The 121,896-nt window shown below is 47.0% G+C and overlaps 1 long non-coding RNA gene and 1 pseudogene across 2 annotated transcripts; both read right to left on the reverse strand.

The window, feature by feature from the left end:
• Positions 1-16,546: 16,546 nt before the first annotated feature.
• On the reverse strand, positions 16,547-99,568 carry LOC128840911 (uncharacterized). Of its 2 annotated transcripts, XR_008445730.1 has the most exons (4): positions 99,308-99,568; positions 38,278-38,373; positions 27,927-27,968; positions 16,547-17,456 (listed from the first exon to the last, which is right to left on the reverse strand). It is a non-coding gene; the product is annotated as an uncharacterized LOC128840911 (long non-coding RNA). The 2 variants fall into 2 exon arrangements; XR_008445729.1 differs by lacking the exon at positions 27,927-27,968.
• A 3,986-nt stretch (positions 99,569-103,554) lies between these two features.
• On the reverse strand, positions 103,555-110,806 carry LOC128840982 (histone H2B 5-like; annotated as a pseudogene).
• Positions 110,807-121,896: the final 11,090 nt, after the last annotated feature.

Here is a 121,896-nt window from a genome sequence, read left to right on the forward strand (position 1 = left end):
GTTGAGCTCTGAAAGAGGGTTCCAAAGGAGGCTGTAGTAGCTCTATCACTGGAGGTTGCTAAGAATAGTTTGGATGAATGCGTGTCAGGGATGATCTAGGTTTACTTGGTCCTGCCTCGGTGTGGTGGGCAGCGCCAGATGACCTCTCAAGGTCCCATCCAGCCCTACATTTCTATCATTCTGTGATTGTGGATTTTCAAATGGATCCAGGATTTTCAAAAGGGCCTGAATTTCACAGACTATAAGGCCAGAAATAACCATTACGTCATCTAGCCTGACCTCCTGCATAACGCAGGCCAGAGAAATTCATTCATCAATTACTCCTGTACTGAGCCCAATTTCAATGGGATTTAGGTGCCTAACTCCTTAGGCTACTTTGTAGACAGCAACAAAATTCAGTGTTGCCCCAGAGACCTAAACTTCCCCAAACTTTGGGCAGATGGTGTGATAAGAAGATCTGATGTGATCCGATCTCTGGTGGGGTATCAGAGCATACGTGAGGCCCACTTGCATTTTCCAGAACCCTCTCTATTTACTTCCTTTACAACAAATAAAAGCACGACTTCCTTCAGACCTGAGCGCCGGCTTGCTCCAGCCATTACAATTTGAGACGCAACGGATATAAGGATTTGTGAAAACTAAAAGCCGGTGGGAAAATGTGTCTTGTCTATTGCCCATCATGTTTTGTTTAAAATCTGAATTTTTGGATGAAAACATGTCTGGCTATGGTTGTGCAATGACAAGCCATCAATATTTATTTAGAAGTGGCATCAAAAAGACAAGGACAACCAAATGTCACAGTGGATTTGTCACAGATAGCAAGGAACTCAAGGAAAGATTATTATTATTGTGTCCGTCCCCTCCCTGAAATGAATGCCTTAGAGGGCAAAAAATGAAGTATTTTTGTGAGCTAAAGAATCCAGCTGCCGCCACTTAAAGAAACAAAGTCTAACAAACAACAACTGGGTGGCATCTGGGTTTCAGGAGACTCTCTCTTGTGGAACATATTTCGCTGGATTTTTTCCATACATGTGGGCATGTTACCGGAGTAGAAGGAGCAAGATCTTCCAGCTGATTAAAATCATTTGAAGGGCAGGTATGGTGGCTGGTGGATACAGCACAAAGCTGGGCATCAGGATTTCTTTGTTATTATTCAATATTTATATTGAAATAGTGCCGAGCGACCTGAAACTGGATGAGAACCCATTGTGCTAGATGCTGTACAAATGCATTGTCAGTTATAGTCCCTGCCCCAATGTACTTACGCAGTCTAAAGAACAAGGCATAGAAGATGGATGAGGGAGAAACAAGAGGGTTGGGGAAAGGAAGGAAATAAAAGTAATAGAATGTGGAAAATTCTTAGCCAGTCGGGAGCCGTAATTGCAACTAGCCACTTGCCTAGCAGCTATCAGCGGGCAGTTTCCTGTGTGTACCCGGGCAGAAGTGTGTTTGGAGAAGTGACTATAAGGAGAAGGAGCTGTAGACTTTGACTGGAAGTATATTCCTGGGTCTACCACTGTCTCACTTCATAGTCACTTCTGGTCTGCAGTTTCCCCATCTGTAAAGCAGGGGTCCTAAGTCCTAAGTCACAGGGTTGTTGTGAGGCTTAGCTAGGTAATGCTCATCAGGTTGTTTGAGATCTTGGGAGGAAAGGCACGATATAGTCCTGTTATGAAAGAAGTTAGTTGCTAGGCCTGCAGCTAGAACAAGCTCATTTTCAATGCAAATAGATTTTTCCGAATACAGTACTGAAATTGCCTTTTAATTTTCCCGATTGCAGTGATTCTTATACCCCTGGGAAACACCTTACTCCACAGGAGGAAGGGCAGTGGAATTCCCCTGCTAATGAGAGGCAGTGTGGTCCAATGGATACGACTCAGGCTTGGGATGCCAGAGCCATGGGTTCTCTTTTCAACTCTGCCACTCACCTGCTGTGAGACCCGGGGCAAGTCACATCACCTCCTGTGGCCTCAGTTTCCCCTCATTCATTTATCTTATTGAGCGGGGGCAGAAACTGTCTCTAATGATGGGTGCATCTACACTCGAGTTGGAGGTGTCATTCCCAGCCCTGGTTGACATCCCCACCCTAGCTTTGATTGTGCTAGTGCATAAACAATAGTGGTGTGGCCATGGCAGCATGGGTGGCGGCTCGAGTTAGCCGCCTGGGCACAATCCTGTGCGAGACCCTAGGTGAGTACTCAGGCAGCTAGCCTGTGCCACTGCCCAGGCCACTGCAGCCACACCGCCATGTTCAGAGCACTAGCTCCATCAAAGCTAGCGCATCTGTCTACCAGAGCTGGCAACGACAAAACCATCTGCAGTGTAGATGTATCCTGTGCGTTTGTGTAGCACCTCACACAATGGGAGTTCCCATCTTTGTCTCTGTCGTGGCCCTTGTAACTATTTCAGCCTTCACGTCATCTTATCCTGTGGATTTTTGGTATGTCAGCTCAGACACTAGCTGCACAATCCTTTGCCTAGAGGATATTCACAATACATAACTGGCTGCTGGCCAGCCTTTGATCAGTGACATATTTCAATATAACAAATGCTATTCATGCTTGCTCCTGGGGGATTAATGCCTCTTCCTTGTTACTTTCTCCTCCCCTTTAGAGAGAGAGATACTCTTCCCTTGTACCTGAGTTTCCCAGCATGCCCCATATTTTAGGAGGAAACAAGATCAACCTTGATTAATCATTATTACAGTGAGGCACTAAAGAAGCTCAGTCTATTTAGCTTAACAAAGCGAAGGTTAAGAGGTGACTTGACCAGGGTCCATAGGTACGAAAAAGATTTCTGATAGCAGAGAATGGGAAAACCATCTCCTACCCCGCTCTGATAAGAAGTTATAATGCCTGGAAGCTGAATTCAGGCTGGAAATAAGGCAGGCATTTTTAACAGAGAGCGTAATTAGCCATTGGAACAACTTCTGTAGGGACACAATAGATTCTCTATCAAGCCTTTAAATCAAGACGGGATGCCATTCTAACAGATCTGGTCTAGTTCAAGCAGAAGCTACGGGCTTGATTCAGCAATCACTGGTGAAACTCTCTGGCCTGTATTAGGCAGGAGGTGAAACAAGATGATGACAATGGTCCCTTCTGCTCATGAATACTCTGAGTTTATAAACCTACTGTGTACTTGGTACTGTACAAGATACTAATTACAGGCAGCCCCTGCCTTGAAGAGACGGGATTAGACAAGACAGGTGCAGAATAGAGAAGAGGTGCCAGGAAGCCTGCAAGAGGGAACAGTTTGGGGGATTAACTCTTCCGGGCACCATGAGAAAAAGTGAGATTTGGGAGAGGAGAGGGTTGTGGCTTGGTGGACGGGAAATGTGATGGGGAGGCACTCTGACTTCACTGAATTTGTACAATAGACTCATTTTAATGCTTTATCCAAAAATTCCACAAGAACTGCAGGGAGAATGGAGCCTGCTAACTAGCCCATCTCAGACTAGAATGTGATTCAAGATACTTTTTACACTACATGCCCAAATCACTGATTGTGGGGGAAACATGCCATGAAACCCTCTTCTAGTGTTCCCAGAATGAAATTGCATTTATAGAGGCCTGAACCATCTCACTGCACCACAGTGTGCACATAGCAATTCCAGCTATAGGGACAGATACTGCAGAGAGCTCAGTTCCCATTGAGGCACCAAAATACCTGGCCTGATTTTCAGAAGGGCTTAACACGGTGAGTGCTATGACTCCAACTCCCTCCCACTCTTCACAGCCCAGTGTGGCCAGTTGGGCTAGGAAGCAACACATGCAAAGGGTATAGTGATGGCCCTTCAAGTACATCAACTTTGGGAACTCTCATTGGGGTTGGACTACATCTCCCATGGTGCACCAAGATCTCTCCTCAGGCTGAGGGGAGGCAGTTGCATCGTGAGAGTCACTGATTGTGGTACATCATGGGAAATGTAGTCTGGCTCGGCAGATTTGCCTATCAAGGAAAATGGGGTTATGAGGTAACTGAACTACAACTCCCAGGAGGCACTGCAGCAGTATATCCAAATCAAAATATTTTGGTTTTGTTTTTTTAACAAACCCCCCGCCAAAAAAAAAATCTGTGGAAAGCAGACACTTTTCATGAAGAAAAAAATCTTTTAATCCAAACCCCACTTTTCTGGAAAATTTTTGACCATCCTGAAAAAGAGATTTCCCCTCTGAATGAAGGAGTTAAATAAAAACAAGAGTCAAAGATTAAAAGCATTGGTTACTTTACTCTAGCAGGCGGGAAAGTAAGTGTATTACACCTGGCAAATCCTGAGAGCAATGCTACCTGACAAAACCCCTCTTAGGTTATTTCCTCTTCATCAGTGACTCCGGTTAGGAAATCAAAACAAAGAAACCCGCATGATGTGAAACTGGATCCCAAATGATAAGGGACAGATTTATCCGCCATGATTTAAACAAGCAAGTTTGGCTCCCCAACCAGCAGCTGACACTCTGCAGATTTAACGTGACATACGCATTTTTACGTAGGAAATGGAAACCATCGTAAACGCCACACAAAGGCACTGCTCAAATAAAGCAGATTTCCAAAGGGATTAGAGATGGCCGTTTCCTTGAGTGGAGCAGACAGCGTGAGCTTCCTAATGCTAATACAGCCATCCCAGCAATGGATTCTAACAAACCCTGCCATTCCTGTCACTAAGCTGTCAGCTGTTTCAATGCCCTGGGGCCCCATGCACAAAGCTTGTTGTCTATCCTGGCACCCCTGGATTATAGCTTAGCATATGTAGAGCATGCGCTGAAGATGCCTCAACCTGACACATGGGAATTGAAAGATTTGGAATCCAGAAACCAGCGATGCTAACACAGGCTCTGCAAAAATGTGTAAGTCAAATTGGCCGGGGTGAAAACAGACACAATCAGGATGGGGGGTGACGTTCAGGACAGAATCTGAGCCATTCCTGCTGCATCTGGCCAACAGAGCGCCACATCTGTATCCAATAACCCAAATCGCCCTGTTTGTAACTTAAATAAATCTGCATTACTATGTAAATGAATTACCATTAAAATATGACCTGGCTGTAAATCTCCCATAGAAGAGACTTTCCCATAGCGATTACCATTCATTCTTAATAATCCCTCTAATTGCTCTCAGGGATAGTAATTAACATCTTCTGTTTTGTTTTTGCCTGGTGATTATCAAGTGACTAGCAGCCTTAGAGGGGAGCTGTTCTGGGTAAGAGGAACATGGTCTTGGTAGCATTAGTTACTCAGCAGCCAAAGACAGCAGGCTCAGGTAAAGTGCTGTTATGGTGCAATCTTCACTAATACGGTGCCTGCCAAAATGTGAGCAAGAAAAAACAGCCACAAGGTATAGGGTTCTAGGCAGGAATCGCTGGGTGGGTTTGTGTTATGCAGGAGGTCAGGATAGATGATCAGAGTGGGCCCTTGGGGCTTTAATTAGATCAAGATTTTGGTCCAAAATTTATTGTGTAGGATTCCCCAGTTTTAAAAATAAAAGCAAGTGTAGTGTTACAGAGCCAAAGGAGTCTGGGCTTGGTCCTGCCCAGCTCAGCTGTGTGAGTATGTCTGCACTGCAGAGTTAGTCCGGGTGTTCGGCCCGCAGCCTAGCCTGGGTGTGAGCAGCCACACTGCAAAGCACTGCCTGAGTTACCGTCCCCACACTCATGCTGTGCTCCCCCAGGTGTGTGGCTAGAACACATCCGAGAGTTCTGAGCAGTAAGCTGATGCAGTAAACTGAGCTGCTTTACAATCCCATCTCAGTGAATTGTGGAAGACCTTGTCTGTCCTTCTGGGCGCAAGGCACTGGAGGACTATTAGCACGGAGTGGTTTAGCCTCACTGCAAAGTGGATGAGTTACAAGTCTGAGTGAAAGCTTGATGCAAGTTTTAGCCTATAGCCTCAGCCGAGCCAGCTAGACTAGGTTGAAAGTACCACCACTCTTGGGTCAGAAGGTTTTGTGTGGGGACAGGAGGAGGGTTAGAGGCCACACCCACGTAAGAACCCAAGGTAACTCTGCAGTGAAGACATACATGGTTGGGTTGAGTCTCCAGGCACCACAACTCCAGCTGCAATCAGCGGGTGCTGCAGGTGCTTAGCGGCACCTTTGAAGATGAAGCTCACTAGTACTAATGAAAAGGTGATGAGCGCTGGTATATAGCCCCCTGCCTAGTAGCTGGCATGAGGCCAAAGAGAGAAGCATGTAGCTAAACTCCGCTGTAGGGTGCTGAGAGTGGTTAAGTCTCTGGGTCCTCAGACATGTTCATTCTCTCTCCACACCTTGACCCCTTTTTATCCCACATTCTTAGGTCATGTGGATGCTATAGCAACACAGCTATGCCACTGGAGCACCCTAGTGTAGATGCTTCCTATGTCAACAGAAGGCACCAGAGCAGTCGACCCACGTCTCCAAGAGGCAGTAGCTAGGTTGACCTTGACCTGGTCGCATCTACGCCAGGGGTTAGGTTAAGTCGACCTAACTACAGTGCTCAGGGCATGACATTTTTCACAACCATGAGCAACGTAGCAAAGTCAATCTCATTTTTAAGTGGAGACCAGGCCTTAGAGTAAGGGAGCAGGCATGCTAGGGCCTGGAGACCTACTGTCACTTAGAATGGAGGTCTGTGTCTAGGGCTTAACCTTGCACCCACATGTCATCTCCACTAACAAGGACTGGAGTGCAGCAATATTGCCCCCAGCTGTGCATCACACCAGGACTTAGAGGGATCGAGGTGCTTCTGAATAAAATGATTATATAAGAGGAGTGTGTGTGTCTGTGGGGGGGGGTAGATATAAGGACACTGTGAGACACAGATTTTACTGTATGAGCTGCTGCATTTAGGATACTGGCTCCAAAACCAGGAGCCTTTGAACCGGGAGTTCAAATTCCACATCTGAATATGGCTGCCTGGACTTATGGCTATTGGATGGGTCTGAACCAGAACTTCAGAACCAGATCCCCTTGGAGGAAGAACAGAACCAGCTCCTGATGCAAATTTCATGGCTCAGGTGGATCCTTGTAACGTCACAATCACGCAAAGTTTGGTTTATGTTGTGGAGCAACACTGAAAATGCACCGTGGGCCTGATTCTGATCTCCCTTACACCAATGTGACATCATACGCCAGTGTAAATGAGAATCACATCCAGTGTGAGCACAACTGGGTCAAATGTTTGTAGAACCAACAGATGACACGCTCTGAACCTGAGCCAGCTTCGCTGGGGCTTAGGAACTATTCTAGCCCTGCTAAGTCAAGGTTCAAGACAACCTGGGGAATTTGCATGTTTGGGTGGAAATCAGGCAAAAATCATCAGTTTCATTCCAGTCTCACTGTATGTTTTGGGGTCTACATGAACCTGAAACTCAAAGGAAATCTCAGGCTGCAGAGCAGTTCAGAAACAAAAAACAAATCCTGAGTTACCTCCCATTCTTTCTGCGTGTGCAGACTGAGCTGTTTAGAAACATTCCATACATGTCCACTAGGGGCTGCCTGCACAGATAAAAGAGGCAATCGCAGAGCTGGCTGGCTATTGAGATCTTCTCTGATTGCTTCTATTAAAGCCCTGAGCATTACAGTGAAGACACATTCTTTTTCCCCCGCACAGCAGGGCTAGTGATACTTCCTCTAGTTTGTCATCTTCTTGGGTATTTGTTTTGTACTGCCACCAAAAGGACCCAGCCAAGATGAAGGCCCCATTGTGTTGTGCTAGATGCTGTACGTAGTAAGAAACAACCCTTGCTCCCAAAACTTTACATTCTAAAGAGACCAGACAAAGGAAGGACTGTTAGCCCCATTTTACAGCTAAGGAGCAGAGACACAAAGGTCCCATAGGGAATCTATAGCAGAGCTGGGAACTGAAGCCAGATCTCTTCAGTAGTTTCAGACCAGTGGTGTAACCACCCTTCCTCTTTCTTTCTTTTATTTTAACAGTTGGGCCCAGGCTACAAAATTCGGATCCAGACCCATGCTTTCCTACACTTCAGGAGGTTTGGACTTTGGCTTTGGTTTGGTTGGTTAGAGACAAGGGGCCAGCTCCCAAGTCTGGATGTGGCCCTTCATTAGGATCTGAACTTCCCCAAAGGTCAAGGGTGTTTTGTTCCTATGTTTCAGGTTATATCCCATCTCTCGTCTCCCCCCTCCCTCCCCTCAGGTACTAGATTTGCTTCCTCCGTATTTTACACAACATGCCCTGGTTCTCATTCTCCCTGACTAGCCGGCCCTAAGCCGTCTCAAAAGCTTTCTTTGGACCCCCACTCTCACCACACAGGAAGCCAGTCAAAAGGAAAGTAATAACTGAGCAGATATGCTGTAGCTGGACTAACTCATGCTATTGCTTTGAACCTGGGTGGTTCCCAGGGAAGAGAAGCATTTCTATAATAAGGCGTTCGCGTGAGCTAATAGACAGACACTATGGCAGTTTGGCCTTGGTAAGGAATATGGGCTCAGACTCTAGGTGTTGGCACAAATAGCTAATGCATAGCTGGGAGCCCCTTCTTGACTTTCTCAGATCCATTCTGTCCCCCATGGCACACACAGAGTTTTCGCTTCTTTCTTCACAGTGATGAAATCCAGTTCCCAGAACTTCCAAGTCTGTTCCAGTTAAAGATTTTTAATTTCATTCCACTGGCTGTGCTGGCACTCCCAGCATGGGGACTGCACTGGAGGATTTAAAACCAGCTGGCATGTCTCACCAGGGAGATCTCAAAGCACTTTACAAACATTCATTCGTTCTCATGTTGCCTTTGAGGCAGTCACTGTCCTTACCCTCACGGACGATAACACTGAGGCCTAAAAAGGTTAAGGAATTTGGTCAAGTCTGAGGCACAGGCAGGAATAGAATCCAGGGGACACATTCTCAGATGGTGTAAATTGGCATAGCTCCATTGAGTGAGAACCTTAAGCTGCACTAACTCAGAGCCGGGGGAATGACCGTCCATAGGGGCAGCATTAGGACTGGAGAAGTGTAAAGGGGAGGGTTAAGCTATCTTCCGGTGACCTGCACTCTGTGCAGATCTGTCATGCCCCAGGATCTGGCCCAGAGAGGGTTTAGCTAGACAAAAAGAAGTTATAGTTGAAATAGTCATGGCGGAGCTCTTTGCTACTGAATGCCAAATGCACCCCTCATATATCTCTTGGGGTTCAGGGGCTAAGGGTCTGATCTAAAAAATCCCTTTGACTTCCCTTGGACTTTGGATCGGGGCCTAAATGGTGAATGCAGCTGAACATAGGATCCTGAGGTGCAGGAATGAAAGTTGTGCTTGAACTTGCAAGGAGAAATGTGAAATCAGCTGGCTGCCTTTTGGGTTTGGGTCTCAGGGGAGCTTCAAGGAATAATAATTTATCAGCTTCTGATATAGCCCATTGCACGCTCAGGAGAATCACATTTCCTGCATGAATGCCATGCAGGCTTGTTGGTTTGTTTTCTGCCTTTGATACCCTCTAACATCATCATTCAATGTACAGTCTTTTCCTGTTTCCTTTTCCTTTTAACTCATTAACATCTCCACCTCAGACTCACTCAGTCTGGGTAGCATTAACTCAATCCAAACGCTGTCTCGAGTACCAGATCCTAAACAAACCAACCTATACCCACAGCAATATCCTAATATATACAAGCCCATTAAAGTAACTGATGGATAGCAATAGCTGTAGAATCTGGCAAATGAAGGCAAAATGCTGTTTTTCCTGAGTCATTGAACTGGAGAGAACATTTCAGAGCCTAATTTCAAATGTTCAGCGGTTCAGGTGCTCAGCCGAGATGTAGGAAACTGCCCTGCTTCAAATCTTTGTTCTGGAACCGCTGCAAAATGGACCCGGGCTCTGCGACTCACTGCTGTGGGGCTTTCTTTGTAGACAAACTCTTAGATAAAGCAGATTGCAATATTCATGGGAAGAACATCCCAGGACCAGCGTTCCCTTCTGGAGCGGGTAAATGGTGTATGTTACATTCTGATCCGGGCAATTCACGGAAGGGCTTGATTGTGAAACACTGATTCATGCTGGTAAACACGTGCTCACACACGTAGCCCTAGCGGGACTACTCCCATGAAAAAGAGTCGCCCAGACTGCGTCTCAGTGAAAGCACTTCCTCTCAGCCCCCTTCTCAGAATTCCTAACGCACAGATGAGAATGGGTGAGGAAGAGAGAGCATTTCCTGTCGGGGGAGCCGAAGTCTGGGAGGCTGGTCTCTAGCATTCTATTCCCAGCTCCACCAATGACTCATTCTGGGGTCTTGGGGGAAATGGCTGAAGCTCGCTGTGCCTCTGAGGTTAAGTGCGGTTGTACAAGGGATGTAATAGTATAGGGATATTGTGAGAATTAGTGACCGTGAATCTTAGGCCATATATAGTTTTTCTAGCCACATATAATGCTAATGGGCAACATGTGTGGAAATAATAGCAATTTAGGACCCAATTCTGATTCTGCTCCCCTTAGTCTCTTATGCCACGAGTTGCCTTTTTTTTCTTGTGGAGTAAAGGACTATACCATGTGCGTAAGGGCAGTGGAATAAAACCAAGCCACGAATGTTTAGAATGTATGTGAGATCTTGAGTGGGAGGCACTAGAAAAGTGCAATGTATTGTCAACCATCAGATAATACCTGCACTTACAAGGAGTGGCAGTATATACATATATTGGTGCATTTTTGCTAAGGTGGAGGTATGGTCTAGTGGTTAGGCAGGGCACCAGGCTAGCAACTGAAAGTGTGGGTTCTGTTCCCAACTCTCTGGGTGCCTTTGGTCAAATCACTTCACCAGTCTGTGGCTCAATTTTCCCATCAGTTAAAACACAAGTGATGATGTTTGCAAACTGTGCTGAGCTTCACTAATGACAAGCCCTAGTTCAGTGCTATGCATTATTAGCTAGTGTGAATGACTGGAGCATACTCACTTTGCCTCTCTAATGACCATTTTGGGATATAAGAGAAATGACTGATGGGTGGATGAAGAGGGACTAAGAGAGAATGCATTACCCATAGCTACAGGCATTTGGAGAACATTAAGGGGTATGTTTTCTGGGGATTGCTAAGGACTTTTAGCTACACAACTCCCATTGACTGTAACGGGTACTGGCTTTTGGTGAAGGCTGAGTTGGTTTGGCATGGGACAATGATGACACTTTCACTGCACAATCAGCAGCATGGTGATGGCTTAACCCTCCATTGTGTCTTCTAAATGATGCACACGCTCAATAATTGATTATAACAAAAGAATCTACCAGGAGACATGATATGTAGTGTTCCATAAGAAGGTGATAAAAAAGGCATGTGCATTAATTTTGCAAGAAAAAATCACTTCCCAGCAATCCGAATCTCAGGGATATTGACCTAATGGAATGTCATGTCACAGGCAATGACTCTGAAAAATTCCTCCTCCCCCAGTGCTGTAGGACATTCACAATCAGCCTGGTCTAGCTACAGAAAAACCAGACATTAATGGCATTTGCAGAGCTACGGTCCTTAGGCACAAACCAGGCTGTTCCTGATGCAAGGGACGAGGAAGAAGAATCTGTCTGAATAAACAACCATGGAAAAGCTGCCATTTGGGAATCCAGTGGACGGTAAAGGCCTGAGAACAACATCATCGTCCTGCCTGTACTTCATATGTGCAGCCTTTCATACAATCAACTCCCAGTGGGGTCAGGAATGAGAATTTGGTTACTGCATTTGAGGCTGATACCCACAGGGCTCAGGAAGCCCATCCCTCTTGCCCATGTGTTCGGTGCTGCACAATTAGGTGCACTATGGTGAGATTTTGCTGTCTGCAGCAGCAATAGGCTCTAGGCCCTGTAGGATGCTTGGCTCGATGGAGCTGGTATGGAAAGTCTCATGGGCCTGCTTCTCCTTTTCTGAGATAGAGAGGGTGGGCTAGTGTTTCATACACAGGAATGGGCACTGAAAGTGCTTGCTTTTCTATCCGCAGATTGGCTGTAAACTCCCTCTGTGACCTTAGCCAAGTCATTTAATCTCACTATGCCTCAGTTTCCATCTGAAAATGGTGATTGTAGTTCCTTTACTTATCTGTTTACCCTTTAAGCATAAGGCTCCCAGGGGTCTAGAACCAAGGTCTGTGAGACATCAGGTAGTTGACAATGCCAGGCTGCCACCCAGGAGCAGTTATAGCTACCTTCTGCTCCAATTCCCATGATCTGCTGTGGACACAGACTATGGGCAGTTCCACCTCAAGGGTTTGTCAGACAGCAGCCCCATCATTTCTGATTGGCTTCCTGCCCTATATAAACCCCAGGGGCATTCCAGGAAATGTCTAGGTAATAGTGTAGGTCTTTTGTAGTAGCCAATTCCTGGCTTGACTTGGAGTTTGCCTCCTGACTTGGATCCTGAAAATGGACTTGGACTCTGACCCTTGGTATGGACTTGACTATGAACTGCTCTGCTACTCCCAGTCTCAGGTTTGCCCTGCTCTGATCCTTGGCCCTGACTGCCCTTGTTGGGATCCTGACAGGAAGCTTCTTAAGGGTGGATATTCTCTCTCCTATGTGTTTGTACAATGCCTAGCATAAGGGGACTCTGATCTCAATAGGGGTCTCTAAGTGCCCATGTCATACAAATAGCCATGCTTACACTGGTGTGATGCCTGGATGGGGAGAGAAGCAGCCCAAGGGCTGTGGGGGAGGGGACCCCTTGTTTCTTGGAGGATTTCCACACAAGCAATGTTGCTTTTGCAGATTCATAAAAATGATCCAGGGTGACATTTTATTAGCAAATTGCAGCGTTTTAGGGGACATGTTGGCAAATTGTGGCCTCTTGGGGGGGGTGGAGGGGGATCATGATTCATTCCAGATGTAAATTTGAGGCTAGATTCACCAATAAACTCCTGTTGCAGACTCTTCTCCAATGCTGCTGTTTGTTGTCTGACAATGTACTATTCCACCCTAAGGGTGAAGAAATTGATCTCTTTGTACTGTACATTGGATGAGAATCAACACTGTTGATCATGTGAATAGTGAGCAACTTACATGAATAAGAACTGCAGGACTGGGCCCCGACCTTGTGCATATTCTGCAGTAACTATACTGTCTAGGTGGAGGTTTAAGGCTCTGAACTCCATCCTGTGCCTTGTTGCCTATACATCAACAAGAAACAGGTTACAAAGCAACTGTAACTTTGCCAGCAAATTACAGATGAGTATAGGGGTGGATTCCTTTCCTGGGACTGGCTGACTGTCTAGAGAAGCAGGCAGGCTTGGGGGAGCCAGTTATCACATTTATTACTACACCAGACAACTGTCGTAAAAATTAAAAATCAGTAGGCTGGAAGCAGAACACAAAGCTAAAACTGTCGTCAATCAAAGCACACACAACTTGTGTTTTCCTAACTTATTGATTCAGAAGCTTTTTAGTTCCTCGTGTCTCACACTCCTTGGGGGCAATATATATATTGCTTGTATTGCGTAAGCAATGACTTGTTGCTGTGGCTTATTGCTTAAATATTCATCATGATCGTTCACATCTGGCTGCACTCGGGAGTTCATTCTACATGTTATTTTTCATCAAGTTAATTAAAACCATTTTGTTCCTCTTGCAGGAAAGTTGCTTTATTTTTACATTTAGAATTATGGTTCAATGTTGTGGCTATCACTGATGATTTGTAACCAGCTTCTGTCTGGTCAGTTACTTTTTTTTTATTATTATTATTATTAGACTGTATTTATTTCCATCTTTTTGATTGGGCTTTGTTAGTATGTTTTATTATTTAATTTGCATTCAATTACTTGTAAGCAAATATTTTTTTAAAGATGTACCATGGCTTCATAAAACTCAATTTCATACTGGCCCATCCAATGTTTTACTGAGCTTAAAGTTTTGTTGAAGGCAGAATTCCCAATGCATCAGCATTTTCTTGAATTGTAAAACACACATCTGATGTGTAGAGATGGGCCTGTGTTAACCTGAAATGGTATGATCTGAGATGTTTTTAGAGACTGTATTAAGTGGAATGGTATGTTGTGGGACCAAGAACATATACCATGGAGTACCGAAAGACACAGACATGGACTCCATCCTGAACTCTGGGGATTCTGGATTGGAAGGGTCATTGCTTGCCTCCTGAAGAGCGAGGAGCAGGACGACGGCGAGCGGGGGGGAGAGGGGCGCACTAGATAGGGTTGCCAAGCATCCAGTTTTCGACCGGAACACCCGGTCAAAAAGAGGTCCTGGAGGTTCTGGTCAGCACCACCAACCAGTCTGTTAAAAGTCCAGTTGGGTGGCGGCGCAGTGGGGGCCCGGGACTAAGACAGGCTCCCTGCCTGTCCTAGCTCCGTGCAGCTCCTGGAAGTGGCTGCCAGGTCCCTGCAGCCCCTAGACGCATGGGCCGCCAGGGAGGCTCTACACGCTGCCCTGCCCCAAGGGTCAGCTCTGCAACTCCCATTGGCCGGAAACTGCAGTGGCGCCTGCAGGCACGAGGGCAGTGCGCAGGGTCTCCCTGGATGCCCATGAATCTAGGGGCTGCAGGGACCTGGCAGCTGCTTCCTGGGAGACATGGTAAGCGCTGCCAGGACCCCAAAACCTGTACGCCCCTCCCATACCCAAACTCCCTCCCGGAGTCTGCACCCCGTCCACATCTCAATCCCCGGCCCCAGGCCTCTCCTGCACTCCAACCCCCTCATCCCCACCCCAGAGCCCACACCCCCCAGCCGGAGCTCTCAACCCCGCCACAACCCAACCCCCTGCACCAGCACAGAGCCCTCTCCTGCACCCAAAACCCCTCATCCCCAGCCACAACCCAGAACCTGCCCCCACAGCTGGAGCCCTCACACACTCCCACACCACAACCCCCTGCCCCAGCCCGGTGAAAGTGAGTGAGGGTTGGGGTGTGCGAGCGATGGAGGGAAGGGGGAATGGAGCGAGCAGGGGCGAGGCCTCGGGGCAGGGCAGGGGTGTTCGGTTTTGTGTGATTAGAAAGTTGGCAACCCTAGCACTAGACTATGATCAGGAAGGGAAGCGCTGCCAGATCGCTATATGGAGCCTTTCCCTAGCAGGGTTACTGAATGCATTGTCACGTTTAATCTGGTTAAATAAGTGGTTCTTCAAATCCAGCAGTCGGCACTATGGTCAATCGGTGGCTTGAGAAGAGATCTGCAAGGCCCTCAAAACAGAGTTATAGAAAAAGCAGCCGGATCACCCATTATTCATGGCTCAGTGTCCTGAAGCTTAGAGGGTCAAAGGGCAGTCCTGGTGAGCCAGAGACATGGTGTGGAACAAAGCCTGCACCCAGGAAGGGACAGTGTGTTTTCTATGAAATCTCCCGTGTGCTGCCATTCTATCTCCACTTCTTCAGTGTGCACAATGTGTCTGTTCTCAGCAGACTGGTTTTACAGTGGGCTTGATTCTGGTCTCATGCGATTGTGGATCAGGAGCGACTCGAATGAAGTCAGTGGACGAGAGCCTCGGCGGGTGTGAATTGACCTACCTCCATCGAAGGTGGTGCTATGCCAATTCACACCCGCCGAGGCTCTGATCCAATGGGTTTACCCCAGTGTAAATCTGGGGTGGGATCAGAATTGGATCCTTTGAGTGTTGTGTCAGAAATGGTTCGGGAGTGGAAGCTGTGGAGTAGGTGATGCTGTAAGAGTTCCCTGTCTATTTAGACTGAGCTCACAGAGAGCAATTCATGGGAAGTGTCGGTTAGTTTGTTTAAGTGAAATTTGTGCTGGTTTGACAGCCCAGGAAAGGAGAGCTCTGTTTCCCCACAGAAGACCTATAGCTAGGGCAGCGACTGCCCCCAACCCACATACACTGTGTCTCCTCCTGCCCCCCACTGACACTTCTGTGACTCCCAATGTGCTCTGGAAGTGGTCGTGGAGTTCAGCCTGATTAAAAAGAGGCTTTTGATGAGGGGCAGTGTGGTCTGATGGGTAGGACCAGAGACTAAGAGTCAGGACACCTGGGTTCTGGGCTTGGCTTTGACTTTGGGCAAGTCACTTGAGGAGTTTGCTCCAAAAAGCTTTGTGTGGAAGGTCCTGCAGATATTAGAAGCTGCTTCTCTTCTTGTGTCCTGTCCCTGAAGCTGGGATGCTTGCATATCCAGCCTTTGTATGCGTTTATCTGAGATCCCTGGCAGAACATGGTTGGTGAAGGGCCCTTATCTCTGGAACTTGCTTTGAGAGAGCCACGTTTGCTAAGTTTCAGGGCACATTGCATAGTTGCCTTGAGGGCTCTTTGGAAAACAGATTTTCCAATATTTTGACATTCGTTTTCATCGCGAAACAGGGATGAAATATCCAACATGTGGACAGAACATTTCCAAAAGATTGGAATTTGGAAATGTCACAAGGAAAACAAAACACTTCCTTTCCAAATTCTCTCTTGAAAAATCAGAAAATGCTGTCCAAATCAACGTGTCTTGCAAAAATGTTCAATTTATACCAAACCCTGTATTTTTACTGGAAGCATTTTTCATTCAAAAATTGTTGACCACATCCAGTCACTGTATCTCCCCAGGCTTTGCCTGAGTGTGAGTGTCCGGGCTGGAGAGGTGTTGAATCAGTGTTATAGATAGAACACAAACATCTTTTTGGATTGACAGGACAGTCTGGGCCTGACTCCTTGCTGGCGAGAGGCAGGATGGCCTAGTGGTTAGAGCACTAGCTTAGGCGATGTAGGTTCACGTCCTGCTGTATCCCAGACTTCCTGTGTGACCAAGGGTAAATCTCTGTGCCTGGTCAAGGTCACACAGCAGAACTCGAACTCAGGTCTCAGTCCAGTGCATTACCCACTGGACCACACTGCCTCTAATCACTGATGTGTAACCAATGATTAAATAAACAGAGAGTCCTGTGGCACCTTTAAGACTAACAGATGTATTGGAGCATAAGCTTTCATGGGTGAATGCCCACTTCGTCGGATGCAATGATTAAATAGGTTTTTTACACACAGTTTCTAATTACCCTGTGGACTTGACTACTACAGGAAACCTCTAAGTCAAATGTAGTAGCTGAGCAAGCTTCAGAAGAAGGATTACACATTTATATAAGCAGAATATTTGTAGCTGTTAGCTACAGTAGGTCAAAAAGTTACAAGGAATATCAAATCTCCTGCTCGAGGGTGTAAGCTGATCGCCTATGGGGATGAAGAAAGAATTTACTTCCCTGCCCCCAAGCCATTTACAGTACTGTACATGTGACTATAACCAAGGCTTTCTGCCTTCCTTGGAAGCATGTGGCATAGGCCACAGCTAAAGGTGAAATTCTAGACCAGGTGATCGGCTCCATTACATCAGTCCCTCCGTTGTATGAAACCTGAGTGGTGGTGGTGGCCATGGCTGGAGGATCAGGCTAACAGCTGGCTGTAGCTCCATTCTGGTGGTGCTCTTCCCAGCCTGGGGCTTGGAATGTAAATCAGCAGTGGTGGAAGTCTGGTCAGTGTGCGTGAGCCTTTGAAGCGAGCGGTCGGAAGCACTGCTCCAAGGTAAACGTTGACTAGAAGATCGACATCAGGAGGTTTCCAGTCCCCCATCTAAAAAAGAAAACAAAACAAAAGCAAGAGTCAGCCAGTTCAGCTTGGAGGGATGCATGCAAAACAGAAATTAAAACGACTTCGAGACACGGTGCCAGCGTTCAGGGCGAGAGAGAAGTGGGAACACACTGCACCAGCCAAAGAAAGAATCCAAGTATTTTAGAGTGGGGGAGCACTACAATTTCCCAACTCTACTTTTCAAGATGTGCTGGATCCAGAAATGATCTAAGTTCAGAGATGCTCAGATCTATGACTGTCTGCCAAATATGGATCACGATCTGGGCTCTGATCCCAACCACCAGTACATTCGGGAGCAGTGTTCTGGACCCGTCTCAAATAATGATTGGAGAAGGGCCCCTATTCTCTTCCAATTGCAAATCAAAGCAGGGATACTGACCTGTAAACCCCTGCCTGGGCTGGAAACCCCCTCTCCCCTCTCTTTGCTCAGCAGAGATTGGCTTCTGCATGAAGTCCTGAGCTTTGAGAGCCTGGGAGCTGCTGACCAGATGCTTTCCACCATGGGTCCTCCATACTTCCCTGCTAGTCTGACAGAGCCCAGGTCTAAATGCAAAACCCGCATGGAGCACATTTAGGTTCATGTTTGCAGCTCAACTCTGGGGTCCAAGAGGGAATTCCTCTCTCTCCAGGTTCTTACCTGCCTCCCTTTGCCCTTAATGCCTAAGTACCTCCCATGTATTGAACCTGTCCTCACAACCCCCCTGTGGGATAGGAAAGTATCCCCATTTTACAGAGGGAAACCGAGGTACGGCAAGATTAAATAACTTGCCCCATGTCACACAGGAAGTCTATGGCAAAGCAGGTACTTGAAGGCCAGTCTCCTGAGTTCCAGTCCAATGGCTTTGCCACCAGGCTAATTCATCTAGGTCTTGAGAACTCGGTATGCATGAGCCCAGGTCCTAGTGATGGATGCCCCATGAAAATTCAATCAAAGAATTAATAGTCAGGAATAGAACAAAGGCTGAGGGTTTTGCCTCAGCATCCCACATAAGAGGGCAGCTGTCCAGCTGTTTTCAGAGACGCAGCCTGTGGCTCCCATTGACTTAAAATGCTTGGTGGTTGCATTTTGAACACAGGCCTGGTGGGAGCTGCTCCCACCAGCATGGAGACTGGGATACTCAGCCATGTGACATGATACCTTGTCAACTGGCAAGTTATTGGGCTTATCCTATTGAGGGAGAGCACTAAACTGAGCTCTGGCGTACGTGGGTGTAATTGCGCTGCAGTCAATGGAGTTCTACCCACAAAGTTTAAGGCCTGAGAATGACTCTAGCTCCATCTAAGTAATAACTAGCTGGGCATTTGAGATCATGGCATCCTCTATAGCTGTCCCCAGGGACCACTATCTCCTACTGATGAAATGCAGCATAGAAAAGGGAAACAAAGGAGCTACATTTTCAAAAGCATCTGGTGATTTGGGGTGCTGCAATTTTTGGTTCCAGCTTGAGACACCTGCAAGGGGCCTGGGTCGCAAGAGGGCAACTGCTCAGCATTTTCTGCAAATCGGCTGCCTCACAGGAAACACCCAGAATTGAGGCCCTAGTCATTTTCAACAACGTGGGCCTAAGTGACTTGCCACACAGGGAAACCATTCCAGAGTTGGGAATTGAACCGCGGGTATCTGTATCTGAGGCCATCGGTAGCTTGCCTGGAAAACCATCCTCCCGTTCTTAGCTGTTGTGTAAAATCGTGATAACACTTACCTACCCCAAATGCATGGTAATAGTTGCAAAGAGCTTGGACATCTCTGACTAGAAGGCAAAGTAGTAATTAATTCTCAAGCTAGCTTTCTGAAAAAGTAACAGATGGCCATCGGCGCCAGGACCATACTGTTCTCCATGTTTATGGCTGAATTTTATAGCCCAGAAACATGGATCTGGCAAACTCTCGGTGTTATCAACTGAGCAAAGGACACTCCTGAAACTGATTCCAGTTTTCATGGAGTGTTGGGGAAAACCCTGCAAAATACACAGGACTTGTCCGGCTGCAGATTTCATGGATTTGACATTCTATGCTGTGGAAGTTTTGTCGTGTGACTGGGGAACATCAGTCAAGTGTAACATTCTGGCCTTGTAAAAATATCTGTTGTGGAGGCTAAGCTGAAGAGAAGGAAGAGCCCGTAAAACCCATTTGTGCCTCCTCCTTCCCTACATATTACAGAAGTTGGGGTAACAGCACTCTGCTTTACTGAGAAGAGGCTTACACAGAACACCACCAAGGGAACCGCTGCTTCAAACAGTCTCCAGAGAATTACCCTTCAGACTGAAACTTCTCAAGCAGGACCAGTCCATGAGTGAGTCTGCTAAGGAGAGGTATTAAAAAGAGTTTTTTAAAGAAAAAGTCAAATGTTGCAATTCTCATGTTTACAGAGTATTTGTTTCCCAGCTGCTGAACAATATTTTGGGTCTTTGTGCTCAGACGTCTGAGAGACAGACTTTGTTTGAAACTCCTATACTGGGACATAGGCTGTGGTCAAACCCACACTGAAATCAATGGAAAGATTCCCATTGATGGCTCCCAATGGACGTGGGAATCCTTCTGCTGACTTCAATGGCCATTGGGTCCAGCCTATTGGGCTGTGTATGAGAAAAGGAATTTGGTGATGAAATAAATTTGCAGACATGGGAGCAATCTGCAGCAAGTTATTTAGTTCTTCTAGGTCTATCACAACCCCTGGTCTTTGTCTTTCAACGGTTTCCCTCAGTGGAGGGACATGAGGTGGGAATTATGAAATGTCAATTGGATGCTATGTCCTTCTCCACTTCCTTCTCTAAGGTAAAGCTGATCAGAAAAAGATGCGCGCATTTCATGGAAAACTGAGGGGAAAAAAAGACAGTCGTTTCTGTGTTTCATTTGGAAGTCTCCATGATTTTTTTTTTCTTTTGTTGACGGAACATTTTGTTTTAGTGGAGAGGAAAAAACCAAGCACTCTTCCAAAACTTGGTTCCAAGAGGAAAAGGAACATGGTATTTTCCCCACCAAAATAAAACCAGGTGATTCAGAAATGCAGGCATAGAACCTTATAACTTTAGATTGGCTGCATGTGAGTGGTTGCCTACAGCGATATGCTGAGGGACGTTTGATTAACACAAGACCATCAAATACATCAAGGGGTGCAGAGACTGCAGTCACTTGGCTCTGTTTGGGTACGTCTACGCCACCTGCCGGGTCGGCGGGCAGCAATCGATCCAGTGGGGATCGATTTATCGCGTCTAGTCTAGACGCGATAAATCGACCCCCGAGCGCTCTCCCGTCAACTCCTGTACTCCACCGCCGTGAGAGGTGCAGGCAGAGTCGACGGGGGAGCGGCAGCAATGCAGTGAAGACACTGTGGTGAGTAGGTCTAAGTACATCGACTTCACCTACATTATTCACATAGCTGAAGTTGCGTAACTTAGATAGATTCACACACACACCCCCCCCCAGTGAAGACCAGGCCTTTGATGGTTTTAGCCTACTTGTAGGCTAAGATGCATGAAGTTAAATGTGTTGTGATACACTGAAATGGAACTGGTGCCCAATGTGTCTAGGCAGTGACGGTAGAGGCCTTTCACAAAACAACAAAGACCACCTCCACAGCCTTATCACATTTTTCCAGTGTGTGTTAAGGGTGTTATGCGCTGACCTGGTGAAATCCATCTAGCAGATTTGCAAAAGGTGTAGGGTATGGAAAATCCCAAACCTACCAGCACACAGAGAACTGAGCAAGCTCTGTGATTGCTGCTCTTTGCTGTTACACAACGGACTTTGGATGCATCCAGAAAAGCCAGGGGCCTGTGAAATTCCTAGAGGGAGGGGAGAAACCCCAGAGGTGCCCAGGCTGTGGACTGAGGGGAGCATTGTGTCCTGCAGTAATACATTGGCAAAGGAGAGAGCTGGCGACTGAAATTATAGCGAGGGGAAGGAGGAAAACACATTCCCTGCTTGGGAGCTGACCGTGATCAGAGAGCTGGTATGTTTTCCTGGCTTCCTCCTGGTACAAATAAATCATCCATCGAGTTTAGGATTCTCCGACCATATAAAGGAAAGTGGATTCATGGTGTTGGAGGGAACGGGCTTTATTCCTTTCTCCAAAACACCCTCCCTATCCTACAGCTGGCACTGCTCTGTGCAGCCTCTTGCCCTACTCTTGAGTCTTCAGTAAAGATGGGCACCAACCAAAATCCTAGAAATGTCGGGCTGGAAGGGACTTGAAGTCAAGTCCAGCCCCCTGCATTGAGGCAGGACCAAGTAAACCTAGACCAGCCCTGAAAGGTGTTTGTCCAATCTGTTCTTAGAAACCTCCTATGATAGGGATTCCACAATCTTTCTTGGAAACCTGTTCCAGAGCTTAACTGCCCTTCTAGTTAGAAAGTTTTTTTTCCCCTTGCTGCAGATTAAGCCTATTATTCCTTGTCCTACCTTTAGGGGACAAGGAGAACAACTGATCATGGCCCTCTTTATAATAGCGTGAGCCTTTCGCATATTGGAAGACTGTTCTCAGGTCCCCCTCAGTTGTTGTTTCTGAAGACTAAACAGATTTAACTGTTCCCCAGAGGCCAGGTTTGTTAAACCTTTCATTGTTTTTTGTTGCTCTCCTCTGGACTCTCTCCAATTTGGCCACGCCTTTCCTAAAGCACGGCACCCAGAACTGGACAGGGCACTCCAGCGGAGTACTGGCCTAACCCTGGAACTTTGCTGCAGCTCAGATCCTGGTCCAGTCCTTGTCACTTTGTTTCTGTTACCCCTCGTAAACACATTTTTCCACTGAAATTGGCCCTTCGGTGTGGGACTCCCAGAAGACACAGAGCTGTGGTAAACAGCTACACTGCTGCAGCAGTGCAGAGTGCATGCCTGAAATTGAGAGGGGCAAACTGGGGATCTCTGCAGAGTTCTGCTCTCAAACATTCCCCAGCCGGTAGGTGAACTCTTCGGGTGAGATTCACATAATTCTCATAGAGCAACCTGGGGGCTGCTGTCAAACTTATGGTAGGGCTGAGTATGGGGCAGAAAATCAAAGAACCATACTAGGTACTTGATGGCCTGATGATGCTCCGTAGCAGAGAATCTGGCCCTTAAACTGTTCCAGTTTTAATACGCCGATTCTTCCAGCTTCCTCTGAAGCAGATAACATTGGCAGAGGCCAGATACTGGGCAAGATGGACCTTGGGTCTGTGCCAATCTGGCAATTCCTGTGGTCCTATGTTAGAAGTAATCAGGGAAGAGAATGGGGAGAGGGTTGCGGCAGCATGGTCGGATGGATAGTGCATTGGACTGGGAATCAGGTCTCATCCCTGGCTCTGCCACTGACCTCCTGTCTGACCTTGGGCAAGTCCCTTCCCTTTTCTGTGCCTATTTCCCCTCTCGCTCTTCATCTTTCTGGGCTATCTAGACTTTGGGACAGGACTCTCTCTCGCTGTGCCTGTAGTGTTCTTCGCACAATGGGCCCCCAATTTTAGTTTGTGCTACCAAAACATAAGGAATAAATGTTAATTTCCAACCTGCCATTGTCCTTTCCTCAAGCAGTCCACTCCCAGCTCTTTTCACTGCAATGAGTTTCAGCCAAGAAATAAGAGAATATAACTTAAAATAAAGGAATCAGTCAATAAATAAAAAGGGACGTTATGGATCCAAGAACAACTTGCAAGACTTCATAAAAATATTTACCCTGTAATCAAAATTCAAGTAACAAAACAGCCTCCACGCTATCCCACACCACCAAGCTGATTCTAATAACTCACTCGTTTAATAATAATAATAATAAAAAAAACAAAACCTGCTGGGTTAACATACCTCAGCTCTTTGCCAAAAAGGAAACTATGGCCTATATTAAAAGAAACCCAAAACACTCCACCAATCTGCAGACTTTCTCTCTTTCTGTGGCTCTGGATTAAACAAGAGTGTGGAAACATTACAAAGCCCCTTTCTACTGTGGTCAGCACGTTCTATGTGGGCACAAATTCTGGGTTGTCTGAAATCTCCTTTCCGGCTAAATGGCCTGTTCTTTCCCATTTACTAGGTTGTTTACTGGGGGGAAAACAAACACTGCACTGATTAGCAACAACAAAAACCAAAGCTTCAGCATCTCAGCACAAGCCCTGAAGCAGGTGGTAGAATAGGACTGGCTATCTTAGCTGATCAAATCTTACCTGTTTGAATCATTCCCCTTCTCCGCCCTCCAACTGGCTCAGGTTTTTCCATTCTACAGTGCGGGTGAAATTCTGGTCAGTGGGAGTTTCCCCATTGATTCCAATGGAGACATGACATCACCCTAAGATTTTGCTCATTTTAACTCCATGGTATTAATTAATTTTGAGGATGCTAAACAATTCTCCGTACCTTGCTGGAAGGAGCTAGGACAAGTTGAAAGCTAAGGCTGGAGAGGAATGTCAAATATGAAGAAGAACCCAGAAGAACTTTTGCCCCTGGTGAATAATCTTGGAAATAACTAAATATGGCTGTATGAAACCTACCACTTCTCAGAACACTGGTCCCAAAAGCCCAGTAATGACATCCAATATTTAATGCTTCAAAAGGAACCAATGCCATGCAATGTTCGATATGACACAAACATGGCAAATGCCTTTGTACAATATATTTTATTTTAGGGCATTTCTATGTGGAATTTTCCAAAGCATCTAAGTGATTTAAGAGCACAAGTCCCATTGAAAGTAAATGGAAGTTAAGTGCCTAATTCTGTGAGGTGCACAGAAATTCCAAAGGCTAGAACTCTACAAGATACTTCAGCAGGATATGGTCTAGTGGTGGGTTTTGCATGGGATTGGAGAGCATTATTCAAATATAAACCCATTTGTCCGGGCATAATAGTCAGGTAATACAAGTGAAGAGAGAGGGCTCGTGTTTTTCAGGTAGAATTGCATTCATTGCTTTACCATTGCAATAGTGGAGAGATCCTGGTGAGCGTGCATACTGTAGGTGTAATGAAATCCAATTCCTGGAAGCTAAGGCTAGATGAATTCAGACTAGAAATAAGCTGCATATTTTTAACAGTGAGGGTAATCAGCAATTGGAAGAAGTTACCTAGGGTTGGAGTGGATTCACCCTCACTCAAAGAATTTAAGTCAAGAAGAGATGTCTCTCTCTAGCATCTACTCGAGCTCCACCAGAAGCGATTGGGCTTGATGCAGAAATTGCTGGGTGCACTTCCCCAGCCTGTGTTGTGCAGGAGGTCAGATTAGATGATCCAAAGAGTTCTTTCTGACCTGACAATCTCTGACTTTGGGTTGTGGTTTGCTTCCCCCTGCTGCTTCAGGCATTGTTACTATCCTTTCACTTGTCTTTGAGTAGCACCTCAAGGACCCAATATGGTAGGCCTTGTGCAGAGCCCCATGAGAGGCAAGCCTGCCCCCAAAGAGCTGTACAATACACTGGACAGAAAGGAAGGTTTATTTTACATGTGAGGGACTGAAGCAGGGAAAGATTGTCTTGCTTAAGCTCCCACAATACATCAGGGACAGAACTGGGCAGCGAACCCCCTCACTGTCTGAAATTAGCCCCATGCTTTAGCCCCAGAAACACTCTTCATCTCATTTCCCAGCCTGGGAATATCACAGGATCACTATAGAAATGGTGATTTCCCAGAGATTAGATTACGTGACATTTCACACGGTTTTTAGATTAATTGATTTTCATCTCTCGGTGGCACGTCCTGGCCCCCATCACTGTGGTATCTAAGCACCCCCGTCATTAATGGATTCACCCTCACAGCAGCTGTGAGGTAGGGCAGGGCTGTTATCCCCACGCTACAGATGGGGACAGACACAGAGGCTAAGGCCCAGATCCTGCAAAGTATTCAGATGCCCAACTCCGTGGAGTGAAAAAACAGCTGATCCTGTGGGTTTTTCACAAAGCTGCACCAGTGTGGACAATGTGGGATGTAATGGGACCGGGAGGGGATGTCCCAATGTCCCTGTTGACATTGCAAACTATATCTCACCACTGGGGACAGGCCCACAAGGGAAGGGGGCTGAAGCACCTCAGGTCAGGAAAATTTCCATCAAAATCTTTTCTTGACAGAAGATGGTTCTTTGCTAAGCAGAAATGTTTATTTGCGGAGGTGGTAGGGGGGAGGGGGGAGGAAAATGTCTGTCTGTTTTTCATCAAAAATTTGGAGGAGTCAGAATTTTGACACCTTCCTCCAAAAAAAAAAAAAAAGTAGTTGACAAAAACAAAATTTGTGGTGTTTCCATTTTTTCCAGAAAAACAAATTTCCTGAGTGGCTCTAGTCAGAAATGTCAGGTAAGGTTGTGGGCCCTCATCCTGCAAATGCTGAGGCGTGTGCTTAACGTCACACGTGTGAGTAATACCATTGACTTCAACTGGCTACTCATGTGTGCAGTTCCTAGTTGTGCATGTTTAAGGCACTGTGAAGCACATGCTTAAACCACATTGACCTCAATAGGCCTGAAGCATGTGCTTGGCTGGATAGGTATGGCCTTACACAGGTGCTTCATGTTAAACATGTACTTTGCTGAATCAGGGCCAAAATAAGGATAACAAATCTAATGCTCCAAGTATGAAACTACTGCCTCCAGCTGCCAGGAGGAATCTATTGCTTCTATGTAGCACCACATTTGATTAGGGGGAATATTATCAAATTGTTTTTCCCCCTTTCTAAAAGCATTAGGTATTGTCCAGAGACCAGAATTCTGACACATTGGAACCCATCCAGTAGTCAAGAAAATGTTTGCAGAACATTGAGAGGCTCCGATGAAAGCAGCCGCACATGTGCAAAGTATCATGTTTATTAAGGCAACACTAAAACTAAACCTTCACCAAATGCTTCAACTTCGCCATAAAAATTCTCTTGATCAAAAAACAGCCTCTCCGAGCAGCGCTACTGGCTGGCTCATTGCCTAATGACTGTAGCAGAGTATTCTGTAGCAATTTTGCATTGTCACACTACCACACCATAAATCCCAATTATAAAAATAGACACTTGAGCAGCAATTTGATTGTCTAGTGGTTTAAGCACAGGCATGGGAGCCAGTAACTCCTATGATCTAATCCCATTCCACCCCTGACACTGATGCTCATTGCAACATTAGGGAAGTCATTTAACTACTCCATCTGTTTCCCCACAGCTAAAACAAGGAAGATAATACTTAATTAACAGGGATGTGAGGAATGATGTCTGCAAAGATGTAAAAAGACTGAGCTGTAACATTAAAAGATCTGCCTTTTTAAATAAGTCTCTCATTACCCAAGGTTCAGATTGGAGATTATAGTTCAAAACCTTTATAGAGAAATTAGGGTAAAAATGCCTGATCCCAACAGAGGTTGGAGGCATGTCGATTCAGCATTTCAGTTGGGAGAGCTCTAATATAGTGCAGAGAAAGCAAAAAACCACAGTCTGAAATTTGCCTTCATAAATCATTTGTCCAGCAATTGCTACTAACGAATAAATTCAGAAAATTTACCATCTGTTTGTGGACAACTCCAAAACAGAAGAAAAAAGGGTAAAATTTGCCAAATCTGTTTTCTTCCAGCTTCAATCTTTTGGTAGTTAAGTCGTTCTCCACTAGTGCTTCAGAAATGCACCGGGCAACGGGATGTAACCTTTTACAAAGGCAGCAATGTAATTGTTTCGTAAGTTACATCTGTTGTAAATTGTGATCAGGACTGATCTGTGTTCAATTCTACTCCATCCTTCCCAGGCCATGCTGGTGTGATCTTACTGCTATCGGGTGATATCAGCTTCATTTGGAACTGTCATACAAGTTAATCTCAAGTAGAGAAATGATAGAAACTGGAGCTATACTGGCATGGTCTCTTCAGCAGTGACCGACATCCACAATTTCATAGAAAAGTAGACTATTGATGCACATGCCCTTTTGCATAGTACTGTATGAGGACTGGGGAGGGGAAGGGAGAGAGTATTCCTGCTTGGAAAGAGATCATAGAGCAGATGAGCCCCACAGGCAACCAGTTTATGCCCTGAAGCATGAGGATTGATTAGTGCCATCATTGCCGCAGCTAAGGATGGAAATGGCTGTAAAACGGTCCAGGCCTTTCATTAGCATCCAGCTGCATTATCTGACTCTGTGACCCCTTGGGGCAGTGAATTCCAACTGATTGGCTCCATGCCACCTAGAAGTCTCTCCCTTTTCTTGCTTCTAAATTTACTGCCCCATAATGTCTTCGACTGTCCTCTCATTCAGGGTTACAAGGAAGGATAATCACCCCGCTGAAAAGCAGTCAGTTATAGGGCAGCAAATCTCTCCATGTGGAGGATCATGCAGCTGCTGCTTCCTGGTGTTATTAGAGATGGTTGCATTTCTAGAAAACAAAGCAAGATGCATATTAGTTCTAAGACAACTGTGGTGCAACTATGGAACCCCTTGGTCTTTGTTTTTCTGTGCGTTTCACATTTGAGCTTCAAAGTACTCTGCCATTTTGTTCTTGAAGCTGGCGCAGCATATTACAGAGGAGACATGCACACTGTGCTCTCACCTGGAAACTTTACTTTTGCTCTTTCTTGTTGCTTTCATTAACCTAAAATGAAAAGTTTAGACTGAAAATATAAAGTTGCTCTTTGTATATTGAAAAACATGAGTAAAACACATTTTAAAGCAGGTCCTCTTAGTACTTAGTTTATCTGTTCCTGAGGAGTAGGAGAAAGATAGAAGATATGCACATTACTCAGTGGCACAGATCAGTCCTTTCATTACTCCACCATGCATTTAGATTTAGCCCTGGCAAGGGGAGAAGAGGGAGTGGTGTGGAGGTTCTACACGGCATTCTGCCTACACTGGGTAGACAAGCACAGAATGGATCAGCATTGCCTGAGAGGAGTACATGTGTAATGCAACACCCCGGGTGGGTCATTGGGAGCAGGGAGATCTGGCTCTAAAAGCATGAGGCTGAGATAAAGGGCTGTAGCAGGCTCATCAAGGTCTGTGTGTCCCCCAGGCACTGCCTCATACTGAGTGGAGGTGGGTCACACACAGCAGCAAATCATTATTGTCACTTAAGATTTGAGCCGCAGGTGATTTCCCCCAGACTGCTGCTGGAGGCCGTGGCCGTTCCACAACTTGGCTGACCGCTCTCCATTAGAAATGCAGTGTGCCGTGGCCTTCTCTCCATGTGCTCGTGGAGTGCTGGAAGTCTCATTCTGCTTAGATCCTCTGTGGGAGGGCAAGGAAGAAGTGAACCCATGCAGGCCTAGCCAGAACTCAGCCCTGTGCCATCCCCCATTCTGTCATGTATTGTGTCATTTAGTTCTCAGAGGTAGCTGGAGGCTGTAAGAGATGCTACAGAAACTAAAACTGGACTGGATAATAGAGAGAGAAAGTTGATTTAATCTGTCTCTGGTCTTGACTCTGTCTCCTGTAAAATCAATCACTTACATTTATATAGCCTCCGTCATCCGAAAGAACTTCACAAACTGCAGCCACCACTGGGCTACAACACGAGTTTAGGACAGGAAGTGACAGTGAAGGCTATCTATATCCAATAGACCTTACAGGGGGAAATTTAGGCAGACAGTCTTATTCATTATTATTTCTTTGCCTACGAGCCCCAGTCACGGACCAGGTCCCCATTGTGCTGGGGCAAACACAGAGCAAAAGGCTGTCTCTCCTCCAAAGAGCTCGCAATCTAAGCGCTTGTCTGTATCGAGAAGTTGTTCTGGAATAACAAAAAGTGTGAATTTACAGGACAATAGCTATTCTGGACACTAATCCTGGAATAAGAGTCCTTTTTTTCCTGTTTATGTCAATCCCTTCCAAATAACTCTTCTGGTCAATTGCCCCATGTAGACAAGCTCTGAGTAGAGCATTGCCAGGCCAAAGCATTCAAAAATCAAATGTCAAACCACAAAGAATCATGAGGAGTTGTTTGTTTGTTTGTTTGTTTGTTTTTAAGATCTTGTGATTTTTAAAGCCAAGTTACAAATGCTGGGCTCTTTTTATTTGTCTTGTGGTTCCTGAGCCTTTAGGGTTCACTACAGCAGGGGTTCTCAACCTTTTTTCTTTCTGATGCCTCACCAATGTGCTATTAAAAACTTCATGGCCCACCTGTGCCACAACAGCTGTTTTTCTGCATATCAAGTAAATTAAAAGCCAGAGCTGGTGTTAGGGGGTAGCAAGCAGGGCAATTGCCCGGGGCCACACTCCAGAGGGTGCCCTACAAAGCTAAGTTGCTCAGGCTTCAGCATCAGGCCCGGGCAGCAGGGCTTGGGCTTTGGCTTTCTGCTGTGGGCCCCAGTGAGTCTAACGCCGGCCTTGTTCTCTGGTTTATTTTGGTGGACCCCCCCGAAACCTGCTTACAGTCCCCCTGGGTTGAGAACTTCTGCACTAGGGTCAAGTTTTCAATAGAGCTGTGCAGAGGATGGAAATTCCGTTTCGGCAAAGGTTTTGTGGTTTCAAAATTTGTTTTCATTCCTCGTTGGAACAAAACCGAAACCTTTCAAATGTTTTCACAAAACACAATTGTGTTGAAACATCTGTTTTCTGATCAAAAAGATCATTTCATCTCTCACTCTGGTCTGATGAGTCCTGGACCTCAGAAACCTTCTAGTCAAAACTATTGTCATAATTGGTATGACTCCATGACAGGTTTCAACTTTGATGCAACAGCATATTTCAGTGAAATCACAGCTCATTGAAAATGTTCTGACCAGCTTTTCAAGAGTTTTCTCCTCAACCATAAGATCTAGAAACTTCCTTTTTAATAATAAAAAAAAATGTAACTTGAGGTTGTTCAAGTAGTGTCCCCATGGGTGCTCCACTTCAGGTGTGCACGCGCTCCTCAAGCAGTGTCTGACCTGTGCATGCACCCTGTGCCTTCTCATGCTATATAGAGGTGCATGGACAAACCGCCCTCAGTTCCTTCTCACCCACCTCAGCCATAGATGAAGCCTTAGAGTGTCTACCTTGAGCATGCCTGAGCTATCTTGTATTCTACTTTTCTAAAGTTGTTTAAGATTAGTTAGAGACAAGGTGGGTGAGGTGATATCTTTTACTGGATCAACTTCTGTTAGTGAGAGAGACAAGCTTTTGAGCTACACAGAGCTCTTTCTCAGGTCTGGGAAAAATCACAGTCAGTCACAGCTAAATACAAGATCAAACAGATAGTTCACTGTAAGTAGTTAGCACATATTCTAAGGCCCCATTCAAGGTAAAGGTGAGAAGTGTTCATCTACAGATGGTGAGGTGATTTTTGTCTTTTATAATTTTCCTCTGAGTTCATTCAAGAGCATAATGATTTTCTGGTTTCATCCATACAATTGCTATTGGGGCATTTAGTGCACCGGATAAGGTACACCATGTCATGATAGGCATGTGTAGCCTCCACGGATCTTGAAAGGCATTTTTGGAGGGTGTTGATCATTGTAGCAGTGGAGATGTGTTTACAGGTTTTGCATCTGCTGTTCTGGCAGGGTGTGGTGCTGCTTTGAGTTGGTGTCCTGGTCTGTGGAGAGCTTGCATCTGATGATGAGGCTGGGGGGTTGTTTGAAGGCCAGAAGAGGGAGTTCAGGAAAGATTTCTTTCAGGATGGAGTCCATAGAGTGTGGGTTGTAGTTATTTGATGATACCCCATGTGGGTTCCAGAGTGGAGTGAGGTGACATCAGCGTGCCCAACATCAATGGTACCATCAGCTCCAGCTACCGCAGCCTCGGCTACCATGACAGTACAGATCTCCTACTCGGTGCCACAAGAGGCCTGTGTGTAATGGACAAACCAGAGTCCTCGCTCCTCTTGGGTACTGAGCATCTCTTAGTACTGAGACCCCACTCTCCAGACTACCGTCATCCTCTGGGACTGCAGGATTCTTTTTAACCTTTTCTGCAGGTGCGCCTCTATCAGACAATATTGAGGAGGATGAAGGGGACTTCGGTCAGTCTGTTCTATTTCTGTTCAGGGTTCTCCAACGTGTCCCTTCAGGATCACATCCTTTGACAGTCACACGGAAAATCACGCTCCTTATCAAGGGTGGTGGACCCAATTCTGCATGCCACCCCCACTCCCCTAAGCGTCCCTCCCAATAGCCATACTGGGACCCTTGAGCTGCTCATTGGTACTGGTGGTCTGGTGAATTGCAAACCAGTCTCCACATTAATCTGTTGGAGTTCAGGGCTGTCAGGAATGCTTGTCTTTATTTCCAACTCCTCATCAGGGGCAAATCAATCAGGGTCATGACAGACAACTTATTCTGCATGTTCTGTAACAAGCCGGGAGAAGCAAAATCCCCCTCCCTGGGTGCCAAAGCCATGAAACTATGGAACTGGTACATAGCTTATCAGATCCAAATTTCAGCCATCTACTTCCCAGGTATTCACAACACCACAGCCGATGTCTTAGCAGACACTTCACACCGGACTATTAGCGTCTAGCTTCCATTCAAGTTTGTCTCTGCCTCCTGCCTGAATCGGTGCCACTTTCAGTCACGCTGGGTTACCTGTTCGGTCTGAAAAAATCGGACTGGTTATCAATTAGTTCACTTAAGGTCCTTTTGGTCGCAATATCAGCCTTTCATTCTCTATATTTTTTTCACCCGTATCGTCTAGATTTAGTAAGGGTTTGAAGAATCTCCATCTCCAGATTAAAGATCCGACCCCGAACTGGGACCTCAACTTTGTACTCCGTTACCTTATGAGACGTCCATTTAAACCTATGGCAACATGTTCTCTGCTCCATTTAGCCATGAAGATGGCCTTTTTAGTAGCCATCATGTTGGACTGACTGTAGGATCAGGGAGATTGGAGCGTGGATGGTGGATCCACCATTCACAGTATTCTGCAAAGACAAAGTGTCAGGTAAGAATTTATGGTGTGGATTTACAAAGGTTCTATCAGAGTTCCACCTTAATCAATCCATTCATCTGCCAGTGTTTCATTGATTTCTTTTCTGAAGCCACATAGCTCCCTGCAGGAGTTCTATTTTCATACCCTGAATGTTCAAAGGGTGTTGGCTTTCTACTTAAATAGGACCAAGGAATTCTGTAACCCACTTAGGCTCTTCATCTCCTTCACAGATAGATCCCAGGGGTTCATGAGCTCTACTCGGAGACTATCCAGATGGATAGCTGGCTGTATTATTCCTTGTTAAGATCTGCAGGCATTCTGCCCTCCCCCACCCCCAAGGGTTTGCTCAGATCACAGGCAACATCTACAGCATTGCTTAAGAATGTGCCAATACCTAAGATGTGTAGTAGGGCTTGTACACGAAGAAGACGAGGTTACTCACTTTGCACAGGAACTGCACTTTGTTGAGATGTGTGTGTCCCTCTGCATGCTCCGCTACCTGCCTTCCTTCCCTTTTGCTTTGGACCGCTATGGGATGAAGGCAATGAGGGCAGTTTGCACACACATCCCTATATAGCCTTCGTATCTGGTACGAGACGCACAGCAAAAAATCTCCCATCAAGGGCTGGAGAGGCGCATGCGCACCTGAAGTGGAGCACCTGTCGGGGGATGCATCTCAAAGAACTGCAGTTACTGCTCAATGTGAGTCCATGAGAAGAATTTGAGTTCAATCCTTGAAAGGGACATTTAGGGATCTGGGGCAAAAATCTGTTGGGGATTGGTTCTGCTTTGAGCAGGGGGTTGGACTAGATGACCTCCTGAGGTCTCTTTACTTCTGATATTCTATGAAGAGGTTAATCTCTCAATTCCAGCAGTTGAGACGTTAGGAAAAATACTGAATATCCCTAGACCTGTGACAAAACTAAGAGTTGGCAACCCTGTGAGACAGGAGATGGAAACAGACAGATAGGGGAGCACAAGGACACAGAGACATTATCGGTCATCATGACAAGCAGTGGCCTTAGCATACCAGCAGCCTAATTATTGTTTCAGAGGGGTAGCCGTGTTAGTCTGTATCAGCAAAAACAATGAGAAGTCCTTGTGGCACCTTAGAGACCAACACATTTATTTGGGCATAAGCTTTCGTGGGCTAGAACCCACTTCATCAGATGCATGGAGTGGAAAATATTATAGCAGGTATATATACACAGTACATGAAAAGATGGTAGTTGCCTTACCAAGTGGGGGGGGGTCAGTCTAACGAGACAATTCAATTAACAGTAGCATATCAAGGGAGGGAAAAATCACTTTTGTAGTAGTAATGAGGGTGGCTTGTTTCAAAGAGTTGACAAGAAGGTGTGAGCAACAGTAGGGGGAAATTAGTATGGGGAAAGTAGGTTTTGTAATGACCCATCCACTCCCAGTCTTTATTCAGGCCTAAGTTGATGTTGTCCAGTTTGCAAATTAATTCCAGTTCTGCAGTTTCACATTGGAATCTGTTTTTGAAGATTTTTTTTGTTGTTGAAGAATTGCCACTTTTAAGTCTGCTGTTGAATGACCAGGGAGATTGAAGTGTTCTCCTACTGGTTTTTGAATGATATAATTCCAGATGTCAGATTTGTGTCCATTTATTCTTCTGCATAGAGACCATCCGGTTTGGCCAATGTACATGGCAGAGGGGCATTGCTGGCACATGATGGCATATATCACATTGGTAAATGTGCAGGTGACGAGCCCCAGATGGTGTGACTGATGTCGTTAGGTCCTATGATAGTGTCCCTTGAACAGATATGTGGACAGAGTTGGCACTGGGGTTTTTTGCAGGGTTTGGTTCCTGGGTTAGTGTTTTTGTTGTATGGTGTGTAGTCACTGGTGAGTATTTGCTTCAGGTTGGGCGGCTGTCTGTAAGTGAGGACTGGCCTGTCTCACAAGGTCTATGAGAGTTCTTCTGAAATTCAGCACCTCCTAGCAGCAAAGCATCAGTCAAGGACTGACTCTGAGGGAGCAACGCCAAGGACTGGAAAGCCAACAGAACATGGAGATTTCCTAGCCAAAGGCTAGCCAGCCACAGACCTCTTTAGCTCCTAAAATCCGATTCGGCCCCAGCCTGCTGCGGTGTGGAGGAAAAGGCTTTTGTAAGCATTGCTGTGTATGTTCTGGGGTTTGGCACATGAAAAGCAGGTGAGAGGGGGAAATAGGATTGAAGCTATACGTTCAGTCTTCTGCCCACCTGGTTGGGAGTCCTGCTGATGACTTATTTCAATGGGAGCTGCCCTGAGGTCATGCTAGCCATATTATTGCCATCGGATGCAACAGAGTACCAGGAGTTTGCTCACCCAGGCCTTGCTAGGAAGAAGCTGCTCTTCAGTCATCTCTGGCATGTCCCCTTCAAGAAGGACTATTGTAATTCTCTCTGCCTCACTCTAGGCAAAGAAAGCAGCAGCCCATCTCCTTAGCATCATGAGCCATTGGGAGCATATTACACCGGTGATCTCCAGGCTCTGCTGGCTCCCTCCTCACTACAGGAGCCATGTCAAGGTTCTGATACGGATCATCAAAGCCCACAGTGGGATAGGCCCAAACGATCTCAAAAACCACCTCTCTGCCTAGAACATGCCAGAGCAACGCCGGGCCTCCCACACGCCGGCAGCCCAGGTATTGCCTGAAGGGAGCCAGAGCAAGTGCTTTCCTCCCTGCAAGCCCAGCAATCAAACGACCTCGTAAAGGGGATCAGGAGCCACCCTCCCCTCTCACCACCTTCGGATCATGCTGCGGGAGTCCCCGCTTCTATAAAGCATTCGGCGAAGCACTAGCATATTAGGAAACCTGGCAGCGCATTCAGGATAAAAACCACAACTAGCTCAGAAAGTGGGACAGAAAATGGACACTCTTCTGGAGCAACCCCACTGTTTTTCTACCGCACATGTTTAGTGCTGAGATACTATAAGGTCAGAGATCTGCTGGGCCCTCAGCAGGTACATCAGTGCAGCTTGCTGGACTTTAATGGAGTTGCGGTGATTTACATCAGCTGAGGATCTGGCCCTGTATTTTTAAAACTGGGCCATAAAATTCAACCAGCATTGAGCAGAGCTTGGGCACATCCAAAGTGCAGTACCTTCACCAAGGACTACACGTGAAGGCTTTTAGATGGAATTAGAGTTACAGGCCATAGTGGGTCAGGTTTCAGGTTTGAATTCCCACCCCAGTCTCCCCCACAAATCCTGGCCAAAAAAATGAGCAAAAATATGAAACAGTGCTTTCAGTGGGTGACTTCCATGTTTTCCTCTGGTTTCCCGTAATTTGTGGTATTGTAACTCCCACAAAAACAACAGAGCGAGGCTGCAAATCTTTCTGTGCTTTTGAGCCTTTGCTTGGCTGGAAGCACGTACCGCTTGCATTTGGGTTCTGATAGACAGATGTTTTACAGCTCATACGGAGCCATTCATGCCCACCATGAAACCCCTCCCCCCGATGCTTACCATGAAACTCTTCAAGCAACTCATTCTAGCTTATACGGGCTGTGTCTGAGCCCTGGTCTACACTACAAGGTTAGGTCGACTTTAGCAGGGTTAAATCGAATTAAGCCTGGACACGGCCACACAACGAAGCCCTTTCTTTCGACTTAAAGGGCCCTTTAACCTGGTTTCTTTACTCCACCTCCGACGACAGAATTAGCGCTAAAATTGGCCTTTGCAGGTCGGATTTGGGGTAGTGTGGACGGAATTTGACGTTATTGGCCTCCGGGAGCTATCCCACAGTGCTTCATTGTGACCGCTCTGGACAGAACTCTCAACTCAGATGCACTGACCAGGTAGACAGGAAAAGCCCCACGAACTTATTAATTTCATTTCCTGTTTGCCCAGCGTGGAGAGCACAGGTGACCACGGAGGGAGGGGGAAGCAAATGAATACAGAACAAATCTGGTCCATCTATTTTTTACATCTTAAGCTAGCAGCAGACGGTGCAGCATGACTGATAGCTCTCGGCATCTTCTGGGTGCTTGGCAGAAGATACTGTACTATGACTGTGAGCCATCATCGTCAAGGTGGTTCAATAGGACTGCTGGCAGGACTGAGTCTCCAGGAGACAAAGCATGTCTGCCCAGGTGCCTATGATTGAACTGGAGTACGACGACGACGGATACCAGTCGTAATACACCATCTACTGCCAAAAGGCAAGTGGCTGCTGCTGTGTAGCAATGCAGCCCCACGTCTGCCAGCACCCAGATCGCCGATGAAGGCTACCAGTCATACTGCACCGTCTACTGCCAAAAGGCAATTAGCTGTTGCTGTGTAGCAATGCAGTACCACATCTGCCGGCACCCAGATGACATATGGTGACGGTGAGCTGAGCTGAGCGGGCTCCATGCTTGGCGTGGTATGTTGTCTGCACAGGTAACCCAGGTAAAAAGGCGCAAATCAATTGTCTGCCGTTGCTCTGACGGAGGGGGAGGGGCCTGACGACATGTACCCAGAACCCCCCGCGACACTGTTTTGCATCATCAGGCATTGGGATCTCAACCCAGAATTCCAATGGGCGGCGGAGACTGCAGGAACTGTGGGATAGCTACCCACAGTGGAACGCTCCGGAAGTCGACGCTAGCCTCAGTACTGTGGACGCGGTCTGCCGGCTTCATGCACTTAGAGCATTTTATGTGGGGACACACACAATCGACTGCATAAAACCGATATCTATAAAACCGGCTTCTATAAATTTGACCTAATTTCGTAGTGTAGACATATCCTGAGTCTTCAATTTTGAAAAATAAACAGAGAGAGACACTAAAGAACTGCATTGGAGGGGGGAGAGGGGCCAGGTTTGAAACTGCTTTCTCTCCACTTGGTGAAAACCAGGGCTAAGGCCTAGGTCCTCAAAGGCATTTAAGACCCTAACTACACAGTGGCTCAAAATTGATGCATGTGGGACCAGAATCAGGACCTTAAGGTTTTACATACAGAATGCCTCTATTATCGGCTTTTGTTATATTTTCTAGGCTGCTGCATTGGCACAGGGGATTTGGCCTTGTGCAATGTTTCAAATTTTAAATGCTCTGCTTTTAACAAAAAGGCAAATCAGAAGGTGTTTTTCCTTTTTCCAGTGTCTGAGAGGAGCAGCAAATACATCTCTTGCCTGTGGAGAGGCAGAAGGCTTATCTTATAATGAACTAAAAATATTAATAATGAACTAGAGGAGGGTACTGTAATTAATGCAAATCAACATGGGTTTATGCAAAGTAGATCCTGTGACACTAACTTGATACCTTTTTTTATGAGATTGCAAGTTTGGTTGATTAAGGTAATAGTGTTGATATATCTACACTTCTGTAAGGCGTTTGACTGGTGCCTCACGACCTTTTGATTTAAAAAACAAGAATGATATAAAATTAACATGGAACAAATTAAATGGATTAAAAACTGGCTAATTGATAGGTCTCAAAATGTAATTGTAAATGGAGAATCCTCATTGAGCAGATCTGTTTCCAGTGGAGTCCCACAGGGATCAGTTCTGGGCTCTGTTTATTTAACACAGAATCATAGAACTGGAAGGGACCTCGAGAGGTCATCTAGTCCAGTCCCTTGCACTCAAGCTAGGACTGAGGGCTTGTCTATACTTACGCGCTGGTTCGGTGGCAGGCAATCGAACTTCTGGGTTCGATTTATCGTGTCTTGTCTGGACGCGATAAATCGAACCCAGAAGTGCTCCCCGTCGACTCCGGTAATCCTGCTCGGTGCAAAGAGTACGTGAAGTCGATGGGGGAGCCTGCCTGCTGCATCTGGACCGTAGCTGAAGTTGCGTACCTTAGTTCGAATTGGGGGGTTAGTGTAGACCAGACCTAAGTATTTTCTAGACCAGCAGTTCTCAAACTTTTTTTTTTTTTTTTTGAGGACCACTTGAAAATTGCTGAGGGTCTGGGTGGACCACTTAATGATCTTTCCAAATGTTGTTTGTAATGTTAGCTAACTATTGTAAAGCACTTTGGATAAAAGTGCTATATTTAAAAAAACCTTAATAATTAACGTTTTTTTTGTTCTACAAATAAAAGCACACAGTCTTACCTTTCTAATAGGATGGATGTGCCTTCTCTCCTCTGCCGCGGCAGCCCCTGAGCTGGGGCTGGGAAGGAGGGTCATCTCTCCCTGGCAGCCGCAACCCTGGAAAGGAGGAAAGTCGTCTTTCTCTGGCTGCCGCAGCCCTGCATGTCCCAATTTCCCCCCACCCCCTCTTCTTTCCCCACTGCCCCCTCCCACCTAGTCCATACCCCTTTTCCCCTTCCCCCTCCCCCAAGGCCACCACCTCATCTTACATGTGCGTCTTCTCCAGGGTCCAGGCATTAATTAGTGGAGCCGTGCACTAATTAAGTAGGTGGCCCCTCATTCTGGTGTGTGCGACCGCCTAGGAGCGCACCTTAGAGGGAACAATTCCACGGACCACCTGAATGGAGTTGGTTCATGGACAACAGTTTGAGAACCTCTGTTCTAGACCCTCCCTGACAGGTGTTTGTCTAACCTGCTCTTAAAAATCTTCAATGATGAAGATTCCACAACCTTCCTAGACAATTTATTCCAGTGTTTAACCACTCTCAGAGGTTAAGAAGAACAATTTTTCTCCCTCCTCCTTATAACAGTTTTCAAGTACATAAAAGGTTGTTACCATGTCCCCTCTCAGCCTCAGTCCTCCTCTCCAGACTAAAAAAACCCATTTTTTTTCAATCTTCCCTCATACATGTTGTTTTCTAGACCTTTCATCATTTTTGTTGCTCTTCTCTGGCTCTTCTCCAATTTGTCCACCTCGTTCCTGAAATATGGCGCCCAGAACTGAACACAATACGCGGTCATTTCCCATTTTGTATATGTGCTTAACTCTCATTTCAATGTGGGGCTAAATGATTAGCAAAGGCCCCGCTGTGAATCAGTGGCAGGACTGGGAAGAGAACCCAGCTGTCCTGAGTCCCAGCCCAGTGCTCTGACTCAGCTCTGTTCATGCTCTTTTCCAGCTGCAGGCCTGCATGTGCAATAGTGCTGGTGTGACAGTGGGGGCTCTGCATTGGCACAGGTGTCCTCTCATACGTGTCGCAGTGCAGGGGTAGGTCGTACAGCACTGTCATAACTATAAAGGGAAGGGCAACAGCCCTCCTGTGTACAATACTATAAAATCCCTCCTGGCCAGAGACTCCAAAATCCTTTTACCTGTAAAGGGTTAAGAAGCTCAGGTAACCTGGCTGACATCTGACCCAAAGGACCAATAAGGGGATAAGATACTTTCAAATCTTGGTGGGGGGAAGGCTTTTGTTTGTGCTCATTGTTTTGGTAGGAGTTCGCTCTTGGGACTAAGAGGGACAAGACATCAATCCAGGCTCTCCAAATCTTTCTGAACAAGTCTCCCATATTTCAAACTCGTAAGTACAGCCAGGCAAGGCGGGTTAGTTTTATCTTTGTTTTCTCAAGTTGTAAATGTACCTTTTGCTAGAGGGTTTACCTCTGTTTGCTGTACTTTGAACCTAAGGCTAGAGGGGGTTCCTCTGGGCTCTTTAAGTCTGATTACCCTGTAAAGTTATTTTCCATCTGGATTTTACAGAGATGATTTTTACCTTTTTCTTTAATTAAAAGCCTTCTTTTTAAGAACCTGATTGATTTTTTCCTTGTTTTTAGATCCAAGGGGGTTGGATCTTGAGCCACCAGGGAATTGGTGAAAAGTCTCTCAAGGCTACTCAGGGAAGGGAATTAGCACATTGGGAGTGGTGGCAGCGGACCAGATCTAAGCTGGTAGTTAAGCTTAGAAGTTTCCATGCAGGCCCCCACATCTGTAACCTAAAGTTCAGAGTGGGGAAGGAGCCTTGACATGGTGACAGAGCAGTGGGATCATTTTAAACCAAAAGCCAGTAAGATTTTTTTTTCTCCTTTCTAGCTGCTTGGAAAGCAGAGCTGAAGGTAAATGCATATCTTATCTATCCTTGCCTGAATGCAGAGGTGTTAAGTTTTTTTTTTAACAACGGTCTTTGTTAAAAGAAGGGTTCAAGCAGTGAGCAAACCGCTGGCAAAAGGAATTTACAAGCTGAATTGGTTTTTTGTTTTTTTTTTCTTTCTACCTCTCGGGGATAGCTAGTTAGAAAGTACCTAAGCATCCCTGAGCTGAGTGCATCCCAGTTTCAGTGAACTGCAGAGGGGTGTGGCCCAGCACAAGAAAACAGGAAAATGACTACCAGTGAAGCAGCTAACATACTAGAACTGGCCAGACTAGAAGCAGAAGAAAATGAAAAGAAACATCAGAGACTGCTCCAATTAAAAAAACTCAAGAAAGAAGCTGCTGAGAGAGCTATGGAGCAGAGAGAAAGAGATGGAGGAGAAAGAGAGAGAGAGGAAGCATGAACTGGAATTAGCAAGGCCTAGGCAGAATAATCCAGCCAACCCTAGCAACCCCTCTCCAGGTACCGCTTCCCATCCCAGAAAATTCCCCACCTACAAGGCAGGCAATGATACTGAGGCCTTCTTAGAAAATTTTGAAAGGGCCTGCCTTGGGTACAGCATCACTACAGACCAGTACATGGTAGAGCTGAGGCCGCAGTTCAGTGGACCCTTAGCAGAGGTGGCGGCTGAAATGCCTAAGGAACACATGAACAGTTATGAACTTTTTAAAAACAAGGCCAGAATCAGACTGGGGTTAACACCCAAGCATGCCTGTCGGCGGTTCAGAGCCCTAAGGTGGAAACCAGACATGTCATTTACGCGACATGCCTCAACATGCCTACCACATTGACAAAAATTGTGATGCCTTGGTATCAGGAGCAAATGTTAAATCTCTGGAAGATCTGTTTTTCCTAGTGAAAATGGAGCAGTTCTTAGAGGGTGTTCCTGAGGAAATAGAAAGGTACATCCTAGATGGGAAGCCCAAAACTGTAACCGAGGTGGGGAGATTGGAGCCAAATGGGTGGAGGTGGCAGAAAAGAAAATAACTAGTAGCAGTTGGAGCGACTATCAGACAGGGCAACCCGAAACAAAACCTTACCACTGGGGACAACCCAAGGCCCCACCTACATCCCAAGGGAAACCCCAGGCACCTTCTCACCCCACCACACCAGTCTCCACCAACCAACATCGCCCCGGTAATACCTTAGCAGGGCGATGTTTTAAATGTAATGAACTGGGACATATAAAGGCCCACTACCCCAAAAACCCCAACCGATTACAGTTCATTACATCACAATCACACCAAAGATCCCCAGGACCAGATGCCTCTCAAATACCCTCGGAAAGAAGGGAAACCTTGAGAGTGGGCGGAAAGAAGTTTATTGCGTGGAGGGGCACTGGGGCACCAGTGTTGACTATCCACCAATCCCTAGTGGACCCCAAACTCATCAACCCGGAGGTTCCGGTGACAATTCAACCTTTCATGTCACACTCTGTAACTTTGCCTACAGCCAAGTTGCATGTCCAGTACAAGGGCTGGTCAGGAATGTGGACTTTTGCAGTCTATGACAATTATCCCATCCCCATGCTGCTGGGGGGAGACTTGGCCAACCATGTGAAGCTAGCCAAGAGAGTGGGAATGGTCACCTGCAGCCAGGCTAAGCAAGCTTTCACACCCATCCCTGTTCCTGAGCCATCCACCAGGGCCCAGTCTGTGTTACCAGAGACCCAGACAGAGGTGGTGGAACCGGATCCCCTGCCAACGACTGCAACAGCCATAGTGGATCCAATCCCAGAGATCCATCCGAAGCCAGTCCCAGAACCGGAACTGGCAACACAACCAGCACCAGAACCATTGCCAGCACTGAGTACAGCGTTTGCAAACGCGTCTACAACTCCAACGCCAGAGGGCACCAGCGAGCCTGAACTGGCAGAAACAGTAGATAACCCTACCCAAGAGGCTCAGCCAGAGCCCGAAATACCACATAGTGCACCAGCGGACAGCAGTTCACAGTCAACGGAAACCGCCCCAGCACCTGCATCGCTTCCAGAGGGACCAAGCCCAAGTCCACAGTCCAAGGAGGAACTGATGTCTCTAGCATCAAGAGAACAGTTCCAGGCTGAGCAGGAAGCAGATGACAGCCTTCAGAAAGCTTGGGCGGTGGCGCGGAGCACCCCACCGCCTCTCAGCTCTTCTAACCGATCCCGGTTTGTTGTAGAACAAGGACTTTTATACAAGGAGACTTTCTGGTGAACACCAGGAAGACTGGCATCCTCAAAGACAGTTGGTAGTTCCCACTCAGTATCGGGTAAAGCTCTTGAGCTTAGCCCATGATCATCCCAGTGGCCATTCTGGGGTGAACAGAACCAAAGACTGGTTGGGGAAGTCCTTCCACTGGGAGGGAATGGGCAAGGATGTTGCTAATTATGTCCGGTCTTGTGAGGTGTGCCAACGAGTGGGAAAGGACCAAGACCAGGTCAAAGCCCCTCTCCAGCCACTACCCATAATTGAGGTCTCATTTCAGCAAGTAGCTGTGGATATTCTAGGTCCTTTCCCAAAGAAGACACCCAGAGGAAAGCAGTACATACTGACTTTCATGGATTTTGCTACCCGATGGCCGGAAGCAGTACCCTTAAGCAACACCAGGGCTAAAAGTGTGTGCCAGGCATTAGCAGACACTTTTGGCAGGCTAGGTTGGCCCTCTGACATCCTTACAGATTTGGGAACTAATTTCCTGTCAGGGATCATGAAAAACCTGTGGGAAGCTCATGGGGTGAATCACTTGGTTGCCACCCCTTACCACCATCAAACCAATGGCCTGGTGGAGAGGTTTAATGGAACTTTGGGGGCCATAATACGTACATTTGTAAATGAACACTCCAATGATTGGGATCTAGTGTTGCAGCAGTTGCTTTTTGCCTACAGGGCTGTACCACATCCCAGTTTAGGGTTTTCACCATCTGAACTTGTGTATGGCCGCAAGGTTAAGGGGCCATTACAGTTGGTGAAGCAGCAATGGGAGGGGTTTACACCTTCTCCAGGAACTAACATTCTAGACTTTGTAAGCAACCTACAAAGCACCCTCCGACACTCTTTAGCCCTTGCTAAAGAAAACCTAAAGGATGCTCAGGAAGAGCAAAAGGCCTGGTATGATAAACATTCCAGAGAATGGTCCTTCAAAGTAGGAGACCAAGTCATGGTCTTTAAAGGCGCTCCAAGCCCATAAAATGGAAGCATCGTGGGAAGGACCATTCACGGTCCAGAAGCGCCTAGGAGCTGTTAACTATCTCATAGCATCCCCCACCTCCAACATAAAGCTTAGCTAAGGTATACCATGTTAATTCTCTTAAGCCCTTTTATTCCAGAGAATTAAAGGTTTTCCAGTTTACAGCCCAGGAAACAGATGACGCGGAGTGGCCTGAAGGTGTCTACTATGAAGGAAAAAGTGACAGTGGCGTTGAAGAGGTGAACCTCTCCGCGATCCTTGGACATCTGCAGCGACAGCAGATCAAGGAGCTGTGCACTAGCTTTGCACCAGTGTTCTCCGCCACTCCAGGACGGACCGAACGGGCATACCACTCCATTGACACAGGTAATGCTCACCCAATTAGAACCCCACCCTACCGGGAATCACCTCATGCCCAAACTGCTATAAAAAGGGAGATCCAGGACATGCTACAGATGGGTATAATCCGCCCCTCTAAGAATGCATGGGCATCTCCAGTGGTTCTAGTTCCCAAACCAGATGAGGAAATACGCTTTTGCATGGACTACCATAAGTCAAATGCTGTAACTCGTCCCGACAACTATCCAATGCCACGCACAGATGAGCTATTGGAGAAATTGGGACATGCCCAATTCATCTCTACCTTAGACTTAACCAAGGGGTACTGGCAAGTACCACTAGATGAACCCGCTAAGGAAAGGTCAGCCTTCGTCACCCAGGCAGGGGTGTATGAATTTAATGTGCTCCCTTTCGGGCTGCGAAATGCACCCACCACATTCCAAAGACTTGTAGATGGTCTCCTAGCAGGACTGGGAGAATCTGCAGTTGCCTACCTCGATGATGTGGCCATTTTTTCTGATTCCTGGGCAGAACACCTGGAGCACCTGGAAAAAGTCTTCAAGCGCATCAGGCAGGCAGGACTAACTTTTAAGGCTAAAAAGTGTCAAATAGGCCAAAACAGAGTGACTTACCTGGGGCACCAAGTGGGTCAAGGAACTATAAATCCCCTACAGGCCAAAGTGGATGCTATCCAAAAGTGGCCGGTTCCAAAGTCAAAGAAACAGGTCCAATCCTTCTTAGGCTTGGCCGGATATTATAGGCAATTTGTACCACACTACAGCCAAATCACCGCCCCACTGACAGACCTAACCAGAAAGAAACAGCCAAATGCAGTTCAGTGGACTGATGAGTGTCAAAAGGCCTTTAACCAGCTTAAGGCGACAGTCATGTCTGACCCTGTGCTAAGGGCCCCAGACTTTGACAAACCGTTCCTACTAACCACAGATGCGTCCGAGCGGCGTGTGGGAGCAGTTTTAATGCAGGAAGGACCGGATCAAGAATTCCATCCTGTCGTGTTTCTCAGCAAGAAACTGTTTGAGAGGGAAAGCCACTGGTCAATCAGTGAAAAGGAATGCTACGCCATTGTGTACGCACTGGAAAAGCTACGCCCATACGTTTGGGGACAGCGTTTCCAACTACAAACTGACCATGCTGCGCTAACATGGCTTCATACCGCCAAGGGGAATAACAAAAAACTTCTTCGGTGGAATTTAGCTCTCCAAGATTTTGATTTTGAAATACAACACATTTCAGGAGCTTCTAACAAAGTGACTGATGCACTCTCCTGGGAAAGTTTCCCAGAATCAACTGGTTAAAAATTGTTCTTGGAATGTGGGACATATTGTTAGTTTTTATATAATCAGTAGTATGTCTAAAGGTGCATGTGTCTTATTAATTCTGTTTTCTCCTAGAGCTCCAGGAAGAAATCACAGCCAGTGTGGAACCGGCTGTCCAACACTATCTGTGATTTGGGGAGCGTGTCATAACTATAAAGGGAAGGGCAACAGCCCTCCTGTGTACAATACTATAAAATCCCTCCTGGCCAGAGACTCCAAAATCCTTTTACCTGTAAAGGGTAAAGAAGCTCAGATAACGTGGCTGACACCTGACCCAAAGGACCAATAAGGGGACAAGATACTTTCAAATCTTGGTGGGGGGAAGGCTTTTGTTTGTGCTCATTGTTTTGGTGGGAGTTCGCTCTTGGGATTAAGAGGGACAAGACATCAATCCAGGCTCTCCAAATCTTTCTGAACAAGTCTCTCATATTTCAAACTCGTAAGTACAGCCAGGCTGTACTTGTTTTCTCAAGTTGTAAATGTACCTTTTGCTAGGGTGTTTACCTCTGTTTGCTGTAACTTTGAACCTAAGGCTAGAGGGGGGTCCTCTGGGCTCTTTAAGTTTGATTATCCTGTAAAGTTATTTTCCATCCTGATTTTACAGAGATGATTTTTACCTTTTTCTTTAATTAAAAGCCTTCTTTTTAAGAACCTGATTGATTTTTCCTTGTTTTAAGATCCAAGGGTTTAGATCTGTATTCACTAGGGAATTGGTGAAGAGTCTCTCAAGGCTACCCAGGGAAGGGAATTAGCACATTGGGAGTGGTGGCAGCGGACCAGATCTAAGCTGGTAGTTAAGCTTAGAAGTTTTCATGCTGGCCCCCATATCTGTACCCTAAAGTTCAGAGTGGGGAAGAAGCCTTGACAAGCACCATGCTTATGGAGCGAGTCACAAGGCTCTTCCTAGGGTCTGATCTCACCGCTCCAGGTGCCATCTGTGTTGACTCATTCCATTGCCCTGTACGTCTGTGGCACTCTGGCCTACCCACCTTCAGTGTCTCTTGAAACCTTAGCACTGGATTTCCATGGAAGTTGTGTGCCTAAATACCTTTGTGGCTCTAGGTCTTACTCCTAGTAATAAATACTATGCTAGGCATGAAGGATCTGCAGGATGGGCCCCTTCATTTAGCTGCACAACATGTGATGCAGGGACTACTGGGTTCCTAGTCACGTCTTTCTGACCTACGTTCCTGGATTTTCTTTTCCCCTTCCCTAAGCCCATCTTTCATTGAACCGTGCATGGTTTAAAGTGTATTAAACTGCACGGCTTTCCGTGCTTGGAGAAGAGATTATTTCCAACCCCCCTCCTTTTTTATTGCCTGAAGCTGGCCCTGGCCCTTGTTAGTATTAAAACAAACATCTTGGCACCCAGTGCAGCCTCCCTGATCCCTGTTTTTTGTTAGCCACTGTTTGAAAATGTTGTTAGCTTAACATCAGGGCTCTCATTAAACTTTCAACGTACACAAGTCACCTACCGGCCCTGACGGATTGTCTGTGCCGCAGCGAGCGTGTGACTCGCTGACCTGTTCACATGGCCAATAAAACAGTAAAGGAACCACAAAAAGAAATTCCAGGGTCTCGTTCCCCCCCCCCCCCCTTCCATCTGTGATGTATAGAATCCAGCAGCGATCCCACACAGGGCTTCCTTCTGCTCTCAAACAATGGGCCGCTGTTCGTTTCATATTATCATGCGCTGCACCAACAGTGGAAACTGCTCATTACTGAGTTAATCAAATATTTTGCTTCCTTCCCCCCTCCGAATTCGTCACAATAAATAGATGCACGGCTTTGGGGTGATCAATATCGCAGCCTGTGCATGCAGGTGGTCCTGGGCGCTTTGTTTGAAAGCGGGGCTCTCAGCAGTACAGGAGACGAAGGGGGATCTTGTTTTTCCTAAGGTCGGGAATGCCAGCGATCGCCTGGCTGGCATATGTGGAAAAACATCGTCAAACAGCACAGCGGCTCTGTATTTTTTAATTGCTATGTGACATTTTAATGTTGGACTTTAACTACATTCTCCCCCCTCCCCAACATGCTCTTCTGCTGCCCCCCACCCCCGAGCCCAATAAAACAAAGGACACTTTTGTACAATGCGTCAGAACGAAAGGGAGCGCTGAACGTGCTTTTTGCACCAGGGGTCCACACTGAATCAGAGTCCGTTTTAACAAAAGAAAAGGCTCAGGAATTTGAACTATTTGCACACAGGGCCTCAGCTGGTGTGACTGGGCACCCAAGCCCCTGGAGCTACACGGAGTTACCAGGATCTGGCTCATTGACTTCCATAGAGCTACGGCTGATTTGCACCAGCTGGGAAATAGCCTATGTTCTGTATGTGACAGAGCTAGAGTATCAGGGCAGTGCTGGCACCTGATTCTGCTCACCCTCACCCTGGTGTAAGGCCGGAGTCACGGCGCTGAAGTCAGGCCGTTGGCCACAGTTTAAGGGAGAGGAGATTGAGCCCCCGTGGTGTCTAGTCACGTGCCTGGCAGCTGGATCTGTTCCCCTTGCTCGTCATCTCTCAATAGCTACTTTATGCACTGCGAAGTGTCAATATTGACATTGGGATGTGCTGCCTTGAAGCCCAATGGCTGATTATTTTTTGTGGTTGGTGCTTGGGGTGAGAGTCCAGGTACCGTGGGCTCCGCTCCTTCTCACTCGCTGTCCTCCCCGACGCCCCTTCCAGACGGAGTCGGTTGCAGAAAAACCCGACTGGCCCATTGTGGATAGGAGGAAGGTGATTAGCACAGGGGCTGGGGAGCACATGGGGCTCAGCCTGCCCTGCCCCCTCCCAGGGAAACGTCAGCTTGGAGGCTCATGGAAAGTGCCAGGGGAGCAACCAGCCCACGAGCAGGGAGGTCTTGTTCAGCCCCAGAATGGACACTGGCCAGGGGTTACTGGGGCTAAACATTTGCCCTTCATGGCTACCTCTACCAAGCTGAGCTGCTTCTGCGGCCCCTAGTGCTGCAGCAGCTGCACCCCTAGGCTGCCGAGGGAACAGAGGCTAAGTGATGTAGGCAAGGTGATACAGGGAGTCTGTGGCAGAGCAGAGAATTGAACCCAGGTCTTCAAGCACCAGGCTAGTACCCTGATCACTGCACCTCCTCCCTAGAGCAATTAGACGGGACTTCCAGCCCCTGGCGCAGTCAGTGCTCAGCCCCTCTGCTAAGCTAATCGATCTGGGAAGCAGACAGATATGACAGGCTGTGGTAGGCACATCAGTCAGGGAGCAGGGGAGAAGGCTCTTCCTGGGGCCTGGCAGCTCTGGTGACACCAGGGTCGGCTCAGGCAGTAGCCTGATTTTTTCCCCCTCCCCCCCCCTTGGATGTTCCCTTTGCCCGTTTCCCCTACTGCTGGCTCCTCAGACAGCGCAGCATCCTCCCCGACAAGTGCTGGCCCCCGTAGACTGCAGGAGACTGAGGAACCATGAATGGGCGGAGCCTCCCCTTTTAACATGGACATAATTTGTGGGGGCAGGGGATGATGCAACGCTGCCATGAAGTGCAGCCCATGCTGGCCCTGCTCCATGGCTGCCCAAGGCTTATAGCGTGGGGTAATGCCACCCCATAGCCCCCAAACTACACCCATGTTAAAAAGTGGGGGCATGCCCCCCCCCAGTTCCAGCATGGGTAGCTCCCCCACTTCTACAAAGGTTCTGACACCCTTGTCCCAGACCATGTCCAGAATGATGGGGGGGGGGGGGTGAAGCTCAGGGGAAGAGGAGAGGGAACAAAGTTGGGAAGGGGGGGATCTGCCCTGGGCTTGGTGTGCTGGCTCAAGCAGTGAAACGGGCATCAGGAGCCCTGGGTTCTTTTTGTGGCTCTGCCACTGACCTCTCGGTGACTTTGGGGACCTCATTTTCCCTGCGATTTCCTCTCCCCCCTTTTTCTGTCTTGTCTATGTACACGATATACTCCTTCGGGCCGGGCTTGTCTCTTTATTTTGTGTGCGTGCAGTACCTAAGGCAATGGGCCCCCTTTGTCCTCCTGAGTGTATCTCATCCACAGCTGAGGATCTAGCCTCAAGTCCTTTAAAATGGGCTGCCCACCTCCCCAGTGGTGACCCCATTCCTAGCTGCTGATTTATTAGAGCCCTGGTTCTGACAGTCATGACATCACTTTCATAACCCTCATTGTGCCGCTGTCCTGGGGGCGTGTTAACAAATCAGGATAGGGCCTGATATTGCACCAGCCTCTGTCACAGTCATCTCTTTCTGCGAATCCATTCCCAGTGCTAGAACAGATTCTGTTTACTTTCCTGCTAAAAACAAGGACACTGCATCCAATTAAAGGAAAAGATGGGTCCCGAACCTTTCCAGTTCTAAGCACTCTCCCGATGATCGCAAGTCAGTTGAGCCTGTCAGAGGAGACACTCACACTCTCTCTCTCTCTCTCACACACACACACACACAGTGCTCTGTCCTGGAGACTTTACTTTTGTCCTTTCTTGCTTGGTTGTTCTCCTACTCTAAAATAAAGGTCATTTTGGCTGAAAGGGGTGGTTTGTGCTATGCATAGGGTGAGACACGCAGAAGAACATAAAGCACCTGTCACAAAGAAAGGGCTAGCTCGTGCCAGTTGCATACGTCCCATAGTAAGGCACAATGCAAGGGGAGCACCAGGAGGCATTCTACTCACCTGCCACCCAGACGTTCTTGTTGAGAGTATCTGCTGTAAAGCCCTGTAGTCCCCTAATGGCTGTGATGTTGGTAGTCCTACCATGGGCTGGTCAAGGGAGGCAGAGAGTCCTGAAGTCAGGGTATAGTGTGGCCCATACCTGCCCCATGACCTAAGGGTGTGCTTGCGTTTGTCGGCCTGAACTCTCTCACGGTTTTCTTGTTCCACCTCAGTCTCATGGTGTTGACACGGCCTGAGTTTTTTTGTGTGTGTTTTGCAATTATTGGTTTGTTTCTGCAAGCCCCAGGCCTGTAATCATGTGAACATTATAAGAATCTCACTTCCACTTAAAAAAAAGTTCTAGCCCTCTTGGTTGCATAGAAAATAATGACAGTGTGACCCCCAGGCACCCTACAAGCACAGAATCTGGAAAATAAATAAAAAGACCCAAAATGTATTATTTAAAACCAATCTCAGGCCAGTCTCGTGATCTGGGGTGCCAAGCTCATTATTTTGGATTGTTTGGGGTCAGCAAAAGAGCTGACTGGGAAACTGAATTTCAGCACTCTGAAGATTTTCGTGCTTTCGAAAAAAAATTTGTCCTGAATTGGGATGAAAAGACAAAAACTCAAAAATTGTCCTGGAACTGAAATCTCACCAACACCCGGCGTTTGAAAATGAAATGTACTCCCTGAGATCCCTGACTGCCAGCCTGGCGGGCTGCAGCAGAGCCAGTGCCCCTGGAGAACGTCTACACAGCAAAAAAAAAAAAAAACCCATGGCAGTGGGCCTCAGCATGCAGGTCAACTGACTGAGGCTCGCCAGGCTAAAAATAGCAGTCCTGGCACTCAGACTTGGGCTGGAGCCTATGCTCTAAGACCCTCCCCACGTGGCAGGTTTCAGAGCCTGGATTCCAGCCTGAGCCCAAACTTCTACACTGCTGTTTTTAGCCCTGGAGCGAGCCTGAGTCAGCTGCCCTGGGCTCTGAGGTTTACTGCTGGGGGGAGGGGAGTTTGCTCCTGCCTGACCTTGATGTGGTTCTTGTCAGTTTCACAGCTTCCCAGCACTGAGTAGCAGCATGAAACTGACCAGTCTCTCCTTGCCTGGATCTCCTGTGAAGTTGATAGCAATAGAAAATGGAGTTACCAGTTCCGGTCCTGACTCACAGAACTCCTCCCAGGAATGCCCTTCTCCCAGGATCATCCAGCCATTTCTGAGAGACACAGGCTCGTACTTTCTGCTTGCAATTTCTCACCTTTTAAGGCCAGTGCTTAAAAGCTGCGCATCCCCTTGTGTGAGTACAGCTCCTCCTTCTCCTGCGACTCACTATCCACATAGGGGGTAGCAACACAGTGAGGCCGAGCGAGAGGAGCAGCCTCCCCAACTGAACCCCATCCTGTCCGCCCTGAAATCAGTGGGTGCTTTGCCATTGACGTCAATGGTACCTGAATGGAACCAGCTAAGTGCGTGCACTTTGTTATCTGCATTATCCACTTGTTATGCCGGCACGAATTGTTCCATTGCTTTGTGCCCCAGCAGGAAAGAGCCAGTTTCCATAGTTGTGCAAACTTGTTTTGCAAGAGAGAGAGACAGAGAGACAGAGACAGAACAAAGAAAGAATAGGATGGGCTGGGGATTTCCTGTTTCCTGGGTTTAGCGACAGCATGGAACGAAATGGCTTTGGTGCAAATACGTCTCATCTCTAGGGAACCATGAGCACAGAGGGTGCCACCTGGCTGGCCTGGCCGCAGCACCCCGCCTCAGAGGGATGGGAGCCATTTATGGAACACTCACATACATCTGAGCTGAGGTTAATGTACCAAACAGACCTCCCCCAACCATTGGAGCTGGGGTGCAGCAAGGTTGGGGGGGGGGGGGCAGCAGAAAGCCCTGGTGAGCAGTCAGTGGCAGCTGAGGATGCTCAACCTGTTCAGCATGTGCCCTCGTTAATTAATCCCCATGGAGCAGGTGAGTATTGCCAGCCCCATTTTACACATGGAGAAACTGAGGCACCAAGAGACGAAGGCCAACACTTTCAAAAGAGGACTCTCATTTTGAATGCCTCAGTTTTGAGTGTCCAGGGTGGGACTCTGGGGCCTGGTTTTCAGAGAGGCTGGGCACCCATGTCTCCTTCCTGCTCCAAATTGGAAAGAGCTCTCTGGTCTCTGAGAACTGATTTTATATCCCTTCCCCCGCATTTCAGCAAAACCCTCCCCCCATGGTTAACAACAGCAGGAGGAGACTATCCCTAACCTGTGGCTGTCTAGGCATCACCACTGTCACTGCATGGTATACCACAATCCCATGGAACTGCACAATAGCAGTGGGGAGAGAAGTTACAGCCTCATCATCTACTACTTGAGCTAAAGCAGGATCTCCATTTACTTTTAGCAATACTCAGAGTCTCCTACCAGGGCTTCACAGGAGTTCACACCTCGCCCCTGACACCAACCAAACAAATCTGCAGCTGCCTAGGACTTCACAGTCACTTCTGTGCTGCACCCTGTGGGCTTTCGGAATGTCACAGCAACAACAGGGATATAACTCAGATCCTGAAGCTCCAAAACCACAGCCCTGACCTTCAACTGCTAGGGGAGACTCTCCCTGTGGGCTGTTAGCAGTATAGGGCATATGACACACAGTGGAGAAATTCTGATTCCATTCAGTAGAGGGCAGCAGTACATACGGGCACACAATCACACAAGTACATTTCAAATGAACTAAGCTGAACTCTGGACAGTGCATTAGAGTTCTGCAGGGAAGTGAACTAGATAGCCCAGTAAGTCTTTTCCATCCCTAATGGATATGTTTCTGTGGTGCTGTGGCTTAGCTCTTTGTTCCCAGAAATCCTGTAGCAGGCTTGAAACATTCCTCTCAGTGGAATTTACCCTGGGGTAAATTCCTGCCCTACCGCTTGGTTTCAGGAAGTAACTGGGACAGGCAAGTGTTATCATTGTTCTCTTGTGACATCCCTACAGCGCATCTTAATGCAGTAAATCGCTTTTGATATGAAGTTGTAGCATCTGCTTGCAGAAATGCCACGCTGGTTCACCACACTCTGCATTTCCGCCAAGAGACTGGAGCTAAGGGAACTTGCTACCCGCACTCATGGCTTTGGCCTGCAACCTGGGTCCCCACAGTAGCTTCTGTTCTCACCATGTCAGATTGAATAAAGTAAGTCTATTTCATGGGAAAGTTGGAAAGTATCAACGGCCACCATGATCCCTGCAGCTCATCGTTATGGACCTCACTGTCGGGTCTCAGTGCCATTATTTAAGGAGCTCCCCTGTAAGCCAAGATACACTCTCCATCCTCCATCAACAGCTGCTACTGCTTCTCCCTCTCTCCTGCTCCTCTCATAGATGTTAAGGCCAGAAGGAGCCATTATGATCAGCCAGTCCGGAGCACTTCACTTAAGCGTACCACCTTGCTCATGCCATACGGTTCAAGGAGCCAGAGGCTACATGGATCGTGCGCCATGGGCAGAGCATTGTACTCTACCCAGCCCAGCGGGCAGCCAGCTTTAGAGAGTGTCCCACCAGCCCAGCACAGAAGCCTCTCTGCTCAGGACTGAGGGTCAACACCAGGTCTGTGAGGACCCCCTAATCTTAGACTAGCAGGGGTGCTCTGAGGCAGGCTGGAGGTGCAGCAACAGACCTGTGGGGAGGCAGGACTGGATAAGCAGGGGTGCCCAGATGTCCAAGTTAGCTTGAATTTGTAGCGTCCTCTCGGGACCCCCAAATTCAGGAGCACTAAGGTTACTTCCTAGTGACAAGGACTCACTGACATGCAGGTTTCCCTGACAAAAGCAACACGCTAGGTGTACCTCCATTTCCATCGCTCACCAGCCAGCCAACCGGCTCAGTTTATAGTATATGTAATTGCTCATTGCAAGGTAGGTCTGGACAGTAGTTCTCAGCACATCTCCAAGTGAGCAGCACTGGAAACTTCTCCTCTAGCCCCACCTGCCAAGCTAGAGCAACCCAATAGTCTCACCCCCTCAGTCACCATGGACGCCCTTGTCCTCTTGGCTGAGTCCAAGAAGAAGGAACCACTTCACGCCAGCTACGGTGAAAGGTTTTGGGTGCAGCCACCTGTCTCGCTGGCAGATCATCCATTCATTTCCCAGAGGCCACCCCATAATAGTCAGATGCCAACAGCTGGAGCTGATGGCCAAAGAGGGCTCCTGCCCCTTCATCTGAAGAAGTAAGGTTTTTACCCATGAAAGCTTATGCTCAAATAAATCTGTTAGTCTTTAAGGTGCCACCAGACTCCTTGCTGTTTTTGTAGATACAGACTAACACGGCTACCCCGATACTTGTCCCATTCTGTCTCTCTCAACTTGACAATATTTTGCTCCTGCCCTTCCATGCTAATAAAACAGCCCGGCAGCAAAGCAGCGCAGTTCTAAACACATCAGTACAGCCAGCTCGTCAACCGCAAAAATACAGCCGAACAATTTGGTGTTGTGAAATAATTGTTTGCATGATTTACATCCACTGAACTATGGGCCAAGCCATGATTGTGATGATGATGATTGATTGATGATGAGGAGGATCTATTATTTGTATCATGGTAGCACCTAGGAACCGGAGTAAATAAGGTTTCTAGCACTTTGATTTTCCGAGAATGAGCACAACCAATGTCCAGGATCACCTGATAATGCTCGCCTTGCTGGCTAGATTAGAAAAAGACAAAAGGCTGGCCCCGCCCAGGGTCTGGTCAGCCTGGGGTGTCTTGTGAGCATAGGAAAGCCAGCAGCTTTACACACACTTCGCTGCTCAACAGCGGTGCTCGCGAGCTGTTCTCATCTGGTTTCAATCAGACCCTGCTCTCTTGCCCTTGAATGTTCCTATTTTCATGGAATATTTTTCTGACTGCCAAGCGTGTTCCTCTGGCTTCACCTTGCAGGCCTGCGCCAGACAGGCCTTGTGAGGGGAAAAAAAAAACAGGGTTGAGGCGGCCGTTTGAATCAATACAGCGTTATCTGCACTCAGTGTTGCTTTTCAGCTCCCCTGGCAGCAAACACGTTCTCCTTCTATAGCAGGGCAACGCTTCTTAACCTTTCCCAGTTCCAGCCCTTGGTGAAATTGAACGCGATCTGATCAGTATCTCCAGAGTCCTTAGCTAGCCAGTGTGATGCTATCTTGCTGGGGAGAGGGGGGCTGAGCAAAGAATGGAGCAGTGTTTCTCCAAGATATCACAGTATGGGGGAAGGTTTTTTTTAAAACAGGGGGCCAGGGTGGCGGAAAAGCCCCTTCTCCTTTATCCTTGTTGCCTTCAACAGGAATTGAAGGAAAGCTGTTCTTTAGCCCATCCAGATAAAGTCACAAGCAGATTTCAGAATCACTGCATGTGTCACTAATCAAATGATGTAGGGGCCCAGGGGCTGGTTTGACTTTGGTGTGCATGCGTGGCGATGCGTTTCACAAGGAGAAATAGCAAAGTGCTCCTCCGTCTTTTATGTGGAGGAAGCGACGGCACATGTGAGCCCCATCTAACAGAAAATGGCATTTTAAATGGAAACATTCTCCAACCTAACGGCAGTTCAACCAGCCTGTCCCTGCCCTGGGTCCCTGGCCGACCCCAGGAACTGAGGGTGCTGAGCAAATTCCTGTGAGCTCAGAAACAGAAGAGCAAATACATGGGCCTGGATCTTCAGGCAGATCCAGAAGGAAACCTCATGTCACGCTGCATGGTTGTGGGAAGGGGTTGAACCTAGGACCTCCTGCTCTAAAAGCATGTGACTTTGTCGCTTGAACGAAAGAATTAGCCCTGTTAAGTGTGAGGAAGTAGCTAGCACTCACAGCCCCCTAGATGTAGTCTGGCCACTAGAAAGGAACAGAGCACATTGTATCAGCCTAGGTTCCACCAGAAAGATTTAAAGGGACTTGGCTCCATATCTACATGCCCCTCACAAGGGCCCTCCACAATTGCATGCCCTGCACATGGCGAGCTCAGGGGCAGTCTGTCCAATGAAGTCCAGCGGGGGCCAGACTTCCTGGATGGGGGTGGGGTACCTTAGGTGTCCACCCAAAACAACTGGTTGTTTTAGAAAATGTGGGGCCTAAAATGGTAAATTCACTCTGCTCTCTCTGCGCCATTCAACCCACAAAGGAAGGAAGATGGGGTGCTCGCATCTGCACAGGGCAGAGTTAAAGTTATTTGGCCACCTCACCTATCTATTCCCATATTTCCAAATATTTGGGGTCCTTGCAAATGTCACCTTAACTCCACTGTGACCCTACGCCCCATAATCTTCATGGAAATATTGTTATGATATGAATATGGCATAACTATGACATGTTTTATGCAAGATGGATCATGTGAGGTATCATTGGAAAGGTTATGTTTTACTGAATGTGATTATCCAATTTGTATGCATGTATCTACTGTCAGTTTCTGAATGTACTGACAAAAACAGTTGTGCATGACTGTAATAGATAATCTGTACGTTATTCCCTGATAACCAGAAACTTCTATGCTCAAACTTTGTTCACTTTTTTTTTAACATCATCTTAATAACATTTTTACTCAGAACATGTCAGTCTACAGGACCTTAGTTTAAAATTTGCTTTAAAAATATTTCATTAGTGAGTTGGTGAAGATTATAAAATCACATCTCCAAAAAATCCTTGCATAGATTTTTAGATGCACAATCATCTTTAGCCTTAAATGCTTGGATCTTCAGACATTTGGTTTTTTAAATAAATTCTTCAAAACACCACCCTAATCTAAAATGCACATTTTAATTACTATAGTAAAAAAACTTACTTCCAAAGTCTTCCTGTCCTTTCTGTCCATCCCTTTCTTCCTTCACACACCCTCCCCACCCCCCGGCCCACTGAAGGAAGCAACAGCCCTTTGCTTCCAGATAGCTGGACAAAGGGTTTCCCTTTCTTTACTTCTGACTATCTGATGAACTAGTTTTAAGCAAAATCAGTACCTTAGTAAGATATAAAATCCTTTGTTATGCCTAAAATCTTTGGAAACATATTTTTTAAAGTTGGTGAAATTTCATAAACATGTGACCACATACAGTAAATTAGTGTTCCCTTTTTCTAAAAGCAATGAAGATTGTTATGAACACACTAAACCTCTGTGACTGATTAATTTAAAATAATGTCTATTTCAGTGAGTTAAATATGTAGTAATCTGGAATGATTACTTTATGAAGGCTTAAGAGTACATTTAAAATATAAAATTAGCTTAGAAATACTGATTAAGAAAATGTAAAACAGAGAAGAGCCGCATCATGTATTCCATAATATTTAATGTTGTATTCAGCAAGACAGCTGACTCACCCTTACTACAAAGTTTTTGCAAATAAATGTCTGACAAACTTCAGGGCATATCAAAAAACCCGTGACTGACATTTTTTATTCCCCAATTTAGTGCTTTTAATTAGGTACTTTCTGCATGTCCATTCTGCGTGAGGGAGAGGGTACAGGGGTCTCTGCAGGGAACTGTGACTCTCCGCCACCGTGAGGCAGGCCGGGCGTCTTGTTGTTCTTTCTGCCTTGTCCCTCCACCCCCACCGGGCTGGAAGCTCAGGCTGCCATCGGGCATAGGGGCACCAGTTTAATAATACTGCATAGGGCCCCATTAATCCTAAGGACAGCCCTGAGGGCGCCAAAAAGTGGTGCCCTGGCTCGCCAGGGAGGAGCCGCCTTCCGGAGGCACCGGAGAGCCAGAGTGTCCGCTTGCAGCAGTGGTGAGCCCCAGCCATGGAGGAGCCGGTTCAGCACAGGGGGGCAGGAGCCCTGCAAAGGCCACGGCACCGCTAGCAGGGAGCAGCCGCGCCCCCCGCCCCTCCTGCCCAGGCTGCGGCCTGGTGCCCCTCCGGGGGACTCCTGCAGGCTGCAGCAGATGCATGCAGGCAGAGGCCCCCATGTGCCCCCCAGGTCCCCCCTCACCGTGCTCGGGCTCTGTGGCTCCCAGGCATGTGAGCTGCCGGAGCGCAGGGCTCTGAGCCTGCTCTGGGAGGGGCAGTGGTGTGTCACACTCCCAGGAGCCACAGAGCCCGAGCACAGCGAGGGAGGAACCGGGGGGATGCACGGGGGCCTCTGTCTACATGAATCTGCTGCAGGAGCCCCCAGAAGGCAGCTCCTTCCTGCCGAGCTACTGCAGAGGCCCAAGCCCTGCAAAGCCAGTGAGTGGACTCGGGGCGGGGGCCTCCAGGGTGGAGTGGGGAGGGCTCACGGGGGGGCTGTGCACCCTCCAGGGAAGTTCAGGGGGTGGGGAGGGGGGAACCTGGTCTGGGGAGCAGCCCCTGGGCACGGCTGGCCCCTGAGGTCTATAAAGGCTCGTTGGGATTTGCCCCTCAATGAACAGATGTTACGGGGAGGGGGGGCGCAAGGTGGAAGTTTTGCCTAGGGTGCAAAATATCCTTGCACCGGCCCTGACTGTAGGGTCATGTGATCATGTCACCTGGTACAGGACACTATCTTGTTTCATAGTAGCAGCCGTGTTAGTCTGTATCCGCAAAAAGAACAGGAGTACTTGTGGCATCTTAGAGACGCAAATAAATTTGTTAGTCTCTAAGGTGCCACAAGTACTCCTGTTCTTTTTATCTTGAGCTGGTATTTTTCCACTGGAAGGGGGTGGGGGTCAAATTAGGAAACAAAAGATTCCCACCATATGTAAATCCTATTTAAGGCTGGGGAGTGAGTTATTCTTGGCTTTTCTCAACTGCCTCCCCGCCCAAGAAGGAAGACTGCTGAAAACACCTGAAGAAACAAAGGAACTAAGCTGAAAGAGGTAGGGGGTGAGCCCCGGTGAGACAAATCAGCCTGTACAAGGAATCCCTGGAGATTTAAGCTGGAAGCCGTGCAGTTTACCTTCAACAAACTCTGCACCCTGCTTGAAACAACATTTAGGGTGAGAAATTATTATCTGTAGCCAGTATTCTTTAGTATATTAAGCTTAGTTTGCATGTTTTATTTTATTTGCTCAGTAATCTGCTTTGATCTGTTTGCTATCCCTTATACTAATTTAAAATTTACCTTTTTTAGTTGTTAAACTTGTTCTTTGTTTATTATAAAACCCAGTTTGTGTAATTCGTAACTAGGGGTGGGGGGGAAGCTGTGCATATCTTCCTCCGCATTGAGGGACGGGGTGATTTTCATGAGCTTATGCTGAATAGATCTCTATATAGCACAAGACAATAGAATTTTGGTTTTACACCCTGGAAGGTGTGTGCACCAGAGTGCTGGGCAATCCCCAAACTGAACCCTCCCACGCAGAGCTGATTGCAGACTCTGTGTGATTCTACAGCTGGGCTTGTCCCTACCTGTGTGTGTGCTGGAAGGGGACTTGAGATCCTGACACAGCAGCACAGAGTGGGGGGGATCCAGGCTGGTGGGACAGACAGACTCAGTGGGACCCCAGCCCAGAATGGGGATCGAACCCGTCACATCCACAAAGTTTTCATTTGGGGATTAATTTTACTTTGTGGCTGTCTACACGTCCATGCCACAAGCAGACACACCAGTGCCACAACAGGTCCCATGCACGTGCGATCTCCAGCCATGCTGTGTAGAGCCAAGAAGCTTGGATAGATTTGGATTGCTTGTTCAAAATGAATCTTCTAAATCTGCCTGTTCCTAAAGCATTCCTTCCAGCTGTCTGGCATTGGCATATACCAGATGAAATTCACCCCTGGGCACAGAACCAGCCCATGGTCAATGCACAACTTAAATCCTTCCAAAGGCTGCAAAATAGCACTGCACGGGGGTGAATTTTTCTTGTAGTTCCCATTAACTGTCATCGTCATCATCATCATCAGTTAGTTTCAGACAACTGGTAATTCACCCTCTGTGACAGAAATCCATGCCAGAGTCAAAAATACAACACAGGAGTTCCTAGCTCTCAGATTCCCTGCGCTGACCACTAGACCACGTGACCAATAATACAAATAGGTATCAACATCAAGGGCCTTACCTAACTCATTGGAGAGATAAATCACATTCTTAATGCAAAGGATGCCAGGGCTGGATTACAAGAAAATAAACACCAGAACATTGTGAAAATGGTAGAAATGAAGTAAACGATAAAGGAGGAATCTTTTGACAAAACATTTTTCATCAGAACATACTGATTCATTGAAACAAACTTCTCACAAGAAAGGGAAGGGTTCAGTGAATTTCCTATTTCGAAGAAATGTTGGAAAAAAGTTTCCCAGTTGTCAAAACATCCCATTTTGACATTTTTCTGGATGAAACGTTCAGTTTTTTCAGGTCGAAATGACTTTTTGTTTCAAAATTTCAGTTAATTTGTAGTAAATAAAAGTTTTCTAAAAAGATGAAAAATCAAAATTGGAGCACTTGACCAAGTGTCGTGATGGGGTCTCCCTCACGGACAGTTTTTAAATCAAGATTGGCTGGTTTTGTAAAAGCTCTGCTCTAGGAATTACAGAGGAGAAGTCCTCTGGCCTGTGTTAGGCAGGAGGTCAGACTAGATGATCACAGTTGTCCCTTCTGGCCGTGGAATCTATGAAAATAAAATGTTTTGATTGACCTGATCCAATTTTTTTTTTCAGATTTTTGATTCATGAAAATTTGAGATTTCAAAGAAAAATGTTCAGAATCTCAATGAGTCTTTGGGGCTGGGAAAATCGCTTCCTGCCCAGCTCTAGTGAATGGGTCTATAGGTCAAGTGGGGATTAAAATACATCAGCTGTAAATGCAGGCATGCAGCAGCGGCAGAATAGGCTTCCTCCGGACATCAAACAGCTGTACTGCCTGCCTGCAGACAGGGCCATGTGGAGAGCAGCATCAGATGGAATCAACCAGGGCTGCTCCTTCCTTCCAGTGAAATGCAGGTGACAAAAGCATCGTTCAGAGCATGTTGAGCCCTCACAGTTTGTGCAACTGGAAGTGCACGGTGGTCTGTGGAATAGACATTAGAGCCCAACATAGTCCCTGGGTGGAAAGCAGCTCTGTGCAGAGCACTAGCACAAGTCCCTTTCTCCACTGTGGGGATGACATCATTGCAGAGTGAATTGGGGAGATCAGCACGCAGGTCTGAGCCCCCAGGCCAGCCTGGCCCGGAGGTGAGCCGCTATGCTGCAAAACCTGCCCATCAGATACAAACTGGGGCAGTGGTTCTCAAACTGTGGGTCGGGACCCCAAAATGGGTCACGACCCCATTTTAATGGGGTCACCAGGGCTGACATTAGACTTGCTGGGGCCTGGGGCTGAAGCCAAAGCCTGAAACCCACTGCCAAGGGCCGAAGCTCACGACGGAGGGGCTCAGGCTTTGGCTTTAGCCCCCCAACCCGGGACGGCCAGGCTCGAGCTTTGCTCCCTCTCCCCCATCCCCTCCCCGGGGTCATGTAGTAATTTTTGTTGTCAGAAGAGGGTCATGGGTGCAATGAAGTTTGAGAGTCCCTGATCTAGGGAAATACAGCCTATATGGAGCTACTATAAGGTGGGTGCATAACTGGTTGGAAAAGCATTCCCAGAGAGTAGTTATCAGTAGTTCACAGTCAAACTGGAAGGGCATAATGAGTGGGGTCCCACGGGGATCAGTTCTGGGTGAGGTTCAGTTCAATATCTTCAGCAATGATTTAGATAATGACATAGAGAGTGACCTTATAAAGTTCATGGATGATACCAAGCTGGGAGGAGTTGGAGGATAGGATTAAAATTCAAAATGATCTCGGCAAACTGGAGAAATGGTCTGAAATGAATAGGATGAAATTCAATAAGGACAAATGCAAGGTACTCCACTGAGGCAGGAACAATCAGATGCACGCACACAAACTGGGACATGTGTACCTAGGAAGGAGTACTGTGGAAAGGGATCTGGGGGTCTTACTGGATCACAAGCTAAATATGAGTCAACAGTGTAACACTGTTGCAAAAAAGCAAACATCATTCTGGGATGTATTAACAGGAGTATTGTAAGCAAGACACAAGAAGTAATTCTTCCTCTCTACTCTGCGCTAATTAGGCCTCAACTGGAGTATTGTGTCTGGTTCTGGGCGCCACATTTCAGAAAAGATGCAGACAAATTGGAGAAAGACCAGAGAAGAGTAACAATAATGATGAAAGGTCTAGAAAACATGACCTATGAGGGCAGATTGAATTGGGTTTGTTTAGTGTGGAGAAGAGAAGACTGAGAGGGGCAGGGGTAAAAGTAGGCCAGTACAGGCCAGGATGACGTACCAGTAAGAAGCCAGTACCAGCCCATATGCAGCCAAGGATAAAATGCTGCAGCAGCAGCACTTTAACGTCACTGCCCCTTTTGCCACCCCATTGGCGGCCCTGCAAGTAGGGTCCCTACCGGCAGGACCGCCGATGGGGGAGGGCAAAAGGGGTAGCTGCCCCGGGGCCGGCGATTTAAAAGGTCCCGGGGCTTCCAGCCACCGCTACCACAGCAGCGGCCAGAGCCCCAGGCCCTTTTAAACTGCCGCTGGAGCAACGAGCGGCATGGGCCAACCAGCGCGGATGGGCTGGCTGGGGGAAGATGACCCCCAGCCACACCCCTTCCGCCCAAGACTTCTCCCCTTCCATCCAAGGTCCCACCCCTTCCAGCTCTGGGCATGGCTGGCGCAACCCATTAGGCGACCTAGGCGGTCCCTAGGGCGCTACAATTTGGGGGGCGGCAACCGCGGCAGTATTTTGGCGGCGGGACCTTCCGCTGCCTCTGTGGGGGGCGGCATTTCGGGGCGGGACCTTCCGCTGCCTAGGGTGGCAGAAAAGCTGGCGGTGCTCCTGGCTCTGGGCGCCCGTACTGGTAAGTGTTTCATATTACTTTCACCCCTGGAGAGGGGACATGATAACAATGTTCAAGTACATAAAAGGTTCTTACAAGGAGGAGGGAGAAAAATTGTTCTTAACCACTGAGGAAAGGACAAGAAGCAATGGGTGTAAACTGCAGCAAGGGAGGTTTAGGTTGGACATTAGGAAAAACTTCCTGTCAGAGTGGTTAAACACGGGAATAAATTACCTAGGGAGGTTGTGAAATCTCTCTTATTGGAGATCTTTAAGAGCAGGTTAGACAAACACCTGTCAGGGATGGCCTAGATAACACTTAGTCCTGCCATGAGTGCAGGGGACTGGACTAGATGACCTCTCGAGGTCCCTTCCAGTCGTACAATTCTATGATTCTATGTTACTGTGTCCTCACCGGTGCTGTACTCCCCCATGTAGGCCCCTACTCTGCCTCCATACCAACCAAGGAGTCTCCCATACCCAGAGATGCCCATTTAGGGCCACTTGACTGCAGGGACTGAACAAAAGGGGCTTTAGAACAGAGCTAGACCTGACCCATTTAGACCTGTGTAGCTGACTGGTCTATGGGCCTCTGTCAGTAGGGCAACAAGGAGTCTGGTGGCACCTTAAAGACTAACAGATTTATTTGGGCATAAGCTTTCGTGGGTAAAAACCTCACTTCTTCAGGTTGCATCTGAAGAAGTGAGGTTTTTACCCACAAAAGTTTATGCCCAAATAAATCTGTTAGTCTTTAAGGTGCCACCAGACTCCTTGTTGTTTTTGTAGATACAGACTCAAACGGCTACCCCCTGATACTTGTCAGTAGGGCGAGTGCCTCTCCAGCCTGCCCTCTTGTGGCCCTAGACGGGCACTGCACTCCATGCATTACCTGCATTACCCAGAGCAGGTTAGTTGAACCCCTCTGTGCAGGGTCTGGCTTATTCCTGGGGCCACTTCCCTTCTAGCTCTGTCCCCCTTAGCTCTCTATAGATCTTGCTATTGGACCCTTAGAGGGCCATGCCACATGGTGGGGTGGACTGACCACTAGGTACAACTGAGTCTAACTAAGATATCCTCTCTGACTTTGGCCCTGTGTCTATAGCAGCTATTTCCCATTCTCACAAGGAAAGGAATAGTTCCCTCCTTTCACTCCAGAGCAGGGATATCCATTTGAAACCTCACCCAGGAGGAGTTCTTTAGATACCAAGACGACAGGGGGCCTTATAAATGCCTCAAGCCAGAGTTGATTTTTAACCTGCTGCAGTGACAGTCCCTGCCAGTTTAAAATCAGTTTGGCCAAAGCCTGAACCAGGAGTGATTAAGGGTGCAATCAACCAAAATGGCCCCTGAAACTACTGCTGCAATAGATCATTACAGACCTTCCCCTGCACAATGGGAGAAGACAGGCGCGAGCCAATGCTTTCATCTGGCCATCAATCATCATTACATCGTAAATTGCTAGGGTGAAAGAGGGCAATGCTTTGAGTCCAGGGCTGATGGAAGCTCTATGACCCAGGGCCTTTCTTTAGCTAAAGGCTAATTAACCATAAAAGAGTCAAAGGTCTGCAACTCTAACACGTTAATATGATGTGGTTGCCTCTTTAGGTTCCATTGTGTCCGCGAACATTAAGTGTGAATACAGCTAAAGCAACTTTCCTCCCCTCCTCCCCCTTCATTTTGATACCTTGCAAGATGTTCCCTCTGTGCACCATTACGTCAAGCCTGGGAATCTGCACAAGTCACCAATCCGGCAAGCTACATCTGAAAGCGGAATTCTTCACATTCTTCTGTCCTAATCAACTCTGCCCAGCTAATCACATTAGCCACAGAGAGTATGTTTGATTATAATGGTCCAGAATAAACACGCTCACAGTCTAAACAGCTGTTTGACTGTTTCACTGTGTGCGTAACTGTGTGAATCTACGTAATAAATCTATGGACGGCAGCGCAAAACAGCTAGCTAGTAGATAGAGCTGATTTAAAGATAAAAAATCCATCTATACCAATAAATATAACAACTGCTAGACAAGTACAAAGGCTGGTCAGTTGGAACAAATTCTAAATAGTTTTTAAAAGATTAATTTGTCTAGATTGGGATAAAAGTCTGATAATGAAATAAGTGACACTGCTTGTATGCGGCGTGATCCAAAGTCTAGTGAAATCAATGGGCATTTTCTCACTGACTTCTACAGGCTTTGGCTCAGGCCCCTAATATAGTGGTTAAAGTGCTGGAGAACTGTGTTGAATTTCTAACACTGGACCAGACTTCTTGTTGCCAGGCAAGTCACTTCATCTCGCTGTGCCCTGGGTCTCCATCTGGAACGTGGAATGATAAATAAGACATTATTGATCTTGTTTACTTGGACTGTAAGCTCTTTGGAGCAGGGACTGTAGCTTATGATAGGTTTATATTGCACCATAAGACTATGATCTTGGTTCAGCCTGTAAGCAGTTCCATAATACAAATCCTAATAATAAAGATATAAAGCACTTAAGTGTCAAGTATCAGGGGGCAGTCGTGTTAGTCTGTATCTACAAAAACAACAAGGAGTCTGGTGGCACCTTAAAGACTAACAGATTTATTTGGGCATCAGCTTTCGTTCCACGAAAGCACTTAGGTGTATCTTAGGGATGGGGAACTGTGGCAGGTAGAATAAAAGCTGACCGGAACTTTTTATGCTGTTTCATTCTCTTCCATTGCTTTTCTTTGTCACAAACTTCTGCACCTCCCAGGTTTGGCCTGGGCCAGTAGCACAGATGGTAGAAATACCCTGGATACGGCTGTTTTCCTGAGATTTCCAGCCTGGTTTTGAAGCATCAAGAAATTTAGAGACTCATCTGAACTCCTGGGTGTTTGTGTTGCCTGAGCCGCCAAACGTTTCAGCAAGATTCACCAACTCTTATAGCCAGTGGGCCTGATTCTCCAATCACTTCCATTGACTTCACCCCAGTGTAAACGTACCAGCTTCACGGGAATTACCCCTGATTTACACAGGGGAGAGTGAGAGAAGCATTTCAATGTTACTTGGCAAAGGGGTTCATAGAATCATAGATTTTAAGGCCAGAGGGACCATAGTCTGACTTCCTGTATAACACAGGCCTGAGAATCTCACCCCGAGGATCCTGTATTGAGTCGACGGTGTGTGGGTTTTGTAGTAAGGGTAAGAGGCTGTTGAACAAGCTCCAGGAGACAAGAGTAAATGTATTGTTTGTTAGTGGACATGACCTCCTTGTCTGTCTTTTTGTAACTCTGAATTATGGGGAACAGCCCCCAATCATGAATCACAGAATCTAGCAGAGGATAAGCACAGTGTATAGTACACAGTAATGCATCCTGTATGCCATGCAGCCATGCTGTATTGCACTATGATCTTCTCAAATCTCACAAACTAAGACGCATCAGAGTCACTCAGTGTGTCAGTTCAGGCCAACTGCACGTGTATCCCTTCTGTGGTCCACCAAGGACACCAACTCTCTGGCTTCTGGATCCTCAGCCATCATCTCTCTTAGACAGAGACAAACATCTCTCTCCCCCCCGAACCAGGGTTTTTCCAGGCTGCACAGTTCTCTGCCTACATTGTAATATTCCCAGCAAGCCAGACTGATTAACAGACCAGCCTCTGCATTTGGCTCCCTCTCCAGAGGCTATAAACAGCATAATTGCCCACCCAGCTCTTTCTAAGCAAGCATATTTATTCTTAAGGTGAAAGCATGTCTGAGAAAACATATTAAAATGATAAAAGAACCTACAAGGGATGTGAAGGGTAACAAGAAAAGTTTTGACAGGTATGTTAGCAACAAGAAGAAGGTCAGGGAAAGTGTGGGACCCTTACTGAATGGGGGAGGCAACCTAGTGACAGATGATGTGGAAAAAGCTGAAGTACTCAATGCTTTTTTTGCCACGGTCTTCACAGACAAGGTCAGCTCTCAGATTGCTGCACTGGGCGGCACAGTATGGGGAGGAGGTGAGCAGCCCTCAGTGGTGAAAGAACAGGTTAAGAACTAGTTAGAAAAGCTGAACATGCACAAGTCCATGGGTCCAGATCTAATGCATCCAAGAGTGCTGAGGGAGTTGGCTGATGTGATTGCAGAGCCATTGGCCATTATCTTTGAAAACTCGTGGCGATCGGGGGAGGTCCCAGACGATTGTAAAAAGGCAAATATAGTGCCCATCTTTAAAAAGGAAAGAAGGAGAATCCAGGGAACTACAGATTGGTCAGCCTCACCTCAGTCCCCGGAAAAATCATGGAGCAGGTCCTCAAGGAATCTATTTTGAAGCACTTGGAGGAGAGGAAGGTGATCAGGAACAGTCAACATGGATTCACCAAGGGCAAGTTATACCCGACAAACCTGATTGCCTTCTATGATGAGATAACTGGCTCTGTGGCTATGGGGAAAGCGGTGGATGTGATATATCTTGACTTTAGCAAAGCTTTTGATAGCAAAGCAGTATTCTTGCCAGCAAGTTAAAAAATATGGATTGGATGAAAGGACTATAAGGTGGATGGAAAGCTGCCTAGATCGTCAGGCTCAAAAGGTAGTGATCAATGGCTCGATGTCTAGTTGGCAGCTGATATCAAGCAGAGTTCCCAACATGTTGGTCCTGGGGCTGGTTTTGTTTAACATCTTCATTAATGAGCTGGATGATGGGATGGATTGCACCCTCAGCAAGTTCATGGATGACATTAAAATGGGGGGAGATAGATATGCTGGAGGGTAGGGATAGTGTCCAGAGTGACCTAGACAAATTAGAGGATTGGGCCAAAAGAAATCTGATGAAGTTCAACAAGGACAAGTGCAGAGTCCTGCAAGTAGGACAGAAGAATCCCATGCACTGCTACAGGCTGGGTACTGACTAGCTAAGCAGCAGTTCTGCAGAAAAGGACATGGGGATTACAGTGAACAAGAAGCTGGATATGAGTCAACAGTGTGCCCTTGTTGCCAAGAAGGCTAACAGCATATTGGGCTGCATTAGTAGGAGTATTGCCAGCAGTTCGAGGGAAGTGATTATTCCCCTCTATTCGGCACTGGTGAGGCCACATCTGGAGTATTGCATCCAGTTTTGGGCCCCGCACAACAGAAAGGATGTGGACAAATTGTAGGGAGTTCAGCGGAAGGCAACAGAAATTATTAGGGGGCTGGGGCACATGACTTATGAGGAGAGGCTGAGGGAATTGGGCTTGTTTAGTCCGCAGAAGAGAAGCGTGAGGGGAGATTTGATAGCAGCCTTCAACTACCTGAAAGGGGGGAGGTTCCAAAGAGAATAGAGCTAGACTGTTCTCAGATGTGGCAGATGACAGAACAAGGAGCAATGGTCTCAAGTTGCAGTGGGGGAGGTTTAGGTTGGATATTAGGAAAAACTATTTCACTAGGAGGGTGGTGAAGCACTGGAATGGGTTACCATCCTTAGAGGTTTTTAAGGCATGGCTTGACAAAGCCCTGACTGGGATGATTTAGTTGGAGTTGGTCCTGCTTGGAGCAGGAGCTTGGACTATATGACTTCCTGAGGTGTCTTCCAACCCTAATCTTCTATGATTCTAATAAGCTCACCAGAGATTCCCCCAATGCCAACCTCAGGTACTGGCAGGTTTCAGTCCCTCCAACCCTTCCCTATGAATTGGGGTTCCCCCCATTGGACAGAAGATCCTGTCAGTTTGTTGGATCAGAAAGAAGGCCCTATTCAGTTTAAACTCAATTGTTTATCCCAAAGTCCTTTCTTTTTCTGCTGGTCTCTGAAGAATCCAGTCTGAACCGGTGTATGCACGCCTGTCCAGGTGGTGCTACCTCTCTAGAGGTCCTACCACCTGAGTGATTTCTCCATGAGCTGTTGGGCAGTCACCTTCCCATGTGGACTTACAGACAATCTCTGGCCCACACTGATACTGAAAAGTTCAGGTAACACAGTAAGATTTCCCGCCCTGAGACATTACAGGAAACTGCATGTCTGTCACAGTCAGTACTTGGATGAGGAGACCTCCAAAGAAAATTCTCATGCTATAGGAAGTAATTCTGATGATTCAGTAGCCAGTGGTGAGTCTGAGTCTGCCCAGCATGGCGCTAGGGGGTTAGGGGAGACGTAAGATTATCTCCTTTCCTGACCACTACTTGTCATTAAGACACCATAATGCCATTTGCAAGAGCGTTAGCCCCGGAGTCCCTGCCCTGATTGCAGTGTGGCCTACCGAAATGCTCACTATTGCGTTGAGGGGAGGAGTTATCCCTTGATTCTGCTCCAAAACGTCACTACGTAGCTTTGCAAGCACAGAATGCCTTCTGCATGTCACCCCGATGTCCCTATACACGCAGCCCTGATTCTCCACTTGACAGGACTGTACTGCATTCCATTTCCATGGACTCACACCAGCGTCAGACGGGAGGAGTGCAATGGCTATGGAGGCCCCGCAGTCCATACGGCATTTTTGAGATATTTCAGGACAAAAGGCGCTACATAAATGTAGGTCACTTTGATTAAATGCCTTGCAAATGGCTTATAATGTCTTTTAACTATCCGAACAGCCGTACCACATCAATAGCCACTGCACATGTGTTTACTTTAGTTTAGGGGTTGCCACAGCTCACTATAAATGGCTTTATGTTCAGTAATTCAGTTATAATGAAACGTGCGAGCCTTCAATAAACGCATATGTTACAACTGGTCTGTGATGTAAATGCTTTGCCAATTATATGTGCGTTAGTGATGACTGTAGAGAGCTGATAAATACTCTGTGTAATTATTTAGCCCCCTATTCTCCTTTCGCTTACATATGTTTTGCTCTGGTGTGTAACTCATAGATTTCAAGGGCAGAAGGAACCATCTAGTCTGACCTTTTATATAACAGGCCAAAGAATTTCATCTATTTTCTCCTGCATTGAGCCCAATAACTTGTGTTTGACTAAAGAATATCTTCCAGAAAGGCATCCAGTCTTGCTGTGAAGGTCTCAAGAGATGGAGTACCTGCCATGTCCTATGATCGTTCGTTCCAATGGATAATCACCCTTGCGGTTACATGTTTTTGCCTGATTCCACTCCATTGACTTGTGTGGGGTTACTTTTGTGCACACCAATGGATAAGCAGACCCAGTCTGACCAGAATTGGATGAACCATATTAGTGGCTTATAAGGCCAGAAGGGAACCATTGTGACCAACTAGTCTGACTTCCTGCATAAAACAGGCCCTGAATTAATTTCTGTTTGGATTGGGGCAGATCTTTTAGAAAAACTGGAAGAAAAATTTTGGAAGAGCTAAAACTTACTATGGACCACAGCTCAGTTCTTACTAAACCTGAGCCTACTATTAGGTTTGGGAAAAAAGGATGATTGAGTTCCCACTTCTCTTCTTCAACAGGTCTCCAGGTCCCTCTGTCTTTCTCCAGCCACCCTCCTCACACTGGGTGAAACTGACCTCTATGCAGAGAACCTATATATTACCTGTAAAAGGAATGAGGAGTACTTGTGGCACCTTACCTGTATATCGCTTAAGACCCACCCATGGGCGACATTTTCTAAAGAGCTCAGCTCAGATTTCCAAGTGTTCAGCACCTATTTAAGCACCTGAATAAAGTCTATTAATTTCAAAAGAGCTCAGCATGCCAGCTGCATGCCTGCTAAGCTCTTCTGCAAACCTGACCTCTTATTGTGGTCCCTAAATGGGAGCTGAACTCCTTGGAAAATATGGCCTCCAACTGGGGGTGCTGAGCCCTTCTGAAAAACCTGGCTGGTTTTGATTTATGTGATGCATGATCTTTCTATGGATTCCCAGCATAGGGGTGAGTCTCACACACACACACACACACACACTGCCACCCTCCTTCCCTCCTTGATTTGCCAGAATATCTCCTGACTCATTTTCCGCCCTGGGCTGGAATCTATGTTAGCATTTCAGAAGCTCTGGTGGTCTCTGATAGGATGGTTTCAAACCCTACAGGCTTGTGGATTTTCTATGGCTAGATGAGGAATGGGGGTAGGACAGGTGTAGATCAGCTTTGATTCTAAATCTGGGCTAATGTTTGAGGGATTCTTGTGTTATTCAAGCTAAGGGTAAGTAAAGGATGCCTTTAGGGTGTTGCAAAGGGCAATGAGGGCTGGTTCTGCTATTTAGTGGAATGAGCATAGTTCTGGCAAGACAACTCTCAAATTCTCTTTCTTCCTATGCTACTGAAGTGCTGTGTGGCTTTGGGCAAGTCTCATCTCTTTTCTGGGTGTGTCTGCACTGCAAAGAAAAGTGTGTTCATAACACAGGCTAACTAACTCGCGTTAAAATAGCAGCGCAGGCAGCACAAGGTCAACCCCAGGCTCCACTATAGGTTTGGACTCAAGCTGCTAACCGAAGCTAGGGGCACACCTTTTTCTGCACCGAAGAATCCTCTCTACCCCAGCGGCTCCCAACCTGTTTGGGCGCAGGACCCATTTGGAAACTTCGCTGGACTGTTGTGACTCAGTAAGTAGCTTTAGTGCAAAAAACATCTGGCTTACTCAGTATGTCTTACCCACGATATACAACATACACGTTAATGTAACAAGTAAGGAATAAGTACATTCTGTGCACCATTGCGGCAGTGCCTGTCCTGCAGAGTTGGCTGGATTCAGCTCCTTGCTCCGGGCACTTTCAGCTCTAGGGTCACAGCACCATTCATTCCAATTTGGCCTGCCACACCCCTCTCCTCTCCCATCATGATGGAGGGTGGCTGGGCCAAACCTGAGCTATACTGCGACTCTGCACACCAGGTTGCAATGCCTGGAGTCAAGTTCAGCCAGCCCCGCAGGACCGAAGCCATAGGAGCTGCTGCTGCAGGCGAGTGCAGGGTGGGCTCTGCAAACCCCCCCCGTCCCACCCCACCCCCACTCTCCGGGCTTCCTATGCAACCCTTTGACACGTTCTGGCAACCCAAGTGTGGGTTGCAAATGAGGGGTTGCGATACCCTGCTTTACCCCACCGCTAGAAGGAGGATGGTGTTGGTCAGCTCAGGGTGTTGTGTGGCGTGAGGGGGTGCACTCACCACAGGAGCGCCTCCTCGTGGACAGGTGTAGCATCTGTCTTTTACTCTGGCACCCCCTGACAACAGTCGCTCCATCTCCTCTCTCTTCCATAACTCAGACCTCCAGCCAGGTGGCAATATCTATGTCTGCCCCTTTTAAGGTAACAACATTCAAATGACAAAAGTCCAATAGATTATTCCATGACCTTGTGCCAGGTCTCTGGCCCCTGACTCTGGGCCCAGTGGTCGTAGCATCCCTCTGGGCTCTGAAGTATCCTTATCCCTTCATGTCAGGGGGCTTTGGGTCACCTTCCCAGTGGCTGGTGGTGGAATCCAGGCCCTCTCTCAACACTGGGTTCTAGTCCAGGACCCTATAACTAGCAGCCAAGATTGGCACAATCTCACTCCTCATTGCTGTTTCCCTGGGCTTCTTCCTACCCAGCCTGTCTTGGCCTTTCTTCCCCACAATTTTTCAGGGCTCACCCGCCTTTCAGGGCGAGGATCCTTGGGCTTATTCTCCCCCTAGGTTTTCTCCCTACCTCCTCTCCGTTCCCACACAGTGACTACTGCCTCTCTCCCTGCAGCCCCCTCCGATACAGACTTCCTCTCTTTATACTAATCAGCCTGCCCCTGCCCAGCTGGCCTTCATGATCAGTCAAGCCTGGCTATCCCTCCAGTGCAGCCAGATAACATAACTGGCCTCTCAGGCCCACACTAACCCCTTCAGGCCCTGTGTGAGGTACACCCACCATTATTCACTATTTCCAGTCTCTACCATACATTTGACATATAAATATATTAGGGCAAATCTGCCTTGCTCCACACCCTGAGCTGAGCAGAGACTGGCTGCAAGCCCCATGCAGGGGATTCTCCTAGAGTGAGAAAGTCCCCTTAGGCCATAGAGCCATCAGGCCTGCTCCTGTCTCCCCTGTCCCCCGAGACCTCAGTACACAGGCTGGGGACATGTCTAGTGGCCAGGAGGGGCATAGAGGCAGCGGGAGGAGGTCTGACTGTGATCCAGCTATCCTCAGCTGGTGGATGGGTCCTTGGAGGCCATTGCCAGCCAATGCATGTTAGATGCCAGGGCTGGGCACAGAACCAGGGAGCTGTGACTTGATCACCCAAGGAGGATCTGGACACAGCAGAGGACCCAGCACACTGGCACTAATTAATTATTGCATTAATGAATGCATGAAGGCAAGCGACGGGGCGCATGCTACTGACGTGCTCACGGCCGGTTCAGAATGGGATCTCCCCAAGAAAGCGTCGATACCCTTCCCGGGGCGAATGTGCTGATGGGAGCTGGTGTGCCCTTTTAATTGCTCTATTAGCACAAAATAAAAATGCACATAAATGTTAGTGCTTTTCATACAACACTTAGGGTTGTTTGCTAGCTGAAGGTAAAGTGCTTTGAGAAGGAAAGCACACTTCCTCACCGGGGCTGCTTCCCATAATTACCTGGAGTATGACTGCTTAAATTGTAGCTGGGCAGAAGTGTTTTGCTTCAGTGAGGCACCAGTGGCTCCGCAACAGAGCTGCCTTTCATGTCCACTTCGTAAGCGTAACAGATCATTTGGCCGAGAGTAGCCAGGCTCACATAAACTGGGTTTACAAAGAGTTATAAAAAGGTTGGAGGACGGGCTCTTTCTGTCTCTCTCACGCTTATTCCAGCTTTCCCCCTGTATAATTAATTTCACCGCAAGGCGATGCAGTCCAGCTTTTCTTGGACGGGGTGAATCTAGATCAATAAATATCAGGCACAGTATATTAATCTATCTGCCACTGTGCGCTGGAAGAGAGACACCCCGGTTGTGTTAGTCGAAAGGAACCTCAGCGTTTGTTTTGTTCTCCGTTGGTGGGGCACAATGCCTGTGTTAGGCAGGCACTGCTGGAATGGGAAAGTGCCAAAATGTGCTATGGAAAATGAACTGGCTCGGGATCTGGGTCATAAGAGAAACGGTGTCTCCTCCGGGTGGGCAGGAGAACTTCACACCATGAAACCACTGCTGTCAGATCAGCTGAGATTTGCAAAGCTGCCTACGGGTGATGCATGTCCAGTTGGGGAGTTGGGTATCTAAATCCCTAAGGCAGCTTTGTACATTTCAGCCAGTGCTTTGCTCAGGAGTCTGTCATGCCCAGGGCACTATTTCCTCTCCTTGTGGGAGACAGGTAACTCCCATGGACTCCACCGGGTGCAATTCAGCCATGGGCAGGAGGTACAATGCAAGGCATAAGTGCCACTTAATAGGCCTGAATTGGGACTTAAGTGGTGCGTAGTTCTTGTGCTGGCCCGCTGCATGTGAGCAAATTTCACCCTCAGGGCCTGATCTACAGCTCTCGGAAGTCAATGAGAGTTCTGGGGAAAGACGCCCATTGACTTCGGATCAGGCCCATACTATGTGGGGAGTACATGGCTCTTGGGTTCAAGCCGTTGTTCTTCCACTCACGGGAGCGTCACCCCACTTAAGGGGGGGGTTGCCAACGTTGATTAAGATCGAACCTTCGTGCATTTGGTTGAGATCCCTGCATGGTGATGGCTTGTCTCCAGAAACAAGCTTTTGTCATCACAAAAAATACCAGCGAAAAGGAATCCCGCTTCCCCTTTTATTGGTTTCTCTGTCAGTTTCTCTGACAGCCGTAGAGTGTGTATTAATTGTATCAGTCACTCCAGCTTTTATATATTTGTATAAAATTCAGGACATTACACCATGTAAAACAATCTAGGGTGTTTGTGTGTCTGTCACACACACACACACACACCCCTCAGCTTGTTTTACATTATGTAATGTTCTGAAAAGATCTCCGCCTGGGACTGGAATGGGCACACGGAATCTATCCCATGATGATTTGTGTGAGCCCCACAACATGCTGACACATGACTTCATGTGTTTAAGTTAGTGCTTTGTAGCCACCTGGCCAAAGTGGATGTGTTCAATAAAGCTGTTAGTTCTTTTATATTAATAGTGACTCTTAGCCATGTTCATTCCAGTTCCTGGCAATCTGGGACACAACATGCTGATGAGGTGCCATGGAGACATTGGGCGTTACATCAGTACAGTCCATCTGGCTTACAGCTATGGGATCGTTATGGCAATATGTCATTAATAGAGAAGTCAATAAGTGTACGTTACTGCATCCCAGATGATGGCACTTTGCTTTTTAATTAAGTCTGAAACTAAAATGCCTTTGGTTTGGAAAGCCTCCAAGAGAACATAACTTTACATTTCATTGGCTGTGAACAGATGCATCAAAGTGTTCTCATTCTTCTGACACCAAGTGAAAACACCTGATCTCAGGGACTCATGAGTAAAGGAGAGCCACAAAAGAAGCAGTTTGACATGAATTCCAAATATAGGACCGCATTCTCTCTCCTTCTCCATTCCCTTTATGCTGCTCCGGCAGTGCAAAAAGAGCAGAAAACTGGCCACCAACTCCTACCTGCAGATTTCCTCCATCAAAGTCCCCCCAGCAGGTATGGAGGCAGTGTGGTGAGCATCTATACCTCCTTCCCCCAGTCCTCGGTGCAAAGGGCATGCCAAGGAGGAGGACCATACCTGGGGCAGGGAGAGCTGAACAGCAGATATGGCATTCCTTGGACACTGTTGCCAGTTGGTGTATGTTAGAGCAGCTCCCAGGCTGCTCTCTCTTGCTCCTGGGGCCACGCAGAGATACATGGAGCTCTAGTCAGCTCCCAGACAGACATCACCTCTGCTGCATCCCGCTAGATACAGCCGAATCTGGCTCACAGTATAAAAATAATACGCACCTAGATCAGTTCTTTCATACAAGGAGCTCAGCGCATTTTCCAAATGTTAATTAGTCACTAGCCCTCCAATGTTGGTAAATATTGTTAGGAGTTGGATTAAAACTCATTCAATCTGTGGGGTGTAACAGCTGCTCTTAACTGACGAAAAGCAATTGAGTTCCTTTATGTAACCAGAAAACTGAAACATTAGGAGCCTCCACCCAAAACACAGGCATGTCACTGCCCAGAGCAAAGGCACATGCAAGATCACAGAAACTGAGCTATGTGGGCAGAGGGGTTTTGTTTAGAGGTCTGTGTCTCTGAGAAAAGCAGCAGAAAGATCAGAGGAGAGAGACAAGCCGTAGAAAGTCAAAGACACAACCACAGAAGCACTGGTATTGTGACCCTGAGAGACAGCTGAGGATAGAGCTTTTGGGCTAAGTGCTGCTTGGAAAGGGGATTGGAACTGTGAGCAAAGAAACTGTCTCCTGTCTGATTCCTGCTGTGTTCAGGAAACAGGCCTTCAGACATTTTTGGTAAATAAACAGGATTGCACCAAAGAAATATCTGGCTCCATCATTAATTTCTCCTCACTGGAACAACCTGTTAGAGCCTGCGGTTTGGCTAATTGCTCATGTCGCAAAGGGGTAACACTATTACCAGCTGCATTTTACAAATGGGACAACTGAGTCATGGTGGGATTACCTGTCAAGCCCAGAACCAGGCACCCACAGAGCTGGGAAAGGGGCCGAGGAATCCTGACACCCAGTGCATTGTTCTAACCAACAGACTATCTCACAACCCCGGCACCCCAGCATTGCCACCATAGGGGGAATGTGGGCTAGGCAGATTTCCGGTTACCTGGTGGCCTGGTCTGGGCCTGAATGAATTAGATCAGTGGTTCCCAAAGTGTGGGGCACACCCCTCTAGGGGGGCATGGAGGAACATTTGGGGGGGCACGTAGAAGGGTCAGGGCCAGCCCCCATGGGGGGCGGGGATGGAGTGCCACACTTCCAGCCCCGCTCCACTCCCAGACCAGCTCCATTCCCAGTCCTGTTCAGCCCCCAGTCCTGCTCCCCCTCCAGGCCTAGCACCACCCTAATTTCCTCTCCACCCCCAGGCCAGCTCCGCCTCTAGCCCCAGCTCCTCCCCCATCCCCAGTTCTGCCTCCAGCTCCGCCTTCAGCCCAAGCTCCACTGCTGAGGAAGCCTTGGCTCTGCAGTCATGGAGGGGGCACAGGACAGATTCCATTACTGGTAAGGGAGGGCGCGACTGGAATAGTTTGAGCACCACTGAATTAGATAACACCAGTGAGTTTCAGATAGGGACATACAGGCCAGGGGAGGCATTGTGTGAGACCTACGAAGAACTTTCAAAGCTGCTGAGCCAGGGCAAGCTAAAATACAAGTGACAACTAGCAGCCAAGGCACAATCCTCTGCTGTCCAGACAGCTTGGGTGTGTCATTGTTTGCAGAGCACTGTGGAAGGGCCCAGGGGATTTCTCCAGCCATGTGAATGCCAGTGCTTTCAGCTAGGGGCTTACTCACCGGTCAGGCTCATCACTCACAAGCACCAAGAACGTGAATGATCACATCACTTACACAGATTGCAAATCTCCTAGGGCCAGAGCCTGGCTCTTTCTGCACATGACCTGCCAGGACGGAGCCCTGCCCCACTTGTCCACCTACATGGGGGCATCGGTGCAGAAGCTAGAGAAGTCAGTGGTGCTAGATATCCCAAAGGAGAGGGACAGGCTGGAGTGGGGCATTGTCCTGGCCCCTCTCCCTTCTCCACAGTCTCCTGAGCCAAGGTGGGGTGGATGGAGTGCTGGATGGAGCAGTAGAAGCCAATCCTCAGTGTGCTTCCTTTAGTGCCAGCCAGAGGCTTTCAGGATGTCTCACCAGCTGCCATCCTCATCTGGCTAAACATGGCAATGGCTTAAGTTGTATGCCCACAGTGCCTACGCTGGCTTTGCATATGTTTGCACAGTATGCACCAGGCAGCGATTTAGACCCAGGCTGAGATTTCCAAACCCACCTAGAGGATTTAGATGCACAACTCCTGTGAATTACACTGAATGAGGCATCCAGACCCCTTAGGCATCGTTGAAAATCTCAAGCCGTAAACCAGACATGGTTGGAATTCATCCCTCCACCCAGAGCATATAAACATTTTCCATGCACCGTACAGTGCATTCCACTAGCTCGCACCGCACAACACTGCACCCCAGAACAATGAGTCTCCTATGGGCAGTGCCAGCGGCCGCCCCGATCTGACCTTTCAACCTCCCTCCTATTCCTCAGCTCTGGCAGCCAAGGTAATGCCGAGTAAGAGACATGGAAAAAAATAAATAAGACATCCTGACCCAGAAAAGCACACTTGGCTCTGACAGTGCGAGTCCTGGCGAAGGGGAAAATATGTACAAAGCGCGGCCTTTGTTTATAGGGTTTAGTAACTGGAACAGCCCCGAAAGGGAAAGTTGCAAGGAGCAGTTCTAACTACAAGAAAAACAAACCGAGTCCCTTTGCCTCGTTCCAATCTGAACTGAGATTTCAGTGAGGAGGACAGACCCGTGCTCACTTCTCTCCTGACTGGGACAGGCTAAAACCTCGACCAGCTAGGAATCTATGTAACAAGCCAGGGGCAAAAATAAATCAAAGGAGCAGAGGAGGGTCAAGGGTTAGAGACTCAGATTTCTACCCTCTGTGAGCCTATTCTGTTAGCCCTGTCACTTTCTGAAGTTGCTACAGCTACTGGATCATAAGGCAATGAACTCATAAATGCAGTCAGCACCAAGGAAGCAGGAGTGTTCCATGCTATTAGAGAGCAATCTGCATGTTGTCATCCATGCTGAGTATTTACCGGCATTCCTTGCAGTGTTGTTCTGAGAAATGCCTATGGATCTTCACACATCCACCCAGATGCAGTTCCTCCATACGTGCTCACAGTTGCTATGTCAATACATCTTCCTCACTCCCAGTATGCACGCATGCACACGCACGCACACACACACACACTCATACAATCCTGAAGAAAAAAAACCCTACCTGGGTAGATCTTCCTTTGGTGTAAACTGAATAGTTCTATGGAAGTCGATGCGTTAATTTCCACCAGCTCCACTTACAAGATGGGGGATCTTTCTAAAGACCTGCTCCAGCTCAGCAGACGTTATGGGCTTGATTCAGGAATCACTGGGTGAGGTTCTGTGGCCTAGATCAGGGGTTCTCAAACTGGGGGTCGGGACCCCTCAGGGGGTCATGAGGTTTTTACATGGGGGGTCACGAACTGTCAGCCTCCACCCCAAACCCCGCTTTGCCTCCAGCATTTATAATGGTGTTAAATATATAAAAAAGTGTTTTTAATTTATAAGGGGGGGTCTCACTCAGAGACTTGCTATGTGAAAGGGGTCACCAGTACAAAAGTTTGAGAACTACTGGCCTAGATGATCATCATAGACTAGAGGTTCATAACAGTCCTTCTGGCCTTAAAATCTATGGGTGAAATCCTGGCCCCACTTGAAATTTTGTCATTTACTTCACTGGGGCCAGAATTTCATCCTATGAATCCATGAACTTTAAGTTAAGGTTGGAAATATTCATTCTCCCTCCCTGCGAGTTCATTGGTAAATGTTGCAGTAGGAAACGTGGTCTGAGTAATGGGAACGTAGCTCAGCCGTTCTGTGTTGTAATTGTTCTGTGGCAGGGCTAGTTGCAGCTCCATAGTTAAAGCCTGAGCTGAGGTTTGGGAACACACGGTTAAGGCACCCAGCCGACCTTAACTCTACCCTGTAGTACTGCCATGAAGAAAAAGATAAAAAATCTGAATTCTCTTTAAAAATCAATGTAATCTAATCTGGGACCACAAACATTAAAATGCCTTAATTGTAACCGTATGTTATTGTGTGGCATAACTATGGGGCAGAGTTGAGGTCATTGGGTGCCCTATCTCTGCACTGCCATCCCTGAATATGCCTGGATTTCTTTTAAGTTTAACCATAACTCTATTTTCCTGAGTTTAGTTTGGTTTGGGGGATAATTACAAACATCCCTGTAATGGATTTTACCCTTAATTACAGACATGGACACCAGATTTTAACTTCAGTTTAAACATACTTTTTGTCTGGGAAGAGTATATCTATAGTTTCATAGCTTCCAAGGTCAGAAGGCACCATTGTGATCATGTAGCCAGAACTTCTGGTCTGACCTCCTGTATAACACAGGCCAGAGAACTTCCCCACAATAATTCCTAGAGCAGAGCTTTTAGAAAAACATCCAATCCTGATTTAAAAATTGTAAGTGATGGAGAATCCACCACGAAGTTTGAATTTATAAATCCAAGCCATTTTCTACTAATAATACTCAGTCCGTACAGAGTGGAAAAGATCATTCTTTCACTGCTGAACTGGCTGATCCAGCCCATGAGTTTACCCATATCCAGCTTTTCTCCAATGACAGGCTGAAAAGTTAGGCAAAGAGTCACACAAGTGCATCTCATAGGAGAGGGAGCATTGCGACCTTCTAGCCTGGATCAGTACATAGAAGACCTGAGTTCTATTCCTGCCTCTGCAACAGGCCTTCTGGGTGTTGTTGGGCAAGTCACTTCACCTCCCCATGCCTTAGTTTCCACTGCTGGAAAATGGGGATACAGCTCCTGACCTCCTTTGTAAAGCACTTTAAGGTCTATGGATGACAAACACTGTAAGAGCCTGAGGTATTATTATTATAATAGCAAATATCCGTTGCTAATTAGTTCACTATGTCTCCACCTCCTCTTTGACTTTGCAAACACTCAGAGTGCTGCTTTGGGCATCTTTACATGCTTCTCAGGGATGGTAGGTGCAGTCAGACGGCTCCGCCCGGCCTCAGCATACCTTCCCTGAGAGCTAAGCCCCTTTCCTGACAGGCTGATTGCCTTTGTGCATCGCTAGTGCTCTGGCTTCTGCAAAGCCCTGAGCTCTGGGTGCACATAACAGCATCTCCTCTTCCGTATACTGCTATCCACTGGGCTCCTCTGCAGCTGCGTGGGGAAATGCCATGGAATCCTTCACATTTCCAAGCACCGGGACACTGCTGCTGGTAGTACCATCTATAAAGTCAATGCAGTGCCCCTGACACCTTGCTGGGGGGCATGGGTTCCATTCTGACCATACTGAACCCCCCACAAACACACCATTTCATTCAGCAATCTGGGATTTCTTGGAGCAGGTGGATACAAGTACTGACCCCACTTAGTTTAAGAGATGTGACGAATCTGCAGAGCAGAGACAGGGTCTGTGTGCCTGTGAGAGACACTGGCTTGTCTAGTTTTTATTTTAGCACAGGGCACTCCTCTTATAGGCCTGCAGACCTGGGTACTTGCCATTCACTTTACAGCGTGGGAAATCATGTATTTAATTTGTAAAAACACTTGTGACACCAACTCCTGGACAGATTCCCAGGTGCAACCCAGATATACAGCTCCACCAAACCAGGCTATTGTCCTGATGCCGGACTGTACAAACCAGGCTTAAGAAGACAGCTCAGGGCAGTGGTCACTGTTCACAGTGGGAAGGACGGCACCGTTCCTTCAGGGGCTTATTTCAGTAGCAAATTACCACACGTCTTGCGATAGCTCTGCTGCTCCAGCCAGCAACTGTATGGGGAAGGGAAGAGGGTGGAGCCAAACTTGTGCCCGTTCCCTGCCCACTTTTTATCAGGAGGGAGGAAACAGGCCTGTAGGCCCACTGAGAACCCAGAGCCAAAGGCCACATACGTTCTTTTCCCTCTTCTTACTCTCTTGTGTGGCTGTCTAGTCCAAGTCACAATCCAGTCCCCTGTGCGTAGGGCTCACTTTGCCTTCTGCTGCAAAACCACCCACTCTGGGGTGGAATAGAGCCGCAGCAACTACACGACAAGATATTTCCAGCAGGAAATGACGAGAGATAATGTCTCCAGTTGAAATGCAGGGGCAGGTAGAAGGGCAGCAGGCAATTGCTGGGGTTGGAATTCTTCCAGTTCACAGTGGCTGTAACTAGAGCCGGGTGAAATTTTTTGTCGACCAAAAAACAATTATATGCAGATTTGGATCAATCAAAATGTTTTGTGTTGAATTTGCTGAATTGTTTCAGCCAAGAACGCCCTCCCCGCCGAACAGAAAATAATCCCCACAACTCAAAATCTTTTGTTTTGATGTTTCTAAATCAAACATTTCAATTTGAAATGAATTTTCCCTTCAAATTCTACGTCAGTTCTATTCACAGAATGTAAAAGGTGAACACCTCAGACACGAAACCAAATGTTTCCTTCAAACCGGATGAGATGGTTTTGGTTCATCTTAAAATTCCACACATGTTGGTTCCAGGTTGCTGCAAAGTGACTTTTGTTTTCAGTTCCCCTCAGTAGAAGAATCAGTCACTGTAACTCGGCAGATGTAATTCGGTACAGGGTCCATGAGCCAAGTCCTCCCTGGTGTAACTCAGCAGAGCTCCATTGGATTAATGGAGCTATAGATCGCTGATTTACACTGGCTGAGGAACAGGTCCAGTATCTTGGTTTTATGTCTTATCCAGACCCCCAAGTAGCACAGTGCCTCCTAACACCATTGTCAGGACAGATCTGGGCCCAGGCGCCTATAAAAAGATGACCGTCCCATCCTCCCCCGCCCTCCCCCACTGGAGAGTTTTTGGAGCACTCAGATGGCCACGTGTATCTAAAGGAAGGGGCTGGGCTCCCAAAGGTTGGGTAAAAGGTGTGGTGGCATCTTCAGAGCTGGAGCTCTGGCCTTTTTGTTTTTCTGTGCATTTTAAACCTGAACTGCTTCCAGGGCCTCAACCCAGCCGGGCTTTGCCACAGAATCTGTATTAATTCAGAAGGAAGAGCACCACCTATTGAATCACTGACACCATTTCCTGCAGCAGCGAGGGCTTTCCCTGGAGGTCTCCTCTCCACCGATGGACCCAACCGAGGTCATGCCTGCAGAGCGTAGATGCAGCCTTGTGCACTTTCATGATTGTTTCTCAACAAAAATATTTCAGAGCCAAGGAGCTGGAGGATGAGGTGGTTACTATGATCCTATCCTCAGACAAAGGCGAAATTGAGGCACAGCCAAGTGAAGTAACGTACTTAGGGTCCCCCAGCAGCCCAGTGGCACAGACAGGAATAGACCTCTTGATTCCCAGTGCAGTGCACTACCTACTAGAAAACACTGCCCCTGAACATATATTTACTATATACATGAAATAATAATTAGTAATAATGGATGAATAAAGTAATTTCTGTAGCATGTACCAAAGAAATGACTGGTGTAAAACAAACAAACAAACAAACAAAACCCATACAGTTCTAACCTGGGGAGAAAATTTAAAATACAGACCCAAAGGCATCCCTCTGCTAAGTTCAAAGGAGTGACGCCAAGGGTGAATTTGGCCCAGAATTTTATTCAATTTGTCCACGATTTGCCAAGCTCATTAATTTCCTCTTGCTTCCCTCCCTGTTAACCCAGGAACAACAGCTCTTTTGCAACAGACATTGGAAGCAGGAAATCTCTGAGTATGTTTCTAATTGTCAGACTTTTTTTTCTCCCCTTCTGCTGTTCCTCTTCTTAAGGCAGCATGAGGGGGCTGAGTGAGGTGCCACTGGGGAAGCAGAAAGGAAAATCAAGGGCAATGGAAAAACCACACAAGAAGCAGGAAGAGAAGCTTGCATGACCTTAACATTTCTTCCGATTGTCCAGGAGAGGGAGGGAGCGAGAGAGATAGGAAGTTAATATTAGAGCAGATGTGTGCAGAACCCCTGCCCTCAGAGAACGATAAAGGATGGACTGCATCAGCTACCACATTTTAGGGTTCCTACCTCTCATCATCTGGGGGATACCCCAGCAATGTGTCTGCTATTTGTTCCCAGACAGCTGGGGTAATTCCACCAGGTACGGGCAGACCATTCAATGCCTGGCTTCCCAAAAGGATTCACATGGCAGAGAAGCCTTGAAAAATGCTCGGTAATGCAAAACAATTTTGTAAGCAAAACACCACCATTCAGATAAGAACTCCTGATCATTTATGGTCATTAAAGATCCCAGGACACTTTTCATAACAGTAGGCAGGTTAGTAACCGCTGGGTCTTGTCCAGATTCCAATTTGGGTAATCCTATTCCTTTTTCCTAAATTCCTCTCCTTCTATCGTCTTACTGAGACGAAGTAATCTACATTTGATGCCCCCTTTGGGTATTCTCTGGGCCGAGCCTCTATTTGGATGGGAGACCTCCAGCAAGTAATGTAGAAAGTGTTGATGAATCAATTTGTATGTGGTGGCATAATTCTCCCAAAGTCAGTATTGATCGGGTGCTCTGACATGGAGGAGCAGTTTTCTGGAGACTTAAAGCTCCTGACAACTTGTCATTGTATATATTCAACAATACCAGTTTTATTATTAACGCTGGTGCCTTGGCTAAATTCCAGGCTGAATGATACATTTTTGGCTAGTTAAAAAAACAAACAAACAAAAAAGCTTCAGTGTACTTTAAATTGGTACTAGATTCTTTTATTTTGGTCCTGAGACACAGTGCTGGGAACCAATAGCTGAACCAGCACTCTGATCACTTAAATACCAATTAATTCCCCCCAGTGTGGCCCTGACTGTGCTTAATTAGCAGATTAGAATGGACTGGGGAGGACTAAAGAGCTAATTAGTACACTAGCATGGAGGGTAGGAGGGAAAGAAAGGATGTGCTTGGGAGAGACAGGCTAGTGGACTAAGAAGAATCTCTAGGTGCAGAGTTCTTGTCCCACTCCTCGGCAGAGGGTTGAGGAGAAACAAGTGTTATAAACTACATGGTGGTGTTTAACACCCAAAGATCTCTAAATAGTCTGTGTAGAAAGAGCAGGACATTGCCCTGTCACACAGCCCAATCCCTATTTGAATTCACTGGGAATTGTGGACGCGCTGCATCGCACAGGATTAGGCCCTTTATTTTCGTAAAATGTTTAGTGTTGCTGTGCACTGTTGACCAATTCCACACCAGAGGTGACTGCATTTCAGTGGCAAAGTGATCCCCACCTGACTGTGGCTCCCAGAATTTGGCCCATAGTTTCTACAATCCCTTTACAAAGTACTTTGAAATCTTTGTTGACAGGTGCCACATAGATGTAATATTATGGGAGCTGGTTAAAAAAAAGCAGGAAAAATATTTCATGAAAGTTTTATCAACATTTCCCCCTTTTAACTTGGAAATTTGAATTTTGGACTTTCATCAAAATTTGAAAGATTTCAGCCAGTTGTAATCATCATGGTTGTTGTTTACATATTAAAAATGCGAAGAGAATTCCTAAGGGTGCAAGGTGCGTTAACATGACCCTCAAATCCCATTTCAAATGGAGGACAGACAAGAATTTCAAGGCTCAAACCGTATCCCTGATGTGTGCTGTCGTGGCAGCAGAGCTCTGCATAATAGTGTGTTCAATCCCATTTTGATACACGATCACAAAAGTTGGTGGCATCGCCAACTGTGATCTGCAGACCCCACAGATCAATGGAGCCCTCTCAGGTAGCCTCCAGAATGAAATATTGTACACACTGTGCAGTGGGCCTCTGGGAGGTTGGAAGAGAAGATGGGTCTGTGAGTGGATGTCCATCTACCTGAGTGGATCACCGAATGATAAAAGTCAATGCGCTGCTAGCGTAAGAAGTATTTTCAATCCCTGCATAACCTCACCCACTGCCCAGTCACCTGGATTGCCTCAGGGCAGCAGAATCTGTGCAATTTACAGATTCTCCTTAGTCTAGGCAAATACACTAAGAAGCTACGCGATGCACTTCAACTAAGTAAAAAATTATTCTGTAAGACGTGTTGACTCTGTAAATTATAAGGACTTAATTTTTCCAACCACAACTAGCAGAAAATGACTGTGTGAAATGATAAATGGAAAGAACAGTTAATATATTTATGGTCTGGCTACCAGTACCTGTACATCTTCCAGCTTATCCTGCATGCAGCAGAGATGCACCAGGATTCAATGAGCCACGCAGGAACCCCATGGGAGAGGTTTCTAATGCTTGAAAAAAAATACAACTCAGCTGTTACCCAAACCAGGTACCTGCAACAGGCTCCCCAGTGAAAGAACGGGGTGAGGGAACTCAGGAAGGAAAGGAGAGAGTCCGAAGATGTGCTATTCTGTAAAAGCATAGTTGGTCATAAGCCAAAAGCAAACATTTCCTGGAATTTTTGAAAATATTTTCGTTTCCCAGTTTTTGAAAAGAACTGGTTTGGAAGATGTTCGTTGAATTTTACACTGAAAACTGTTTAAAAAAATGTTCATGGGTGGGTGTTTCTTTTTTTCCTTTCCCCTCCCTTTTCTCTGTTTGCTAGAGGGGACTAGGTAGCAGAGAAGGAGAAAAGGGAAAGTGGGGGGAGGGGAGGGAGGGAGAAATCAAAGAAGGAAAACCAAAAAGTGAAGACAAAAAAGAAAAATTCTGGTTTCCATATTTTTCAATTTTCTAAAATAGGCACTTTGAAAATTTTCAAATGAAACTTTTTCTTTGAAGTTTGTTCTTTCCATAATGTCTCTTAGTCCATTTCTAGAGGTCTTCCACAATGCTAATCAGCTCACCTTTCTGCTGAGCCCAGACAGCGACAGAGTATAGCTTGTACACAAAGCCCTTAGTACTTTCCTCTTTTCATGGGTTAAGACCATTCTGCCCCACCCAATGAGGAAGCCCAGAGGAAGGGGTCAGAGGGGACTGGGTGAGAGGCTCTGGTGACTCTGTAGCTGGTGTTTACGTTAGCTGTAGGTCAGCACAGAAGCATGCATTATCAACCATTTCCCGAGAGGGACAGAGGCAGAGCAAGAAGGGGAAATTACAGTGGGACTCTCACCAGCACTGAACATGGAATTAATTCAGGGAAGTCCTAGGACCCACGGAAACCAGCGGAAAGACTCCCACTGGGTTTGGACCAGGCCCTCTGTCCTTCGTACCTACAATTCTATTGTTTGATTAAAAGTCCATTTGCTTGCTTTTTTGTATATACTGCTGCCCATGATCTGCATGCAGAAGTCCCATTGATCTGTATGAAGGGCAGCATATGGCCCCTTCTCCAGAAGCCATTGAGAATTTAAATTAAATAGTTCCAGGTGAACTTGATTGAGAATGTAGCTGATGCCCAGCTGGGAAAGACTGAACTGGAAACATACAGAGTAAGATGGAGAGGAAGATGGTTGTTTCCTGAGGAGTTTACATTCCTGGGCATCAGAGAGGGAGGAAATCTCCTCCACAAAAACATCATGACAGTAAGAGCACAAGTTCAGATACACAGAAACTCAGGGAATTCTGAAAATGTAGGATCATACAAATGTAGGGCTGGAAGGGATCTCCAGAGGTCACCTAGTCCTGCCCCTGGAACATTGCCCAGCATTGCTGACAGCAGCTCAGCCCAGCAGTGCAAGAAATGGTAGAAGATCTTGTGTAGACAAATTGACTGATGGTTTAAGACTCATGTTATGTAACCCTGCTTCGAGCAGGTCTCATCAACAGCAGCAGCCAACAGCCCATCGACACTGGGTCTTCCACTCGGAACCTGGTGGAGCTGAGCTGGTGTTAGCAATGGTGGAGAGAAGGCTAGAGAGGAGTATTAGACTAGGGGAATGTGAGTTAGGTCTTCTCCATTTCAGTTCCTGCTGCTTCCACTGACTTGCTGTGTGACCTTGAATATGTCCCTCGGGGTCTGCAAGGTGATTTTCTTGTGATGTTTTAATGCTGATGAAAGTTACTAGACTGACAGTCCTGGAGACCAAAGTCTTCTGCTTACTCACCAAAAGGACTCAGCATAAGAAATGCCAGCTCCCCAAAGACTGCCAGTGTGATTCAACCCTGGCCTGGCGGGACTGTCTCTAGGATAGAGACGCTAGCTTCACCTCCATGGCCTGTTTAGTAACTGGCATCTTGGCTGAGAACTGTGAGCATTACAGCCATTGTGATGATGCTTTTTTGGGATGTGGACACTTGTCTTCTAGGAACTGGACTGGGACCACAAACTCATCTCATATGGCCTACTCTACAGTCATGAGATGGTAGTGCTTTTGGTCACTACCAGCCTGGACTGCACTCTGTATTCCATTGACAACCCCTTGAGCCATCTGGTCACCCATAACATTGAAATTTGATATGCAGACAAAAGATATTTGGTATTGTCACAAACTAGGTGTAGTGGGACATTAGTATTTAATTCATAGAAGGAAACCTAAGGGCCAAGTTTTACTCCCCCTGAAGACCAGGAGATTTTTGCCATGGAGTTGACTAACAGTAGGATTTGACCACGAGTTACTATTCAACACAAGAGGAATGGTGTTAAGGGTCTGATGACCGTCAACAATTCATCTCAGCAAAATCTATCCAGATTTCTATTTAATTCGGGAATTAATCGAAGCTGTGAAAACACCTAGCATCAATCCAAATGTTTCCACAATATCAAACTGGAATAAACTTCACATCAAAGGACATTACGGTTAAACTAATATAACAGTGAGAAAATACAATGAGACCATTGGAAAGACAGGAAGCTGAATGACAAAAACGTATCTCCAGACCAAAGTGTCTAATGAAAGCTTAAAAATATGACTCATAATGTCTGAGTCAAGATGAAGAAGGCCCATGTGCTAGTTTTGCAGGGAGACCGTTTCACAGAAGACTTTCTTAGCACGACCTATTTCAAGGAAGCTTTCCCCTTTCCCATAGCAAGACCTATCTCAACAAATAGAAAGAGCAACCAGCACAAGGCACTTTAGAGAGGGGTGTGTGACAAAGTTCCTCCTCTATCTTGGTGGGTCCTGCACTTATTGGCGGATTTTCTTGCCTCAGAGATTCACTATGTGGGTTGGGGAACAGCCCAGAGACCTTCCCCTCTGGAAGAACCCACAGTCCAGGTCAATTGGGAGGTTTGGGGGAAACCCGGGCCCGCCCTCTACTCTGGGTTCCAGCCCAAGGCCCAGTGGACGGCAGCTGTCTATAGTGCCTCCTGTAACAGCTGCATGACAGCTACAACTCCCTGGGCTACTTCCCCATGGCTTCCTCCAAACGCCTTCCTTATTCTCACCACAGGACCTTCCTCCTGGTGTCTGATAACGCTTGTGCTCCTCAGTCCTCCAGCAGCACGCCCTCTCAGCTCCTTGCGCCTCTTGCTCCCAGCTCCTCACACTCACACCACAAACTGAAGTGAGCTCCTTTTAAAACCCAGGTGCCCTGATTAGCCTGCCTTAATTGATTCTAGCAGCTTCTTCTTAATTGGCTCCAGGTGTCCTAATTAGCCTGCCTGCCTTAACTGGTTCTAGCAGGTTCCTGATTACTCTAGTGCAGCCCCTTCTCTGGTCACTCAGGGAACAGAAAACTACTCATCCAGTGACCAGTATATTTGCCCTCTACCAGACTCCTGTACCCTACTGGTCTGGGTCTGTCACAGAGGGTTTATGTATATTGACATACATTCCACGTAGAATGTGTGATTGATCTTGAAGAGCTTCCTGCACTTCTACATTGCAAGCAGATCGACCCAGAAGCTTCTCTTCCACACACCATATAGGCATAACGTCTTCATTCTGGTCATATAAACAAGATCTTTCCAAGCTCACATTAGTACTTTCTCTGGAATTTGGACATCCGCACAAAGGTCAGGTGGTACACAACACTGCATGCAAGATCTGTGTCTGCGTATCAGTTGATGTGTATGTGCATTTATCTCTCGGGGTATATGTATAGGGAAATGGAAGGTTTGGGTACATGTACCACTGACTTCTACTAGATGAAATGTCTCAGAACTGCCCAAAAATGGATTACAAGACAGAACTGATGGTTCCATAATTAAGAATGCAACTGAGGGTATGTCTGCACTTCATGTCCGGGGTGTGATTCCCAGCTTGAGGAGGTATACCTATGCTAGCTCTGACCAACCATGGGTGGCAGGAGGCTCTAGACACATACTAGGGGAAGGTAGCCCCTTGCACTGCCACAGCTACGCTCTATTTTAGTGACTAGCTCCATCTGAGTTAGGGCAAGTACATCTTCTCCAGCTGGAAACTACACCCTCAGCTCGCACTGTAGACATACCCTGAGTTTTCAATTTAAGCCCAATTTTGCTCCCTCACCTAAAATCCATTAAAAAGATTAATTTGTTGTGAAATCCTTCATTGCATCTCTAGTGACAGGACCTCGCTTCCCAGTGCATTGATTTCTTCTATTTTTGCTGCCACTGGCCTTTCTTCCCTGCGGAGAATTTAACTTCCTCTCTCCTTCTCATTTAAAAACTTTTGTCATGTAACCCAAGTACTGAACCTTCAGGCCTCAGTTATTCAGGACTCAGATCCATTTGTGCAGTTTTCTTTGGAGGTGAGTACTGGCTACCGTTGTGGAATGCACCAAACTGAGTGAGGTCTAAACTGGATGATTCACAAAACCTTCACTGATCATGATAAATGATACGCAGGCTCCCTGAGGTGCAAGAGCTTGGGAAATCCAATGCAATGAAAGCTCTCCTTAATTAAAAAAACTCAGGAGCCTATGGACATTTTTTGTTCAAGTTGATGGAGAGATCTCCAAGGAAAGAGAACAGGAGAGAAAGCGTGGGCACAATGCTCAACATTTCAGAACAGGTCGGTGAACAGCCAAGAATATGGGAGCCTGTTTCTGGTTTCCACCAGGTGTCAATGAGGAGTAAAGCCAATGAAATCACTGGGGTTGTAGCAGTGTAAATCACATCAGACCCAAGCCCTGGATGGGTATCAGAACTATGGGCCCATTCTTCCTTACTCACACAAGTATTCCTATTGACATCCATTACTCACACATGGGAGGGTTTGCAGGATCATGCTCTGTGGGTTAAATCCTGCAGGCACTGAAATCAAGCAGTAAAACTTCTGTTGACTTCATGGGAGCAGGACTGGGCCTACTTGGAACCTCTAGGAAAGTGGGCTTGAAATTGCACAAGGATGGGTTTCCTTGCTAGGTTGCTGCTGCTCCCATCAGATGTCTCATGAGAACAGCCTTCCTTTCTGAATTTCAGCACTTCCTCTGCCAGCAGGAAGGCACAGAGCCATGCGCAAGGGGAAACCAAAAGTCAACTCCAAATGTGGTTTGGGTTCACAGCAGCCTTTGGGGTGAGATTCAGAGTTTATTTCCAAACTGGCTCAGCCATCCCAAGCATATGAATCTTGATCGGGAAACATTTCTCTTTCTCTCCCTTCTCAAATTAGCTTCTAAATGCAGCCAACTAGGATTGTCAATTTTGGCTGGACGTATTCCTGGAGGTTTCATCACTTGGCATCATCTTTAATTAAAGATTAACCTTTAATTCCTGGAGACTCCCGGACAATCCTGGAGGGTTGGCAACCTTACAGCCAACATTAACCCAGTGTGGGTCTTCATCCTCCTCCAGGGCTGGACCTCATAAAAAAGATCTTCACAAGCCTGCTACTGCCCACAAGCTATTGGAGCTGGTTCTTTAGCTCCAGCTGCAGAGTCTCATGCGCTTAGATCCAGATCAAATGGGCTTGTAACAACACTCCTAGCTGGGTCTCCTGCAGGGATTTAATCCAAAGCCTCTGGATCCAAAAGCATAGGCCGTGAGCATGGAAGGAGGCTCCAGTAGTTCAGGCACCGACTTGGGAAATCTGTGCTCTGCCGCAGACCCCTGGATGATCTTAGGCAAGGTCTGTCCGGGCATCTGTGAAGGATGGTGCTTCCCTGCCTTGCTGGGGTGTTGTGAGGATATACACATGAGAGAGGGGCTCAGATACTATGGTGACGAGGGCTTTCCCCTTCTCCATCAGCCCCTCTGTGTGTGCAGACACAGTTATTATATAAATCACTCACACCGGCGGCTGGACCCTGACACTTGGGGAGGTTGGTTTCCAGAACACTGGCCTCTGGTAGAAAATCCTGTTAGCTACTAGTAAGTGGGCATCACCACCCAGGAACACACAAACCAAGCTAACACATAACGGAGCAGGGGAGTGGTGCTGAAAGGTACTGGGCCCTGGGACTGCAGGGAAATCAACAGGAATAAATGGACCATGATTTCAGTGGAAGCAGTAGCAGGGTCGTTAGGACTAGATTACTGCTTTGTTTTCTGTATAGCGATTGGCTCGGTGCCGTCTGACAATGGGGGCCTCATGCATTATTTAAATACAGGACATTCCAATTATTTACTCAAATAAACAGTGATCTGGTGCTGTCCCAGCTGTCTGCTCCATGCTTTAGGGAGTCAGTGGCATTCCCTGCCTCGCTTTGGCTACCTGCTCTCACACTCATTTCATTAACAACTGCTCCAAATGGCTCCTTGGGGGCTCTTCAGACTTGACTGAAAGGTGAATCGCAGAGCTTCCAAACAGTGTTTTCCCATAACAACTTCAGATCTCAAATTAGGAACAGAACACAGAGTGTGTGGAAGCTCACCCGCAGGACTAACACGTGTGCTTAAAAATAACAGAGACTGCCTGTGTCGTGGCCCACACAGCCAGCTGGCAATGCCCTTCTCTGGGGAGCAAAGGGGAATCCTAGCTTTCATTGGTGGTCTTCTTTGGTTCCTAATTACCGAGAATTCTTTATATTAAAGAGAGATGGAAAAGTAGAATTCATTATTGCAACAATTTTGAGTCTGCATCACTTTTATTGCCTCTTCCTTTATCCATCATCCTACTTTCTCTCCAGGTCCTGTCCCCCTAGACGTAGCTCTAAGAAGCCTTCTCATTCTCCATAACCTTTTTATCGGGTATTAACTGATTTTTTGTTCCCCTTTATCTCTTCCCCACAAGCTTGGACTCACTACGTACTCTAGTTTGGCTACCTCTCCACGTTCCCATTGCCATTGGAAACCGTTGAGTGATCCCTTGTGAAGCTGCAGACTCCATGTGCAACCCACGGCTAGCTCATGTTTCAAGCTTTATGAGTCTGCTTCTGCCCTTAAACTACTAGCTCTGTTCATTTAGCTGATTCGCCCCAGACAATCTTACCAAGGGCCTCATTACTCCAGTTGGTTGGGAAATGATTTTGCCCCCCTACAATCAGTTGACACATAAAAAATGTTTTCATTTTTGTCAAAAGTTTCCTTTGAAATTTTTCCATTTTTTATTGAAAAAACAAAATGATTAATTGATCATAACCAAAACATCTTCTGCTTTTGGGCAAAACCTGGAGATTTTCAATGAAAATAGATAGATAGATAGATAGATAGATAGATAGATAGATAGATAGATAGATAGATAGATAGATAGATAGATAGATAGATAGATAGGCTGGGAAAACATCTGTGTAGTTGAAAAGCCATTTTCCATCGAAAAATGTTTTGGTGGAAAATTTACAACCATCTCTAATCATTTCATGTGATCCTATTTTTCTGAGGAGTTGTGTTTGTGTTTTTATTGTAATGTCTTTTTTATGATTCACCAATTTAGATTCATCTCCGAGTCACCCTGGAGCAGAACCTCTAAGCCTAAATGTGAAACCACTACTCACGGGAGGCAGACAGTCTGACTGATGTACTTAGTATCTCATAGGAATGTTCACATTGGATCACACCAGGTGTATCTAGTACAGCATCTCTGCAGCACACAGCAGTTGTACGCTGAATCTGTGAGCTCCCTAGGTTCACGCTTGATGTCTCCTATCTCAGTGCTAATGGTCTGGCTCCTCTCACTGCCTGCCTTTCTTACATACCCTCAGCAAAGCATCCGGCTCCACCTCGTACATCCAGCTTCCCCAGGGAATGTGATCAGTAGTTACCTGGATTTGCTCCCAAGTTCACAGCACCTGACTGTTCGCACCTCAGTTCTGCTGCAGCTGCTGTCATCACAGGCTCCGCAATGCTAAGGAAATAGCGATGTCACAAGCTGTTGCCCAGGAGAACACAAAGCCGTGAGCTCCACCCTTGGTAGGGAAGGGCGGAGGTAGCATGTGTTGGAAGAAGGAGTATCTAGAAGGGTGAAGGAAAAAGCATTGAACACAAAAATTGGGCATAGGCGTGGGGCATAATGAAGGAGGGGAGATAGGGCAGGTTGATTATGAAGAAGGCAGAAGTCCAGGAGGAAGGAACATGTTGCAGTAGAGAAAGTCCTTGTGGTCACTGGGGCTTCCTCCAGAGGGGTTTGACAACACAGGAAGAGGAGCAGAGGAATTGGCTCCTGGAAATGGGGTGGGGGGTGGGAGGGACTCTGAGGTGGAACAGAGGACCAGGAAGTCACAGGTGAAGGAGGAGGGGACCCTGAAGCCTGCTGAGGGGAAGGCTCAGAGAGCTGGGAGCAGAAGGGCGGGAGAAAGGATTGGAAACGATGAATGGAAGATTTAGAAGATGGGAATTGCTTGTGTTGACCATGTAGCGCAGGGCAATATTAACAGGCCTTATGCTCTTGGTAGCGAATGACTGAAGTTTGCTAGCATCTGTTTGCTTTCAGTGGCCTGTGTGAAATGAATCGGTGGCTGCAGGCCAGTTCTGAGTGGTCAGTGTCCAGATCACCCCAAACCCACCCTCCTAACTGGCACTAATTGGTCCTCTGGTTGGCACTCTCACTAGAGAGGCCACAGGCTGAGCTGGCCTGCCTGTCACCCCTGGAGGTGGTCCCTGTGGCTCGGGGTGGAGGCGTCTTGGAAGGGTTGCATGTGTGGCAGAGACACTCGCTTGTGCTGCGCCTATTCTAAGGACACAGGACCACTTTCTGTAGGGTTGTCAGTCTGGCATCCACTAAAAGAAACGTGAGAAAGGGAGAGTCTATTTTGCCATTGCGCTTTATTTTAATCATACAATGAAAATGACAATTTTTATGTAGAAGCCATTAAGGATCCAGGACACGTTGGCGCCTAGCCCTGGGGTTCTTTCTTTTTGCTGGGCTGTGGCAATGCAAACACGGCCCATCATGATATTTATACCTTTAGCTCTCCCATTCAGTGCATTACTAACACACTGGTGGGCCCCTTGTTCTTGGTTTGTCTATTTCCTTAAACTTTCTGCCCCCTTTTTTATTTTTATTATTTTTTCTGTCATGTGCACGATTCCCAAAGGTCAATCAGACTTCACGGATAGAGCCATTCTGTTCAGGGGCTCGCAAGCGGCTTGCTTATGAATGAAGAAGGCTTTGTGAACTTCCAGGGACCTGCTGAGTTTTTCTAAAAAACTACCAGTGGGACAAGAAGCTTGGGAAAGCGAAGGCCTCTTATGGAAACAGAAAACAGAGGCACGCTGCCAATAAACCTGGGCTGACATTCCGGTTTGTCAGACTCATGTCCAAGTAACAAGCCTCTAGGAAACAAATGGAGTAGCTCTGTGGCCGGGATTGAGCCTTCTGTGCATGTGTGCTCAGTAGAGTATGTGTACTGCCACAGCGAGTGGTTACGTCAACAGTCAAGCATAAAGATGCTATAAGATAAATAGTACAAAGAGATCAGAGCTTAATGGAATAGAAAAACGAAAGGACGTGACTTAAAATGAAGGCATTCTGAGAGGATGCCTGGAATGTAGGCAGAGCGGATACATACTAGGCCCAATTCAGTTTTACAAGGGTGAAACTCCAATTAACCCTCATATACACAAGTGTCAGAGAAAAATCAGGAACCACTGTGCTTATTACCAGACACCCCACCCCCCCCAAAATCTTTGCTACATTACAGATAAGCTTGCTAAAAGCAATTCAAGAGATGATGTATCATTAAACACATCCACAAACCTCTCCTGTAAACATTAAAAAGTATGGAAATCACAAGCTAAGGATAGATTTTTCCACATAACCTTAACTCTGCCCCAGTACTGCTATTAATCACTTCGATACCTTTCTCATATTACATCTGGAGGATACAGTATATTTCTATATTTTCCAGATGGGGCTGAAAATGAAGTTTTGGTGGCCATGATAAGCAATTTAGACACTCCAGTTGAACATAGTGGTTTGAAAGTGACCAAGGTGATAAAATATTTGATTTGGGAATAATCAGAAGGGCTAGGAGCATCCCTGCTTTTTGTAAAACTGGCTATTCTGCACTGAACATGAGTCACCACTGCATTATTTTACTTTTAAACTGGTGTCATCACTCAGACTGAATTCACTGGAGTGGCATGAATGGAGAGAATTGAATTAACCCAAGAACCTGGAACTGAAGTATCCAGTTGGGCCCATTCACTTTTCTACCACCCTCATTTTATTTCAAGCAGATGAGATGCATAACTTATCACTTTTCACCTGGTTCCTACTCACCCCAGTGTGATGGCAATAATGGAGCAAGGGGATATTTAGATCAGTGGAAAGATTCTACTGGAATCTCGTAGGTTCTACTGGCCTCTTTTGGATTCATCTGGTGGACCAGAAGCCATAGGATCCAGTAGTCATGGGAACCAGTAAAATCCTTTAGCTAGTCTGTATTTCCACTGCTCTGTTCTGAAACCTATCTGCCAACTCAGCTGCTGAAATTTTTGTACTGGAATTTCCACTGGCATGGTGGTTACACTGGCCGCTGAGCTTTTAGGGTTGGTGTCTTCCATGGAAACAGATGGGTGTGAGCAGGTGGGCCAGCAGAAGGTCTGTGCAAGACCCAAGGCTCTCATCTGCAACAGTAGCTGATCCACTCATTCGAAACTGATGCCTGTCCTGTGGCAGGGGCATTAAACCTTTGTAACCCTGACCTATGTCATGTGACATCTCGTCCACACATTCAGACCTTAATTATAGTCTCTGAAGTGAACTAAATCTGTGGCAAAAATGGAGCACACAAAGCTACCTGAATCCCTCAGGCTAGAAGGAACTTTGCAGGGGCCAGGAGCAGGGGGCCACAGCAATTCCAGATTTTCCTGGAAGCATATGATTTTGCAAAGAAACTAGAGTGAAATTTTCCCCACTGCTACATAGGACAGGAGCAGAGGCCCTGGAGAACTTCAACACCTTCCTGTGGGAACACGGAGCCATTGGGAAACGTCATGGGTATTGTGATTTTTGCAAGGATGTCACTTCAGGAAGGTGCAGATTGACACCTGGAAACAAAGTCTGTCCCTCAATCACAGCCAAACAAAATACTGAACAGCTGCTCATTCCTTGAGCACCATCCACCCTGTGCACTGAATGAAGCAGGGGTCCAGTGGAAATAATAGTGCAAAATCGTGCATAAAAGACGGTATCAACCAAATTCAGGTTGCTTGGGCAGCCTTAATACTGGCATTTCCTAGCTTCTGGGTGCTTGATTTTGCAATCTTAACATTATTTTAACAGGGGTTTTGTGTGTAATTTTCTAGAGGTGTTTTTTAAAAATCAAACGGAAACACCAGAAATCCCATCATGTAGCACCATATTGATACCCACCTATGTTACCAGCAGGGCTGGAACCTTTAGATCCACTGCACATACCTCTGCCACTTGAGCTAATGGAGTAACCGATAGCAGAGTAGGTTGTCATCCTCCCTATGGACCAGCACTAGAGGGCGATGAAACACACTTTGCCAGTGGGTTTCAAGGTTATTGTCTGGCAGCAGCAGAGGAATGGGTTCCATTCCGGGTTCTGGAGGGATGCATGCTCTAGTGGTTACAGACCCTTCTGCCCCGTTCCCTGCAAACCAGAGTCCTTCACCTCTTCCCCCTCCGGCCCGTCCCTCTCCTGTCTTTTCCTTCACACACACTCAGCTCCTCATCCCAGTCCCAGTCTCCTAGCCTAGGAAGTCCCAGTCTCTCCACAGCTTCTCATCCAATCTCATTCTTCCCCTACCCTACTGGCTCCAAGCGCTAGTTTCCTTCTTCCCTCGAAATTGCTTCCAGTCCTTCCCCCGCTGGCTTCTTGGCCTAATGCCCTCCTTTCACAAACCACCCCCCATTAGGTCCTATTCTTGTCCCCTCTGCATCCAAGTCAGGCTGCTTTCTCCTTCATGCTGCCTGGGCACCAACAGGTGTGTTACAGCACAGGAGAGAGAGAATTGTGGAGCTCACTGCAACAGCAGCCCCCTGCTTCCCTCAACTGGAACATGCTTGGTGAAGACAATCTTCAGAGAGTTTAGCTGCCATACTCTAAGAAATCGCTATTGAGCATGTGCAAAATGGTTTTTCAAAGGCCTATAACTTGGCTAAATTTGGGGAGGTCCCCTACCCCCCCACCCCCCAGAAAATCAAATGGCACATTCCTGATACCAGGCCCAACCCACTGCTGAATTTCACGTTCTCTACTCCAAAGCAGGGGAGTGGTAGAACTTCTCAGTGAAATGGTTGCAATTATTTTCTGCAGAACTAAAATAGACTGTGATAACATGGAGCAGTACTATATGCAACAAGGAGGAGGCCCAGATAGGAAAGGACATCAGTTCTCATGTGTCTGTCTGCATGGTGACAGAAAACCTCATGAAAGAAAACAAAACTTGGAAAGATTTAAGAAAGGAGATGTCAGAGTCTTGTAAGGCAGACAACTGGCATGGAAAACTTCACCCTAGCAGTTTAAGTTTGTTAAGTTATAAGTAGACTTTGAAGGACTAGATTTTTATCAGGAAATGTCAGCAAACATCAATTTCACTTTACACAGAAATGAGTGAACAAAATATTTCCATTGATAATAATCAAAATTTACAAAGGCTAAATAAGAAAAATGCTGCTTGAGAACACAGGGTTTGATTTAAGGATATTTACTTTGTATATTTTGACAGGTGATGTTACCCATTTGTGTTTTAATACGGTTATAAAGCTTTTTAAATCTACCGTCATTAAATAATGATTGTCTGACATCCCCCTAGTTTAATCCCCCCATAATTTCCTGCAATTGTGAAAAATTAAATTGATACAAATAAAAAAATGCTTAAAATAAACATCAATATTATCCATTGAAACGTTAAAAAAATTAAAATAAAATTCTACCAAGCCTTGTTATAAGCAACTGAAAACAGTCTTATAATGAGAAGCACTGGGCAAACTTAACTATAGACATTTCTAGTAAAGCTGGGTGAAATTTTTCAACCAAAACCTTTTTTTCAGTGGAAAATGCAAATAGGAAACACTGGAGTATTTTGCAAATCCATGTGGATTTTGTTCAGTTGAAAAAACTCAAAGGAAATTCCAAAGAAATTGAAATGTTTTGTTTTGACATTTTTTAAATGAAACATTTTGAATTTTTTGTTTGAAATTACTTTTTTCCCAAAATTTCCTTTACTTAAAAAAAATTAAAAAGTTAAAAATGCTTGAAAGCAGAAGAAAGCATTTAGTTCTGCCCAAAGCATTTTTTTTTTTTTTTTACTTTTCAATTTGCCAAACATTTCAAAAAAGTTTGTTTTCAGGTTAGCCTGAAATTATTTTTCCCCAATTTTTTGGCATTTCCAGTGAACTGATAAATCTGCTATTTTCCCAGCTGCAATTGCTATCTCTGCCACCTGTAACATATCAGCAGATGATCATTATCAATCACCTTGCATTGCTGTAGGGGTGCCAGCATTATGATAAAATTTAGTCTTTTCTCTGAGGATCTCACAGCACGTTACAAATACGAATTAAGCCTCCTTCCCTCCTTGCAATGTAGGTGAAAGTTTCCATCTACATAGTACACATTGTAGCCCGTAGTACAAAAATGAGGAAGCACAAAGAAGTTAAACAACTTACACAAAGGCACTTACCCTGTTTCCCCGAAAATAAGACAGTGTCTTATATTAATTTTTGCTCCCAAAGATGCGCTAGGTCTTATTTTCAGGGGATGTCTTATTTTTCAGAAATGAAAAATGCCTTATTATCGGTGGATGCCTTATTATCGGGGAGGTCTTATTATCGGGGGGATGCCTTATATTACAACGAGAGGCAAAACTGTAAGTAGGCCTTATTTTCGGAGGATGTCTTATTTTCGGGGAAACAGGGTACTAAGTGGAAATGTCAGGACTAGAATTCAGGACCCAGGCCTCCATGTCCTGTGCTCTAACCACCAATCTACCCTTCCCCCTGTTTGTTAGAACAAACCTCTATTGTAAAAGTCCAGACGGATAGCTTTGCTGCTAAGAATTCCCTCTGCACTGAAGTTTGCCATATAAGGGCTCAATAAAGGGAGCAGATTTAGAGTTGTGCCAACATCTATTTTGCTGTTTGGAAGTTATTTGAAATGTTACAGGCACTAATTGATTCAATATTTTGACCAAGGATGTCAGAGTAGTCGAGGCCTTTTCAAAATGGCTTCATCAAACAAAGGCCACAGCAGGGTTTGTTCTGTGCATTCAGCTCCTGGCTTTGCAATGCATTGGCTTGGCATAGGCCATGCAAATCCCTCCTTCCTCCTCTGCTTACCTTCTGGGAATGTGCACGCATCCAGAAGGAGTTGCTCCTAACAGTCACCGCTGCAAATTGCACCTTCTCCTCAGGACGCCTGTAGCTCCCCCTCAGGCCCTGGGGTCACTTTAGCTTTCAAGTCCTCTTGACTAGTGAGCTGCAGTTATCCCCATGCTCACCCCTTATAGCTGCCAGAGCAGGAGACCCAGCTCTACTACAGCTACAGGCCTTTAATGCAGTAGTTAAGGAAACCTGGGCTCTCCCTAGCTACAGACACCAGGCTTCCTAGAGCCAGATTGTGTAACTGGTGTGTGTTGTGAGTAAGGGGCAGCACTCCAGGCAGCTGAGGGAACGCCTTGTGACAAGGATGCCTGGCACTGAGCCCAAACCCTGCAGCACGGTTGATCGGGCCGTTAAAAGTCCAGTTGGCGGAGCTGGCAGGCTCCCTACCTGGCTCTGCGCAGCTCCCCAGAAGCGGCGACATGTCCCTTGGCTCCTAGGTTTAGGGGCGGCCAGGGGGCTCCATGCGCAGCCCCAACCCCGAGCGCCGGCTCCACAGCTCCCCTTGGCCAGGAACCGTAGCCAATGGGAGCTGCGGGGGTGGCACCTGCGGACGGAGGCAGCATGCAGAGGCCCCTCGCTGCCTCTCCACGTAGGAGTTGGAGGGACTTGTCGCCGCTTCCAGGGAACCACCCGATGTCAGTGCTGCCCAGAGCATAAACCCCTCACCCCCTCCCACATCCCAACCCCCTGCCCCAGCCCAGAGACCCTCTTGCACCCCAACCACTGCCCCAGTTTAGAGCTGCCCCCAACTGCACTCCAAACTCCTTGGCCTCAGCCCGGAGCCCCCTCCTGCATCCCAAATCCTTCATCCTGGTCCCACCCCACAGTCCACACCTACAGCCTACAGTCCGTACCCCTCCCACACCCTAACACCCTACCTCACCCCAGAACCCCCTCTCACACTCTAAACTACTCGGCCCCACTCCCCAGACTGGAGCCCCCTCTTGCACCCTGAACCCCTCATTTCTGGCCCCACTCTGGAGCCTGCACCCCCAGCTAGAGCCCTCATCTCCTCTCACAAAGCCCCTGCTCCATCCCTGAGCCTCCTCCCGCACCCAAATGCCCTCCCAGAGCCTGCACTCAAGCCCACACTCCAGCCCCCTGTCCAAGCCCTGAGATCCCTCCTGCACCCAAACGCCCTCCCAGAGCCTGCACCTGACCCCACACTCCAGCCCCCTGTCCCAGCCCTGAGCTCCCTCCCGCACCCAAATGCCCTCCCAGAGCTTGCACCCCAAACCCCCTCCTGCACCCCAAGCCCATCCCAGCCCAGTGAAAATGAGTGAGTTAGTGAGTGAGTGAGGGTGGGGGAGAGTGAGCGACAGAGGGAGGGGGGATGGAGTGAGTGGGGATGGAGCCTCAGAGAAGGTGTGGGGCTGGGGCAGGGCCTCGGGCAGGGGGCAGGGCAAGAGTGTTCGGTTTTGTGGAATTGGAAAGTGGGCAACCCTGTGGAGCATGTGAGTGAGTGGGGTGTGAAGTGTGGCTGTTGCCTTCACCTCCCAGTACATTCATGGATTTTCTGGAGAGACATCACTAGGCTTTCTTGCTCCCACCCTGCTGCAGCGAGAAACACTCCAGCCTTGCAGCTGCCACCGGCTACACAATCTGTGTCTTTAATCTTTCGATTCCCAGCAGCGCCGAACAGCACCCGGGCTCTCCCTGCAGCGCCAAGCTCAGGTCAGGCGAATGCCCTCTTCCCCCTGGCTCTGGCTCTCCCTTTCACTAACCTGTTGGCTCAAATCCAGGCTGGCAAGAAAGAGCTCAGCTAAAATTAACCAATCCAAGCCGTACTGGGCTGCAGTGTACAGAGCTGAGCTCAGCACTGCAGAGAGTTAAGAAAATCCACTAGCCAGATCCCTTCCCAATGCCCCCCCCCCCCCCCCCCCCCCGCTTCCAGGGTTTCATTTCTGAAAAGAGCAGGGCAGCTAACCCCAGGCCAAGATAGGGGAAGGAGTAAAGGGGAGTCAAACTCAAGCTAGCTCCACCTTTGATCCTGTAATAAGGGCTTCATTCCTGGAGGCACGGTGCCCGCCCTCCTTCCCCATTGGTGCACATGGCCCTGTCTCATCCAACCCCACCTTCCATCCGTGCGGCTCTCCTTGCTGGCTAACCTGCCTCCCCCACCCAGCCCGCTTCATTAGCTGTCTTTCCCTGCATCACAGAGTGTGCTACCTACTATGGAGGGGCGAGAAAGAACACATTTGGGTAAAAACAAGTCCTGGCTAATGTGCTGCTCTCTCCAAAGTGCACTTGGCTTTAGCAAAGTATTTAATTAGCCTCCACAAACTTCTTTTCCTCGCCTGCAGTTTATAGTGATCTCGGCCCAAGAAGCCCCGGAATGCAATTCCTTCCGAGGACATGCTCAATTGAGACGTAATGACATTGACTTGGTGTGCAACAGAATGTAGTAAGAAGAGCATGGAATGGATTTTATTAACAATATCAAGCTGCTTGTGAATGATTTTGTGACTATAGATATTGGTGACTTCTTTCTCTGAATGTCATTGTAATTGGCAGTGAAAGTCGCTAGATTTGTCACGGGTCACTTTGACACTTATTTTCTCACTAAGGAAACCAAAAAGTCACTAAATCTAGTGAGAAACTAGCTAAGCTGGCAACACTCACACGCAGGCTGTGGGCCTGTCCTCTCCTTCCTCCTCTGTACATAGACCACGCCCTGTCCCAACCCCCTTGCACGTGGGCCACGGCCCTGTCTTCTCCTTCCTCCTCTGTATACAGGCCAGGCTCCTACCCCTACTTGCACATGGGCTTTTGCCCCATCCCAGCCCCTTTCAGATGCAGGTCACACCACACCAGATTCCCCTTTGCGCGTGGCCCACAGCTTGTCTTGCTCCCTCTGGTATGAGGGACTTTGCCCATCCCACTCTTTGCTCGGCCCACACTCCTAATATTTGTCCCCACAGACAGCCATTCCCTTGCTCGTGTGGGAGCTTTCTCCTCTACAGCTCCAGCTCTCTGTAATAGTCTTCCTCTGTATCTCCTCCTCTCTGTGCCCCTGAGGGTCTCTCTCCTTCTACATTTGTCTCTTGCAGAGCTGGGCTAGGAATTCACAACAAATCACTGATGCGGCCAATTTTGCTTCTTTTTCAGTTCATCAGCGGTCCACAAACAAATCACAAAAATGATTATAGGGCTAAGGTGACTCTTGCATGAGGCTGAAAAGATATGGACTGTTTAGTTTAGAGAAGGTTTGAGGAAGTGGGGACATGACAGCAGTCTACAAACTGATGAATGGTTTAGGGAAAGTAAACTGGGCACTCCTATTAACCCTGACTCACAGGGCAAGGAAGAGGAGACTGAAAGGCAATACTTTTAGAAGTGAACAAAGGAAAATTTATATAGTGAATAAACAACCTGTGGAACTCACTGCCACAAGATGTCATGGAGACTCAAAGTTTACTAGAATTTAAAAAAAGACAAATATTTATAAGAATAATGAGAACATCCAGGGGAAATTATGAGGGATATAAACCCTAATACTTTAGGGAATGAGCCAACTCCAATACAGAGTTCTCTTCAATTTACAATTGCCCTTTGCTTTACAACAAAGTTGGCTATTTACCACCCTGATTGTTTCCTTCCTACATTCTTTCTTTCTTTCTTGCATATGTTACTATAAGTAACACTGGAAAAATCTGTGAAGTGCCTTAGCTCAAGTTTCACAGATTCATACATTTTAAGACTAGAAGGGACCATTATGATAATCTAGACTGACCTCTTGTGTAACACAGGACAGAGAATCTCCCCCAGCAATACCTACCTCAAGCTCATAACTTCTTTATAATAATATTTTTGCTTAACCTTTTTTGTAGTCCTCTAGTCCAGTATTTCAAAGTCAGCATTAATGATTCAGATTTCCTCAGCCAATTTGTTTGATACTCTTGGGTCCTGCACATTTAAAAAGGTTTAACTTCAATAGCTGCTGCTTACCAGCCTCCCTAGTTACTGATGTAGTGGAAAGTAGTTTGTTATCATGGCAAGATATGAATACACCATCCTGCTTCTTTCTGAATGCAGAACAGAACTATGTATTGAATACCGCTACCTTTTCTGCATCATGATTGACAATTTTACCATCCTCATCTGATAGCAGACCTGTACCATTTCTAGGCTTTCATTTGTTCCTGATATGTTTATAGAGTTCCTTCTTATTGTTCGTAACACTACTAGCCATGGGCTTCTGGTTACCTGGAGCTGGGGAGCTTGGTGATGGCCTTGGTGGCCTTGGGCATGACTAGCTTGGCTAGCAACCCCGGCGGCAGCAGCAGATGCACGGTTGTGTGGTTCGCCCGGGGAAGCAGTTGTCGAGCACTTGTTGAAAAGCATCAGAGGGGACGTCTCCTTGGTGATATGCTCAAAACCATCCCTGACAAAAGCAATCATGATGCCCGTGGTGTTGGCAGAGGTGCCGGTGTCGGGGGAACCTGCTTCAGCACCTTGCAAATGGAGATGGAGTAACTTTCCTTCCAGCTCCTGCTTCTTATCCCCCTTCTTCTGGGTCTTGGACACCACTTCCTTGGAGCCCTTCTTGGGGGCAGAAGTGGACTTGGCTGGCGCAGGTCTCCTGAAAGCTGGTTACTCCCTGCTGCCCAGAACTGGTTCTCTCAGCTGCACGTGCATTGGCTCTCTCTGACTCCCAGATTCAGGCCCAGCATGGGCGTTCCCTCCGATGCCTCTGTGTTTTAAACTGGGATTTTCAAAGGAGACCATGGGTGATAGGCACCCAAATCCCTCTGAAATTGAAGGGGAGCTCAGTGCCCAAAATCTCAAAGGTATTTAGGCACCTACATTGATTCCTATGGAGGTTAGGCACCTAAATACCTTCAGGATCTGGGCCTAACTCCCTTAGCTCCCTTTGAAAACTCCAGCCTTAAAAGGACAAGCATATGCCATAGCCAAAGCTGTGCAAGCTGCTATGGGGCCATTGTGATCTCGTGTAGCAAGAGCACACCTGTTGAGTAACAACGAGAATCCTGGTGTAGACAGAAGTAATTCAGAATGGCAGACAAACGCACGGCCCCGTCTCATCAAAGGAAGTACTCCAAGCCCAACGCAGTTCACAGGCTCTTGTTGTTTTTCCTCCCCAAATCTCCCACTTCATAGCTCTCAGATGAGAGCAGGTGTATTGGTCGTAACTCAGGGTCTGCCCTGGAGGGGCAAACAGGGAGAAGCTGGTACAGGGAACTCGCTCCTCCTCCTTTCAGACCTATGCGGGGGAGCTAAAAACCCAGCTGTGTTAGCCATGGCTGTAGCTGTGTAGCCCAGCCACCACTAGAGGGGGACAGAGTGTAACCCTGAGTGGGTTACGGAAATGCCGGCATTGACCACCACTTTGCACCAAGGGTCTGGGCCTATGGCTGTGGGACTGTGCCCAGTGTAGCTTGGGGAAATACAGGCTGCACACCCGAAAAGGAGACGGAAGAGCTCTGCCCTAGCCTCAGAAGAGGCATTGTGCTTGCCTGTGTCTTCTGCAAGCAGGCGGCCTCCAGGGACTGGCTCTGGAGAGCTTTGCCTCTGCACCTAAATGACATGAGATCTAAACTATTGCTGAATAGGAAGCACAAGTCCCTAGTTGTCAGACACCATATCAAGGAGCCCTGTTGATCTGTGGGTTCTCCAAAGCTCAGGGCAATACAGAAGCACACCTGGGTCCTGCCAGCCTTGCCACAGAAATTTGAATGGCCCAAAGTAGCCCCTCGCTCTGCTACACAGAAGCAAACTGTATCCAAAATTATAAAGCATGTCCCACATCCAGTCCATGACTTCCCTGCCATGATCAGGGACCTCACAGAAGCAGAAGATTGTATTGCTTATGGCAATCATATCCTAGTCCCACCGTCCCTATAGGACGATATATGGGACAGGAAACACTAAGGATACCAAGGCCTCACAAAATGTTGGGAGTGGGCCTTAATTCTGATACATCTGAAAGCTTCTCTAGTATGAAGGTCCTCTTCAGTGCTTTTTTCCTAAGCAAAACTCCCATTGACTTCAGGCCAAGTCACTGGGAGATTTGCTCGGTTAAGATGTTAGCAGAGGGCTCTGAGAAAGCTGGGTTTGCTGCTCTTCTATCTACCCTGGATCAAGTGCTATTTTCGACAGTGACTCTTTGGCACCCTGTAAGTGCCAAGCATTGTTATTCTCTTTCGCTCATTTGGCGTTGATTAAAGAGTCACTGCTGGCATCAGCCAGGCGTGAGATTGAAGTGTATGGGATTCAGCTGGTTATTAATAGAAAAAATACGGAGCATCAAGAAATGATTCGGGTTTTTTCTGACAGGAGAAACACCCAGAAGCGGAGCCCCTCGTTGGATGAAACATTCCCTTCTTGTTGCCTACACAACGTTTCTGTAATTGACAAAACTGACTGTCATTGTTTGAGCGTGTTTGGCTCTCTGGCGGTGGGTTTTATATGTTTGAGAATTGACTGGAAAGAAAAGCAGTGACTTTCCCAAGTCACTGTTTCATTCACCGAGCTGTAGGTATGAGATTACCAGGAGCTGACATGAATGGGGCTCCTTCTCTCTCAGACCTGCTGGAAAACAAAACACATACCGGCATATATTTGAGCAACTGCGAGTTGACTTTGGAGAGGGCTGGTATTTTTACACGATAACAGTCCATTGGATTCCCTCATAAGTCTTTCAGTTCTTCATTACATAAGGACTTTTCCTGAGCTGCAGGGCAATGAGCAGCATGTATGTAATCCCTGTTTCACATTAATGCATCACATGTGCTTCGGATTTCAAACGTCAATATTTTCAGGAGCATACAGTAGGGCTCTTTTCTGTAAGTGGGGTTTGGATTATGGCTCTGACTGCCCTGCACAGACTCTCTATAACTCACTGAGTGCAGGTTTTGTTTTGCTTTCTGTACATTTTTATGTTTGAAAAATGTTACCTTTATATTTAAAAAAAAGTACCGCAGTGTTCTCCAGTAACAATCCAAAGCACTACCACTTGTCATAGTGATACTGCAGCATTTGCAGCATTTGCAGCTAGGAGTTGTAGTGTGGTTTTTTAAAATGCATCACTAGGCAACCTTAACTTTCGTTTCACATTGTTGTTTTGATTGAACCGGATAGGCCAGGTCCTCATCTATGGTAAATCCACACAGCTCCATTGACTTCAATGGGGCCACTCATCTACACCCAGTTAAGGATCTGCCTGCTGATGAATACTGTTCTATCTTCTTTTAGGGAAGCCTATAACTTGGTAACTGTAGTTATGTTTTTTCATCAGGATTGGTTAAGTGTCATCATTCTCATTTCATAGATTCTAAAGCCATGATCATCTAGTCTGTCTTCCTGTGTAACATTGGCCATAGAACTTCCATACGATAATTCCTAGAGCAGATCTTTTAGAAAAACATCCAACCTTGATTTAAAAAGTATCAGTGATGGAGAATCCACCATGACCTTTGGTAAGTCGTTCCTATGGTTAATTACGCTCAGTGTTAAAATAATCCACCTTATTTCCGATCTGGTGTGTCTAGCTTCAACTTCCAGCCATTGGATCATGCTAGACATTTCTCTGCTAGGCTGAAGAGCGATTACTGAAAATCCAGGCACAGAGTCTTGTGGTGAAGGGAGTGAGCTGGGATCCCAGCCAGGAGGTTCTTTCTGGAGTCTCTCAGAGACTTCCTGTGTGAGCTTGGCCCAGCCACTTCATCTCTCTGTGCCTCAGGTCCCCATCTGTAAAGTGGGGATAACCCTCCACAGCTGCCAGACTGCCTTGACACAATCAGCAATGTCTAGGGCACTGAGATGCTTGTTGATTTCACAGAGTTTAAGACCAGAAGGGACCATTAGATCATCCACTCTGACTTCCTGCATAACACTGGCCCTTACATTTCACCCAGACACCCTATGCTAAGCCAAATGACAAAGCATTTCAGCCCTCAGGAGACTAAACTGAGCCAAAGGCAGAGATGGCAGAGACCAAGGTACCATCAGTGCCTGAAGCCCCTACGATAGCAGGGAATCGATCAGGCAGGACATGCTCACATGATCTGCGCCCCCTGCTGCAGAAGAAGGCACGTAATGTGAGTTTGATCTATGTTGCTCAGTTGTATTATGCCAAAGGTACTATCCCACAGGGCTCCATGAGGCAAGGGCTTGGGTGCAGATTTCAGGGCTGACCCACTAACCGGCCTGCTGAGTTCCTCATGCTGCAATGAGGGGAAGGTTATCCCGTCACACTGAGCACTGGGAAGGAATTGTCTTCGATGCCCTGTATCCATGTGCATGTCAAACGCTCATGTGCATGGGCATACCCCTCACCCCGACTCCCCCTTTCTCCTAGGAGCAGTGTGGCAGTATGGTTGTGGGAGGGCACTACTCTTGGGAGGACAGGCAGGAAAGAGCACTGTTTGCCCTGTTTTCCTCTTTCCTAGTGCAAGTATCGTGCTAGGCACATTGCAGACAAGTACAGCAGTGGCTAGAGCTAAGCATGCTCCTGTTAATTGAGTTGGAGGGAGTGGGGAGAAGTGGGATGACATGAGCTGTCAGCCATACCTAACCCATACTGGGTTTGCATGGGCTTCGTCTCCTTCAAGTGACTGCTCCATATAAGCTGTTAGCGAGTCTCCTACATCTTCTACCTAGGGGAGTTAGGGGAGAATTGGCATGTCACCCTTACACCTTAACTCATCTTATAGCACACGAGATCCTGCATTCAAACCTCACTGATATCCCAAGTAGGCTGTTACATACACATGGGCTAATTTCTGCCCTCAGATACACCCATGCAAACCTAATGACATTACAAGATCGCGAGGGCAGATTTTGGCCCTATTCATCTCAATTATTTCACCTTCTGCGGTGCCAGACCTCAAGGAGCTCAGCGTAAAAAGCATCATGTTTCTAAAGACACTTCCCCACAATTAATGTGTAAGGATATAATCCGACACAGAAGGTTGTATTTTCTGAGCGAGCCACCCTCCTTTTTCTGTTGTGCGCTTACAATGAAATCCTTGTGAGTGCTCAGCACAGCAGACAGCTCCTGTTAGCTGCATTTCGCCTGCTGAGCTCAACAAAGGAAAATGTTAATGGTCAGAGCTTGTCAGCAGTGCACTGCCATTCACAGTTAGTTACACTTCACTATTGTTTTGTGTAGTTGTTAGGATACGGATATTTCCACCGCAGAGGAGATATTTCCCCGGCCGAGACACCCTGCTGGAAACTGTGATATTCCATCTCAGGCAAAAAACCAACCAACCCCAGAACCTCAACAGAGCAACTTCCAAACAAATAAATCCAAGGACAATGTGAGAAATGTCTGTCATTACCATCTCAGTGTAAAAGCTGCTGTGCCTTTTATAAATGCACATGGTTTATGTGCTTGCACTGTAGTGAAAAATAACAGTACCACATACTTTCCTAGTGCCCTTCATCTTGGGAGCTAAACTGGATTGATGTAGGAAGAAGGATGGCTTTATGGGTAAGGAGGCCCAGGACTGGGACTCGAGCAATCTGGGTTTAATTCCTGGTGCTATAGCAGACTTCAGTGATGATGGGTAATCCATTCAGCCTTTTTGAGTCTCCATCCGCCTCTATTTCGATTGTAAGACCTTTGGAGCAGAGACTGTCCCTTGCTATGTGCAGGACTCAGTCTAGCACAATGGGATCCTGATCTCATTTGGAACCACTAGACACCACTGTATTTTGTGTGTGTGTATATATATTGCGATTAATCATGAAATTAAAAAAATAGTCACGATTAATCAGAGTTTTAATCGCACTGTTAAACAACAATAGAAGACCATGCCACGGTCCCTGTGGGCTCCCCCATCCATCAGCCCTGGCCACCATGGGCTCCCCAGGCTCGCCAACCCTCCAGCACCTCCAGGCCCCACTGCCTTCCCCCAGTGCTTAATTTGTATCGAAAGAGGTGCTGGGGCTCAGCCCTGGCACAAATGAAGCACTGGGCAGCTGGTGTTGCCTGAGCCCCCAGCTCTGAAGGCAATGCTGCTGCCAGCAGCAGCACAGAAGGAAAGGGGGCATGGTACATTGTGTATTGCTACTCTTGCTTCTGCACTGCTGCTGCAGCTTGTGGTGCCTGGTGCTCGGTCTGTTACTCAAGGTGGGCTTCGTGCTATTGCATGGAGGCTGCATCTTGCCAGAGCCCATGGCCCAGCTGCAGCCCTTTCCTTGCTCAGTGGGGCGCCATTTCAGTTTTTGGTTTGGTTTGAGAAAGTGTGTGTGTGTTGGTGGGGGGAGTGTGTACGTGTGGGGGGGGCACTTTCTCTTTAAGCGGAGCCTGAACGCTTACTCAGGCAGTAGCAGCTGCTGTTGGCAGCATTCACTCCTGAGCCAGCAGCAGCAGCAGACACAGTCCCTGTGTTCCCCAACCCCAGCTCAGCAGTGACTGGGTACATGTGTGGGGGGAGGGGGACACCCTGACATCAGCCCCCCGCCTGCTCTGCACAGCAGAGAGGAGGCAGGCTCTCGGTCTGGAGCAGCTTGGCTGGGGTGATGTGACGCGTTGCCCCCCTCTTAATTTCCACCTGATGTACTGAGATACCACTGAGCCCACCTGTTCTGCCCATCTGAGCCCCCTTTAACCTGTCTTGCTGAGCCAGGCTCTTAAGCCTCCTCTAGCATGCATACAGGCAGGGCCACACCCAGCTGCAGAAAGCCACAGACACTGAGATCAGCTCTGGGAAGACTCAGCTTAAGGGACCTGCCCCAGCACTCAGGTGCCCACCTCCCTGGGAGAGCAGACCCAAAGGTATATTGTCTTGCGCTGTATAGAAAAATCTGCACAGCACAAACTCATAAAAATTCACCCTTTCCCTCAATGTGAAGAGAGATATGCACAACTTTTTGCCCCCCCACCAGTTAGAAATTGCATAAACTGGGTTTAATAATAAACAAAACAAATGTATTAACTATAAAAGGCAGATTTTAAGTGATTATAAGAGATAGCAAACAGAACAAAGCAAATTACTGAGCAAATAAAACAAAACATGAGACTAAACTTAATACACTAAAGAAATTGGCTACAAATAGTAATTTCTCACCCTAAATTTTGTTTCAGGCAGATTGAAAAGATTCTTGAAAGCCAGTTGCATTGGCCTGCAGCTTGAAACTTCAGGTATTATTACTCACAGGCTAGACACGCTTCCAGCCTGGGCTCAGCTCTTCTCCCCCCAGTTCACGTCTTGTTTCCAGGTGTTTCCCAGTATCCCTTTGGGCAGGGAGGCAGAGGAGAACCTCGATGGTGTCACTCCCCTGCCTTACATAGCTCTTGTGTATGGTGGGAACCATTTGTTTTCAGTGAAGGGCTAGCTGTGGGTGTCACCCAAAGTAGCACATTTGAAATGCAGATACATGATCAATATTCCTAGCTTCAGATACAGAAATGATACATGCATACAAATTGGATAATCACATTCAGTAATCATAACCTTTCCAATGATATCTTACATGAGCCATCTTGCATAAAGTACTTCTTAGTCATGCCATATTCATATCATAACCATATTTCTATTAAGAATATGGGGTGAAGTGTCACAGGCAGCTCCTTGGGGGGGGGGAGGCAGGAGCAGCAGTGGAGCAGGGTAGCAGGAGGAGGACTCCTTTGCCCCAGAGGTACACATCAGCACCCCCCTGAGCATGGTGCATTGGGCAGTGGCCCCCTTGCTCACCCTTCAGGCTGGCCCTGTTCAGCTGGGAGGGGATTGTGCAGGTGGTAATGGGCAGGCTCCTCCCCTCCCCAAAGGTGTTTAACCAGCTCTCCCAAATTGCCAGAGATCATGCCTCCCTCCCTGCCTGACCACCACGGAGTCCCATCTCCAGAGGTGTGCAATTAATGCTTGTTAAAAAAATAACAAACACGTTAATAACTCAAAGAGCTCAGCTTGTTTAGCCTAACCAAGAGACGGCTGAGGGGAGATATGATTGCTCTCGATAAATACATCAATAGGATAAATACCAGGGAGGGAGAGGAATTATTTAAGCTCAGTACCAATGTGGACACAAGAACAAATGGATATAAACTGGTCATCAGGAAGTTTAGACTTGAAATGAGATGAAGGTTTCTAACCATCAGAGGAGTGAAGTTCTGGAACAGCCTTCTAAGGGGAGCAGTGGGGGCAAAAGACATAGCTGGCTTCAAGACTAAGTTTGCTAAGTTTATGGAAGGGATGGTATGATGGGATAGCCTAATTTTGGCAATTAATTGATCTTTGACTATTAGCGGTAAATATGCGTGATGGGATGTTAGATGGGGTGGGATCTGAGTTACTACAGAGAATTCTTTCCTGGGTGTCTGGCTGGTGAGTCTTGCCCACATGCTCAGGATTTAGCTGATCGTCATATTTGGGGTCGGGAAGGAATTTTCCTCCAGGGCAGATTGGCAGAGGCCCTAGGAGTTTTTCACCTTCCTCTGCACCATGGAGCACAGGTCACTTGCTGGAGGATTCTCTGCACCTCGAAGTCTTTAAACCATGATTTGAGGACTTCAATAGCTCAGACATAGGTTAGGGGTTTGTTACGGGAGTGGGTGGGTGAGATTCTGTGGCCTGCGTTGTGCAGGTCAGAGCAGATGATCATAACGGTCCCTTCTGACCTTAAAGTCTATGACATGCGTTTTCTGCAATTAATTGACAGCCCGTATTATATATATATAAATATAAAAATTGTGTGCTTTTGCGGGGCAGAAGGGTACATGCAAGTCTTCACTGAAAATGATTACAAAAGACTGACCAGAAACCTCTCTAAATTCCCAGGTTATACCCTCATTTCCTTTTCATTAGACATGCATTATGAAGCAGAATGAGCCACACCCTAGTTGAAGATGAGACTTGCTTTCCAATGTAAATCCAATTTTGCCTTCTTCTCCTCTAATCCCTCTCCTCCCTCCATGGAGTTTCAAATTTGGCATATGTAGCCCATAGCCAGCTGATAATATCTGACCAAATTTGAAGTTATTGAAACAAGCTGTTTCAAAGTCACAGGACCATGGGGAGAAAAACAGATATTTAGAAACTCCTTCTGTGCTTTTTTGCTATAACTGATTGAACTAGAGACTTTAAATGAGATTTATATGAAAGAACTTAGTGAAATGTGGCCCACAGGAGCCTGTGAGCTGTTGGAAAGCACCTTGAACCGTGTTTGATGTCAAGTTAGGAATGTCAGAATCGCACATGTGAATCCAGCAAGCTTCCAGAGGGGTCAGCTGTTGTGGTGATCCTTAGCAAATTCACTAGACATTCAACCAAAATGTGGAGACAAAAAGAAATAGGAGTTCATGTGGCACCTTAGAGACTAACAAATTTATTTGAGCATAAGCGTTCGTGGGCTAAAACCCATTTCATCGGATGCATGCAGTGGAAAATACAGTAGGAAGGTATATATACACAGAGAACATGAAAAAAATGGGTGTTGCCATACCAACTATAACGAGAGCAATCAATTAAGGTGGGCTATTATCAGCAGGAGAACAACAACTTTTGTAGTGATAATCAGGATGGCCCATTTCCAACAGTTGACAAAAAGGTGTGAGTAACAGTAGGGGAAAAATTAGCATACAGACTAACACGGCTACCACTCTGAAATGTGGAGACACACACACATGGTCTGTAGGACTGGATCGCTGAAGGCCCAGGAGATATTGATGAGCCCCTAAGGAACACCAAATCACTTCAGCAAATGGCTTTGCCTCTTTTCCCCTGCACAGAATATCCAGGAAAAGGTCGTGATTTTGCAGGTGCATCCCCTGCTCAGCCATGCTTTTGTTCACCTGTTTCAGTCACTCCCTGGCTTGCTACTTAAAATTTGGAATCTGAAACTCGAGCTGAGTTGCTTAGTTGTGATTGGTCACTGAAGTCACATGGTATTGTTTCTCTCCCTGGATTGGATGAATGTAACTATTGTATTAAATTTCTGGTGAGGCCAACTCACTTGGGCCTTGGTACAAAAGGTTTATGGGATGAAAGCGTGTGCCCTCATTGCATTAGAAAGCCCCTTTGTCTTTTTACTGCTCTACTTCTATCTCCTCACCAAACCTCCGATATCATCCTTCTCTCTCACACTTACAGCCCTGGCACGGCCCACCACAATGGTTGCGATGAACAACTCTTGCCGGGGTTCCTGCCATGATAAGCAAAAGCAATTCTTATTTTACGGTCTCGCATTTAGTATTTAAGACTCAGGGCTCATGGCAGAGAGCCAACTGAGCATGAGCTCCCACTGTGAAATTGTAGCTAAAAAGGTGAAGGCACAGATTTATAAACAGTGGAATATCAAGCGAAAGTAAGGAGAGGTTATCACCTCCATACATGGGATTCATGAGGCCATTCCTGGAAAACACTGTCCAGTTCTAGTGTTCACCCTTCAAAATGGAAGCTGGCAAACTGGAAAGGGTTCAGAAAAGACCTACGAGAGTGACCTGAGGTCTGCAAAATATCCTTACACGAGACTTAGAGATTCCTAGATTCCAAGGCCAGAAGGGACCATTGTGATCATCTAGTCTGACCTCCTGCCTAACACAGGCTATAGATCAGGGGTCTCAAACTCAAATGACCATGAGGGCCACATGAGGACTAGTACATTGGCCCGAGGGCTGCATTACTGACACCACCACCCCCCGCCGCCCTCGGCCCCGCCCCCACTCCACCCCTTCCATGAGGCCCTGCCTCTTCCCACCCCTTCCCTGCCCCCATTCCAACCCCTTCCCCGAAATCCCCATCCCAACTCTGCCCCCTCCCTGCCACCAGGGGGTGCAGGAGGAGTGTGGGGTGTGGTGGGGGCTCAGGGCAGGGGGTTGGGGTGTGGGGTGCAGGAGGAGTGAGGGGTACAGCAAGGGGTCAGAGGGCAAGGTGCAGCAGGGGGCTCAGGGTAGGGGGTTGGGGTGCAAGAGAGGTGCAGGGTGTAGCAGGGGGATCAGGGCAGTGGGTTGGGGTGCAAGAGTAGTGTGGGGTGCGGCAGGGGATTCAGGGCAGGGAGTTGGGATGCAAGAGGTGCAGGGTGCGGCAGGGGGCTCAGGGTGCAGGAGGCGTGCGGGGTGAGGCAGGGGGTTCAGAGCAGGGGGTTGGGGTGCAGGGTGCGGCAGGGGGCTCAGGGCAGGGGGTTTGGCTGCAGAAGGGGTTCGGGGGCCAGGATCTGGCCCGGCGCGTACTGGGGGCAGGGCAGGCTCCCTGCCTGCCTGTCTGCCCTGCCCCCGCAAGAGGCTGAAATGTGGGGAAGGGGGGGCGGAGGGGCTGTGTGTTTCTGTTGCTTGAGGCACTGCCTCCAGCAGCTCCCATTGGCCGCGGATCCCCGTTCCCGGCCAATGGGAGCTGCTGGGGGCGCTGCCTAAAGCAACAGCCATACACAGCCCCTCCTTCCCTACGTTCCAGCCTCTTCCCGGAGCTGTGCAGGGCAGGGCAGGCAGGGAACCTGTCCTGCTCCCGCTCCACGTCCGACCGCCGCTCTGGTAAACACTGGGGGAGGGCGGGGGGGCTGCGAGTGGCTCGCAGGCCACAGAAAATCACCCCGCTAGCCATGTGTTTGAGACCCTTGCTGTAGATCTTTCCCAAATAATTCCTAGAGCATAAACGAGGGAGCTTAAACCATTTAGTTCATCCAAGAGAAGATTAAGAGGTGACTTGATCATGGTCTACAAGTACCTACATGGGGAAGAGATTTCTGATAGTAGACAGCACTTGAACTTAACAGACAAAGGCATAAAAAGATCCAGTGGCTGGAAGCTGAAACTGAACAAATTCAGACTATAAATAAGGAGCAAAATTTTTTACAGTGAGGGTAATTAACCATTGGAACAACTTAACTAGGGATGTGGTGGATTCATCATCATTGGAAGTCTTTCAAACACAACTGGGTGTCTTTGTCAAAGATCTGCTATGGCTCAGACAGGAAGTTCTGAACTGGATGCAGAATTACTGGGTGAGGTTTTCCAGCGTGGGTATACAGGTGATCAGGCTAGATGACTGCAATGGTCCTGTGATAGGCAGGGCCCGTCTCAGGAGTCACGCTCAAGCACCTTCAGAGTCCATCCCCCTTTCAAAAGTCTTTTGGGGTTCTGGTTCATCTTTGTGAACAGCAGAGGCTTGTCAGCTGTTCCCTCTCAGCTGTGCTCTAACAAGAGTCAGCTGCTACCAAGGCACAGCAGCTTTCCTCCCGGTTTGTTGCCCCTTCCTGTGACCAGCTCTTCTTTTTAAGCTTGCTTCCTCCAGCAGGCTCTGCAGGTATGTCTATTTGGTAGGGATTGAGCCCAGAGATGCTCATTAGCTTTCTCGTGATTGGGTTGGGAGCATGCCCCATTGCAGGACCCTTCTGCTTTTAAAGCCTATTCATCTATTAATCTACTTAGATAACATAGGGCCAGGCACTGTGAAGGGTGCAGGTCTGTGGCTGCATTTGAAATTGGTGGTGGTGAGAGTGCTGATCGTACCAGAGTACAATCTCAAGAGGACAGAACAGGCGGAGACTTCTTCACTGAGCCCTGGTCTACACTACGAGTTTAGGTCGACTTTAGCAGGGTTAAATCAAATTAAGCTTGGACACGTCCACACGACGAAGCCCTTTCTTTCGACTTAAAGGGCCCTTTAAACCGGTTTCTTTACTCCACCTCCGACGAGGGGATTAGCGCTAAAATCGGCCTTTGCAGGTCGGATTTGGGGTAGTGTGGATGGAATTCGACGTTATTGGCCTCCAGGAGCTATCCCACAGTGCTTCATTGTGACCACTCTGGACAGCACTCTCAACTCAGATGCACTGACCAGGTAGACAGGAAAAGCCCTGCGAACTTTTGAATTTCATTTCCTGTTTGCCCAGCGTGGAGAGCACAGGTGACCACGGAGGGAGGGGGAAGCAAATGAATACAGAACAAATCTGGTCCATCTATTTTTTACATCTTAAGCTGGCAGCAGACGGTGCAGCATGACTGATAGCCCTCGGCATCTTCTGGGTGCTTGGCAGAAGATACTGTACTACGACTGCTAGCCATCATCGTCAAGACAGTTCAATAGGACTGCCGGCAGGACTGAGTCTCCAGGAGACAAAGCATGTCTGCCCAGGTGCCTATGATTGAACTGGAGTACGACGACGACGGATACCAGTCGTAATACACCATCTACTGCCAAAAAGCCAGGGGCTGCTGCTGTGTAGCAATGCAGTACCACGTCTGCCGGCACCCAGATGAAATATGGTGACGGTGAGCTGAGCTGAGCGGGCTCCATGCTTGGCGTGGTATGTTGTCTGCACAGGTAACCCAGGTAAAAAGGCGCGAATCGATTGTCTGCCATTGCTCTGACAGAGGGGGAGGGGCCTGACAGCATGTACCCAGAACCCTCCACAACACTGTTTTGCATCATCAGGCATTGGGATCTCAACCCAGAATTCCAATGGGCGGCGGAGACTGCGGGAACTGTGGGATGGCTACTCACAGTGCAACGCTCTGGAAGTCGACGCTAGCCTCGGTACTGTGGACGCGGTCTGCCGGCTTCATGCATTTAGAGCATTTTATGTGGGGACACACACAATCGACTGTATAAAACCAATATCTATAAAACTGGCTTCTATAAATTCGACCTAATTTCGTAGTGTAGACATACCCTGAGGCCCCATGACTCTAGCACGCTTTTGCCATGGATGGATGGATCTTTCCTGGGCAAAGATCAAGACTTCTTGCTTTCCTCTTTAGTTAATATTTTAGCTTATTTGTTTAGATTTCTGAAACGCACCCAGTTATGGATGTCGGGATGCACATACATTATTTAATAGAACAAGTTCTGTGGAGAGAAGGATTGGTAGGGTTTGCTCTTGTGTTGCTTCTGGTATTGTCTTCTGCATCAACCACGTAGCTTGCTCCACTTGGGCCATAAGTAGGGTTTGACCCTGGGACCTATAGAGCAAAAACCATTTGAGCTGTGCGGAAAATGGTTTAGATATCCTGGGGACACTTTTGAGATTTCAAAAAAAAAAAAACCTTTCCCAGGCTGAAGCAAGGCAAAAAGTTGAAGTCTCAAAACATTTAGCAAACCAGCAATCCAAAAATAAATAAATAAAACAGACCAGTTCCATCAGCATGTTTTGTTTTGACGTTTTTGAAATGTTTCATTCTGATTTCAACCTTTTGCATTTTTTACAAAAATTAAGCTTAAATTTCTTAATGTAAAGTGGTTTTGAACCAAAAAATGGATTTTCTTTGGTTTTGAAAATGACAAATCAGTATGTTTTGACAATTTTGAAATTGTTTCTTCCAAACTTTTTTTAAAACATGAAATTTGTGAAAACTGTTTCCTGCAGTTTGTTTTGATGAACTGTCATTTTCTCATTAAAAAAATGTAATCGAAAAATTTCCAAACAGCTCTAAAAACAATGACCTGTTACTGCTTGAGGAAAAGGACTAAATCCGTTATCTGGAAGCAGTAACAGACTGATAAAGTATTACATGGAGAAGCCACAAGAGGGGGACAAAGAGCCACATTTGCTTAGGATGGGTTAAAAAAGCTAAACCACAAAATTCAGATCCAGATTCCACACACCCCAGCATTTGGGATTATTTAGATCTGGGATTTTATTGCATCCTATTAGAAAGAGTCATTTACAAAATGTGGCTCCAGAATCAGGATTTTTAATAGCCCTGTAGTTTGGAAGTGCTGGAACCAGGCTTTTGGACTGAGTTCTTCTCTCCTTTTTTTGGTACATCTTTTCTTGCTGTGCTTTTTTATTTTGGGATTATTTGGTGCTCAATGGAGACTTTGATATTTGACAGGTTTCAGAGTAGCAGCTGTGTTAGTCTGTATCCGCAAAAAGAACGGGAGTACTTGTGGCACCTTAGAGACTAACAAATTTATTAGAGCATAAGCTTTCGTGGACTACAGCCCACTTCTTCTGTATGCATCCGAAGAAGTGGGCTGTAGTCCACGAAAGCTTATGCTCTAATAAATTTGTTAGTCTCTAAGGTGCCACAAGTACTCCTGTTCTTTTTGATATTTGAGCATCTAGAAAGTAACTTTTATTGCTAGTCATATTGTGTGCAGTGCCCTAGACTCCCTGTTAAATGAAAAGCTACCTCCTCCTGCCTTCCTGACAGAGAGTAGCTGTGCCAAGCCACAATCTCCAACTCTTTGGCTCCCCTGGGACATGCGGCCACGTGATCATCTCACCAGCACTGACAGATGAAGGTCAACACTTTGGGATAAGCAAGTCTAATGCTCCTTATTTGCACACCTATGAAAAATCAAAGTCAGTCATTCATCTCTTCTGTTGGGTAAACACTGAGACTAGCTAAATGCTGCACTCAGTTCTCCAGGGGGTTGTTTTCACAAGACTTCATGTGAGGATTTTTGTTGCTGATTTTGAAAACGTTTCGAGGTTGACTTGCCAATGCAATGTCCTCATTTACAGCCTTTCCTGCATCATAAATCAAGAGACCTGTAATTAAATTGAACAGATAGTCAAGCTCTTGACTAAGCTGTTTATTGAGTCCTGGAAGGAGAAGGAGAGTTGTGGTTTCACAAAGGTCTAATATAAAGCTCCACTTAAGACATGGAGCTCTCAAGGCTCAGTCCTGCTGGTATTAATGCATGATAACAGCTAGAACAGTACATTAGCTAACAGTGATGAATGCTTTGCTTGGAAGACAATTCCACAGCATTGTGGGGTGGGGACACATTTACCTAACCGAGAAACTGTAAAATGCTCCATAGGGAACAATTCTGTGCTGGCAGAGGGATGAACTAGAGGGTCTTTTCCATCTCTTGTTTCTGGGATACTCTGGATGATATGATGTTTCTTTTTTCCCCCCAGTATAACCCCTGTCAAGTATTTTAGGATGTTTTAAATACTTTTAACCTATTCATCAGTACGACTGTCTTTTTTAACTGCCGCTTCTAGGAGGAGCGAAGTCAAACAAAGCCAGCTGTGCAATGCAAGGTAACTGGCAGATAGTCCCCCATGACTGAACTGTTGCTTGTCTTAGCAGCGTTTGGCTGGGGCCCCTGTATTGTGGCCCAGCCCTGTCCGGCAGGAAGTCGGTTCAGTATAAACTCAGGGAGGGGTGGGCTTTCTGCTCTACATCTGCCCTTAGGAGCTGGAGGGGCTCCACAGATGGACTCATCTGGAGATTTTCCATCCCATGAAAAATTCTGAGATTTTTCGCAAAACAATTTCCCCCCAAAAAATATCCTGGCAGGTCAATCCAGGTGCTTCCTTCCAGTACATTCACAATGCTTCGTTGCAATGCTGAACCTTTGTATTTTTATGTTATTTTTAAATAGAAAACAAGGTACATTTCAAAAAGAATAAAAATCTAATTTTTGTTCTGATTTTTTTCAGAACCTAAACTTCAAAATCGATGCAGTTCTGTGAAAACTTTCAGTTTAGCCAAAGCGCCATTTTCTGCCTGAAAACTGGCTTGAAAATTGCCTGGAGAACATCCAGTGAGTGTGCCTGGGCCAGGCTAGCGTTAACTGCAGAGTCCTGGGACACCAGATGCCCTGAGGCCCCACCGAGCTCTCTCAGCTCTTGTCTGACCATTGACTCTCCTGTGAGGCCAAGGCCTCCTCGCCTTGTCTCAAGCCCTGGTTGTTTGGGGAAGGATATTGAGAAGGTGATAGTGTGGCAATCTGAGATCTGCCTAGGGCCCTGTCAGCCTAGGGCTGCATCAGTTCCTCTGGTTCATCAGCTCCATGCAGTGATGTGTGAAGGTCAGGTCAAGTGCCCCAGCTTGATAACGCAGGCCAGCAGGAGGATGCCATGCCAAGGCTCATTGCATTGCACTGGTTTCCGGTCTGCTGCAAAGCAGGAAATGGTTTGGGACCTTGCTGTCTGCAGGCCTAGTACCCATCCTGGGCATCACAATGATACCGCAGACCAGCTGAGGCAGTCCCAGATGACTGGGTGGCCTGACATTAAAACGACCTCCGGTGATCCCCTCCAGGCCCACACTTGCTAGCCTTTCAGGGTCTGTCTACACTGCAGTTAAACACCCATGGCTGGCCCAGATCAGCTGACTCAGGATCACGGGACTCAGGCTAGGAGGCTGTTTTATTGTGGTGTAGACATTCAGGGTCAGACTGGGGGGCAGTGCTCTGGGATCCTCCCACCTCAGGGTCCCAGAGGTTGAACATCTACACCCAATTAAGCAGCTCCCTAGCCCAATCCTACATGCCCAAGTCAGCTGATAGGAGCCAGCCATGGGTGTTTCATTGCAGTGTAGATATACCTTCAGAGCACATTATATGGCTTAAATCTTTTCTAGCCTAAGACTTCTCTTTCCTTCTCTTTCCACATTTGCCCTAGGTGCCACTGAGATGGTCTCGCTATACATTTATTAAAAGAAAAGCAATAAATAAATCAACAGGTATTCCTGGGTTCTATTCCTGAGTCTGCCACAGACTCTCCATGTGTCACTTCATCTCCCTAGGCCTTGGCTTGCTTCTGTGAAGGGTCAAGAGACTGGCATTCTCCTGCCACATGGACATATTACGAGCACAATCCATTAACCCCCTGGGAACTCATCCCAGGATGGGCACAATCAGTGCCCCCCTGCTGTAGCAAAGTTCGTAAGCAGGTGCTTACATTTCAGCATGCATTCACATACTTTACTGAACAAAGGTGGATTTAAGTCCATGCTTAAATGATCTGTAGATCCGGGGCCTCAGTTCCGGGCTCTGTACTGCTAGAAAGATTGACCAACAGTAGGAGCTTCAGGGAACCCCATGCTCTGCATGTCCCTAAGGCTCTGACTGCCAGATGCTGGGAGTGGATGACAGAAGATGGATCACTCCAGAAATTGCCCTGTTTTATTCACTCCCTCTGAAACATCTGGCATTGACCACTGTCAGAAGACAGGCTACTGGCCTAGATGGACCATAAGACTAACCCAATATGGCTGTTCTTATGTAGGGAAAAGCAGCAAATAATCCAGGGGCTGGAGGCTGGTATTGACTTATGGGGAAATATTATACGTGGTAAATAGCTTGGTAAGTATCACTTGAGTCTATACATACTGAAAGGGTGTCAGTTCCAAAGGGGGGAGGAGGGGAGCCAGCGCTCATGGGATAACATTAAGAAAGTGAGAACTATTAGGCCATGGAAGAGTTTCTGAAGGGAAGCAAAGGGACTTTGGCAAGTGCTCTGCCCAGTCTGGTGTTAAATGGGCCATAGGGAGCGATCTTGTGCAGGCAGGGAAAAGGGCTGAAGGATCTATCGAATGGGGATTTTCCATCTCAGACATGTGTCAAGTTGATACATTTCTCACTTGTGATTTGTTATCTTTGAACGGCTTCTTGAGACTTTGGGTAACTGCTCGGAAACTTTGTGCAGCCTGCCCAAATTTCTGTTTTCCTTTGGCTCACAGGAGAGGAGGAGGAGGAGGAGCTAGGCTGCCCAGGGAACCTACCAAGAATCTTCGGGCTCAGCTCTGATCTCATGTACACCAGTGAAACTCTACTGACGTTGCGAGGGTTACTCCCGATTTCCACTGGCACAAAAGCAGAATCTGGCTCGTAGATTCTAAGGATTCAGTTCCTTTTGTTGCCCTTTTTTCATGCCCTGTTTGAAGCAGTTATGCC

The sequence above is a fragment of the Malaclemys terrapin genome, chromosome 7 (assembly GCF_027887155.1).
Source record: "Malaclemys terrapin pileata isolate rMalTer1 chromosome 7, rMalTer1.hap1, whole genome shotgun sequence".
Classification (NCBI taxonomy): Eukaryota; Metazoa; Chordata; order Testudines; family Emydidae; genus Malaclemys; species Malaclemys terrapin.